Source organism: Agelaius tricolor, unplaced genomic scaffold (genome assembly GCF_023055355.1).
Source record: "Agelaius tricolor isolate 1412-34295 unplaced genomic scaffold, bAgeTri1.0.p SCAF_9, whole genome shotgun sequence".
In the NCBI taxonomy this organism is placed as follows: Eukaryota; Metazoa; Chordata; class Aves; order Passeriformes; family Icteridae; genus Agelaius; species Agelaius tricolor.
The window spans coordinates 20,795,965-20,940,143 of record NW_027269269.1 but is presented as its reverse complement, the minus strand read 5'-3'; the positions used below and the strand labels follow the sequence as shown (position 1 = coordinate 20,940,143).

Genomic DNA, 144,179 nt, shown 5'->3' with positions numbered 1-144,179 from the left:
ATTTCCTGTCTGCTATGCTGATTTAGTAGTACAGTTGCTATGGGCTAAGACCCCAAAAACTCCTCAATTAAATCAGGATGTATTCATTCTTCAGAGGTTTAAGAGAATCTTTTAAGCCTGATGCCAGCTATGAAATTGGGAGTCAATTTACTCACACCCAGTCTCAGATCAATGCTATAAGGCATGAAAACAAAGCAGCTGTTACACCAACTTCTTCCTTTCTCCAAACTGCAAAAATGTTGCTGGCCACAGATTTGGGGGCTAGCATTGCCATAGATGTATCCCAGAGCTATACTTTCATGTTTTTGTGTATCTTTAGGATCAAGGTGAGTCTCTACTGAAAAAGCAGGATCTACTCACTCATGCACAGAACTTTACAATTGCTGAATGAAAGACTTAGCTATTCTTGTGGCATTCCAGGCCGCAAAATAAAACTAATTAGTGAGGTCGGTTTTTTTGCTAATGGTTTTTCCTACTCTGTTATAGGCTGGTTTGGAGATTCCTGGTAACAACCTTGGGCTACCTTTAAATCCCAGAGCTCCATTGATGAAAACTGAATGAGAAGGCTCTCATGACTTGATTTCAGTATCTTATAACCTTACCGTTGATGCCTTAAGTTTTAGCTTTCATATTTTCCAGATTCTCTACTGCATTAGTATATAACTCTGAACTTCATATGAAGCATTAGCAAGTTCTCTTCACAGTTTAGTCAGACAAAACAATCCTTTTCCAGCCCAAGAACCAAGGACACCATTGCAGCTTCAGGCCCAAAAAGTGTAAACAACAGTGAATGAATGAGAGCAGTCTGGGAGGATGGGACTCCATAACCTGAAGCTGTAATTGGACAATTAACTCCAATATGTAAATAAACTTACAAAAGAGTGAAAATGTGGGACCTGTCATCCATCTTGGGTGGAGCCATGGCTGGACACTTGTACTGCCCAAAGTGCATCCTTTGAAGGCCTTTAAATAAATACCTACTGTATTCCTTTGGCACTGTCCAGCCCCTGTTCCAGGTAGCCTCTCAAGGCATCACTGTCACAATTTTAATGTTAGTCTACGATCCAGGTGGAGATCCAAGCCCTTTTTTCACTTTTTCTTTATTACCTATTTTTGTGTTAGGACCCAATACCAGTTCCCTGTCTGCAGGAGTAGATTACTGGTTTCACATTTACTTAGTCCACCTTTATAAAGGAATATGCTTCTGCTTCTATTGAGTACATGAGTCCCTGGGACACACTCTCTTGACAGGAGGCTGAGGGATTGTTCACTATATAAACCACCAGTAAATAAGCTTCCCAACTCACTCCGAGAAAGCTTTCTGACTTGAGCTAGTACTTCAAATCATTATAGTAGAAAACCATCCAGGATCCTTGTCTGGGCTTCCTCAGTGAGGTAAATCCCACTGACTCCCTCAAACAAGGTTTTTTAGGAATTAGTAATACTCTGTGATCCTATTTCACTAACAGATCTCCTTCACATTGCCAGTATGACTGCAGTTATCAGAGGTCGTCAATTCTCTTTTGGCTTTTCCTGGAAATGTTACAAAGTCTGCTGCAAATGTTGGGGTGGGGGGTAGGTTTTACAAAATCTTGTGATCTTTGTGGTGCTTTTCTGTAACAGTCAGTGGTGCTATTGCTGATCCCTCATCCAACTGATCAGGATCTCAGGAATGCATCTTTCAAGGAAGTCTGTGCCTCTGCTGTGATTCCTCAACATGAGTAGCTGCCCTTGCTTCTGCTAATCTGAGTCAAGAAGTAGAGACCATTTCCCTTTAACTTTCTTAATCAGGCTGACTACACACACATTCACACACAACAAGGCCATGCTATTAATTAAGGGAATTCAGTGTAATATTTTATTTACAACCAGCTTCCCTGTAGCATTTTGTACTCCTCCAGGCCAGGAGATGGATTAATGGAATTACACATCAGAATTATTTGCATAATATAAAGTAAACAAAGGAAAACTTCAAGGACACTTATGCCCTGATATAGTTTATAATGCATTGTTAAGTTATGTCTGTTGCTGAGTTACCTGTGATTTACTGGTGGTGAAGTAATTCATATTTACACAACAGATGAGATCTTGTGAAGATAAGAGTTTCTCAAGACTGGTGGAGATAACACCACTAGTATTCTGCTTCTGGAATATCAAGTTATTTTCCTCTCTTACTTTGTTTTGGTTTTTGATAGGTATCACCACTCAGCTGTGTGATATCAAAGTGTACATAACGCTGTGCATTTCCATACAATCATCCTCAGCTTTGTTTTCCTATGCTACACAAGCAAGATATATAACTTGAACAACTGGAAATATCACAGTCCAACAGGATTCCCTTACATATCTGTAATACATCAATCAGTTGCTGCCTAGTTATTATTACAATCTTCTCAGATGGAAGATTATCCATTAAAGACATGGAGAAACTACATCACTGTTTACTGCTGACTTGGTGAATTCTTGGCTTTCTGTTTCTATACTTTGACTCTCTCTGTCATTGTTTTTTCCTTTACTTCTGCTGCTCTCATTCTTTTCTCTCACAACTTACATCTCCAGAGCTTTCATTAGATGTTGGGATTTCAGACAAAGAATTGCAGTACAATCAGAAATGTACAGGAGAAGTGTTGAAAGACTGGTCTAGTTGTAGGTTGCACTTCCAATCTTGCTCTTAAGATGGTAGTGTAAACTTGGGAATGCAATCCATGCACTTTGTTTTTGCTGTTGCTGAAATGACAGAATTCCTCTTGTGATTTCCAAATTGGATATTTTTAAGAGCTAATTTTTATAGTGAAATTCTTTTGTGAATTTGAGGAAAAAATAGAAAATATGTTTATTTTTAAGGTTTGAGCATATATGTGATAGAGAGATTATATGCAAAAAAAGACATGGAAGAATAAGAGTTTCTGAATTGATTTGGAGGTCTGTGCTCTGGAAGAACAGGCAAATAATTGTGTGAAAATTTGTCCAGGCAGATGTTTGGGAGCAGTACTTATCTCTGACAGATAAAACTTGTCTGTGCTCTAGCCAAGATAACTTGGCTATTCGGTGGCTCTGAATGTGTTAAGCATCTAATTATGCTACTTTATTTGTCTACCAGATGCTTAACATGGATGGGGGGGGGGGGCGGGGGGGGTGCAAATTTGGAAGGTAAATGAAAAAGAGATTTTCAATTTGTCATAATAAATCAGTTGAATTTCCTTTATTTCCTTTCTCTTCAAAAGCCACTTTGTGTAAATTCTCCTGATACCACTCATTACATAATCTTGTGTTCTTAACAGAAACCTTAAAAATGTTCAGAAGACCAAAATGGGGGATATCTACCATGTCCAGCCAATTTGGTTTCTCCTTTAGGTTCAATAGGTTTCCTTACTTTTACGATGCCTTTTATCTTTTCCATTTCCTGCTGCTCAGAGTTTGCATTCCTGTGGATTTTGTGAAAGACTGGGATTACACTTACATCTTTATAGTAACTTTAAAATATCATGCAGCTCTTGCGATTCCCCCTCCCCCCTAAAATACCTGTAAGATAAAAACAGAAATATTAAAAATAAAAAAGCACTCCCATCCTGATTTGTCACCAGATAAGCACATTGGATTTAATCTTACATACTTCCAGCACTCAAAATTTCCAGGAAGGTTAACAGGACTTTTGTAAGAACATGGAATGTAGGGGTCAGGAACATTCAGAAGGAAAGGAATCCATGCACTGTGCAAATTACGTCTGTCTCTACATCAGCACTGAAATTACTTTTATAGCAGGTCAGGTAATAGCTGTGTTGATTTAATTTTGAAAAGAAGGCACTGAAAAGGTGGCTGGGAGGAAAACAAAACTGGAGATTATGTGAAAAATTATCCTGTAGTGTTTTTCTCTAATTCTCCCGTTATAATTTTTCCTTTTCAAGTATGTTGCTGGCAAATGCTGGCTTGAATTTCAGGTTCATCAAAGGTCACCTCATTCACACTCAACTATTCAACTATTGCTTTTTTTAAAAAAAATAAAAATTAAAGGCAGACCTAAAAGGAATGCATTTTACTAAAAAAAAGTGCAGAGTATTGTCTCTAGCAAGATAACATTCCCCAGTAACAAAAGTGTTCTTTTTCCTCCCTTGTATTTATGGCAGGTATGGGAAAATAGGAATTGGTTGTTGCTGAAGTATCTCCACGCACTGGCTTATTTGCACTTAGGGCAGCACATCCTAACTGTGCCTTATATGATATTGGTGGATTCCCCAGAGCCATGGGGTGACTGAGCTGCACAGAGCCAACATCGATCCATCATTGCTGGTCTGTTTTAATTTTGCTTTCTTAGACACTGTGGTGTAAGAAACACATTTGGACAGGTTGTGCTTTGCATTTCTTCATGCTTACATTGCTATGGATTGCCTATGGATATGGAAGGGAATTTGTGTGGAAGGAGATGTTGACATCTGCTGTCATATTTGTTAGAAGGGGTCAAGCTGGAATCAAGAGAGTCCAGGAACCAGGTCAGTCAGAATTACCCCATTTCAGAAACAAGAGAAGTCAAGGCATACACCAGTAAAGGGCATCACTGGCAACCAGGATAAAGACAGTATTTGCAGTGGGAGCTTGGAACAAGGAACAAGTAGAGCTAAAATAATGTCAGGAGCTAAAGGGCTAGAAGCCAGTCACAACATGACTCGGGAGCTGATTCAGAGACCTAAAAGCACCTATCAGGTATAAAACCACATACACCATAACTGTTAGACCTACAATTCACATCTCAACTGCAAGACCTTATCAGGTCCTTAGTTTTTGAATAAAGCTATTTACAGCCTGCTAGACTGAAAGCCCAGCAGTGCTTAAGTGGTATGGTCATGATGTGCTAAAGAGGTTTCAGTCCCTATCATACACTTGCATACTTCATCCACCTTTCATCTCCTTCACCAACCTTTCATCTCCATATTTTATTTCTGCTGAAAATGCCCTCTACCATGAATTGCAAGAAAACACTGTAACAACTCTGTGCATTATTAGACTTCATGTTCATACAAGTGGGCAGAGGAAAACTATCGAGCCAGCTTTAGTGCAGTCTGGAGCCGTGATGAGAGCTGTGATGAGCCGCCCACGGCCATGTGGTGAGTCCACCTGAGTGAGACACAGGTTTGCAGCAGCTGGGACTGCCCTGGCTGCTGCAGCTGGTGCCTCCATGCTTAGCCAAGAACACACCTTCCTCAGCCTGCTGTCTGACTGTTCCTCACCTCTTGTCCCCCAGAGCTGCTGTCAGGGTGGCAGCGCTGCCCAGAGGAGGCAGGAATAAATCACTGCTTTCCTGCCCTGCTGGTGCCTCCCTTCTAGGGCTTCCTTGGAGAGACAGTGGGAAGTATTCTCTGCTTGGGAGAAATAGAGATTCTGTTCGTCTGAGAGAGGCTATTAACACCTCAGTGTCTAAATACCTTTCTCAACTTCAAGAGGAGTTGCTTCCCCCACTCCTCACAGTGTTAGGAGGGACTCATTATTGATATTCTTAAAAAACCTATTAAAACCACAACATATGCTCAAAACACCTGGCTGGTATAAACTCTAACCTCTCAAAGTAGCAATAAATTTATTCTTCCCATTGTTCCCATATATATATTTCCCATATAAAGTGTCAGCTAAACACTTTCTCCTAGATCAAGTCAACTCAGTGAATTTGACATTATAGGGTATGATCCCTCAGGTTTGCCTTAAAGCATTGCTTTTTTGTGTGGCAATTTCCGATTTTATAGGATAGGATACATCATGAATTTACGGAAGTTTGGATGTTAATCCTGGTTTTATAGTTCTAAGAAACCTCTAAATAAACCAGGAATTTCAAAGAGATTACTCAGTCCTTTTGCTATATACACTTCTCTCTCTTACCTTCTGATTCTGTCACAGTTGAGGCACCCTAAACACAATTCTTTTCCACTACCGCAGGAGTAGGAATGAAGTGATATTTCTGTTCATTCAAGGTGCAAAAACATTGGGACAAGTCTTTAGGGAAAGAAGATTAGAAACTAGAAGGTTTTTCCTTTCCTTTTCTCTTTATTTTTTTTTTTTTTACTCTTGCTTTTTTGTTTTCTCCCTCATAGCTTCCAGTTTCTTCACACAAAGAAGGATGTCTCATCACTTCATTTTCATATTTGGTCGACTGCTTTGCAAATACTCTCTGACCCTGAATATATTTTTCTGTGCCAAAATCAAGTTTTTGTTAAATAAATAAAAAAACAAAACAAAACAGGTTATGTTAAATGGAAATTCTCATCCCTTTCCTAAATAAGATTTTTCTGGAAGAAATAAGATGAAATAAGGAGAGTTTGTAGAACATTAAATGAAAATGAAATGTGTAAAGTTTACACATTAATCTACATAAACTCTTCTTCCAGCTTGTGGAGTGAGGTGATTTTGTTTTATGAGGAGAAGGTGGAGTCTGTAAGGATAATTTCTTTAATGGGATTTGCAGACAGCTGAAGTGGGAGGTGTGTCCTCTTCTCTGCCACCTTCCCAGAGCCCTGTGTCTTTTAGGGCACGTTCCCACATGTTCACTCACCTTAAAGGTGTTTTGCCTGACTTGCTCAGCTGTCTATTTCAAAATTGCTTACATGTTGCTTTCCAGAGGAATTCAGAGATACAAAAGGAGGATGATGGCTTCTAAAGCATAGATTTCAGAATCAAAATAGTAGAAGCCTAGGACCTTAATGCTGTATGAATTCTTCAGTTGCTGTACAGGGTCTTTTTGAGGGGTAGGCTGCTGGCGAGCTACTTCCAAATCAGACACACCTTTGGGTTGGGCTATTTTGGAAACTAAGTAATTGATGAGGCTCAAGGTATGGTCTGCTAGGAACAACTGATTTTATTGTGTGTTTTTACAAGTACTTTGATCAGCTGATGCAGCTGACTGACAGTCTCCTCTGTAAGTAACTGGGGGCGGAGTGGTGACCTGCTGTAAGCCTTTCCTGACTTTTTCCCTAAGTGGGGACTGCTGGCTTTCAGGCAGCCAGGCAAGAAAGGAAAGGGAACGTGATATGGGGGTCCCTTTATTTGGGGAGAGCAATCCCTTCTATTCCCGGATATGGAATGGACTAAGTCAGAAGCTGCAAGGCAAAAAATCCTGGGATAAACATCTGGATGAAATCTACTTACTCCAGCAGAAAAGGTACGGTGCACTTCAGCCTTCTTGTCTTCTCTTCCTTCTGCTGCTCTCCCTGTAGCTGATTCTCACTCTTCCCCCTTAGGCTTTTCTGCCAGTAGATAAACTTTAAACAACCCTGGAGCACTTTTCTCTATCAGATTTCTTCTTTCAAGGTGGAATGCTTCTGGAGTTCCAATCTTATCTGCTTTCACAGGTAGATTTACCAGGTTGCAATTGAATTACCCTGAGTGCAGGACATCAGTCACAAATTAATAATGTATTCTCTTGTCTTTCCTGCTTCATTGGTAAAACTCACAGGAAAATAATGAAGGTTTGTTTTTAATTGTTATTATTATTGTCATCATTATCATCAACATTATTATTATATTAGGAGTGTGTGTGATGCATAGGCTGCAGTCAGCTGAAATAGTGGTGCTTTTTTGTCAGGATTTTGCTTTCTGTCTCTCTAAAGGTTGCTCTTACTGTGGGATAGAGTAGGCTTAATGTTTTTAAACGTTTTGGGGGGTCAGTCAATTCCTGGGTCAGACTGTGGTTTCTCAGACCTCTGACCTTGGTGACAGCATGTACAGTGACTCCTCTTAGACCTTAGATTATCCAGAAGATTGGCTGTGTCTTCCCATGTGAGCACTGAAGGCTGTTTGTTACTGCTGTGCAGGGCTGCTCCCTCCACACACAGAAATGTGGGACTATTCATGGAAATACAGCTGGATCTGCTTTTCATTGTCATTTCTGCATGCACAAATGCTCAGTACTCAAATAACAAATTGCTTCCAGTTGCTTGTAAAATCTGTTTTTTCTTTCCATGCATAACTCTGAGCATCTGTGGGGACAAAATCTATCTATACATATGTATATGTACATAAATGTATAGAAATATGCAAAGAAGCAGATTAAGAGGGACAAAAGTACACCTTTAGGGAAAGAATTGTATTGTTATCTAGCTTCTGGCCAAGTAATAAAGCCTGTACCAGTTTACTTCAGGGCAGTGGGACTTAAATACACTTAAAATGTGAGGGACAATGGGAACAATAGTGTTTCTGTGGAATGCTAAATTGTTTACATTTTGATGTGTTCATGAAAAGCATCATAGGTTACTGAAAAATAAGTTCTCAGCAGATTATGTAAGATCCAAATGAATACAAAATAGAAGCTTAAATATATTAATATATCAAATTAATTATATTGACTACATACTAATAATTAATACTAATTAGCAATAAATTGGAATACATTATTTTTTATGATTATAAAATTATCTTCATATTTTTAAGTCAAAGAGATGTGGAAGGAGGCTCTGCTGATCTCCATCTAACCTCCAACTTGAAGCTGAACTCTTGCCAGCAACAGATCACATTGCTTAAGCTCTGTCTAGCTCAGTCTTGAAAGCTTCCCAGGTCAGAGATTCCACCATATCTTTAGGTACCTGTTGCAGTGCTGTAGTAACCTCCTAGTGAAAGAGTTTGTTTGTTTGTTTTTTCCCAAATATTCAACCTGATTTTGATGATCTTCCTGTGCTTGTTTACCATCTGCTGTTGCCAAGAGGGGTTTGGTCCTTTCCTTTTTGTTGCTCCCTTTCACAGGCTCCTGTCAGATTGCCACTTCTCTTTGCTTATTGGTCCTCATGAGTCATGTGCCACAGGCCCATGAGCATCTTGTGTTTTGATGGAGGAAAACATAAAAAATGTTGGTCATATAAACCCTTCTGCATAAACTTCTCTTAGATCACTGTAGCGCAATCCCACTGGCCCCGAAGTAAACTTTCTGTGTTTCTTTATAAAGCTCCCTGTAAAACACATGCAGTGAGCACAATATTCTCTGTAAAATCAGGGTTGCATGGGGACATGATTGTTCCCTTCCATTTTAGGTCTATATATTTCCCACAGCTTTTAACTAACACGGATTAGCCTCCTGCTATTTGGTCACAAATTACATGGTGCCAATATGTGAAAAATCTTTTGCTAAAGAGGGACAGGACCAGCTCTTCCTCCTATTATCCTACTCTTTCCTTTCTTGTCCCCAGGGATGCTCAGAGTCTGAGGAGAGAAAAAAAATGAATATTTTTCAGAGGACTGGTTTTATTGCTTTCACATTTTTAGTTATGTACAGATAGAAAAACACAGCAGGAAAAGCTTTGGTGACTGGTGTGTGGGAACTACTCTTGTGAAACCTCTGCTTTTGTGGAAAAACTGTTGTAAGCCAAAAGGGCTTTTGCTGTGTCCTGTCATTTTGTGGTATAGAACTGCAGTGTTGTGGCTTCAGCTTGAGTTCTTCTTAGTGAAAATGGTGTTGGAATAAATACAGTAATTAGCAGTGATTGAATTCTACTATTGTCTTATTGAAAGCCAGTGGTAAATATGTTACTGTTTAACTGGCATTCTCTGATCACACACAGAAAGTCTGCAAGAGAAGAACAAGGCTTTTTTTTCCTGTCTGAGGACTGGTGATAATACCTGAAAACTGATTGTTTTGGTAGTTGTCACCTTCCCTGGCAGTGATGTTCATTCTCTTTCTTGGTGTAAAACAGTCCTTTGAATCTTACTAGCAGTAGATCTCAGCATTATTCACAGAAAGGGGTTAATATTGCACTCTATAATATTTCCCCAGGGGAATCCAAGTTCAGAAAATGCAATACAGTCTCCTAACACTGAAGAGGATTTAGAGTTTATTTGGTCTTAATCTTCTGGTTTCTCTCTGTTGAAGACTATCCTTTTTAAACAGCCTGTAGCTCAATGTGGAGTCCCAGGGACAGTGGTCACATCTCATATGTCCTCTCTAGAATCATCTTTGGAAGCAAACTCTGGGATCTGCACAGCCTGAAGCATATGAGCATAATCCCTCAACATAATTGATAATGATGGAGAACAGAAAGATGAATGCTTATGAAAATTTGGGCCTGATAGAGGTGAAGAAGGATCACATGTCTGTCACAGTGTAATAGATCCTCTAGAAATTATTTTCAGTGCAAGAGTTTCCAAGGAAATGTGAACAAATTCCTTCTACAATGTGATTTTAGAAAATCCACCCTATGAGAATTGCACTGCTCATAAAAAATAAGCAATACATAAATTAGAACAAGTGAGTACATGGTAACAGTACTTGTAAATGTATAACAATAAGGTAGTATTTTTCCTCCTGCTATTGCCTGTATTCATAACTTTGATTGGTAAATAGCAAGTAAAGCACAATTTGCATAACGTGCAGAGAGCTATGGTCATTCCAAAGACGTCACAATAAAACCTTCGGTTTCCAAATTCTTTAGTGGCTCTTTAGTGTCCCAGAGCAAGGTGCTTTGCTTACCCTGGAAACAATGTGGCACAAATAAGGAAGCAGCTCAGCCTAATGCAGGTGAACTGCTTTGTTTAAGAGCTGTGCAGGGACACAGAGAGCCTTCAGCTTCTACACAAATCTTTCTCAAGCTGGTAGTGAATGAGATGTTCCCATCGTTTGGCTGTTCATTTGTCTAAACAACATTACTGAGTTTTAATCCCACAATTTAACGTAGGATTGTCCTGTCTTAAAATCCACAATGCCTGTCAGTACTAATTGGTTTGTTTGCTCCCAAAAGTGACAGCCAAATAAAGATGCCAGCTTTCAGTTCCAGCACTTCATTTATAGCTTGTTTCAACAACAGTGCTTCTGAGTAGTCAAGATGCAAAGAACAATTGGCTGCTGTGCATGAAATAAAATCAAAAGCATCAATAGCAGCATTTCTGGTCTTTTATTCTACTGATACACCTTCATCCTAACGAAGGTTTTGAGATTAAAATGGAAAACAATCTCCCTAATTTCACAAGTGTAAAGATCCTCCAGAAGTCGTGTTTCCCCAGCAATGTAGAGACATACACACACCCAATCTCAGCCTAAGATGCATCTCAGGCTTGTAGATTTAGGAAGTTATTTGATTTCCTAAACTTGACCATAGGTTTCCATATAAAGAAGAAAACATGAAATTTTTGCCCTGAACCAACCCCCCCACCCCCCTCTCCCCCCCCAAAAAAATTCAAAAGCTGTTAGAAAAAAAGTTTTTAGACACAGGGTGAGGAACACAACCTGGAATAAAACTGCAAGAAAATCCCTCTTGAGGAGGGCTGGAAGTTTTGATGCAAAATGAAGTTATACATCAGAGAAAAAATTTCTTTTATGACTGCTTCAGTGATAATAAATAACAACTAACAACTTCTGAACCATTAAAACAGTTCTAGCATGAGATTATTCTTACAATGCTCTCAGGTGCAGAATTAGAAAAAAACAATATGTTAATGCAAGCAGAATGCCCTGCTGGAAATGACTGATCAAGATTTCTATTGCTTTGTGTGGCAGATAGTTAAATATCTGACAGCATAAGAATTCCCTATCAGTTTCTTGTTTAGTAACATTGGCAATTATTAACCTATTTAATTTATTTCCTGAGAAGCTCTGTTTACTCTCAGCTGAAGGGGCTTTGACATACATGAGGAAGAGGTCCCAGGTGCTGAGTCTTGTTGCTGATGCTGAAGAAATTTGCTGACCCTGTTGATTGTCCAAGCCCCTGTTATCTGGCTCCTTTTCACTTGGGGCAATTATTCCCTAACTCCTTCTTTGGCATCTTGCTAGGTGATTGCTTTGATCCTCTTTCAGTTGGTTGGCTTCCTCTGAGCAGCCCTCTGCTCTCCTGAAGGCTTTCTCACTTTTACATGCACATGCTAGCAGAAGGAGGGGAGAACATGAATCTCCTCTGGCAATTTCATGATTCATTTTGGAGCATGGATATTCTGAGCACAACAGGGAAACACTGAATCTTAAGCTAATATAATATTCTGATAATGAATTTATAGCTTAGGTTAAAATAACCACTTGAGAACCCCAGGAACTGACTCTTTATGGGCATAAAGCTTGAAGCTGGAAGCAAATTAGAGCAAAGAATGGGGAAATTCCATATAGTAAATGATTGAAGTTGTAGAATCTGATAAGGGAAGAACAGAAAGAGATGCTTCATTGCATTTCTGGTGAGTTCAGTCGTGAAATAGAATCTTCAGATTGGTTGTTGTCCAGACAGATCACATACTTAACATATTTCCCTGTTCTGAAAGAATAATCATAGCAACCCAAATTCTTCTTTTTATAATGAAATTAAGACTTATTTACTCGTCTTTGCATTCTCTATCTCTCCATGAGTGAAATGAGCAGGCTGCACTCCAAAAGAAGTGCTTAAGAAGCTAAAAGGGTACATATTACCAGCAGAAAGTGCTTGTGAAATCTTTAACCTTGTTTAGAACTGTTTTACATGACTCCCTCAGTCAGAATCTGACCTACATTTTATCTTCTCTTTGTTTCACAATGGATTTTCGGGTGTTCCTGATTTTGCCCTCACCTATATTGGAAAAACAGCTCACGGCTTCCTGAGCACCTCATGGAATCACCTGTGAAGAAAACTGGCTGATAGTAAGGCATGGCCAAGGCTCACTAATGCATGACCAAGGCTCACTAATGCCTCCACACTGACACATTCCTTAGCTCAGCAAGAAGAACCCAGGAGCACATCCAGGAGGATACTCTTGTGGTTCTCCTTGCCCCTCGGAATTACTGGTTTGCTACTGAGCTGTGCTTAACCTAAACTGATCCTGTAAGGCAACATCCAGTCTGCCTAGTGTTACAAACTTCACTTAGCTGGGTAAATCAGGAGCTTAGTGTTCCATGATTCCATACCTGTTGAAAGGGATGAACAGCATTAGAAGAGGAGCTTAACTTAGATGTGCTGAATTATCGTCTCAGGGAGTCCGGATATGTCTGCTGAATGGTTTTCTGAAAGCCAGCCTCACTGTTCAGTGACATAATGGTGCTTTCTGGAAGCTAAGCATCTACTGTAGGAAGCTCTGTTAAGAGACTTAAGTTACAGATTTTGCCAGCTGCTGCTTTGACACTCAAAGGGCCCCAAGTAGTAAAATGCAAAACTCTTGTGCTGTGCTTGATCTGTCAGAAAGAAAGTTGGTTAAATATGCAGAAGTTAAATAATTGAAAATGTTTTGAAGGTTCTAAATTCAGGTGACTTCGTTTAATTTTTTATAGTAGCAAATTTGCTTCCCCTAGTTTTTGACATTTATATGCTCAGTACATTGCTGCAATGTATTAAAAATTAGTTGATAATTAGAATGGTATGTTTTAAATGAGGTTAAAATGTTTCCCCAATTATCAGACAGAAAATTAAATTAGAGTAAAAGCATATGCCAGGAACATGTAACTCACAAACCTTTGAGACTTCAGAAGCAGTGTGCCATGACATCTGCCAGCATTTCTGAGTTCCTCTTCTGATTTGCTCTTTGGCCTGAGATGTCTGGCATTTTAAGCCCAGTTGAAGGTTGCTGCAATAAGAAGAAATGTTTGACAATTTTGCCCTCAGTTTCCAAAAGCTGAGCATAATATTTTTTAGGTGCCTTCCTCATAGCAGTATCGTGATTTAATTCGTTGTTTACAAGAACTTTGGTAATTTTTGAGAGAAAGATATTGTGTTTGTGTCCTCCCATGTTGTCTCTTGCCCAATCCTTCCTTCTCTCTGAGGTCATTTGAGGGATAAAGGCTTACCCAGTAAAGTATCAACATATTAATTGTAGCATTGTTTATACTATTGAAACCCCACCTTGTCCCCACTTCCTGCCTCTGAAACTTGTCTTTTCCAGAACCACAGAGTCTTTCTTAGCCAAAATAGTGGCAGAGGTGGCAAGCTGACTTCACTAACACCGAATCTTAAGACTTTTGCTTAGAGTGCCTCTTCATTTAGTTCCTGTTTGTTTGGTCCTAGATGCAATCTCCTCATCAAATCATCTTGTCATTAGTTAGTAATGAAACTGACGCATGAGTAAGCTATAGAAGGAAGACTTCCCTAACTGGGAGTGTGAAGGACATATAAAAATATCTCAGAATGGCTCTCTGATTTGTTGAGGATGGTTCTTTTTATCCTGAATGTTTTTATTTCTCTCTGCATTTGAAGGGTTTTCTAGTTTAGTTTCTAGTGACTTAGACTATGGGGTGTTTTTGGTGACAGGAAGTGCTCATTTTGTGGAATGATAAACGTGATGTTCACTTATGCTTCGATTACTTGTAGCCCATGTCCCTTAATTTACACTTACTCAAATGATTTCTATTTATCTGTATAATTCTGATATTTTTTGTTTTGCTTTATCCCCCAAATTTTTTCAAGTATCTCCAGTGTCTTTCCACTATAAAGGAGAGCAGAGCTCTCACATTTCAAGTGGATTAAATCCAGAGATAATAGCATATAAATTTCTTTTAGATTCAATATCTTGTTGTTCATAAGATAATATAAAGCAAGAAATACATATTCCTGTGGGCCACATAATTCATGTTGCCTGCTTTCCTGTTGTTTTATTGTTAAACTGTCCTGTACTTAAGATGCCTGAGTTGCAAGACATTTTTTGCAATGGGCCATTCATATTCTCTGTGTCTCTGATGTGGGTTTTATTGTGGCTTATAACAGAGTTATATCCACAGGTAATGTATCCTCACATCAGTGTTACCACTTAATGCAAGGCATCTATTGCTTTATGTAGGATTTATCCCCAAAATCTTGTAACTAAATAATGCCAGAATACATGGAACATCACCAGGAGGAAGCATTTACTGTATCTGCAGGTGTATGGTTTGACTAATGTATTTGTCCCACGTGGGTTTTTGGGAGGAGTGCTTAAGACAATTATTGCCAGTTGCTAGATAGTAGTAAAGGGACTGGATACCAGATAGAGGCTGGTAGAAAAACAAGGGCTGGTTCATATCAGCTTGAATTTGTCATTTTCTACTGTAATCCTTAGACTTATTCCACATCACACATTGCAGCCTGACCTGGGCCACGCTAGATAATTAAGATCAAATTAAACATCTGTACTAGAAAACAGCAGGGGTGAGATAAAAGCACAAAATTTTAATTTGAACAGAGATCTAAAACTGACCTTGTCTTGTTGGGAGAGAGGATTCTCTTTCATACCGAAAACTCATGAGACATAATTTTTTTCTTTTGGTTTGAGAGGCTTTCTTCCCCTTTAATCTTTATCTCCTGAATATGGATACCTATAATTCTTTATTTGTATAAAATCAAGAAATCTAAAAGCCCACTTCAAACCATTTTTCGATTTATGATTTAAAAGACGAACCTGAAAATACTCAAGGATAACAGAAATATTTACCTCAATTTTGTAGATTTTGTTATTTTTTTAATTTTGTGTGGTCAGTTCATGATTTCAAACATTGGCAAACCTTGTTTGGATGCTGAGCAAACACTGCAGGTAGCTCTCTTCAGGTACTAACACAAATTGATAGGAACACCACCTGAGCCTTCTCTTTTCTAGACTAAACAGTCATAGTTCTCTCAGCTTTTCCTCATCTGAGAGATGTTCTGTTCCATTATAATTTTTTGCCTTTTGCTGAACTCTCTCCAGTAGCTCAATTTGTTTTTGTACTGAAGATCCTAAGACCTGGATACAGGGCTCTAGGTATGGCCTCACCAGAGCTGAGTAGAGGGGGAGGCTCACCTCCCTTGACCTGTTGTTTGCTTCCAAAGACCTTGCTGTAGTGAAGTTTGGTGGCTGTACTTGGAAATTCTTCATCAAGCCCAAAAGATACACTCAAATAACCCAGATCCTCATGGAAGACTCGAGGACATGCTTCAGCTATAAGTGAACCACTCTGTCTGGAACTTGTTTGAGTGCATGCTCTTTCCCAGGACATGAACATATTTCAGTTCTCAACAGTTTCCTCAGTTCTCTCAGCACTAGAGAAAAAAGTAGTATAGCTAAGCTGTCAAATTTTTCTCCATAACTTTGTATATGGAAGAACTGCATTTCAGAGCTCAGTCTCTTAATTATAGGAAGTGTTGCCAGGTTACAGATGGAATTCCTGTTTTCCCTTTTCTATCCACTATGGCAGCAATTCAGACAACAACCTTTTCTTAATTGATTGTGTTGTGTGAAGAAGCAACTGGCTTTTTCTGGCTCCTGAGATAACTCCTTGCAGAAGGGCTTCAATGACCCATCATTCACTATTTCTGTGCCTCAAAAAGTAGGATATAAAAACAATAAACATTTTGGTTTAGGCAGCTTTCCCTCTGCTGCCACCATATGGCTCAGCACCAGTAAACCAAGAGATGAATTTAGGTGTGTTTTTAGAATTGCATTGCTCTGCTTTTTCCTGTTTTGGTTTTTTTTTTTTTCCTCTTTTGCATTCAAAGAATACCTCAGATGGTAGATGTGCATTGCTGATTTTTCAGTGAAATTGTTCAGGATACAAACTGTCTCAGCAAAGGCCATGCTAGCTCTGGAGAGAGGCACTGTGTGTTTGACTTTGTTCCTTATCAGCCACTTTTTTCTTGACTCCAGGATCTGGGAATCCCCACTCCTCCAGGCTGCCAAAGAGAACAACCTTGCTGCCATTAGGAAACTTCTCACTGACGGAACATGTGATATCTATCAGAGAGGTAACTGGGATTACTTGAGAAAAATGGTTTTCTGTGGAAGGCTAGAACTTCCTACAGTGAGCAGCTTGTTAGTTTGCTAAAACATTTGCATCAGCAGTCTCAGATGACTTAACTCTATGTCAGCAGCTTTGCAACAAAGTGATTTTTCTGAATTGGTTGTGCTCATTTACTTCATGCCTGAGGTCGCCCGTCACTTACAGACACCTGAAGTTTCTGCTCAGTTTTCAGATTTTGTTGAAGTGAAGGACAGAGACTGTGCAGTTGTGTGGCTGTACCAGGCACTGCTCAAGGGAGGACATAGCCCTCCTGTAATACCACACATCAGTGAATCTATTTCTGCCTTTTTTTTTTCTGCTTTCTGTACAGTTGAACGTCTCGACGATTCTCATGCTTGTCCTACTGTTTCTAGGCGCGGTGGGAGAGACTGCCCTTCATGTAGCTGCCATGTATGATAACTTGGAGGCAGCAGTGGCTCTGATGGAAGCAGCTCCTGAGCTTATCAATGAGAGGATGACATCAGAACTTTATGAAGGTAATATCACTGGGAATAAGGATGGGCAGGATTCCTTGCAGGAGGGGAGAGGAAGTACTACTTGTACATTTGGGAAACTGGCTTATATGGTTCCTGGTTCAATATGTTGCTGACCTCTTACACAGCAAAACCAACATGGAAATGGCTTCTGACCTTTCTTGGAAGGTGGAATTATATTAAACATGAGTACACATGTGCAAACATGCAAAGGCCTTGACCAGGGAATTGCAATTGATTGGAAAGGGATTGCAAGGATATATACAGTTTGCTTTCTGACATACGTGTTTGTAAAAAAAGGGATATCTGCCTGACCTCCTCTGAAAGGAGAAAAAGTAGTTATTCGGTTGAGAAAATGAGAAATGTGGTCACTGCTTTTAAGGCTAGACTCTTACCCAGATTTTTAAAGAATGCTTCTGGTTGAGTACACAGAAATTCCAGTCTGAATCTCAAAAACAACAAAATAATAATAATGGGGTTTTTGACATTCTAAAGCCTAGTTTGAAGGATTAGAGGAAGTCTTCTGGAGTTTTGTCTTGACTTTATCTTCATTTCTTATGAAAGGAAGCATAGTCAATCTCACGACTTTCTGTTTGCTTCTCAGGAGAGAGTGACATGTCTTGATTTTTCCTAGAAAAAAAAAGTCTAGAGAATGCACCCTGTTGGGATTTTTTAGCACTTTTGAAGTCAGTTTTAATAAATTAATGAAAATATATAAGTAGAACGAAACCTCTGGAAAATCTCTAGCATAACACTTTGGGCACAACAGGGATAACTTCAAAGCCAATTCCTGTAGCTGCTGTCCATTTACCATGACTAACATGTGAACTTCAGGCTGCTGATCAGCCTGAAGTTGCTTTCTTGAAAGACATGGTTTTGTTTCTGTGTCTTGCAGGGCAGACAGCTCTCCACATTGCAGCAGCCAACCAGAACACCATGTTGGTGAAGGCTTTGCTTAAGAGAGGAGCCAATGCCAGCACAGCAAGGGCCACTGGGCACTTCTTCAGGCGCAGCTCCCAGAACCTTTTCTATTTTGGTACAGCCTTAACTTCTCCCCTTGCTGCTATAGGAGGGAACCAGCAGAGTGGTGAGGGGACATGGGGAGCCTTACTTTAGTCCCCATCTAAAGTGGATAAGCAGAGGCTCCTATCTCTGTGTCATCAGACATACACCTTTTAGCAGAGAGTAAGACTTCCTCTGAGTGTGTGAATGTTATGTGAATACAAACAATACACATTTTAGTAGATTGGCATGTATGCAAATAAATACATGTATTGTATAAAAATTGTAATTTAGTGTCTTCCTAGCAGCAAATTACATGTCAACCTTCTTATGGAGGTAAACCACTGAAAAGAACATTTCTTCCTTTTAGTGTTGTGTGGGACAGGTCGTCTTTAACCTTTCTGATTAAGATAAGAAGTGGGGCAGGAAATTTACAAGTTACCTAAAGTAACTCCTCCTTTCATATCCTACGGCTTCATAGCATGGATAGCTTTCCCTCAGCATGCTTCAACCTCTCCTACCTCCTGGATCCCTAATGCTGTTTCTCCCCATTCCTTTAATTTCAGGAGAACATGTTTTATCTTTTGCTGCCTGTGTGGGAAATGAGGAAATTGTGCAGCTGCTCATTGAAAATGGAGCTGACATTAAAGCTCAAGATTCTCTGGGTATGTGCTGTGGGGCTCAACAGAGTCGATCTGGACATTTTAATTCAGGCTGTCATCCATGCATGCAAATATTCTTCTCTCACTAGAAACAGCTGTGGGATGAGGGATATGAGGAAAATAAAAGCCATCAGTCCATTCTCAGTCTTTGCACAGGGCTGGGCCATTCCAGATGCTTCATCCAGTCTGCTTCCTTCATAGGTAACACTGTTCTTCACATCCTGGTTCTCCAACCTAATAAGACGTTTGCCTGCCACATGTACAGCCTGATACTTTCCTATGACAGAAACAAAGAGGGACCAGGGTCACTTGAACTGATTCCTAACAATGAGGGGCTTAGTCCATTCAAACTGGCTGGAGTTGAGGGCAACACTGTGGTGAGTTTGTGTGACGCTGGTACCTCTGTGCAAAAGAAATGAAGACCTTGAAATAACAATAACCCTTGAGAGCAAGGGTGTTTGTGCCTGTTCTTAGTGGGTAGGAGATATGTAACAAGATTTTTTTTCCAGAAGTCTTATGTAGGTCCCAAAAACCCTTATAAGAAATTTCTTTATCCTAATGAAAGAAATGAGTGCTTAAAGAATAGATATTTTTCCCCAATTTTTGGAGCATTTGAGTTAAACAGGTGTTAACAGAAAGTGTTAACATTTAACCCAAGTAATTTTTCAAAAGACTCTCAGAAATTATTGTCTTGTTTGTCTAGATTTCATTACTTTAAATGTGACACATGAGAAACCTCTTTGGATACCCACAGGCATTTATTCACAGAAAAAATCTTAGCATTTAATGCAAACCCTCATCCTTCCACTCACTAAGAAGTCAAAGTTGTTTAGTGTTACTTCTGTAGATTCACAAGAGACAGGATCATTTCCCTTGTCACACCACTTTTCTGATGTCTTGTAGAAGAGTATTAAAACATTTTTTTTCTAATCAACATGTAATTCCATCTGAAGTCTATTGTCAGGAACTATAACTGTGTCAAGTAACTTTAGTAGTTTGATTATAATATAGAGTAAAAATAACTCATCCTTTACGTCAAGCATGAACTAATAATCAAATGGGAATCAGAAAAATTTCTTCCACTTCTTAACCTGCTGTAATTGTTCCCAAGAGATATGAGAACCACAACAGCTACCAAGTTCAAGGAAAACATGTCATAATTGAGGGTTTTGAACAATTTTACTTGTTCTAATTGCAAATACACTATATACTGGAAAGCTTCTGATATCCTATATCCTTGCCTCCCTTCTTTTCTCCTCAGATGTTTCAATATCTAATGCAGAAGCGGAAGCAGAATCTCTGGTCCTTTGGCCCCTTGAGCACTGTGCTGTATGATATCACAGAGATTGACTCCTGGGCTGAAGATCAGTCCTTCCTTGAGCTCATAGTATCCACCAAGAAGAGAGAGGTACTGCACTGCGTGCATTCTGTGTGCAGACCATGGTGATCATAGAAGGGGAATAATGATGAGTTTGAGGGTTCAAGCTCACTGATACAATCCATAGAGCAAGGACTTAGTACCATGAGCTGCAGAGGACTCGTGAAGTATGGGGGTTTATTAATGGTCTGGCTACATCTGATGGTTTTACATACGGTTTCTTCTGAGGTGTGAAAATTGAAGGTTATTGAAAGAACTAGATATGAACAAACTACAGAAAAGGGTTTTCTCTCAGCAGGCTCAAAGATACACTAAGAACCTGTAGAGTACCTCTAGCAAGTATCTTCCTGTACCTGTGATACTGATTAACTCTCCGAATATCCCTGTGAGACAGGAGTACATTCAGAAATCCTAAAGTGGAGTGCATTTAAAAACCACTCGCTGTTATTATTCCCTTCATTTAATGACAGGTTATGACTCAAAACAAAGTGGGTGAATTATCTCTGCTGTAGGCTCAAAAGCTTGTAAAGGGATTAATAAGACAAAAATAGCTAAGTGTAATGGTGAGCTTTGATAGATCTCCCTAGGACTTTCAAGGTACACAACCCCATCAGTTGCAATGACCTTAAATAATCCTAACAGGACAGGAAATGAATCAGAAGACACTTCAATTAGCACAGTTCTGCCCATCCTGTGTTATTTCCACCTATCAAAATTTTAGTCAAACCTTTCTAACTGAAGTTTGTGCTTCTGGAGAGCTTTGCTATGGAGCTGCTATGTCTATGGAGCTCCCATTTGCTTTTATGTGAAATCCTAAATTTCTGTGAGTGGGGATACATATAGAAATCCAGGGAAAAGCAGTCCATGTCAAAAAATATAACAGGCTAAGAAGTTGTCTGCTTTAGAAGACTAAACCATAATTCTAAAAAGAAAGCAGAATATTGGGCCTCTCTTATCCCAAAGCATTCATATAGTGCATGCAGATCCAAGAATCCTAATTTCAGAGGATAAGATGTCCCCAAATATCAAGAGATATAATGATTTATTTTCCAGAATGTTCTTCCTTATATGCAGTTGCAATTTTTGATGCATAGCTAGTAATTCTTTTTTGCAATTTATATGTTTAGCCCAAAATGTTTGCTGTCTCTCTAGAAGAATGCCCTGAGTGACCCCCACCCCATCTTCCCCTCCCAGTTCAGTATTGGACTAGAGAAGCACCTTTAGCCCCCAGACAGAAGCAGGTTCCTCTTGTATTAAGGGGAATGCATACATACATAGGTACTAAGATATATTTTCTGATCCTGAAGTACTTGAAAAGTAAAAAAATAGATAGGAACTAAGCTATGGGAAGATTATAGTAAGCTTCAAACTTGTATTATTCCTTTGAAAATGAAATTTACTCTCCTATGCAAAGAATTCTGGAATACTGACTTCTGCAGAAACCAGAATACCCAGAGGTGGAGTCTCTCTCAAGCAGTTTTGATCCTTTATGATGTTTCATAGACCATTCAAGAGTTTTGCTGGAGTCTTGTCCATTTATGGAAACATTCCCTGCACTTTGTGCACTCAGCAATTTTTGGCTGACTTAGAGGAAACAGGGCATTGTAGGAAGAGAAGAAAAACATCCAGAGTGCATTAAGTAGTTTTTCTTTAAAGTAATCCAGTCACAACAATTTGACTCACATTTTCTTCTCACTTACTGCAGTGGTCCCTAACAGAACAACAGAAAGTAAGCCTAGAAATATTTAATAAAGTGTGTGGTGTGTGGTTCAAATTCATAGGTTGTAACGTACACCTGTCTCTCCTACTTGTGCTCTGTCAGTCCTCTAGTGTAAGCTGAAGGCTTGATATAGGCAACTCAATTAATTATCATCCAGATAATAAGGCAGAAACTTAAAAGGCAGTATTTTTACATAAGCCATAGAGCATCAGACAAGTACAAATATCTTTTAGGAAAATGTTTCAGTTTTCTTATTTTAAAGTGATACAGAAACTTGTGTTGTTGTACTAACAGGAGTATTCTGTCATCCTCAGTTCTATGTTCCTACACAGAGGACAAATTTATTCCATTATCTAATATGCTTTTCCACTGGTACTCAACAGCTGTTCTCTGCAGGATATATTTCTTTTTTTCAAAGCTCTTCATTGTCAGATTGGGAAAATCCAATGCCCGCTAGATCATTCCACTTTTGCAAAGTAAATTCAGTTTCATAATGCTTAATAGGGCAGATGAGAATAGTTTGTTAACACTCTCTCAGGAAGACTTGCAAATGCTGTTTATGAGACAACGCACTTTTGGCAATTAATTCCTTCTTTCTCTCTTCCTCAGGCACGCCAGATCTTGGACCTAACACCTGTGAAGGAGCTGGTGAGCCTGAAGTGGAACATGTATGGTCGTCCCTATTTCTGTTTCCTGGCCTTGTTCTACATCCTCTACATGGTCTGCTTCACCATGTGCTGCGTCTACCGGCCCCTCAAACCCCGCACGGGCAACAGAACCAGCAGCAGGGACAACACAATCTATGTCCAGAAAATGCTCCAGGTACTGTGGCTGTAGGAGTCAGAGCCCCCATTGGGCAATTCCCATCTAACCTACTTAACTGGAAAGGCCAATCCTTGCCCAGTCCTCAGCTATTGCAGCTGTCCTCCTCCCTTTTCTCAGCCAGCTGACCTTTGTCAGGGAGGAATAGGAGGTGTGCTCTGTGCTCCATTGCTGTGGCTGGGCTGGTTCCTCTGGCATTGCCAGGTCTACTCATGTTTATTATAAGTGACAACAGGTTTTCTCCTCCCCCATCCTCTTTTAAAATTTACTTTCACTTTATTTAAAATTTAATTTTGATTTTCATTAACTTTATTCTTCAGGAATCATATGTGGCATATGAGGATGAGCTGAGGCTGGTGGGGGAGCTGATCACAGTCATTGGAGCTGTAGTAATTTTGGTCCTTGAGGTAAGAGAAACAGCTGTACAGTTTCAGGTTTCATCAAGGCAGATTTTACTTACTAGACAAACATGGATTTGTGCTCACTGCTTGGTAGGGCTTATTTGCTTGAGTGCTTCAGCATAGGTCTATGGCAATAGGCATTGCCAACAGTATCTATTAGATGAGACAGAGACTGTGGCAATGTCCTAGTAAGGCTCCAGGTGCGGAAGAAGCAATTAGAAGGATTGGTTACACTCTCAAATACTGTCTGCAGGGTAATCCACAGTTCCTGTTAGCACCATCCATGGTCCAGCTGACTCCCAGATGTTGCTTCACCCAGCGCCCATAAATATTCCTGTGTTTAGGGCTCCTGGGTAAAGTGATTTCTCTGCATAAACAGAAAAGTATGTATTTAATTGGAGGTCAGTTACTCTACAGACTTGTAACAGGAGCCTTTCTCAACTACCCCCCACTTGATTTTATTGTAATAGGAAATAGAAGATTGAAACTTTTTTGAGAAAACTCAAAAAATGATGACAGGAAGAACTGAAAATAAAACAGGTCTTGTAAGCAGCTTTCTGCCTATATAGGGTGCATCAGGCACAGTGTAACACCTGGCCAAAGGAGGTGATTGCCCCCTCTCTGCTCTGCAATGCTGTGACCTCAGCTTGAGTGCAGTGTATAGTTTAGATTCTATGGTAATTCTATGGTATGTTCCAGAAGGACAAGTCCTTCTTCCTGTGCTTAGTCAGGACTCTGGGGCTAAATCTGCAACCAACACAGTGTGAATTATAACAAAATCCTTTGATTTCCCAAGAAGGTCTTTTTTGTCTTTATTACTGAGGCATCTCTCTGTGACAAGTCTCTTAATCTGCCCAAGCATTCTCAGATTTTTCAGCAGTCTCGGTCTCATCCCAAGTGCCCACCTGGCTCAACCACGCTAATTTTAAAGTAGCATAGAAATTGATCCATCAAAGGAGATGGGGCTGACCCTAAGAACTTGTGAATATTGGTGGTTGCTATGATATTTAGTAGTGTTGTGGAAACTGTCTGAGTCCTTAAGTTTACAGGATGTCTCTCTTAGATTCCAGATATCCTTAGAGTTGGAGCAGCGAAATACTTTGGACAAACAATCCTAGGAGGGCCTTTTCACATAATTGTGTAAGTATAGAACATAATAAGTTTAATAAATATATTGTCTATCATTTTCTCCATTGCTCTCTTTTGCCATATGAGTCACTTTCTCCAGTTTTTTTTTAGAGTATTCTTTTTCTGGATTTATTTCTCTTAATGGCTCGGCTAATATTTCCTTTACTGAACTTCTTTTTGCTGTCTCTTCTTCCTTGCAGCATCACCTATGCTTGCATGATCCTGGTGACCATGGTGATGCGCCTCACCAGCACAACTGGGGAGGTGGTGCCCATGTCCTTCGCCCTGGTGCTGGGGTGGTGCAACGTCATGTACTTCGCTCGGGGCTTCCAGATGCTCGGACCTTTCGCCATCATGATCCAGAAGGTGTGAGACACAAACAAATATGGGCTATCCTGGCACCTCTTTGCAGATAGGGAGAACTGCAAGAATACTTTTTTGCCCCCTCAGGACTATTTGCTTAATTTTGCATTCATGCCAAATGGACAGGTTCTTGTCTGCACAGAGCGTTTTAGAACTTTCACATTCTCTCTTTAGTGCAAAGGTTTCCTTTAGTCTGCTCATGGTCTTATAATCTGGAAAAATGTTTACATGGGGTGGCACTGTGCCTTGGTGGAACAGTTGGCCCTTATGGTGGCTCTGTCTTTGCTCTACAGATGATATTTGGAGATCTCATGCGCTTTTGCTGGCTCATGGCTGTGGTGATATTAGGCTTTGCATCAGGTGAGTCTACAAAGAGAAAATAATCATATGCTACCCCTGCCAACTGCTTTGGTATGAATTAAGAATGTGGGTTTTGATTAAATATCTGATTGACTTCTGAATAGCTGGGCATTCTCTGAGCATGGTCATTTTCCCACTACTGACTTCTGTTCTCAAACCATGAGTTTTGTTTTCACTTCTTGCTCTTTCCAGGGTCATAGAAACTAGGATAATTCAGATAATTCCATATATTTTTAAGTCAAGATTTAAGAACTTTTTATTATTTATTATATTTTTATGTATTTATAAAAATATATATTTATATTTAACATTTATTATATTTTCTCTGGAAAAATTGATTAACACACATAGCTTTATTATATTCTCGAGGATGAAAAAAATACTACTTTGAGAAATAAATAAATAATCAAAGTAATTTTGGGTCATTTTATCATTGAGACCAGTGATTCTAATCAGTGATTTGTCCTTACATAGAAACACATGCAGGTCCTGCCCAGACCATTTTTTTGGTCAGAATCTCTTATAGGATTCTGTTATTCCTTCTGGAATGTGATTCCTGTTGTTAAACTCTCTCTTTTTTTATCCTGATTTCTCCTCTTCCAGCTTTTTACATCATCTTCCAGACAGAGAACCCTGAAAACCTTGGGCAGTTCTACAACTACCCCATGTCCTTGTTCACCACTTTTGAGCTCTTCCTTACTATCATTGATGGCCCTGCAAACTACGATGTGGACCTGCCCTTTATGTACAGCGTGGTGTACTTTGCTTTTGCCATCATTGCCACCCTCCTGATGCTCAACTTGTTAATTGCCATGATGGGTGACACCCACTGGAGAGTGGCCCACGAGCAGGATGAGCTCTGGAGAGCCCAGGTAATCTAGTTAAGGTGGGCATTCCTACCTTATTTCAAATAGCAGCTAAAAGCTCATCAAGCCTTTCTTGTTCAGGCTCCCTAGAAGTTTGTTCCCTGTGGGGAATCTCATGTTAAATAGAATTGAAGTTGCATCTTTTTTTTTTTTTTGCAAATCGCATTGCTGTGTAACTGAGAGTTAAATTATAATTATAGGGGTTGAATGAAGGGGGATAGAACACTAGGTAATGATTACAGGAAGGCCAGAAATGTCTTTCGATCCACTAAAAGAAGTTGGCCTGACTGTCTTGGTCAAAAGGCAAAGAAATTAAGCCAGTTCTATAGCTAATCAACAGGAAATCCTTTTCCTCTGCTTTTCTGTGAGAAAGAAGTCAGACAAATGGTAAAATGTAGTCATGTGGCCACAGTGCAAGTTCTGATGACAATTAAAATGGGTATAGATACCCATTTTAACTCTTCTCTAGCTTGCAATTAATTATCCTCATCATTTCCATGAGGTATAAAAGAAAGGAAATGGAACAGAGTTTTAAGACCACCATTACTTCTTCAAAACATGTCACAATTAGACCTAAATTAGTTACTGCCTTATTTGAAATGGAGTATAGACTCTATAATTGTTTTTTCCCTTAAGGAGCTGTAATGAAGTACAGTATGGGTCAGTGCTGATGAAACGAATATTTTTGAAAGAGAGTCTGATTTTTTTTTTTCTAATTCATCTGAGCATTTTCCTTTTTCTCGTTCCAAAGGTTGTTGCTACTACTGTGATGTTGGAGCGGAAGCTGCCGCGCTGCCTCTGGCCCCGCTCGGGAATCTGTGGGCGGGAGTTCGGGCTGGGGGACCGATGGTATCTCAGGTGAGTTCCCTTGGAGTGTCTGCATGTCAGGATCCAGCGAGAAGAACCCAACGTGTGGATGTAAATAAGGAGCCTTTCCAGTTGGCTGGGGAGTGTTTGAAGTGCTGTCCTTACAGAACAGAGACCCCAGTCTGTTTTCTGTCTGTGACTGATAGATAGACAAGCACTGTCCCCCTCAGAAAACTCTGCTGTGCATTTCCTTGTGAAATCAGCTGATGCCTTCTCATCCAGTAGTCACATTGGACAGAAAACTGCATTCATTATAAGACCTGAATTTTTCTTTCAAACTTCTTGTAATGACTATCACTGAACTTCACTGCTGGGCTTGGTTGGCCGTCCCTGTCCCTTAGATACATGAAATGGCAGAGGCAGAATCAATCTATCAGGCATTCAACAGCATGGAGCTGCCTTGTGAATGACTCAAAATCAGAACAGGAATAATTAAAATTAAAATTTCTTTCTCAAGTGAACCTAGTAAATACGTTATATTTTGCAATGACTGTGTCAGGTGGCAAAGGCACAGGTCCAGGATTTCAGTTTAGGCACTGAACTAAAAAACTGTCAGTAGTCTGGATAACACTAAATTTCTCATTATTTCTGATTTTATTCAATATTTTTGCTGAGTGAGAAAAGAAATAACTTTTAAGCATTTTCCTTTTCTAACTGTGCCATCTTTTGCTGATAAAGCCAGAAGGGGGAGTGGTGGCTGTATGAATCATAGACTCATAGACTCATAGAATATCCTGAGTTGGAAGGGACCCACAAGGATCATCAAATTCCAACTCCTGGCCCTGCACAGGACTTCGAAAACTGTAGGTTTTGCAGACATATTGAGCCTTGTGGATTTTCTTATTTACTGGGCAGAAAAAGCAGACCTAAAGTGGTGCCAATATGCAACACTTTCAGTCCAAGGCATGAAATATAGAAATATATTGCAAGAGCAACGTCCCAAAAAGTCACTGGGAATAATTGGCAATGCCAATTATTCTCTGGATGCTGTGAGGAAAGAGTGCTGTGATTTAGTTCTGTCAAATCACATGGGTGTTCCTTATATATGTGTGGGATAGTAATTCAGAAGACAATCTGTAAGTAATGTAGAGGTTTGGTGGAAGTGGAGCAGTTAAATAAAAGTTCAGCAAGAGATGAGTGACATCCTGAGGCTAGCAGCCATAGAGTATCAGAGGAGGAAAGACAAGAACAGAGAAAATAAATTAATATGTGCATATATATGAATATATGCATATATCAAGGTCTTCCAATTGCTTACAGCCGGCAAAATGGAAAGGGCAAATCACTATGGATTTGTTAAAGGACAAGAAACCATGGGCAGACAAAGGTACTGAAGTCAATGATGAGGACAAAGGTCTTGGAGATAACTGTACTAGCAGCCTCTAGCGTCCTGCCTATAATCAGTTTCCTGTGCAGATTTTTCTGGAATATCTGTGTCAGTAGCCTTGTTTTTTGGAGGGGTTTTGTTGATGAACTATCACTGTTCTGCTTCATTCAGTTTATATTTTCTAATCCTCTTCCAGAATTGAAGACAGGGTTGATCCCAACAAGCACAAGATGATGCGGTACACAGAGGCATTTAAGGTTCAGGATAGGGATAACTATGACAAAGGTTCAGAAAAGCTGGAAACCAACGGGGACACCTTGTGCAAGAAGGAAATGTCTGCTCTGTCACTGTCACGGAGCACATCCAGAACTAGTTCTCACCGTGGCTGGGAGATCCTGAGGCGCAACACCTTCCGCCAGCTCTGTGGAGAGGTTGGTCCTGCTGTGGATGAGGAGGTCTATGATGTCTAAGAAGCCTCTATTTTCACTCCACTATATGTGAAGTGGCCCTTTGCCATGACAGTTGTCTTCTACAGCTGTTCATGCACTCCCCATCATGCCACACACATTCATCAGCCTTGGAGAACTCTGCTGGTGAAGATTTTGTGAGCAGTTCATGACATCTGTGCCATGACAAAAGAATGCAATTTTTTCTCTCCTACTTAAAAGCGTCTTTGCAATTGCACTGATATTTGCACCGAGCTGGTGGGCTTGTTGAGCTGTGTTATGCAAATGATCAAAAGAAGCCTGCAATGGGATTTCATCCATTTACAATGAAGTGATCACAGTAAGCCCTCTTCCAGACTGTTACATAGAGTAAAATCTTCCCCTCCAAGTTTCACAAAATTGCAACGCTCTCATAGCAAACAATGACTGAAGTTCTGATTTATGATTTTATACAGAACAGAAAAAAAACCCCAAACTCCCCCAAACCTCACAAATCCTGTAACTGATCTCAGGAATGAAGGTAGTTGTTGACACTGTGATGTTTGAAAAGGACTGTAACTACTCAGCTGGCATTCAGGGCCTGACAGATTTTGCCCTCTGAACAAAGGCAGTCTCCATTAACTGCAATTTCAACATTTCTGGCTTAGCAAGACTGTTTTGGTTTGGTTTGCTTGTTTGGATTTTTTATTGGTGATGGATGTTTTTGTTTGTTTTAATTTTTTGTCACATGAATGCACTTTAAGCTTTTGAAAAGATGTGATTGCTATTCCTGGGAGGATTCTAAAGTGGGAACTTCTTTTCCAATTGAGAGGGTCTATGACCTGGATAGGTGACTTTCAGCAGTGTGAAATTTCAGCAGAGATATTTGTCTCCCAAGTAAGCTAAAGCTGGTCTTTTGTTTTTTGTGGAAGAATAGGTTTCTGAACCAGAGTTCCCTGACTTATAACTGAGCCATCAAGATTGAGTAGTGAGCTCCTGTTTAACACAGAAAGAAATGGTGAGGAAATGTTGAATAGATGAATAAGAGCTATTGCAGAGACAGTTCAGAAACTGGTGCTTGCTCTGTCTCTCTCTGAAAGTCTAAAACCATCCAACGAACAACTTAAAGTCTAAAACTGTCCAATGAACAACTGATTTGAACAGTGAACCAGTTGGATGAATGTCTAAAACTGTCCAATGAACAATTATCAACAGTTCCCTTCCAGGCATGTGCCAGTCTATCAGTTTATCATCTGCCTCAGGCCACTTTAAGAAAAAATGAAGAAATGTTCAGAGAAATGGACAGTCATTTCAGGTTTTTTTTTTTGTATTCTCAGGAATGTGGAGTTTCATTCCAGTAGCAGAAGTTAAGCAGAAAGCAATCCACGGTCTTAACATTTCCTTCCAACGGTACTAGTAACAGCAACTTTTTTGTTTAAGAAATTAAAATTATTATCTAGCACTAGACTTTGAGCCAAATCACCCTGTGATAAACAAAGCAGACAAAAAACTGAATCCAGTGGATTTCTGATTGTATTGAAGTATCACTGCAAACCTCTCCTACACCTTCTCACTTGCAGGTGCTGTAATGAGTATCATGATCTTTGCAATCGTGTGTATTTATTTAAATGCCCACTTTCTGTTACTTGAATTCTTTTTTCTTTTTGTCCTCTAATGGAAGACAAACAGAAGGATGTCACTCTGGAATTCCACTGGTGCTTGTATGCTTTTGAGTTGACTGATGTTATTGAATTGAAGGTGTTGCCTGGTCTCAGTCACTGAAGTGCTGTCAGTCCTTCCCAAAACCTTTGGCCTTTTCACTGGTGATCTATGGAAATGGGAGCAATGTGGTACATTAACCAGAACTGTGAAATGTTGCTCTGATTGTAGATTAATTTTATTTCATAGTGAATAGGCAATAGCCAGAAGGGGAGAACTAAGGATTTTCAGGTCATAGCTATCCCTGGCCCCAAATACAGTAGAAATTTTACTAGTTTGAAAATCACTGAAATACAGTTACGATGAAACCACATACTGTCATTTCTACAAAAGAACTCCCCCTTGTGACAAAATAATGATAATGATGATGATAATAATAATAATAATAATAATAATAATGGTAGTTTGAAGTACCAGATGTGAAAGCCCTGGTTCTGATTTTACATTCTTCTTCATTGCTATAAATATTGAGTGATTTGATCTTAGATATTAAAACAACACTTTGACATGGCAGGAGGCAGAACCTAACTCAGTTACCAGTGGTAAGCCATTTTTTAATTTTGGTATCTGCTCTCCAAGTGCCTTCTTTCATAAAATTGCACCCTGCGATCCTTAGCTTTCAAACTTCCTGCATAGAACCTCTGCAAACAGCAGCATCAGAACTGTGTGATTGATTTTCTGACTTTGGAATTGCCTAATGTAAATAGGATAGACAATCATAGAACCATAGAAGGAAGGAACCTTTGAAGGTCATGTAGCCCAGAAACTGAGCAGGCACATCTTCAACTGGATCAGGTTGCTCAAAGTTCTGTCCAACCAGACTTTGAATGCTTCCAGAGATGGTGCATCCATCACTTCTCTGGAAAACCCATTCCAGTATTTCACCACCTTCACTGTAAAAACATTTCTTACTGGTTCCTATTGGAATTTGACTTCCAGTTTCCTCAAATGACTTACATATTTTTAAAAAACCAAAACCCTGGAGAAAGACCCCCTTGTGCAAAAGGGGGCAGAATATTTTACCAATAGTAAATTGATTCCCCAGTCTTTTGTTGATGATCAATGATGCAGACCATTTTTAGAATGATTTTATTTATCTGTAGGATAAATGGCTACAGAAGAAAAATAGAGGTGTGGAAAATTGGCAAATGTAATGGGCACACCAGTTGTTTGGAATATTAAATTTTATACGTAAATGTGGACTACCTACCCTCTTGCATTTGGACATAGATACATGAATGCACCCGTGTGAATATCAGGTGATGAAGTAATAGGAGGCACTGGAATAACCTTTGAGCTGTTTCAATGCAGTCTGGGTCTGACTCAGCAACAGCAGTGACTGCAGTCACACAGAGGCAAAGCACTTTCACTGTAATATTCTGCATGAATGTGCTGCTTCAAGATTTGCTTCAAGTTTTGTGCTTTTTGGTGTAGTTACTATCCTAAAATTCTGAAACAGTATTGCTGCTCCTTGCTGTTGCAAGGTGTCTTTCCTCTTCCTCCTAACAATATTGCAATGATTTCAAAGCAGACATTCCTCCCCTCTCTGAAAGTGCTAACCTCAAACTGTCTTCTATGTTACTGAAGTTTATGATAATGTGATGAATGAATGTTTTGATCCACTTGCTTGTAGTTAAATGATATATATTTTGCTGAAAATAAAAATATGGAGTGCCTTGACTGCTTCTTTGTCTCTAAAATAACAATCAGGAGCCAATTTTTGTGTTTGCTTCTCTAGCAGCAATAATAGGCATTAGCTGATCAATTGTTTGTATTGTCACATATGGGTCCACACTAATTTTCTTTTTTTTATTAAATCTGTTGTTCCACAGCAATCCACTTCAAGTATTTCTTTATACAAAGTTTGTATATGTTCCAAATACTGATTTCTGTTTCAAACTATTAACTGTCAAGGCCCTGTTTTTTAAAGTCATTGAGAGTTTAGTGAAAATTGCAGGGCAGTTTTCTTCAGGGAAGAAGTTGTCCTTTCATGTTGATGGAATGATGTATGTTGGACAGTGAGGCAACAACTCCAATGAAATACACATTTATACAGAGTTTTCTTGGGAATGCACATGCAAAACAGATACAGATAACTCAGTTTTGTAATGTGCCATTGTATAATCATGGTTCACTGAATTTGATGTTTGCACCACTTCTTAAATGTGATTCAAGTTGATTTTTTGAAAGCTTCCTAAATGGGAATGAGCCAATTCAAAAAATACTTGATTCATAGAGGATTAGGGTAATACTTAGAGCAATTAACTATTGATTTTAAGAATAAGGTTAACTTTATCTCTGAAATGACAGAATTTAAATCAAACTCTCCACTGTGCACTGAGAACTCTCTGGCAAGAGTTGTGTCCTGACCTGAGAAATCTACAATCCAAGACAAGAAACAAGTGAAGATGCAAGCAAGCATCTCTGAGATGGGCCATATGAAAACCCTCTGGTCTTGCTACTGTTTTATGCTCAGTTGATAATTGCAAATTGTTTCCTCTCTGCTGCTTCAAAAGAAGCACACTCTAACATCAACCCTCTGCATACATGAAAACCTTGTCCTTAGAACACCTTCCTACTCCTTAATCAAATGCATTGGTTGGCTGAAGTTCTCCTGTTATTGCAAACAATTCACTGAGGCTGTATGTTGGAAAGAATCAGGACTAGGAAAGAAAACACTGCTCTGTGAACTCAGCCAGCCTAAAGTATCAGAATTATCAGAGTATCAGAATAAAAGATTCTTAATAATCTCTGAGAAGTTCCAAGTAAATCTAAGACCTTTAATATAAAACATCAATAAATTCAGGCTTCCAGGGCGGAGATATCTGCAACACATACTCATCCACTCTTTTACTGGTGTAGTCAAGCTGCTCTGACAGCCATTTGGCAACACCATACCCTGCATTGTTCTGTGTGGGTCATGGATGGAAAACTGAGGAGAAAGTGTTTGCTTCCTAGAATTCCCAAGGACATAGCAGGGCAAATAAATAATTTCTTTGCACTTCAACTAAAAGATAATAAAATGACAAGATTAGATTTCAAGGAGGTACAAGGGAGATGCAGCTGCATCTATGCTCCTTCTGCACATGGCTGTCCATTGTGCTTCCTCTTATTTTCTTTTGTGACAAACATGAAACAGAATCAAATGAATTCAGATGAGGATTAGGTCTTTTTTCAAGCTTATTATCCTGTTAATTTGCTTGGTCTCCTGGGGAAAGTGTCCTGGGCTGCTAAAGCAATAGAGACTGGCTCATTCTAACATGATACTCTGGAAATACTGCTGAGGTGCTTGAGAATGCTGGCATGCCTCTTCCTCCTGTGCCTCAGTGTTTGGGATGGGCCTCACCCACTCCCACTGGGAAGACTGTAGGATATTCCACATATGAAATAATCAGGAATGGATCCTAAATGTCAGTGTGCAAAAGGTCAGCTTCATAGCATTGTGTCAGCAGCTGGCATTGGCTGTGGACAGCCAGCACACACATATCAGGGTATCGATCTTCATTCTAAAGCCACTGACCTTTAACAAATACTGAGCTCACTGGGGCGGGGCTGCTGGAAGGAGTGGCTCACCAAATAGCAGATGGTGATCCTAGCTGCTCTCCTGGGCTTAAAGCATAATAGTTTCAACAGACTCATGGTCTGGAGGAACCTATGCTGAAAGACATGTAGTCAGTCCAGGTTTTTTGGTTGTGCTAAGATCTTTAGCCACCACCTTTTCACAACCAGCCTCAATGCTCTCCTCCTATTCTCTGTGAAGGGCAAGGATAGGATATTTTGAAATGCTTTTTACATATGGTACCAATGCATTTCCACCTCTCCTTTACTTCAAACAGGAGTTGCATTTATGTCTTTGTTCAACATTTTTCTCTCAAGATTGTTTGATGTATAGCGTTGAACACTGTTCAGGTAAAGCAAGAATCATTGAAAGTGATTTTTGAGCATTTTTAAGATGACTTTCCAGAATCAGTAGTTGGTGAACAGTGTGCTGGGAGAATCTGAAGCAGCATTGCCTTGGCAAACTGCAAAAGCAACCACCATGATGCTTGTCTTCTTGAGCCATCAACACAAATGATCTAGTGTCAGAACTACCTCCTCATAATGCACAAGAGGTGATCTATTTAAAGACAAATATATATATACAAATTCTGCAAAGTGAGGGCATTTTTGAACCATAGCACAAGTGATCACTAATAAAAGGAAAAGGGTAAAGTGATGTAGTCAGGAGCTCTATCAGGAACAGTATCTTCTTGGCAAGATCTATTCTTAAATCTTACCTCTCCAGTAATTTCCAAAGACTTGAGTCCAAAGATTCAGGCATATAATTGAATGACAAATTAATAAAGTACTAAATTAATAAAATCTTTGTATTTATTTGTGCCTGCTTATGAGCCACCATCTCTCCTATTGACTGGTCAGAAGATATTGATAATATTAAATAATATTATTGTATTATTTAAGATTTTCAATAACAGATATTGATATCAATATTCAATACTGATAATCTTAAATATTATTCTATTTTATTAATATCAGATAATATTATTTAATATCAATAATATTAAATAGATCCTTTAGTTTACAACAGTTGTGTCTGTGTTGTTGGTCATAAGTGGTTCTGACAGCCATTTTGATGATCTATGCTATGCAGTACTTCCTCTAGATGTATATTTTGTCTTATATATATATTTTATATACCTCTATAAATGGATTTTCTTCAGTAGGAAGGAAGGAAGAAGTTTTCTGTTTCTCTCATTCTCTTTCTTCACTACTTCAGCAGCTCCTTCCCTAAATACTTTCATATAGTTCTTTGAGTATGAGATAATCTGCCAATTTGTCTTTTAAAACTCTTTAGTTTGGGGCCACTCCCTGACAGGAAAAGATACAATCAAAACCTTTCCTAGTTTTATTACATTAATTACATTTATTACATTACATTTATTACCTGCACACTGCTTTTGGGGCTTTTGCAGCTCTGCAACAAATAAGTTCCCTTCTCAGCATCACATTGCAACCTAACACTGGAACTAATGTTCACAGACAGTTAGAAAATGAGACTTTAAAGAAAGATATTTTCCTGGGGCTAAAACACAGAAAAAATCTCAAACTTGTGAGATATTCCTCACAGCTTACAATTCAAAGAAGCCTAGAATTTACTTGTCTGCCTGGCACCTCCACTCATGCCCTGAGCTCTGTGCAAAAGGTATGAAAACTAGTACAGTCAGTATGGGCTCATAACAAAAAGTAAAAGAATCCAATTAAAATACCCTGAAATTAAGACAGACATAACCACCTGCTGTAGCACAGTAGTACACTAAAATGGTGATGACTATGAGAACAAGGGCATAATCATTTTTCCCCACAGCACTGGGGAACAGCACTCTGTTATTCAGAGTGACATTGCTGAAGGTCAGAAATGAGATAGATCAACAATTTACAATACAGCTTTTTATTGTCATCTTTGCAGACCCCTAACCACTGAAATCCATTTAAAGGTCCATGTGTATGTATCATCACTTTTTCAAGACACCTACGCCCAAGGTCTCTTCTGTTTATGCAAGGCATATTTGCTTTTTTTTAAACTCAGGAACTGCAGGGTTTTACTCCTGGACTTACATTCAGGGTGAAATGATGAAATGCTGCATTATTATTAGAATCTTTGTTTTTAGTGGTAGTTGCGTAGCATATTCAAAAGCATTTTGAGAACTACAGAGTTCAGACTTGCAGGAAAGGTCAGACAATTTCCAGAGTATTTTCTATAGGCATGCTTGAAGAGTATGCAAACAAGATACAGAAACATGTAAGATAACTGGGTACTTAATGCAGGCTGCTTTAAATCATTTTTTCCAGGGTTTCCCATTATTTCATTTGACATCGGTGCTGAGTTCAGAAATTTGGGAGCTGAACTCTTGTTTCATATTATTACTGTGCCAACTAATTTGGGGATTTCTTCCACACTATCTTCTGTTGTCATTTAGTCATTTGTCATCTAGGCTTCCTACATAATAATATATGCAGAAAATTAATTTAATATGCTGGTTTTGGTTGGGATAGAGTTAGTTTCCTTCTCTATAGCTTGTATGGTGGTGTGTTTTAAAACTGTGATTAAAGGAGTGTTGACAAGACAGAGATGTTCTGGTTGTGGCTGAGCAGTTCTTGTACAGTGTCAAGGTCCTTACTTCTTCTCACAATGCCCCACCAGCAATGAGGTTGGGGGTGCACAAAAAGCTGGGACAGCTGATCCCAGTTGATGAAAAGGATATTCCAGGCAATATGATGCTGTGTTCAGCAATAAAACCTAGGGAAAGAAGTAGGAAGAGGGGCAGACATTTGTCTTTCCAGAAACACCCTGTTACATGTGGTTAGTGTATTTCTACTCATTTTGGACACATCAAACACACACCCAACATACACAGAAGTGAGAATTGCTTGTTTGTAACCACTGAGCATTTTCTTCACTTGCCAACTTCAGTATGCACACAAGTAACCCTTCTCTGTTTGCATTTGCCACCTACGTGCGTACTTTGCCTTTGAGACCTGGGAAAAACTCTGTGACACATAAAAAAAAAAGTCAGCAATGGAGAGAGTCCTGTTTGACTAGTTCAGCATGCCAATAAATAAAACAAAATCTAGCAAGGACAGGAGAGTTTTAAAAAAGTGATTAAAAGGAAAGCAAATGCATGGAACAAATCCAAAAGTGACTAACCTCTGTTTCACTTCTCTGCAAGTGAAGGTTCATCCATGGTTTTGGCACTGAAAATTTAGAAGGAAAAAGTTAGAGATTTTTAGTATGGAATACAAAATTTCGTTAGTATTTCTTTATATGGAGCATAAAGCCAGATGAGAAGAAGTTACTTAGTTTTCAAAGAAGACAAGTTTAGTTCAATTTTTCTTTCCTTGTTGCTGTATGAGCCGAAGAACAGTTAGTGAGGGAAGCCCATGGACAGAACTGAGAATCTTTACCCTAGCCATTTTTCCTGTGTTTAGGAGGAGATACGGAGCATGGGTAGAACAAGTTACAATCTGTTTTGTTTGACACAGTCCCTGTGAAGAGAGAACTAGGTCCTTAAGGGCATGAAATACTTCAGGTTGGAGGAGACATCAGGAGGTTGTTTTGTCCATATTCCTTCTCAAAGCAGGGTCTCCAATGAGGTCTGACAAGTTTGCTCTGGGATTTCTCCAATCTGATCTTGAAAGCTTCTGAGGAAAGAAACTGCACAAGCCCTCCAAAATCTCTTCCAGTTCTGAACAGTCCTCATAATTAAAAGCCTTTTCCTTATGTCCATTCAGAACCCCTCTTGTTCTGACTTTGTCTCTTAGCTCTCGACCTCCCACCATGCACTGCTGAGTAGGTTGTCTGCAGATATAACACTCTGCTGAACATCCACAGGCAAATTAAAGCAGTGAGAACCTCACTGAAAATAAGTATTTTTCCAAATGGTTTGAAGAAGGTTCAGGGGTTTTCCACATATTACTCAGTGCAGAAAACATAAACACAGACAATGCAGTGAGTTACTGTGGCTTGCTACTAACTCAGTTTTATGCAGTACCTGGAACAGAGCCCATGATGACTTCAGATCTTCTTAATGGAGATGGTTTTACAGGGGGAAACACCACAAACTGCTATAATAAATATTTCTTAACAATGAACAGGAAGATGCTCAGGTCCTGTTACACTTGAAGCTGAGAAAGAACATGAAACTGATATTATGACATGTAGCTCTGCTGGAGAATGTAAAAAGAAGTACTTTGTGGCAGTTTACAAAGGGAGCAATGGAAATGTTGGTGATCTGTCATGTTGGGACCTAAACCCTTTCCACTTTATTCATGCAGATGACAGGAAAATTTCCAATATAACATCAAAGTTACACTACACTTATATTTAATTGACATGACATCTTGTCAATTCCTAATTTTTTGAGTGATAATCCTAAGTAGCACTCAAAAAACCACCCAAACACAAACAACAAATAAATTTAAAAAAAAAAAAAACAACCAAAACCCAACAAACCAAACAAAGGAATTTAAAAATTATGAGGAAAATAATATGAAGATAATGTTTTCTTTGGATCTGAAAATAGTACTAAAGAATTTGCCCATTCTTCTGGCTGAATAATTTGCAGAGATCTTGTCTAATACTGAAGACTCCCAAAAAGTCTTGACCCTGTGTTTCTGACCATGAGACACCCTGATTTCCATCATTCCTCAACAACACATGCATGTAACTGTCCAAAATCTGGCAGCATGGATTTTTAAAGCATTTTAAGCCTGGAGGGATCCTTAGATTCCCCTGGAAATCTCATGTGCAAAATGAGTATCTAGATATATTCTTGGGTTTTGTTAATGGCCTTCACTTGGGGAGGTGCTACAGCTCTTACTTTCCATATCCTGTTTGAATTTGAAATTATATTTTCTAGACTGGCACATAACTGAGCAGCTGTCAATTATTTAAAGCTTTTCTACTTAAAAAGTCCCTTTGTGGCTCTCTCTCAAAACATAATGATAAAGAGGTCTGTTACTGGGCCTCTAACATTACCCTAATTCTTCATTGTGTCAGCTCAGTAAGTCAAAACATTTGCCTCTAGAAATTGGGAACTTATGTAAAATTTTGTTTGCCAAGCCTAATAGTTTTGTACATTTTTACATTTCAGCCAACTACAAAAGTGTTTGGGGAAAAAATAAACAAACCCAGAATTATAAGAAAAAAGTAGTTAGAAATAACTTGCAGCAAATAAATAAGGGGCATTTTTATCATCAAAACGTCATGAAGTTTTCAGAGACTCCTCATTTCACTTTTGTTCACTTAGTAAAAATGCAGATTAAAATTGGCCCCATGGTGTAGTTGTTTCATTCAGGCACCACTATATTTGAAAACTACTTTGTTCTCTGCAGTTATAGTACTACCTGGGTATTTTCAGATGGCTTTGTGAATGTGAAACTGGAAATGCAATAATTTTAATTGTAAAGGAAAATTTTCTGTTGAGCTCAAATCTACGCTTGAGAAAACAAATTAGGGACAATTAAGAAATTATTTTCATTCAATCAGTTCATTTCAGTGTGTTTCCAAAGATTGTTTTACAAAGTTAAAGTTAAACCTAAGTAAAATTCCTGATGCTATCTTTTTCTAAAATCTATAAAGAAATGTCAAAAAAGTAGGCCCCTGAAAACCTCAATATAAGTCACTTTGGCCAGGAATTTTGATATTGTTCCAGCAGTCTGCAAGAGTTTCTAATTGATCTCCAAGCCTTGAGCCTAGAAATTGGGCTCCAAATTGGAGGGTTAGATGCAAGACAACAGAAATGCAATTTTTAACTGTAAGAGCACAACTGTAGGTTCAGAGAACTTCCTGACTAGAACAACCAGAATTTCTCCATTCCGTCTTTCTATTTTCTTGCATTCCACATTTCTAATAAACGTGCTGCTTCATGTGGGAGAAGATGAAGGGAGGGAAAAGAAATAATGATCAGACTAGAAATAGAGATATAGAAGACAGACAGAATTAAAACAGATAAAAAAGAGAAAAGAGAAAGTGATTCCCAAAAAGTTTAGATCATGTCTGTATTTTGTGCCAATATGAAAAGAAGGAAAAGTTTCTGTACCATCATCACAGGTGGTGGTGAATGTTCCCCCTAAAACAGCTGGAACACTGTTTCCACAGTACAGGGGATCACAGACCTGCAGGGAGTGATAAATTTTTACACTGAACATGAAGGCATTGCCTCAGATTTCCATCTTTCATTTCACACACACAGGATGTATGAGTTTGGTAACACCTAACTAAAATGGGTAAAACATCACAGTCTGAGGCAGAAGAAAGGAAAGGCCTCCATGGCCTACAGTCCATTTTTCCTTAATCTCGCCTTGAACAAGTAGAGCATGTCATAGATAGGGAGTTGTGTTAGCCTTGGAGGAGTCATGAGTTTCACAGGATATTTATGCATGAGCAAGTGAAGGTGTGTTCCACATCAGTGGCCCAACTGTCATTGGAATGGTGATAAAGGACTTGAGTTCATTCAGCCTTGACTTAACTATCACAAAAAGGGAAACAACTTCTGTAGACATGCCAACAGAGAGAGGATGAGCTCCTGCTACAGACAGCAGAGCATTGCTAACTCCCAGCATTCATTCTTTCTCATCAAAGCAATGAAGAACATTTGAAATATTTTCTTTATTAGCTGAAAGGACAGCTTGGAGGAATCAGTTTAGAGTCCCTTAAGCTTGCTCCAGAACTGTGTACATGATTTATTTTTCATTTGAGAAAACACAAGAATCATTCCATCTGAAGATGTGGTTTCAATTATTCCTATTCTTCTACTGCTATGTGGCTTCATTTTTGCCAATTTTTCTTTCCAGAAACTGTTTCTTCTTTCTGTTTGTCAGACAATACACAAGACAATAGACATTGTTTCACATTGTCTATTGTCTAATAGAACAATGTTGGGGGGCTTCCAGGCATTATCAAAGGTACCCAGTACTTGGAAAATAAAGGCACTCATTACTCTTTCAAGCTACAACTCAGTATAAGTAGGTGGAAAAGAAAGGAGATAATCAATGATTTATTAGGTCCAACATTTCCCATATTTACTAGAATAGATGTGCAAATTATTTTCATTAATATATACTGAAATCCTGGCACAGCAGAGATTGAAGTGAATGGGATTAAGACGCATTCTGAATTTTCCTTTGTGGCTGAGTTTTTTTCGGATCAGCATCCATGGCCAGCCCATGGCTAAAATGAGCAGTGAAGCTGAATCTCATGATTCTCTCCCAGCTCAGAGACTGCCAGTACATATGTGAGAAAGAGATGTTTCCCAGAGACATGTCGCAAATGTGACAGGAAACCCTAAAACATTGTGACGTGAGGATGGATCCAATACATTGCACACATCAGATTTTGCCAGGCCTTTTTCTTTTTGCTTTCTGGTTAAGGCATAAATAGAAGAAAACAACAGTCTTCAGTAGCTGATCTGCCAGACATGGTGTGAAGTATTGCTTTGCCTTAACCTTAAAAATTCTTAAAGATAAAAGAAGAAGACAGCAGAGGATCAGAGGAGTTAAAGGCAGAAACACTATTTATGTTTCTCCCTATGAACTCAGTGACTCCAAAGAATGCAGAGATGAAAAAATCCTGCACAAGCTGAGGAAGGTAGAAGGAAGAAATAGTTCTGATTTCTCATTACAGACAGAGAAGTGGCCATGAGAACATGGAATGAAACAGAAAAATGCAAGCTAGAAAAGCTATTGATCATTGAGGGGGGACAGTGAGTCCTGGCTATTCCCACAGTGATTACTAGGAACAGCAGTTTCCCTACAGAAGATCAGAAAAATAAATGTTGTCCTCTAGATAAGCATATGAAGGACTCTGAGCTTAGGCCTCATTGATATCTGTGAACCTGTCACTTTGTGAATATTCATGCGTGCACACTCGTGTATATGAACTCGCTTTCAGCTTCTGTAATAATATTTTCCTTTCAGCACTTATGAAAGGTATTCAGTCTGGTGGCAGTCTTTTAGGGATGCCTTTATATCTTGATGATGCTTTTAGCTGAGTGGTGTCAGATTAAAAGCTTTTTCTCATAATAGCTGCCTAATTTACTTCATATACTGTCAAATTATAGTTGACATTTCCAGTACCTGTTCATGTTGGGCCATGTTAGTATTCAGATCTCCCGGCTTCAAAGAGAAACAACATATGAATCAAGCTTCTACTCTGAGGAAAATATGAATGCTACAGAATAATAATGAATAAGTTGAACTGGAAAAAAAAAAGGAGAAATTAAATGCATTTAGTAAATTCAATAAATTAGGACTCAGAACTGCAAAGTTAACTTTGAAGTTAAGTGTGGGAAGAAAGAGAGAATAGAATTTGTGTTTATGTGTGTATATATAGGTGACTGCTGACTCTACTCAGCTATTTAGACGGTAATAGAAGAATTGAATAGAGAAGACAATGGGTTTACATTTCTCCATATTTCTGTCTTGCATACCTTTGATAAAAGTTGCTTTGTAAATGTAAAACATCTTGAAAACATTGAGCTTTTCCTCTTAACACACAACTCTTCTTTAGCATCTGTCTCTAAAAGAACAATGTCAGAATTGGTACTTTTAGGCAACAGATGAAGCTCATCAAAAGTCCTGTACTACAGAGCTCCTATTCCCTGGCTGTTCTGGTAAAAGCTTTCCTCAATAAGTGGAAGCACATGCAGATGTACAATGCTGGACATATGCTCCCAATTTGTGATTGCATCTTGGTCTGTAAGACCAAATCATGCAGTCAGTTCACCTGAAAACCTTCCTCGCGTTTGGTTTCAGGAGTGCGCAATATGTAACAGGCTTTCATCCAGCTTCCTGTCAATTTATCTTGACTGTTGAGTTCCCATTAACATTTTACATTTCTATATCCTTAACCATGCAAAGATGTCAAAACACTTGACATATCCTATGGAGAGGGACATAATTATTCATCCTAGTAATAGTCAAATTCAAGGACTTGAAATGAAGACTCATTTAAAATTCCTGTACTTTTGTGGGAGCTTACTTTCAAATCAGGCACACAAGGTTTGAAGACCCTTATGTGTTCAAATTAAATACTGTCCAAAGTTGCACAAGAAAATACTACTGGACCTCAACACAGAAAATTTCACTTCCCATTGTTCTTACATGTTCCAACCACAGAACTCTCTTCCCATCAAGACCTTCTATAACAATGTCATGTGGTCCAGTTTTACTGAGATTTTTAATTTGGCTTTTTGTGGAGAGTTAGCTGATCTAGAATAAGACTGACTGGAACACTGATTAGAAATGAGCGTTTCCTGTACCACAGCATCTGACTGAATGCAGAAATTTGGCACTTTTCAGGAGCAGCAGGTAGGGTTAAATTGTTTAGTGGCAATTTTCCATGTTGACAATGCTCTCTTCAGCCCATAAATATCCACATAATTTACAACTGCCTCTTTCTCAAGATTGTTTTTCCCATTGGACATACAAGCAATCAGTAGTGTTGTTGTTTCTCATTCAGACAACAACTCTGTCTGCATGGAATCTTCAGGCAATATGTCTTCTATTGTTTTCTATAGCCAGATCTTAATTTTTAATAATAATTGTAAAATTACAGACGCCACTGATGGCTAGCAGCTTCCAGATGTATGAGGCAAATGATGCTAATGATTTAGCATAAAATGATGCATAGCTAAGTGAATTAATTCCTCTGTTTAGAGCAGTGATGTCCTAACAATGTGCTCATGTGGGGCTGTTTCCTCCAACAGACCCTTTGTACTTGCCTTGTCTAAAGGCTCTTTGTTCGGGAAAGTGATGCAACTGAAGAACACATTTAAATGCTTTTCCTTCATTCCTCATATACAGGTGATGTAAGTGTTTGCTAATAGAATTATACTTAGAGCTTGTTTTCAAGATGAGAGGTATGTTAGCCTTTTCTTTTGTTAGTGTGGAGAGGTAAAAGAGTCTAAATTATGGGTGCTAAATTATAGGTACTGTGTGCCAGGAAGGGTCATGGAGGTTGATTCCTCACTGTAACTAGACTATACTACCTTATAGTCCCAGTCACAAACTTATCAAACTTTAAATTAATCACGCAAACAATAAAAAAAATACATCTCATAAACAAATGCAGGATCATGGAAAGCATACAAACAATGGCAATGGAAGTCAGGCATATTTCTGTACATGAGGCCATCTGCTTGATTCCAGCTAAAACTGCTCAGTTAATTTCTGACATCAGCCAGTGGATTTCCCTTAACTTTCATCATGTAAGTATTAGGAAACTGCTCAATGTCAGGTTTTCTCAATGGTCCATAATGGGAGACTGTTCCAGACAGGAATTCAGCCTACTTTGAGTGCCTCTCTCAGTTACAGAGTGCACTTGTTGGCTCTCTGACTGGTGACACACAGATCTCTGCCACTTATATTGGATGCCTGCCCCTGCAGTGTTATGCTTCAAGGAAATTTATTTTCTTAGCACTTGCTTAGCTGGATGTCCCTGTGATAAGATATTACTTACTTTTTAAACATGCATGTGCCACTTGTCTGAATTAATAATGACTGCAGATTAGTGGTTTGTATGACCTCTGAAGGCAGAAATAGTTAGAGGTACGCATTTTGACATTGATTTCTCTGGAAGTAGTCTACTTTTTAACAGCAATTTCACCCACTTGGGAACCTTTTCTGTATTGTGGTAAATATTTAGACAGCTGCATTTGAATCAGAACTACAACAGCATTGAGATACTACATAAAACTTAATATTTCATGGTTTCCTTTCTCTTTAAGTGAGGTTTACTGTATTTCCCCTTTTTAAATGGAACAACAACACATCTGAACAGGTGACATCTTTGAGATTCCAGTGAAAGTGTCCATTTATTTCATATATGCACTTCAGATACATTGTAGTTACAGAAAACAAAATGAATTCAACCCCATTTCTTGCCTCAGTATCACTTTGGAGATCTGCCATCTGCTTTGACCTCAGCAGCCTCATTTGCAGCATGAACTGAATGCTTCCAGATCTCAGTGTTAGGGCTGCTTTTCAAGCTGAAATGCAGAAGGGATTTTAAACATGTTAGGAACACTTACTGGAAACTGCTGGACCTGTGGTAGCTCAGTTCTAGCTCAGAACATTATTCCACAAGTTTGAGGGTATTATTTACTGTAAGTAAACCCCCTGCAGATGAGATCATAATTTCTAATACTTTAAAACCAATTCCCTAAAGACTAAATGAGAGACTGTAGTTACATTCATTTTCAGGATTATTTCCTCTTAATATTCTTGGTTTGTTTGTTGGGTCTCCTTTTCTTTTTTCTTTTTTCTTTTGTTCTTTCTTTTCTTTTCTTTTCTTTTCTTTTCTTTTCTTTTCTTTTCTTTTCTTTTCTTTTTTCTTTTCTTTCCCTTTCCCTCTCCCTTTCCTTTTTTTCTTTCTTCAGAATTTTGGAGTTCTCCTACTTCTGATTTTTTTTCGGGTCTGTGACTTCAGTTCTGTTTACTCACTAAGCATTTTCCCCTTTCTGAAGGTCTTTTGCTTTCTTTCTTCCATCAAAATCCCTCCATCACCCCTATATTTTTCATTATCCCAACTTTCTTTCCTTATCCTCAGCCAACTATGAGAATGCTGCTTTAGGTTGTTCTCCCCATCTTCTACTTCAGGAAATAGCAGGAGTTGCAAAGGTAACCAGGGTCATCAATATGGCCAGGACTTCACACCTTTTGGGAACCTGGCTCCACTGACCTTTAGTGATGTAATTGAACTGGTAGATACGGTGTTGAGAGATGGTGCTTGAATTCTCCAGGGAAGGATTTGTGAATATCACCTTCCTCACTACACTGTTATTCCTGGAATACTTGTTTCATCAAGAAGAGTCTGCTTACTTGAGGTATTTGTTATTTCCATGCTTTAAAAATGTCAGCAAGCCCGTCAGGGAGGAGATCCATTATCATATAATTTTGAAAACCACCACAACTGAGTATATTTAATTGTTTTCATATCTGTCATACTTTACAAGGCTTTATTTTATAGGATGAAGAACATGAAGCAAGATTTCTTGCCTCTTAGACATCAGGTTAAATCTGTAAAATAACACTTAATGTGGAGCTAGACATTTTTAATTTTCAAATAAAAAGGTTGAGTCAGAGATCATTCTACCAAAGAGTAGATTATAAGTAAAAAGTTCTGTGCATGCTCCATACTTAGGGTTTGCTTCCCAAAGCTGAATTACACTTGAAAATGTCTGAACAAGAAAATAATAAAATCAATATCCTCAAATGTTGTTAAAAGGGTCTGGGAGCAGGGCCACAAAGATGATCAGAGGGACAGAGCACCTCTTCTATGAAAATGGGTTGAGAGAGCTGGGGACGTTCAGCCTGGAGAAAAGAAAGCTCCAGGGAGACCTCATTGCAGCCTTTTAGTACTTAAAGCCTATAAAAAAAGCATGAGTCACCTTCTACACAGGCAGATAATGACAGGACTGGGGGAAGGGTTTTAAATTAAAAAAGAGAGACTTAGATTAAACATTTGGAAGAAATTCTTTACTGTGAGGTGTTGAGGCACAGGAACAGGTTTCCCAGAGAGATTGTGGATTCCCCATCCCTGGAAGCATTCAAGGCCAGGTTGAATGGAGTTTTGAGCACATGGTCTAGTGGAAGGTGTCCCTGCCCATGGCAGAGGGTTTGGAACTGGATGATCTTTAAGGTCTTTTCCAACCCAAACCATTCTATGACTTTATGGTTCCATGAAATACCAAAATTTTTTGCTCTTGGTTGCGTTATGAAGGGAAGGGAGAAAATGGAAATGCAGGAATGAATCTTCAAATAAAGTTAGCTAACTCATGATGAAATCCTAATTGAGAGAAAGCTCTTGTTAGTGTGTGAAGAGATAGGACCATAGCCCACCTAGGCTGAAACATGCATTGCTAAAGCCAGGGCAAAGTGTAACTTTCTTACCCCCTGCAACTGTTCATCACAGCAAATTTCATATGTAAATAATTCTCCTTCTTTGCTATGCACAATAACTCTTTAGCATTTCCTACCTCTCTTGCCTATGGAGAGTTGAAAATACTAAGAACATAAAGGTAATTTACCATAGTAGGGTTTGTGATTATCATTGAAGATTGGGAGCTAATTGGTCACACTAAGACAAATAAAATTTAGTGTTATTGCTCCCATTTTGTATAAGATGGAATTGAGATATAGAGCTGAGCTGCCCAAGGAAACAGCTGTACTTGGCAGCACAGCTGCTGTCACATTAATGTCACTTTAGTATACACCTGAGATAAATACAATGGTGTGGTAGGAAAAAGAAGCATCTTTTCCTCAATCCATCCTCCTGGATATATACAGCCTGCTCTGGAGGGACTAGACAACTTCAGGGCATGCAGCCATCCAGAGGGACCTCAGCAGGCTGGAGAAATAGGCTGACAGGGTCTTCATAAAGTCCAGCAAGGGGAAGTGCCTCATCCTGCACCTGGGGAGGAGCAATCCCATGCACCAGCATGTCCTGGGAGCCACCAGCTGGGAAGCAGCTCTGCAGAAAAGGACCTGGAGGTTCTGTTGGACACCAGGCTGTCTCTGAGCCAGCAACGTGCCCTTGCCACAAAAAAGGTTGCATTAGACAAAGTATCACCAGCAGGTCAAGGGAGATGATCTTTCCCTTCTACTCAGCTCTGGCAAGGCCACACTTGGAATTCTGTGTCCAGCTTCAGACTCCCCAGTACAAATGGACATTCTGGAGAGAGTCCTGCAAAAGGACATGAAAATTATTAAGGGACAGGAGCATCCCTTGTACAGAGAAAGATTGAGATAGCTGGGACTTTTCAGGCTGAAGACAAGGCTCTGGAAGGGATCCATCAATCTGCACAAATATCTGAGGAAAAGATGCAAAGAGCACAGAGCCAGGGTCTTTCCAGTGGTGTCCAGCAACAGGACAAGAGGCAGTAGGCACAATCTGGAACCCAGGAGGCTCACACTGAACTTCAGGAAATGGACATTTCTGAGTAAAGATAATGGGCCAACTCTTCAAAGCACCTAAAGGATTGTTAGGAAGTGAGACAGTTTGTTCTGAGTGGGCAGGGCAGGATTTTACCAATTCTTTTCCTGGTCAAAAGTCAGACCCTTGATATTTAATCATTTTTCAAGGGACTATCTTTCAGCTAAGAGGACTAAACCAAATTGTGTTTGTCTGACATTTCTCTTAAGTGGTCCTGAGAACACAAGCATCCTTGCTTCCCTAAAGGAAAGGCTGGTCACAACCATCAATAGAACAGTGAAACATAAATTTAGTTTGCTTGTGTGAACACACGTTCCTACCTACCCTGAACCTGAACTTATCAAGACCCTCACATGAGGATCATGACAGGCAGCTATACAATTCTGGGTTACAGAGGCTCACCTTGCCCCTTCGTTCATCTCTTTGGACAAAGACAGACCTCTCATCCTGGCTGCCCCAGATGCCCAGAGGCAGCAGAGGTTTATGTTCCCAGTCACTCAGGTTCTCACACTTGTTCATAAACAACTCCCTCCCACCAGGCAATTCCTTTGAGGGCAAAGAATCAATCTGATGTCCACAGGGGTAGTGAGACTTTCTGAGTTCACAGAGTTTATCCTCATGCACTTCAGCAGACAGACTGTACCCAGAGACCTCACTCAAGCCAGCCTGCCAAAACTTCAGCAGATTACAATCATTCCAACTCCTGCTTTACAAATCTGAATGAGTTTTCTTTGATTTCTGCTCAGGATTAGAGAATGAAGCTGCTGTTCCTGGTTTATGGTGACAGCCAGATGATGCTGTGGCTTTGATATGTCTTTTTAGCAAGAGACCTGTAACCTAACTGGACTTCACACATCAGTTTTGGGTTGGTGCTCTTTGCATGCTCCTTCAGTTGAGTAGCATGAGGGACATAAAACAACAGCCTGGCTCCTGGGCCCTCACAGGTTTTTTTATTGCCAATATGGCATGATCAAATTTTCATTCAGGGATAGCAAGTACCTGCCGGGATTATTCAGTAGGCGTAACAGAAATCAGCATTAAAGAGATCTTATGAAGATGGCTTCTTTTCATTTCCTCTGCTGATATACTTTTGTTTTGATGGCTCAAACAGGGGAAAAGAGCATCTTAAGGAAGCTGAAGGCCATGGGCAGGTCTTACTCAGGGCTGGGTTTTAAGCATGTGCAGATGGGATGGCTATTGTCAGAAAAAGACACAAGAGAGAAGTTTGCCTAGAAACTTAAAGCAGAAGAGCTTCAAGCAAATCTTCACATTCTCCTGTCACTAATACTGTTCCTTCTTCTGCAGACAGGGACAAAATATACATGAAAGAGAAAGAAAGTGAAAAGAAGTGGAGGTAAATTGGAGCCCCTGACAATATTTGGTACTCTTGTAAATCTGCTGTTTATCTTTGAAATCTTCTGTTGCAAATATATTTTGAAAGTCCTGCGTGGAATAAATAAGACTATGGGAAGCACAGTAGATTTCTTACAATCTCTGAAGAATGCTGCCTCTTTTAAAAAGAGGGAGTAGCTTGGGAAAGAGGCGTGTGCTTGCTGTCTTTCACTCAGCAACTCTCCATCAGGCTATCTGTCCCTGAAACTCAGCCAAGTTCCATCCTTAGTCAAGTGTTGCAATTCCCTGACACTCTTCTGCGCCAACATTTCCTGCAGAAGCATGATTCCCACTTGGGTAGCCTTACCTTAGGTGGGGTAGCCTTATCCCAGGTGGAACAGGGGAAGTGCCATTTACACATGAGCGGGAAGGAGAGATGGAGGTGATGCTTTGAGTTCAGCTGAGGATGGCACAGAACCATGGCAATGGCCCTGCCTAAGTATCGTGGGTTGCTCTGGAGCTCTTTTTAGACACTTTACAGGGGGACAGGACTCAGGTCAGATGTCTGGATGAAATCAATCTACTTCAGCAAAAAATGTATGTCCAAGGTTTACAGTACCTTCTGCATTTTGCTTTAACTTTTTGTGGGTTTTGGGGGCTTTTTTTCACCCTATGTTTACCTGTTTTCTGTCCCAAACTTGCTTCGTTCAGACAGCTTGGAAACAGTTTTTCCTTTCATATATCATTGGGTGTTAAGAAATGGGCATTCCAAAGATGCTAAAAGCAAATTAAAGGACACTACAGCTCAATGGCATTGGTACTTTGACAAATGAGAATTCAGCAGCTCCAAATTGTGAGGGAAAGCACAACAGGGATCATAAGAATCTCCTGTCATCACTAATAGTTCGTGGTCTTGAGGAAGCCATACTCTGAACTTTGGCCCAATTGCAACCAGAAATTTGGTGTGTCACACCCATGATTATCACATAACATCTCTTTATCTTCTCTGCTGAAATGTTTATGGAGAAGGACAAATTTTTAAAGCATTTTAAAATTGTATGACTGTGGAGAAGAGTAAAACAAAGATTACAGGAATGTTCCATCGTGCCCATGTAAGGTCCTAGGGGAAGAAAGTCAGCCAATGGAAAGCTGTATTGGCCTTTCAGTGAGGCTGAATTTGTGTGGCCACAGTTAGATGAGGTTATGTGCTTTGAATGCCACTGCAGAAGTCTTCTCCCTGTGTCCCAACCCACCTACATTCACTCATCACCTTCCTTGTGCCAGCACTAATGCTAACGTTGCTGTGCTGCAAGCTGAGGAAGAGATGTGAGCTTGTTGCAGAAAAGAAAACTGAGAAAAATATCTGTTTTCAGCTGGATGGGCTCTCGATGTGTTGTTGTGAGCTGAACATGAATTAACCCCAGCACAAGGAGGTACAGATGACTGCACACCTGGGGCACAGACAAGGGTGAGGCTGAGCCCTCCTTGTCTGCCCACCCCACCCCAGTGGTGTGCTGTTGCATCCCAAGACACAACATATCCACTGCTGATCCATCTGGCTCTGCTGCCAGGCCTTTGGCATCCTTCTTTTCTGGCAGTGGCATCCTGTGAGGTGGGGGATAGCCAAACAGTTTGAAATTAGGCTGGCAAAGGGACTATTCACTAGCAGTCTGCTTGGTGAATGGGCACTAAACTTGTTCCTTTGAGCTTTAGCTATCTGAGAAGTATCTCATCCTTAATTGCAGGGAGCTACACATAACAATTATCATTGTGACTAATTTTCAGGAGTCATAGCACAGGGGCCACAGCATCTGTGTTTCTGAAACAACACTTAGGAGAGAGAGGTGAGCTATTGGATTCTCAGAAAACAACCAGAGTTAAAAAACCCTCCAACTATTGTCAGGATAAAAAAATTTCACAATCCTAACATAGTACCTGCTGTGGACCCTGTTCTTGCAAGGTATTTGGGGAAACTGAGTACTGCAGTGTGGGTGATTTCCTGTGGGTGGCCAAACAAGTGAATCACAGGACTGGCTTGATCAGCTATTTATTCTATTAAGTCTTAGGGTGTGTATACTGTAATTGTATCTGGCTTAATCATGATTAAGGCTTGCACCCAAGGAGCTCATGAACATGGAGGCAGTAAAACTTGGTTTGAGAATTGAAGTCCAGAGGGCCAGCAATTAGTAACTAGAAGGTTAGCAACTGGAAACCTTTCCTCTAAGCCCTCCTACTCTATTACTAATTAATGCCACTGAATTAATGAACTGTTCAAAGCAAATAATGAAATTAATGGAATATATCTGAAAAGAGGAAAGGGGTGGGATGTTAGAATACTTCCATTGTTAGCCACTTCATTTTTAAAATTTTGGTTATTTAAGAATAGGAAGAAAATAACAATGGGAATATTGTAATGCTTAGGGCTGGAAGCAGCCACAAGCTGAACGAGAGAAGTGAACAGTTACAGAGCCAACATCCTCCAGAAAATTTTCTCCTCTCCCAGTCTGTAAAGGAGTTTATTCAACCTTGGTCATCATATCTTAATAAATGAGGTGGATGTAAGAATGGATATAAAAACTTATTTAAAGCATAAAGAAAATGTGATATGAGACTGTTTAAATTGCTTGGTTTAGGAAGATTAGAAGCTGGGTGTGTACATAGAGGGAAGATTTTCTAAAACAATAAATTAGAAAGTTAGAAAGAAGAGGATGATCCTGTTCTTCACATAGTGGAAGAAATTAGAGAAGTTTTCAACAAAAACAAAATTTGCTTTACATAAGAAATGCAATTTGCTTCTAGACAAGTAAGTTTTCTACAATGAAAAAATGAAAATGCAGAAAATCTAGACCTTGGGTTTTTACTTTGTTTTGTTCAGGGTGCTTTTCTTTTTTTTTTTTTTTTTTTTTTTTGGTAAGGTAGATTATGTTCATACCAATGTCCAGCAGCATGAATCTCCTGTATGCAGTGGGAGATGCAAGAGACCTGTTGAACAGCATTCTCCAGGTGAAGCTCTGCCAGGAAAGGGACAGTTAAATGTCCTGCATATTCTCCCATCATCAGTGCTGTTATGTGCTGCTGCACAGGGCACCACTCCCCAGCAAGCATACTTCACTGCCTTATATACTTGAGTGTACATGTAAGTTGTACCCACTTCAGAGTGCATCTGGTCCTGGCATTGAAGAAGCCTCTGTCATCTTTCTGCATTGTGCATGTCACTGGGCATTCTCTGGCAGGGCACTGAGTGAGCTGCCTTTGTGCCACAGTATGGCCAAGGCCACGTTACCCCAGTTTCACAAAATAAGAAAGGAAAGCATCATGTAACCTTGAAATGTAATTGTAGTGAATGGTCTTGGATAACTTGTACTACCTGTCCTTATTTTCAACCTTATAACCTGTAGGGTAGGGCTTCCCTTTTGGTTATCTCATATCCCCCAGCAGGTCTATGTTAATAGAAAACTTTGACTGTATCTTAAGGAGTAATATATTGTAATCCTTGTGTGCATTAAAATAGGACTAGGTTGATTTGCCCCAGGATTTTATTAATTTAAATTATCATATATATTTTGATTATTCCTGTTCAAATTATTAAGTACCATTAGATTATGCATATATCATCAGAACGTGCATAATTTTTTTTCAACAATACCTGCATTCCTGATGTAGGAAAGGCCAAGTGCTATCAGCTCATGTTTCACCAAAGTTGTTTATTCAGATATCTAAAAAGCACCCCACTGTCCAGCAGGAACTGGAATTTCATGTAGAACTGTCTGGGACATTCTTCTAGATGATTACATAGATAACAGGCTGAGGAATGCAGCACTGCTAATAGGGTATTAGGAAAGTAGTCATTACCATAAATGACTGTATTTTTAAGAGTGACTTTTTCTAACAGGTTTATCTAAAGAGTTATTATGTAACACAAACAGCCCACAGCCGTTGCATTTTTATGAGGTAAATCCTACTCTCAGTGACACTGTCCAAACTCATTGACCTCAGTTAGCCCGTTCAAGTGGCTCCAAGAACAGGTGACCTTTTGGCCAGCATTCACCTCCTCTTCTGTTGTCTCATAGGCTACACAAACAGTTTCAAGGTTTCTTTCATGTTTGAAACACAGTTTGATTTTCTTTTAAAATTAGAATAGAATAATTCTTGTTGGAAGGTCCCTTTGGCAGTCACCAAGTCCAAACTTAACCAGAAGTTAAAGCGGGTTATTAAAGGGCATTGTCCAAATGCTTCTCAAACTGACAGGCTTGTGGCATTCACCCCCTCTCTAGGAAGCCTGTCCAGAGGACTGCTGTGAGAAATAGCATGAAAGCCTTACTAAAATCCAGAAAACCTTCACTGACTATCTTTCCTTCACCCACTAGGCAGCTGATGTTACAGCAGAAAGACATCAGATTGCTTAGACAGGACTTTCCCTTTAACTGTGCCTGATTATTTCATTATTTCATTGCTCTCTAAATGCCTTTCAATAGCATCCAATATGATCTTCTCCATAATTTTCCAGGTGCTGAGGTTAGAGTAACAGTTCTGTAATTTCCTGCATCTTCATTCTTGTAAATTGGAATAATGTAGGCCAGCTTTCAGCTTCCAGTCAGGAATTAATTCCTCAGACTTCCAAGGCCTGTGATAGATTATTTCAGCAGCTGAACAGACCTGTAAACTGAACTGTTAAGTTTAGTACTATCTCTTTTTCGGAAGAGAACTCTGACCTTGGAAGAAAAGATCATCAATATTGTTTGGCATTCTGCAAGATTTAAATTTTCATGACCATAGTAGAGGGAGACTTGGAATTGTTCCTTAAAATTGGTTTAATCAAAGAGATCTAAAATTAGGTACAATAATTTTTAACTTAGACTGACTGTAGGCTTTTCTAACCAAGTGTACCATCTTTACTGATATCTGTGCTACACGGTTCTGAAGAAGGTAAAAGAGCACTCACAATTAACACCTTGAAAAATAATTTATTCACAGTTAGCTTTTATTTTGAAACAAAGGCTGTGTTTTGAAGGTTTACTTGATTGTCCCTAAGTGTTGCCCCAGATTTATTATTTTCAATAATACACTGAATATAAGCTGTTGGCAATTCTGATTCTGTTAAAAAGCAAGCAGATATGATCTGCCTTGTTACTTGTTCCTTAGGAGAGGAAAGGATGAAGTAACAAGTTGTTCATGAAGCAAATTTGGCTAAAATACCCACTATAGGATGCTCTATTTGGCATTTATTCCTGAAAGTCTCCTGTTGATGTAATGCTACCTTTTCCTACAAAGCTGCGTACACCTCCAAAACACAATATTTATTTATATCTGTTAAAAAGAGCCATCCTGTCCTGGGATAGAATAGCTGCTACATAAGAGTTCACTAAGACAGTAATTCTAATCAATGTGCTTCTTAAATTACATGTAGGTATGGAGAAGCAAGGCAAGGAAAGCAGCACGAGGAGAAAGGGTGTAGACAGGTTTGCCTAATTTCATGCCAGCTGAGTCCCCACAGCATATTCAGAGTGATGAACAGAAAGGCTAACAGGAGACATTAATACATGAAGAGATGATGTGTTTTGATCAGAAACAGATGTGCTGAAATGAGACTTGAAAGGGTTGCTAGCATCTACATCTTGGGTAAGACACACCGACATCAGTCAGTATATGTTGGAACTGTTCCTGATTAGAAACTGTCTGGACTTTGCAGGATCATTTTCCAGAGAACACCTACTGCTGCAAACAATGGCAGTGTTAGAGAGACACTTCTAGTATTTTTTGTTATGAAAATGGCAAATGTCATTGCAACTGCAGAAACTATAAAGAGGTCTCTTTATTCATCTAGACCAATAGAACAATTTTTGATGGAGGTCTTTATTTCACTTATAGGAAACTTCAGGTATGTATTTAAACGATTTTAAACCAGATATATTTTAGCTATGTATTACTGTTGTTAATACTGTGAACTCTGTAAGTTTTTTCTGCTCTCTGAAAGGAAGTATAAATATAAAATTTTCTATAATACAGACTTCTGTCTTCCTACTTTTGTTTTTGTTTTGTTGTGATTACCCATATGTGAGCCTTTAACTTCCAGGAGAGTTGCAACTAGCTTGATATCTATGAGCAACCTATTCTCTGCATTCTTAGAAGTATTCACAGAAATTCCATTTGAGTAGCTGCTGGGACACATCCAAGGATTCTCTGCTAACCCCCCCCCCCGCCCAGCTGTTTTGGGAATTAGGTTATCAAGCAGTCATGGCGTCACCAGTGATCTCAGTGGAGCACAGAACATTCCCCAGCAGCAGAAATATCTGATAGTGTGGCACTGCTGGTATGTTTAAGTATCCAGTAAGTTCTCTGAGGTAAGAGCCACATGATGCAGTGAAATTGCTCTTGAACCCTGTGACTGGCCTGGTGACCATGAGGAGCACAGCAGGTGTGCCTGCAACACACCAGAAATCCAGTGTGCAAGGCTCAACACAAACTGGAGGCTGTTTGTGTCATTCTGTTTGTGACACAAGATTACTGTCAGAAGACATTTGAAAAGAGAACACATTATTTCATGTATATTCTTTTCCCTGTATGAGTTTTCCCATCTGTTTTTCATGTATATTCTTTTCTGTATGAGTTTACCCATCTGAAGATACTGTGATGCTGTGTAGAAGGGATATGTGTTCTACCATGTCACAATTATATAACAAACATACCACCAAAGCAGTGCCTATTCTAATGATCACTTTCCTGTCTTCTGTCCTTCTTTCTCCCTTTCTTTTTCTAAATAAGTTTTGCCAGAGGCCTATGGAAATATTTTTGTATTGGATACCTGAAAGGGCATCAATAAACTTGAGACACATCAGTTCCATTGGTTGCCATTTGCCTTGGGTGTCATTAAATAACTGAAATTACTCATGCTCAACAAATGCCACTGGGTTTGTGTGTGTTTAAACTTTCCCAAGTTTCACAATCTCTATGAAGGGGGAAGAAAAAAAAAAAAACTTAAAATACAGTTTAATCTATAGAGACCTACCTAAAGTGGAAGGAATTAAGCCAATAATAATTGGCCACATATGCACACAGATTACAGGGCTTCAAATTGAGAGCAAACACTAACTGCTGGGTTTTAGAATTAATTGTTGTATTCCAGAGGAGCACAGAACCCTTTCTATGCTGGTTTCAGACAGTGCAGAGTAGTGAACAAGTGACATGGGAAAAGAGATAATTCTAGGCCCGTGCTTGCTTGTAGGAGGATGTAAGGTAAGAAGGCAGCACACAGTATCTGCAGAGAAACCAATTAGGACCAGGGCATTGCTCCTGTTACTGTTTAGTCATTCTGTTAGGAAGATGGGGGAATGGAAAATGAGAGCAGGTTCTTTTGCTCCTGGGCTCTCTTTCAGGTTTCACTGTGAGCTTAGTGTAAAACTGGATAACAGAAAGATTAATGAAAAGAGACAAGGAGCAGATCACTGCTGTTCACTCTGTCATCAGTGCTGCAACAATAAACAGAATAAAGATTAAAACAGAGGAGTTTTGCAAGACACTGGGTTGTTTTTTTTTTTTTGCAATCTGGATCCATACTTAGAGATGTAAGTCTTGTGTGGGTTGTTTTTCTGTTTTTAATAATACAGCTAAATAAACCAAGATTATCAAAGAAGAAAGTTACCTATAACAATGGACAGGGTGTGAAGGGGAGCACAGAACTGAAAACCATTTTGGGGTGGTAGAGAACAAAGAAATCGCCACTACAGTCAGTGTGAAACTCTTGGCATGCATATTGAAAATATGCAAGAGAAAGAATGTAAAATGTTAATTAATACATAAATTGTTAAAGCATCTGAAAAGTTAAAAAACTTGTTGACGGGAACTCTAACAATGAATCAAGGATTGGGGAAACATGTCTGACACTGAAAGCTTACAAAGTACAGCCCATACAAGTATTAAAATAAATAAAAATGAGAAGTGGCATTTAAAAGTGTTAAGTATCTCCACAAGGAGAAAATGCCAGCCTGGCAACAGCTCTGTAAAGTACCTGAGAATGATGTAACAAGGAACAGTGGCTTGGAGCTTAAGCCAATGTTAATTTTAAACAAAAGGAGTGATATTATCTGTAACAGCAGCATTGATTAACTGGGGAACAAAATTCCGCAACAAATGGTAAATTTTTAATCCTCAACACTTTCTTGAAAACAAGCTCCTTCTAGACACCTTTACCCAGAGCTCTGGAATGTGGAGAGTTATAAGCATCTAAGATGTATGGAAGGTCAGCCTGTGTGATTTTAGGGTTGCTTCTGGCCTTAAATTCTAATAATCCCCTTTATTTTAAAGAGGTAGTGAGCACAAACTCTGTAAACATGGGAATAGGGGTGGAGAGCAAAGGTAATGAGAAAAAAAGCGAGGAACGGCTACACATAACCAAGTTCAGAACTTATTATGTACAAGCATCACCTTCTGCCAAAATGGTGATAAAGCACAATTTTGTCTTTGACCTTGCACTTGTCCTTCTATGCTGGCTAAAGCCAGAGGTGGAGAACACCCTGTATTCTGAGGAGGCTGTCAATGCTGTGCTAGTCAGCTGGAGAACTATTTGGTCAGTAGGAAAAATGCCTGTGCCTCATTAAACTGTTCCTTGTATGTTGCAGTTAAAATTGTTTTGCTCTTTGTGCTACCATTGCATTCTGTCCTCCCCTGTTTTATAAAATTGAGAAGAATTCGTAGAATCATAGAAAGTTAAGGGGTTGGAGAGGACCTTAAATGTCATCTAGTCCCAACCTCCCCTGCCATTGGCAGGGCCATCTCCCACCAGCCCAGGTTACTCAAAGGCCCCTCCAGCCTGGCTTTGAACACAGCCAGGGCTGAGACATCGACAGCTTCTCTGGGCAGCCTGTTCCAGTGCCTCATCACCCTCACAGTAAAAGGTTTTTTCCTAACACCTAACCTCTGCTATGACCAGAGATTGTCAGTCACACACATTTGCTTATACTTTGAATCTTTGAAATACTTGTGTGCACCTTGCTGGGTTAATCATTGCATATGAACTTACCTCTTATAAGATTGCATCAAATAGTGATAACCTACATATTTAAAAGATAATAAATCTAGTGAAGAATTTCCAGTCTCTGTTTAGATAGGTTATTGTGCTAGCTGTGATTGCACTGTGCACAACCAGCTGAAATACACATCATTGCAGGCTTCTGTCCTGTTTCTGGATATTGGCAAATATTATAATACAGTCTTGAGTTTTAGTGACTGGGGTCAAGGCAATTAGAGGCTGCTGTCTCATAACTCTTACATGCTTCTTTACCTCACACATTAAAGGTACTTGCCTTGAAAATTACAATTTAGGATTCTAGGCACAGCTCTCTGTGATAGAGGCCATCCTGTATTTTATGGGAGAGTGCACTTTCTAGAACAAGGCCCATATATGAAATAACTATTAGGATAAAGTGAAAACTAATTTCAGATTTAAATTTCTAATTTACGGTACATAATATGTGATGATCTTCCCTTTTCTAGCAATGCTATTTTGATTGTGGCTGGGGTTGGGGTTCCATAACTGTAGAGCACAAACCAAAAGAAGGCTCCAATGCCAGAACCCTTCGGTGTCTTTTGTGCAAGAGCCCATAGACGCTGCATTGAGCTGGTCACTCTTTTCTGATAGAAATTCTGTGCAAATATATGAGTAACAGCACTGGTGTAAGTGAAAAATGGTCTAAAGACAGACCAATATTTTTTTGTGCTGCTGTAGAATTTCTCAATCAGCTTATTTTTCTCAGTATTTTAAAATCCTTCAGACTGTTTTCGCATTTGCAAAGGTAAAATCTCATCTTTTCCTTCCTGTTTCAAGGTATATGTGCTGTCTTTCTGAGTGGTAATCTGATTCAGTGGTTTTTTCTAAGCAAAGGACTAAATACTACAGCCTTGAGTGCCATAGATCAAAAATTAGGAAGACAATAGAACAAGAAAGTGTGAAGAGGGAATCTTTCCCAGTGAGAAAGATTTTATGTAGGAATGTCTGTGGTAGGTTAGGTGTCTGGGATTTACTCAGCTTTTTGAGCAGCTGCCATGATGCCTGTGCTGCCTTGGTTGCATTTAAAGCTTGCTCAGGTAAATAAGCTGGAAGACACAGTTGTGACATCAGTTTAAAATCCCAAGTAGGATAACATTTTCAGCTACTCAGAGAGAAGAACAGCTGTATTTGCTCTCAGCTTAATAGTTGAGCTGTTTGGAAGTGCAGCACACACAGAGCAGAGATGTGGAATTTGGGACTATGCAGCCTGTATTCAGAGCCATGATGCATTTTGAAAATTTTTTTGTTTGTATCCCCACTGAGAGGTGGAATGCAGTGGATGTCAATTTTCTGGCATTGGTTTAAATACTTCTGTGGTGTGTAAGAAAGAGGGCTCATGCATCAACTCCCTTAAAAAAATTGCTAAACCCATTCATTCCTGGCCTTTGGCATGTTAGACAGGTCCACACTCTCACTAAGGAAATACAAAAGCCTGTGATCACTCAGATCACAGCTGATTGGAAGTAAGTATATATTCAGTATATATTCAGCATCTATATTAAGGGAAGAAGAATTCTGGCACAAATTAGTGTAACTAATCTCTGAGGGATTGGCCTAGATGAGTTTTTTTTTGTGTAGAATCCAACTGAACTCTGTATCAGAAACACAACTCTAATTAGATAAATGTAAACTCTCTTAAGGGGGTCTCAGACATCTAATTTGAGCACAGTCGTTTTAATTTCAGAATTGCTGGAAATTTTCTAACTGTTGTCATTCAGGAAAAATTGCCACACAATTATTAAAGAAAGTGTTTAATAAAAAAAGCAAAGCTTTATATTTGCTAACATGGAACCATCTTGTGTTAAAAAAAACCAAACAGTTTATGTTTTGCTGTTATGGCTTCTGAACCAGAACTGCTTTAAGGGAAAATGTCATTTCAGCAGGTATGTAGGACACAGACATCAGAACTTTTCTATGTCCAAGTAGAGATTAAATAAATTTCTGTTTGACTAAGCATTTTCAGCTATGATTATCTTCACATTTGGCTGATCTGGTTTTCAGAAAAGCTAAACTCCTATAAATTCTGATGGAGTACTTAGCCATAGAGCAATAGAGATCACCCATATAGAACACTTTTTGCTATTTACAAGGGGTGCATGTCTGCTAAACCCACTCACCCTATTGTGAGTCAGTGGAGAGAAATTATGCAGGAGCTGATGCTTATCATGATCTGATTGAATCACCTCTATCATTCCTTTCTGCTGCTGCCTGGAAAGTTCTATTGTGACTTTGGAATCTTGAGAACAAGCCCAAATCATCTGCTCATTTATGTAGGTGATTTTTTTTTTTTTTTAGTTACAAAAGAATGTAATATGTTTTATTCAAAGATGGCAGGATTTTTGTGGGGAGAGAGGAACCTCACTAAAAATTCTTTTTAAGGGATCTTCAGTGTCTCAGAATGCAAATAATTATGTCCAGCAAGTTATTCTTTTCTTCTAAAAGATCTTTTGGGCAAATCTTGTTCTGTAACTACCTGCCCTCCTTCTGTGCCAATGGCTTCACTCTGAGCAGTATGCAGGAGTTTGTATTGAGGGGCTCAGGAGCCAGAAATGTGGCACAGCTGAAGAAAATGTAGTTAAATCAGGCAGACAAAAAATGCTACCTTTTAAAAAAAATCAATTATTTATATTACAAGAGCTCTGTTAGCTGATATAGCATTTTCAAATGAACCAAGAGAGACTCATTGTCTGAGACAGGGTGCAGTCAAGCCTGGGAATGAGAACCAGGTGTATAATTTTATGGACAAACTCCCTGACATTTAGAGGTAGCAGCTGCATTCCAGTGTTGTAAATCTGGCCTCATAAAGCCTGTGCACTTTTTATACATGGGGTCTGATATACCCCCGGGTGTCAATGGTTTAGCCAAAGAACAGAGTTTATGGTGGGGGTAGCTTGATGTTCGTAGCCACTTGAACTAAAACCTAGTTCAAATGGCTTGTATTTAACTGGAGTTGGCAAATACATGCCTTCTCCAGACTGAGATAAGCTGAGCAAGTCTTTATATGTCAAGTTCAGGCAGAGATTAATTTCTTCAAGCCCTCCCTGTTCTCCACTCAAGTCTCTGCTGCAGCCTTGTGTTCATTTATTCTCACTGCAGCAGAATGGCTACATCCTCACCACGGCCTGCCTGTGGTCCTAGAGTGACTAGCAAGAATGAGAGTTTCAAGTTTATTTAAACATTTGAGGTAGTCATTTAAGGTAAGCCTTTTTGTGCTGGGTCGGGCAAGGCATCTCTCAGCTTAGCAATTTTTTTTCTAGTTTTAGAAAAATAAAATACACGGTTGTTCCTGTCTCAGACCAAATTTATTACATTTACTTTCAAAAACATAAATCACCACTATATGCCATCAGATCTACTGCCATTTCAGTGTTGGGCTAGTTTTCTCAAGGATTGTATCACTAAGTCTTTGGGAGAGAAGAGGAAGAGGAGAGGAGAGGAGAGGAGAGGAGAGGAGAGGAGAGGAGAAGAGAAGAGAAGAGAAGAGAAGAGAAGAGAAGAGAAGAGAAGAGAAGAGAAGAGAAGAGAAGAGAAGAGAAGAGAAGAGAAGAGAAGAGAAGAGAAGAGAAGAGAAGAGAAGAGAAGAGAAGAGAAGAGAAGAGAAGAGAAGAGAAGAGAAGAGAAGAGAAGAGAGAGAAGCTCTCCAAACTAAAGCACTCCAAAAATAAACTGGTCAATATATGGATCCTGCTGTTCTCCTTGAAAAATCCATGTTGCTCAGCTCTGTGTCCTGGACAAAATTACATGTTTATCTTTTGCAGGTCACTAACACACCTGTCAGAACTGTTGTTACCTAAACTATCAGCCAAGCCAATCCTAGCTGGATATCACAAGGCAGCTACCAAAAGGAGCAGATGCTCTGTTTACTCAAATGAAAGCAAGTGAAGTTCTCTTCTTGGTTAAATACTGTGACACTGTTACAGTATTTAAACAAACATAAATGGAATGACAGCCTCCAAATCTGGAAAGGCTAAATGGCAGTCAAACTGAAACCATAATTAGCGACCCACCATCAGGCTTTAAGCATTGCTTTAAGGATTAATAATTAAACAATAAAAGATTTCATAATTGTATGAACTTCCAAGAAAAGTGAATCTCACTGCTTGAGTCATCTTAATATGAATAATCAGTGAGTAACACAATCAAACACATCTGGGAAGAATAAGTCTAGTGAGGCATGAGCAGAGATTAATTCCTCTATTGAAAGGCAAGAAGGACAAAAAGGCAGGGAGCTTCTCCTTTTTCTCTTCCTTTGTTGAGGGACTTCATTACAGACTAGCAATAACATTTCAGACCATGGAACTACCAGTCAAGTGGTATTTTGATACTCTTCAATATAGTTTTAATCAAAATATATTTAATGTTTCCTTAATAAAATCATCAGGCTTTAACCATTCTCAAAATTCGACTTTAGCTACCCAGGGGGGAAAAAATTCTGTAACAAAAGAATGTAGTTTCTTGATTCCTGAATACTTTACAAGTAGTACATTGACACACACACTCTTCCACAGCCCTGTTACAGATTTCATGAGATCTGTACAACTATCCAGTCTTGTGTGGATACACATATCCAATCAGATGATGAGCACCTATATTAAAAATCATTCCAAATAACACAGAATATACTATACAGAAGTCTGATTAAAGTTTTAATTAAGGGGTATTGCATTTACTGCATCTTCACAAAATTGTAGTAGTAGAATTTTAAAATTTACTTTCAGAATTTTAACATAATGAACATCCTGCTGAGACAGAAAACGTGTTAGGCACAGATGCAAACAATTTTAAGGCAAAGGTAGAATTATACAGTGAGTGATCTTAGTTAGAGTGGCTCAAAGTAAACACAGGGAACTTAAGAAAATAATTAGGCAAACCCAGAAGATTCAGGTAGAATTATAAGAGATCCTTCAGCACAAATGCAGTTCTGTAAACCTGTAAAACATTCCCCTCAAGCACAGAAGACCAAATATTTATGATCTAAAAGATTTACACTTCAGCAGTGGCAAAAAAAAAGTGATTTTTTGACTACCCAGGGTAGATTACAATGAAATGACATTCCAGACTTTCACATATATTTTCTTCTGAGAAAAAATATTATCTTAAGCTTGACTTTTGTCCAAATTTTAAATTTCCAGCAACTTCATGTGTACAATCTTAATTATTCTGTAATCAGCTCCTAGGGTGTTTTTTTAACTTACCTTATAAATAATTCAGATTAATCTGATTTAATTCTTGACTCCCTCTAGGAGTAACAAGTGACAGAAAGACCTGATCAATTTTCCTGAGGAACCTGCTAAACTGAGGGACATTGCTGCCATCTACATTTTGGCCCATTCCTAGCACTGAGGACATCACAGTCTGCATGGATAGAGAAAAGCTGTAAAAACTTCAGAACAGCCCCCTTTTCTATGAAGTGCTCAGAAACCATGCAGAAATACAGGAAGGGAACTGAAAAGACTTGGCAGAAGGGTTTCTCTCATCTTTTTGTGGGAAACTAATGGAGGATCAGGACCTACTTTCCACAAGGGTTTAGGGTAAATGATGAGCCCTATATCCTCTTTCAATGTTTCTCTGGGACTTACATCCAAATACATGTGCATGATACCTCTGTTTCCTTGAGCAGAAAGGCAGCAAAACAGAGGTCCTGGGCTGTGATTGCAGATGTTTATATTACCGACTGAACCATGAGGAACTATGAAAACCATTTACCTTATCTATCTTTTTAATAAATCAGGAATTGCAGTGCTGGTAAAGATGAGTAGTTGACAGCACTACCTAGTGCTGCGCAGAGCCAATGAATGCTGAACAAGTGCTGACTCCATATTCAAGTATACTCCTGTCTCTTCATCCTTTTCAGCTCTTTCTTCTTTGCTTTCTGTATCCCATTTTGGAGATGCAGGTCAGAGAGACACAGCTCTTTCCCTAATTTTGCTTTCCAGCCTTGTATACCTATGGTGTGATGCCTTGTTGGCAAGATCCGCTGTTACCCCAATCTTGCCCTTTCAGCATGTTTGTCAGTAACTGTAGGCTTGACTTCTCAATTTCTTAAGCACAGCCCACCTCATTAAAAGCAGACAGAAGGGTTTTCATTCCCTCCTTATGAAAAGCATGATGCTGCATGTTGTTAGTACATTTTCTTAGCGTATCTCTTTATTTTACTTAAGTTAATAAAGAGATGAAAAATAAGTTTCTTTTTTTATTTTGATTTTTTTTTTTAATTTGGCAGATTAAGCTGGCTGGGACTTTACAGGCTGAACCCCTGTGGCTCTCGGTATCAGAGATAATTACAATGGGCATGCAGCCAACCTTTATGTTACTTGAAAATTATTTACTTCTCTTAACAATGACATCTTTATTTTCAAACTTTCCAGAGGGGTCATTATGTATTGTATTGAGCTGAAGCTCCCATGCTGGGATGGAGCAAGATGAAAGGTTTAAATGTTTAATTAGGATTCTTTTTAATCAGAATTTCCTGGTTAGAGCAGAAGGATGAGAATCAAAGAGACAGCTTTGTGCTCTGGCTGTGTATTTCCATCTGTCAGAAAGAAAGGATTTGGTTACTGAATTTTGTACTATGGCAAGAATCAATGATCCAGTCTACTTGAAACTGGGTGATGAGCTTGAAATGGGAACAGAAATCCAGAAATAATGCCAGGAATATGTGCAATATCTGCATGGATCTCAGATGTCGTATGCTGGAAAATGCTGAGGCCTGGCCGTGTAAGAGTGGAAGGTAATTTGACACCTTGTACAAAGTCTAGTCAAGTACAATAAATGTGCAATAACCCTGGAATGCTGAATTACCACTTGTGTCAGAATTATGTTTCCTTTGTGACATCTTCATCAGCTCCCTAGTCATGTAAAAGCTGAATTATAGATCTTCTGGTTATGCAAAATGTCTGATCTATAAAAGGTGGATCATTTATATGTGTGTTTTGAGAGTTCTCAACATGTCCACTACCTTGAGAACAAAAACCATTTTTCCAAGTCTGGTTTGCTGATGCAACAAAACTCATTTCCTGTAACAAATGTATTTATTTTAAGACTATGAATGGGCAATTTTTATTGTTCCAGGCTTTGAGAATCTCCCATGCTCCGGGCCTTGGAGGAAAACGAGCTATTCAGAAACTTCTTGCTTGTAAAATCTGTTGTACTGGTGAGATGGGTGATGCCCCTTCTTGTGCTAGTCTAGGCTGCAATACTTTTTTAGAAGAAAACTACTGGGACCTGCATGTTTGGGCAATGGATACCAGACTGTAGCTGTAACAGAAAATAAACTTGCCAGCGTGAAGGGGAAATGGCTGAAGGGTGGGGACTCAGCACTGGGATGGTTAATTTGTTAAAATGTCCCTGCACGTATTCTTGGCATTATTTCTGGATTTCTGTTCCCATTTCAAGCTCATCACCCAGTTTCAAGTAGACTGGATCATTGATTCTTGCCACAGTACAAAATTCAGTAACCAAATCCTTTCTTTCTGACAGATGGAAATACACAACCAGAGGCAGCCCTTCATGTGACTCCCTTGTAGGACAGTGTGGGCACTGCTCAGCTGTGACAGACACAGCCCCAGAACCTGTCAATGAAACAATGACATCTGAGCTGTAAGCAGGTATAAATATATGAAAGGACAGTATCAGGACATCCAAATGATCAAACATGACCCAGTAATGGTCCAGAACCATGTAAGAGATTCACTCAGGACCCCAAAGAAGTAGTGAAAATTACCTGCTCAAGGATGTTTTATTCTACTTACCCATGACTCAGTTTCTTGATACCTCTGAATACTTTGCTTTCATTCCAAGAGGTGAACTGTGTACCTACACAGTCTAAAACACCCATGTCCCTAAACTGTGTATTTAGGATGACCTAAAAAGCCTGTAAATCAATTTTGTCCTTGGAATATATCCCATTCTCAGCTTTTTTTTTTCTCCATTTCTTTTTCCTATTTGATTTGTCTGGATTGATAATTGAGAAAGATCACATTGTGATCACCTCTGCAGACATATTTCAGTGCTGACAGAAGCAGTGTGGATCCAGATGATGCTTTTCCTATCTGAAGCTCATTGTCACAGGTGTTGGTACACAGACCTTCCAGAGAAAGCAATGTAAACAGGCGTGGGGAGGAGCCTCCTCCCTGAACACAATTCATGAGAGGAGAATGCATCTGAAGTTCTTAAAAGACCATGTAGTCCTCAGGAGCAGTAGTATTTATTTGTGGTTTTGCCTAAATTTCAGGGTGAACACTACATTCATACTGTGAATTTTTGGAGGGGTATGTCACTTTTTAAAATGCTTTCATTGCAACTCTGCATTGTGTGAGAATTGCATCCACCTATTTCAGAAAAAAAGTCTAAAAAAAGGTAGGGAATTCATGTGTGAAAGCTAGTTATGGTCAATTTCCTATCTATGAACAAAGATCTTCATTTCTCTGTGTCACAGCTTCTCCATCTCTAAAAGATCATTATTTCAGAACCATAAACAAAAGCTACCTCACTGAAATCTGGTGAAGTAGCATTTCCAAGTGCTTGAGATATTCACACTTAAGTGTTTAGAGAGTATAAAATTATGACTGGGAAGAGAACTAGAATAAACAAAGTGCTAAAACACTTAAATGAGAAATGCTGACAGTGAATTTGTTCACTCTGAGTGGCAATTAATTTCACAGATCTAATATCTGCCTTTGGGTCCAAACCAATTGAATCCTGCACAGATGAGAAACTAGATTAACTCTTATGGTCCTTCCCACAGGACAAAACCTAGACTGTCTTCTAGAAAGTCACTCCTAATATGAAAATGAGATGAGCCTTGAACTGACAATTTCCTGAGACTTGAAGGAAATCTTATGCTTCATCTCCCTAGTTCCATGGATATTCATCACTCATTGCCATGGAAATCTTTGAAAATCTTGCGGTTTCCTATTATCTCTCAGTTTTCCACTAATGAAATACCTGTGCCTGTGCTGTGGATTTCTAGTTGTTGAAGTGTTTCTGGCACATTTGATATGGTGTGAGAGGCAATAAGGAAATCATGTGTTGCAGGAGAGACTGCTCTTCACAGTACTGTGGTGAAAGAAACCATCAGTTTGGTGAAAGTGATAATGGAAAAGGGAGGTGATGTCAAGAATCCTCAGGCCACTAAATAAATTTTCAGCCACAACTATTACAATCTCATCTACTTTAGTATTCACCTGTGGGTTAAACTGCTTTTAAACTGTGTTTTCTTTATTTCTGACATGGCTGTCTCTGCAACTGTCCACCTTTTCCTCCTCTATCAACCTGTTGAATTGGTAGCATGTCTGTGTCTCTTCCACGAATCATAACTTCAGAATTTCCAAGAAAGACAAATCTTGTCAGTGAACTTTTCTGTGGAAGTTTGGTCTTAAAAAAGTCGTTTTTTGTCCCTGTACCCTAATGGAACTGTATCTTGTAGGGAAATGCCTGTCTGAGCCTGCAGGCAGCCTGATACAGTGAAAAGAAGCAGCAAACTTTAATCCTGTAAGATAATGGTACTGACAAGAGCTGGCAATGACTTTGCTGTCACCCATTACAAGACTAATACAACTAACACGAAACTTCATACCACACTTTCTCTCTCATGCCGTGCCCAAAACCATCAGCTCTTCATATGCAACTATGAAAATATTCTGCAACCTCAACTGTGAATAGAAATATGCAATATGAAGTTCTGATGTCTGTGGAAAGTGATTCTAAACCAAAGTCATCATAAAAAAATATCTAAGGAACCCAAAAGGGCAGATTGTGCAAATGCATCCTCATTGTTAATAATGTATTCAAATGGAACTGTTGTTCTGTGGGTCCAGATGTATTGTAAGGTAACATTTGACATCAGACATGGCTTCATGGTTTGCCCCTTCAATTAATACAGATGGCTTTGAGAAAGTGATATTATTAATTTAAAATTTAGATGTCTGAACATATGTATATATGAAATATTCATATAATCTCTTATCTACCCTTCTGAAATTGAAAAGCATTGCTTCAGAGTGCACAGACTTGTGATTTTCTTTCCAAAGCTGTCTTTCCAATTTGTTCCTCATGTGGATGCATTTCCTTCTTCCATTCTCTCCTACAGTCTTGGTGTCATGTCACATCACAGCACGCCACATCATCTCTTCTCACCTAATCATATGCTTCAAAAAAGCATGCAACAGTCAGAGACGGCAGATATTCAAAAAGGCCTTGAAAATACAACAAAAAAGGGGTTGAAATTTGATAGGCAAAAGTGTGTGCTGAGTATCAGGAAATATTTGTGATAGTATGAAACTGGGGATATTAAGCATTAGGCACTTAGCAGACAAATTCTTGCTCACTTTAAATTAGAGTAGATAAAGAATTATTATTAATATGCTAACACTCAGTAAGTCTCTCTCTTGACACAAAACATCTGTCTATGATAAAAAAATCTCTCTTTGAAATGCTGGAACACCTCTGCTGCAAGGATTTGGCAAGGCAGAGATGGAAGATCAGCATAGTGCCTTGTTGCAGGAGAGAATAATGTTTTCATTATAATGTTAATCTGAATTACCACTGAAGAGCAGAAAATCTCTGCAGGACAGGTAGAAAAGAATGCAAATCCAAACCAATTTTTTGTATTCCCATATTTCATTTCTGTTTTCATTTTTCCAAATTCTGTAGCTTGCTTGTTGTATTGCTTCTTCCTAGAATGCTGAGTTTTCCCCTTAAGATACTACTGGGCTGAATTGTCATTTGATACAAACTGGAATAATGCAATAAATGGCAGTATTTTACTTATGATAGTCAACCAGCTGGCCACTGTATTTAGTAACTGTCAATGCCACCAACTGTGAGTGTAAGGAAATAAGAGATTTACCATTACTTTTATACTGACACTTCATTTTTAAGCCAGACATCTGTGTGGTGCATATATGTATATACCTGTGGTGTGTACAGAAATATGTGTACTTTGTGCTTATACATGACTCTACTATGTGTGTATTACATTTTTGCTTCCATTTCTTCCCTGGGAACTTAAAAATCTTCTCCTACTGAAACTAACATTGTAGATCTTTCCATCCCATTGATTTTTCAATATTCTGCTTTAAAACTGTTACTGGTCCATTGTCTAAATTCCAATTGAGAAAGCATGAAAAGTTCCAAAAGAGGGCCACTTATCTCTCCATGTAGATACTTAATAAAAGCAACTTTTCAGAGAGTTAGACATTTTTCAAATCAAATCTGCTGCAGATGGTGGTCTAATCTTACTCTTGATTACTTCACTGTAAATATAGTGACATTTCATTGAAATAAAGGCATCTTAAGTGAACTACTTTTATGAGGAAAAAAATTCTGTGTAAATAGAGCCATTATGAGGCTGATGAACTCCTTTACATCCCACTCACACTATAAAATAAGATTGAAGTGGGACGTAAGCCTTGCACTGTGCATGATGAACTTCTCTTACATGATGAATGCCAAGTAGGAGCATCCACTCAGGTTCTGTACTGCCCTGCTAATAGAGACCATGAGTAAGAGCTCATTAACAGGAGATTATAAACAGGAGTTATGATTAATATAAACAATTCCTTCCCCCTTTTGTTTGCCCTTTCTAATGTTTGTAAATAATTATTTTGTTATGCTTCCACTTGTATTTCATTATATGAATAGTTCTTTCTCTCCATCCCACAAAATCAAGGAGACATTTTTCTTTTAATTCCCGCACTAAAATGAAATGCTGAAAACAAACCCCCCTGTTATAAATCATGCCTCTGGCTGTATGGATTTGTAGAGGTGAGTCTGGGGATACTGATGGTCCACAGGTTGAACATGAGCCAAGCAATGTATCCTTGACACCAAGAAAGCTCATCCTAGGCTGCATTAAACAGAATGCTTCCACCAGATCAAGAGAGGTGATCATTCCCCTCTGCTCAGCTCTGGTGAGGCACCGCCTGCATCCAGATCTGGGCTTCCAAGTTAAGAGAGACATGTAGCTGCCACACAGAGTCCAACAAAAGGCCACTAAGACAATTTAGGGAGTGGAGTTTCTTTCCTGTGAGGTGAGGCAGGGAGACCTGGGACTGTCCAACATGTACAGAAGTCTGAAGGGAGTGTTTGAAAAAGGCAGATCTGGACAGGCTCTTTCAATGGTGTCCAGTGATAGGAAAAAAAAAGCAATCAGCATGAAGGACAGCATGTTCCATCAGGAAATGTATTTTACTGGGAGGGTGATAAAGCACAGGAGCAGGTTGCCTAGAGATGTTGTAAAATCTAAATTTGCTGCATTTTCAGTCATTCTGAGGCTCTAAGCCCAAAGATGTTTCTTACCTTAAAATTCTTCAAGGGTTTGCTTGTTTGTGTCTTATGTATTTTCTCAGTCTGTAAGTTCTTATTCCCTTCATCTTCTCCTCTGAAGAACATAAATCTTTCATTTGGTCTGTCTTTACTCTGCTATGACTTAATTCTTGTCAAAATAATTTTCTCTTTCTTTCAGCCAACCCCCTCTAGATTCCTTTACTCTTTTTGCCTTCAGCAAATAATTCTGGAATGTTGTTGTGGGAATTTCAAATGAAGTGGTGGTGCGTAAATGGAGACATCTGTTGACACAGAGCTCTCCCTCTGGATCATTTGAATGGTATTTTTCAACCTCGTGGTGAAAAATATTCAGTCTTAGGCACTGGTACACTACAAACTTGAAGAAAAAGAAATTAGTTCTCTAGTTTACATTAATGGACTAGGGATAAATCTATACTTCTTTTTTACCTATGCCACCATCTAAGCAGATGATTAAACAAGACAGAGGAGATCCAGGAATGGATCCTTGACCTGACTTGGTATGCCAAAAAATGAAAAAACAGGGGAGATTGATGACTAGGACATCATGGATACAATTGCTTAAGAACTTAAGAGTAGCTCAGTATTGTGGGATCTTGACTAAGATGGATCAATTTGAAGAGAGGACTGGAAGGGGTGCATCTTACTTTTTATATCTATCATCAGCTTAAAAGACTTGGTAATTCACCTCCTCCATTCCTCTGTGAATGTCATCACAGATCCCAAGTGATGTATGGACAGCCATCGACTTGCTATGATGAAACACACACATCACAGCCCTGTGCAATCCAACAGCACAGTCAGTTTCATAACAAATGACAGGAGAATTTTACAGCATGGCCATCCACTAAAAGATTTCAACACCTGAATGCCTGAGCCTGTGATCCATAGTTGCTCCAGCTAATCTATTTCAGTTTCAGAGAGGATGTAGTTTAAGAATTTCTTGACTGAGTTATTTTAGATCCTAGGATACTGCTGTAATGCTTACCCATAAGATCACATATATGTGACTTAGAGATTATCTCATCTAGCTTTGCCCTGGCTGTACGTTGTAGGAGACCTATCTGATAGGTACTCTCTCAAAGCAGAAATGGAAAAAATTGACAGGATACAAACCAGCAGTCATGAACCAGTATTTGGCAGGTGAGGTGGTAAGGCCTGTCTTTGATAGGGCCACGAGGGATTCAAAAGTTCTGGATCATTTTCATTTTTAGACATTGTGTATTTGTAAATTCCTGGTTGTAATTAAAAAATGCTGTAACAATATGGCCCAAGATTTCTAACCTCTCTGCCCTTGGAGTTTCACCAAATTGGATTCACAGGTTCATTCCTTATGGTATTTAAGAAGGGCTTACAATCCAGGAACAGCTAAATGCTGGATTTTCTGATGAGGTGCTGAACAAGCAAAGGAAAACTGAGTCTACGGAGGAAGTGGCAGACACTGATATATTTTCCTTAATTCAGGCAGTTCTTGCAAATACTTACGTTGAGATTTGGATAGCAAAGTTCCCATACAATTGATCTTAGGTAGTCCAGACTTGACTTATGGATCATTTTATGGTCCGTTAGATTGAAATACTGATTAAAAACTGCTTAGCATTGTAGAATGCCAATACAAAGATCCATTTTTTTGAAAACTCTCCTCTAAGGGTAGCGCTTGACAGCTGAGAAAAAAAACCAAAAAGGGTGCACTTTCTATCTACATAGAATGGGTTTCCTAAAAAAACATTTACGTCAGAAGGATCAGAGTGCCCTGATTGAGTCAAAGCACTCAGTTGTGAAAGGCTTACTGTGATCTGTGAGTGAACAAGCAGCGAGCAGTCAGTGTGAGAGGCTGATTTCCTGTCCATGTAGAGTATTAGTGAGACTGGTTCTACCCCTTCTTGATATCCTCTTCTTAGAAAGGAAAGCAGAAGATGAGATGAAGAAGAGAACCATAACAAGGATGGGAGGACCGAACAAGATGTGTGACAGGGAAGGAGACATGTAAATATTTCCTTTTTTAAGAATATGAAGAAGCGAGTATGCGACCCAAGGATGGTGGAAAAGGCAGAAGTATCAGATTACAAACAGCTCTTTATCCAAATTGGCAGGTTAACAAAAAGTGCCAGGGAAACTGCAATTAAAAATTATCACAGCCATGGGAAAAAAACTGTCCAAGGTATCTTTTCAAAACATTATTCCTGAATTAACCAAGATTAGATGCCTTTCTAGCAAAAATTCTTCAGTCAAATGTAAGTTAAACTCAACAGTGGGTCAAGAGATGAAGTGTATTGTCCTGAAGGGTAAAGATCAATGTTCCTTCTTCTACCTTAATAGTAGAGACAGTAAGGCACATTATAATTACTGTCTCTTCTAACAGAACAACATGAATAGATCTATTTTTAAATAGCTTATTTCAGACAGTGCCTTGTCATTCATATCTGTCCAACTAGATGACTTCTCTGAATAAATGTGATTTTTTATTTTTAATCTCCTGTTCACTTGCAGAGTTAGTAGGGTTCAAAGAGGGTAAGAGTCTGATCTCAGCAACAGAATTTCTTATAAATGTTCAATCTGTTCCAGCTGTTCGAATGCATAGGCAGTAGTAGGTTTGGCTAAAAGTGTCCAAAATGTGGTGAGATGTAACTCAAATTCCAGTTGTAGCCAGCAGCCTGTGTAGTTTCTAGTGTCACTGTAAAGTGGAAAAAATCCAACCTTACTTAGCATGGCCTGAATTTAAAGGAGTAAGTTTTCAGAAGCAAACAGCTTTATCACTGTCAGCTAAGCACACTTGGTCTTGTATGAGAGACATAAGTAACAGGACAAACTATTAACTATTTGGGGCACAGATGTTAACCCATTGCACTCATACTTGTGACCTGCTTTTGCAACACTTGAGTAAAAGACCACGTTACTCTGTTTGTTTGAGGAAAAGAGGTCATGGAAGAAACCAGAAGGAAATCTCAGAATGTTTTCATGAATCCGCATGTTTCAGCTGAGAGTATTTCAAGAAGAGTTTTCTCATCACCCAGGAAAGTGAAATGAAATAGTTAAGCTCCAAGGCTTTTTGAGGGCAGTTCTGTACTACAGCACACCGGGACACTTAAACTCTGCATTTAAGCACACCAGGGGGAGTGATTCCTCTTTGAAGAGGTCCTAGTTACAGCTCCACAAGATCTAGAAGACACAGTGGCTTTTCATCATCTCAGTGCAGCCCTTTCAACAACACTGAAGTGGGAACAGCTTTACACAAAGAACATGATGACCTTGAATGCCACAACAAAATGTAAATTCTGAGAGAGGTGCCATTTTTTCCATATAAAGAGTGAAGGATTAGACTAGCTTTTAGGTAGAGCAATGAGGTTTGCTCTTCCATGCTGCTTTTTAATGATATCCAAAGATTCGAATTTATGTGTGATCTGCAATCTTCCAGATGCCTGGTACTCATGAATAGTTGCTAATGCACAACACATGTGATCAGCTGATTGCATTGCCCCTCTAGCATTACCTGGTTTCAGGAAGATAATTTGTCACTTTTGTTCCAACCCAAATCTACTGCCTAGCTGCATCTCTAGCTGTAGAAGACATGAACTGCACGTAGAAGACATGAATTCTTCATGAAGAAGAATTGTGTAGCCAACTGGTGAGAAAATGTGCCAAAAGCAGGATGGATTCAAGCTGGTTACTTTCACTGGGATTGCCCTCAGGTAGATGTGTTGGCTGGAATCATGACCAAGGAAGATCCAGTGGCAGGGACAGTTCTACCCTTGTTTGTTTAGTAAAGCCAAGTTCCTTGGTGGTGTTCATTGTTTCCCACCACACCCATAAGTTTCATTCAGCTTCATAACATATGAATTGTCTGGGACTAGCTACAGCAGCTTCTTTCTTTCTAGATGGCCCTAGGTGCTGAATATATTTGTGCTAAACAGACAGACTCTCAGCATTTCTCTGCACTGAGCAACTTGTGCTCCCTCAATTAAGCCCTAATACAGTGTTGTTGAAGCATGGACTAAGATTACACCCTTCAATTAAAAAAACCAAACAAGCAAACAAGAAACCAGGGACTTCAGCCATTTCACCTGCACATGCATTGAAGCTACTTGCATGCAAAGCACAGAAATCACTGTGCAAGTCATGCTGTCATTGAGCCTTTCTTTAAAATCATTTCAGGCATGGAAGAAAAAATCTTAGCTTACGTGCTTGTCTTTGAACACTCTGGTGAGCAGGGCCTGCTTCTGGCAGAAACATGCCATGGCTTAGTGAGGCAGGAGTGCACAGGCATGTAGCTCCTGGCTGAGAATTTCACTTGGCTGCCAAAGCAGCATAGGTGGGAACTTGCTTGCCCGACGTGCTCTCTGGCAGAACAGAACATTAACTGACATCCTGGTGCAGATCCAATTATCTGTCTGGGAGGCTGTCCAGCAACAGACACCAAAAAGACAGGTTCAAGGAACCTCATCAAGAATAATTACAAAACAGCTTGCCTTAAGGTGAAGTTTCTTCCTGTTTCCAGACAGTGAAAAGTTGGTGTTCAAGCACAAAAGACATTAATCTTTGAAATATATTCTTTCTAGCTATAGGCATGACTCTTCTGAGCTTTCTTACAAATGCCTAACACTCTTAAGAAGGTCTGTCCACTGATACCTGTGCATTTAGTTTATTCCTTACTCTTGTACACTGCCTGTTGCAGAAATCATACGGAGTGAAGGTGGGCAGTAACTTCTCCCATTGCTTCCTTGGCAAAGCTCTGTGAGACATTTTCAGCACTGTTTCTCACTCTTTTGGTGAAGGGCAGATACCAGGTGCCTAGGTGAGCCCACTGCTTTCCCTCCTCATTTCCATACCTAGCTGTTAGGATTGCAGGACATCCCAAATGACTGTGGAAACAGAATATAGAATTTCTGGTTTCAGATGATTGAGAAAAGTAAGATCAGGGTACTTCTAATGCTTTTGCCATGACTGACCTTCCTCCATGTTTGCACAGTTAAGGAGTGATATGATGGCAAATGACACAAGTTGCATTGCAACTTGAGAACCTTTGCATCCCAAACTGTGTAAGAGAATAACTGCCTGAAAACTGGGAACACACTGGGAATAAAGAGAATGGAGACACTTCTTACAGAAAATAGTTATCCATTTGCACTCAAATGTGATGCCAAGCCTGCTCCTTGTGCAGTTCTAAGTCTCATTGTTAACACAACAAAATTCAGGCAAGGCTCCCATTTAATTTCCTATCACATGAAGAGAGCAAGAAAATGTTTCTTATGCATTAAAGTTTCTACTGGGCTGAAAAGAGGCCATAGAATTCTATCTAGATTGCTAATCTCTCCAGTAATCCTGACCACTCAAGGCATGGAAAAGAAAGGCTGCCTAGTTTCCCCAAATGGCACACAAACTTCTAGAATACACTCATATATGAAGATGCATACATGCACTGTTGTCCTCTGGTGAATATATATGGAAGGTGCTAGAGACCACAGATTCCCCTCAACATCTTGTGCTCAATATGCTTTCTGAAGAGGACAACACTTGTTCTGTCTCAGATGCCGTGGGTGGAGCTGACAGTCAGTCTGCATACATGTGACTGGATGTGTGAGTATTACAAGTTTCCAGAAACCCCTTAAAAAGCACAGACTGAGATTTTCTGGGTTGGACTCTAGACGGATGTGATTTGGGTTTTTTTTTTAATCTTCACACTCTCTTTGTACTGTCATGAATGTTTTATTCATGTTTCCTTTTATTGTTTTTGTATTGACTTTTTTGTATCTTGAAAATGTGCTGCTGTTCTCTCTCTTCAGCTAAAAAATTTAAAATAATGTTACTCTAATGCTGCAACAAAGAGTCTGAACTGCATTGGCTACTCCAGTGCAACTGTTCTAGAGCACCTCCCATCATATTATTGGACTTTTCAATCACTCTTAAATGTGACTTCTTGGTCTTCAGTCGTTAGGTTGACTGGGGGAATCTTTAAATCCATACAGGAGTAGTATGTGAAGAAGTTGTGATATACTTGACAGCTAGAGAAATACATGAGGTTCATGTCTAGTCCTCAGATGAGCACAGATCACAACAGTTGGGGTTGTTTCCTCTCTAGACACACAGAGGGTATCATAACTGGGGTCTTGTTTACCTTGGCTATTTCCTTTCCTATGTGTTGATGAGGTAGACAAGTGTGTAGTTTATGAGTTTTCCTCTCAAGTTCAACTTCATGGGGATAGACAGATACAGCCCCAAAGCTCTGCTCCTCCTTGAAGCAGAGTTTCCCATAAACAGGTAATAGTCTGCCTGAAGGGATACATAAACTCTGCCATTCTGGTCACTCTCATGTGCCTTGGGATCAACACTGTTGAATCAAAGAACACTGTTTAGCCCTTTTTTAAGGACTGAAGTGACTTATGGGACTGGTACTATTCCCTGATCACTCTTGACAAAACCTTGGAAAGAGTTTCACCTCACTCATTCCAACTTTTTGAAGTTGGCTACTGCATGTCTGCATTTTCTTAAAAAAAAAAAATGAAACTGTGCCTAATGGCTAGGGTGAGAAAAAGAGGAAGTATTTTCCAGCAGCAAAGAGTTTCAGATTTTTGTCATTCTGCTTTTCATTGTATGGGGTTCAGAAGAAAGCAAAACCCAAGATCTGGGTACTCAGGATTTCCATGTATCACAGGTTATGCCTTTCCATTCCAGGTCACAAGAATGGGCTTGTGAGAACCAGAACCTATTTGTTTCCCCCTTCACTTACAGGTCCTGCAGGATGGATTCTAGGTATCGTTGTTTATTCTGTTGCAGCCCCATAAATAGAGATGGACTGTTACTCACGTCAGCACAAAAGATTAGCAATTCCCATCATGGAGCAGAACCAAGAACTGCACACGAAATAGCATTGAATTTCGATTCTTTACTCTGAACCTGAGTACCAGGTGACATCTGTTTTTGCTTACCACATGCTGTGCACTAGCTGGAACTTCAGTTCCGAACTGAACTGGCACACCAAGTGATAGCCTGATGCTCATCTCCATCTGAGGAATAATCTTTCACACCATGATGGCATTCTTCTGAAAAAAAAAAGCTAATTTTTTGTTGCCTTTATTATGTCTTTGCAGCTTTGCTGGGCTCTCAGCCATAAATAAAGCCTGCTGATGACTTTGTAAAGTTGTCAGATACCTTTTGTTGGCAGACAATAGGCAACAGGTGCTTGTGATCTGTCCAAGCCATTATTCCATCTCCACCCCGTGTTATTACAACCTTCCCTCCCCAAACCCATTCCCAATGTATGACATCAGCCACATGTAATTGTCACCAGTCATTCAGTTCTGCTTTCAAATCACGGCAAGGCTTGGTTTTTGTTCATGGAACAGGACACGTAGTGTGCACTCTCTGGGTGCATTAAGTCTTCAAGTAGCATACTGTCATCTTTTCCTTACATTGAAAATCCCTCTGAATTCCCCCAGGACCTTTCCAGAGTTTGAGACTAGTGGAATGAGGATGATGTAAACATCACACTTCAACTGGTTCAAGTTGATTCAAATGGACTCGCATGAGCTGGATGCTGTTTAGAATCTTCTTCTGGTGACCAACGAGGGTGATTCCAATACGCTGGATATCTCTGCAAAGGAACAGAGGACACAGAAGTTGTTAAAATGAACTGCTTGTTCTGAACAGTCTCAGTCCATTTTGCTGTAGATGCAAGTAAACGTGCATGGATATGTGTGTGTGTGTGTCTATCTGTGTCTGAGAAACAGCTGAGCAGGCTTCTGCTTTTGCTTGACAAATGTGTGTGGGTGGAGGGGGTGTTGGCAGAACTTGGTAGGTACAGAAGGAAGCAGTGAAACCGGGCCACAAGAGAGGATGAGAGGACTGATCTCCTACAGAAAAAAAGAGAGTTGGAGTTGTTCAGCCAGAAGAGAAGGCTCCAGGAAGAACTTTCTCAATATATAAAGGGGTCGTACAAGAAAGATGGAGAATGACTTCTTACTAGGTGCTGTAGTGACAGGACAAGGGGCAGAGGTTTGAAATCTTTGAAAGAAAGAGAGTAGGTTTATACTGAAAATAAGGAAGCTTGGTGGGACACAGAAACAGGTTGCCAGGAGAAGTTGTGGATGTCCCATCCCTGTAAACATTCAAAGTCAGGTTGGACAGTGCTGTGAGCAACATCATCTAGTTAAATGTGTCCCTGCTTATGGCACAGGTGTTGGACTAGATGATCTTTAAAAGTCCCTTCCAACCCAAACCATTCTGTGATTCCAAGAATGTTTGTTTTCCTGGATCCTGTTTTTTACATAACACTTCAACGCAGTATATGGTGGGGCTGGTTCTACACATCTGCTTAAAAGTGGTTGTTATTATCAGTGCTAGCTGTCATGAACACTCTGATATAAACAGGCTCTCTGCAACACTGACAATACATTTTCTGATGCACATTGGATGAGAATGGCTACTTATAGATACAGAATACAAGTGTATCACAGCATGGGTGCTGTCCAGAGGCCCTAGTAATATGCAAGGAACAGTAGCTACTTTGCTTGGGCTTCCCTCTCCTTTTCCATGTCTATGTATTTTCCATATAGCAAATTTCTCAGACTGCTTTCACTTTCTGCATGGAAAACTTAGTGTCTGGTATGTGCTGTCCTCTGCTCTGTTACTTACTCGAGAGTCATGCGTGATATGACATCAAATGTAGCCAGACCAGCCTGGTCAAAATTCTCCTTGTAGCGACCCATCTTGATAGCATCCAACCACTCGTGGGCATTGCTAAGGGAAGGGAAATCTGGAGGACAGTTGCTCAGGAGAGGCTGAGATGGTCTGCAAAAGAGGCAGGTTCTAAAACCCAAGTTATCGGCATCAGCTGAGCACACTAGTAAAATAAGAATAATGAGAGGGAGAGAATGCAGCCTCCAAAGAGGACAGAATGAAGAACAATAACATTTGTTCTTCATGCCCTGGCTCCTGAAGTCCCACTTTGATGTGCTGTTTTTAGACTTCCAGTGTCCCTTTTTCTGCCTGAAAACAATCAACCAACCCAAGAAATTGATTCTCCCTTCCCACTGCCTGTATTTTCTCAGACACATTCTCTTCTTGTTGCCCAAGGTCCTTCCACATTTTCTTGGTCTAGACCTATTAGCTGGGCAATGAACTGCAGTGAGGAGGTTTCTGAAAGAGACCTTATATACCTTTTCACCTTTGTGACTAGGTCTCTCTCTCCTAAATGTTCTCTTTTGGTCAGATAGTGACCTATGACACAATGAGTGCGTTATTTCAGCTCCAACACCCACCAGATAAAAGACTTTCACTAAAAGGCTGAAGAGATTACTGTTTACATATGGTATTTGTTCTTTTCCTCATCATCTGAATCTGTCCCAGAGCTTTAACACTCTTTAGATGCTGTTTTTAGTAAACTGGGCATCACTAGATACGTTTCCCCTTCCCCAGCTGTAGAGTACATTCCACTGATACAAGATTTATAACCACAGGGAAAACCCCTCCAGGCCAGCAGGATGTAATTTTGTCATCAGCCCAGCAGCCAACTAACCTTGGCACCGTTTATCCCTCCAGAGACTTCTTTACTGACCTCCTGCCTCTTGTTCCATCAGACTGCAAAATGCAGTTGGGAAAATATGGGATGTAAGCTGCAGTTCTAATTATTCCCATGTAGAGACTTCCTTCCCTCCATAAGCTAAGGTCTTCTTTTTCTTCATCATCTCTTGTGCTCACATAATATGGTGTGATCACAGAATATCTCATGCTGCTGCACCCAGATGTGTCCCTCCCTTCATTTCCTATGATCCCTCAGTCATTTATCCTCAGTGCAACTCATCGAGACTTTTCTCCTGTCACATTCAAAACTCAGAGCTCCCCATTAACTGAATCAGGATACACAGTTCTTCCAACCTGCTTCCTCTCTTTTTTTCCACTTCCTGTTTGTTCCCAATCTCAAATGACTGGGTTAGGGAAAAAAATGATATAGCCTGATTTCTGGCTTCCCTTTCCTCATGATGCCTACTGAGAGACAAGTCCTGTTATTTTGCATTAAATCTCCATCTCACCTGCTGGTCCCAGTGCCAACGGCTTTGAGGGCCGATGGCTTGCGAATCATTTTATCCAGGGCACTGACTATTTGCTCAAATTTGGGTCTCTGGACCCTCTCCTTCTGCCAGCAGTCAAGCATCAGCAGGTGCAAAACAGTTGGGCAGTCTGGGGGTGGTGGCAAGCGATAGTCCTGGTCAATGGCATTAATTACCTGTAGGAAAAGAAGAACAAAGCTTTATCACAACTGGGAAAATAAAAAACAAAAGAGCTTCAATCACTCGGTGTGTGTGGCTTTCTACTGCTTGAACTGATACAGGACAGAGAGGCAGAAGTAAATCCTCACCACTTCCAAAACTTACATCCTGATTGGACATGTCCCAGTAAGGCCTCTCACCATAGGACATCACCTCCCACATGACAATGCCATAGCTCCAGACATCACTGGAGGAGGTGAACTTGCGGTACTGGATGGCTTCAGGGGCAGTCCAGCGGATGGGGATTTTGCAGCCCTGGCAAGCAGACAGAAAGCAACCAGAATGTAGTGAGTAAGGACTGCTTGTGAAAACAACATCACTGAAACCATCAGATGTTAGCAGCATAACACAGCCTGGAGCACAGAGTGACAGTCCCATTGATTCGGTCTTGGAAACATTGCTGGTTTTAATTCATACTATGTTCAAGGTTTCCACCTTGTTTTGCTGACAAGTATAAATGAAAAGAGAGAATCATGCCTCCATGATGCTACAAATTCCATGATTTTAAACTTTCACAGCTTTACTTCGCAGCATTTGAAAGTGGCATATAGCAGAATCCTCCCGAGTCACAATCATTTGGAAATCTAAAACCATTTAAATAATGCCAAACTGCAGCACTTAGGGACAGATACACTGAGTAGCTAGCATTAACTCATTTCCCTTTCCATCTTGACCTCTCTAACTGCAGGTATGACCTGTAAGATTAAATACCATTCAGGTGCTGGTTCTTCAAAATGCACAGATCTAAAAATTGTTCCACTTTTCAGTGACTGAATTCTTCATCCCCTTCTTTTTCAATCCACCTGTCATACTCCCACACATTTTGTAGTATGTGTGACAGGTGTCACAACTTCATAGGCAATAAGCTCATTTGATGGTTGGTTGTAAGCCCATAAATACACTTAGGTCATTTATCTTTTCTGTAGGAAAAAGCCCAACTCTTTCTTCAAAGAGTGGTAGTACAGGATTGTAATCTCTCCTTCGGTCCTTTATCCTTCCTATAAAAAGCTAATGAAAGGGGGAAGATAATAGCTACATCAGGCTGTGAGGTTTGACCTATTCACCATCATGCCACAAAGAACAGCACTGAGACTTCACATGGCAGAGTGGCTCAGGTATTCAGTTATTTTTCGTTTTTACTGCTTTAGAACAAATAGCCCACAAGACAGAAGGCTCCATACTTCTTTATGGTCTTAAGAGGGTACACCAAACGAAGGAGGAACACAGGAAAAATTCTGTCAGCACTACACAACTCCCACCACAGCAGTGACTCACCAGACCCCCAGTGTAGGTGGGATTGGAAGCGTCATCCTCCAGGAAGCGGGACAACCCAAAGTCTGACACCTTGCACACCAGGTTACTGTTGACCAAGATGTTTCGTGCTGCCAGGTCACGATGCACGTAGTTCATGTCTGACAGGTAGCGCATGCCGGCTGCAATCCCCCGCAGCATTCCCACCAGCTGCAGCACACTGAACTGCCCTTCCTTCTGCTGCAAGGGACGAAGCAAACACAGGCTCTCATGGCCACAGAACATCAGGCCAACAGGGGAGACTAACAAAGAGCAAGGTAACAATGTGGATGTATGAAATAAGAGAATACGCAATCTTAATTTCAGCCCAAATCTGAAGGTTCAACAACAACAAATAATAAAGGAGGGTGGACTTAAAGCAATGAACCTCAAATAAAATCAGACATTGGTGAACTTTTCCTAAAGACAAACCTCCTCTTTGGGCCCACATCTCCCTTTGGCATCCTACACCTAACCTCACTAACTACTAAGATGGCTAAATGAATGTGCACAGACAAATCTGCTTGTACTAAGATCTTTAGAATGGCTTCTATGCAGCTCTACTCAATGTGCTCTTCAAATTGTACCTGCCAAAGCACTTCTGGCTGAATGAGCACATGAATCAATAAAAAAGGAGAACTGAAGCAGCTATACTACATGGATTGTCCGTATTTGTGTTTCATTACTAGAAAACTTGAAATCCAAAAATAGCTGCAAGTTTCATTACTTCATCACAATGTTAAAACTAGAAGATATTCTGTGAAATAAAGTCTGAAAAATGTTACTACAAACAAAAAATTTGGAACATGTACATAAGCAACTGAAAGGGTGTGTGTACAAAGATTTGGTACCACTTACTGTGGCTATCTGCTATAATTTCTATTGCACCTGAAGAGGGCAACTGAGGACTTAGGGAGACAGGAGTGAAGAAGGAGGACAGGCAAAATTATCAGGCCTGAGACTGGCACACAGTAAGATTAAGAGGTTAATGGTTGTGGGAGACTGTGGTACCCTGAGGAAGGAATCCAGCGATCCATTCTCCATGAACTCTGTGACAATCATGACTGGTCGGCTCTTGGTGACTACCCCCTCCAGGTGGATGACATTGGGATGCTCAAACTGCCCCATGATGCTGGCCTCGCTCAGGAACTCCCGCCGCTGCTCCTCTGTGTAACCTGACTTCAAGGTCTTAATAGCTACCATGTATTCACGCTTCCCTGGGTGTTTCAGGCGCCCAAAGCACACCTCTCCAAACTCTCCTGTCAGGGAGGGAAGAAACACACCTCAAGTAAGGAAACATAGCAATGGATTTTAGTCAGATGTACTAAAGCATTCTACTGTGGATGACTTTGGGCAATGCATACAAATGAGGTTATGGGACTGTTTAGATTAAGGCAAAATTTTTGGTGAAGGTTGGAGACCACTACATCTTTGGTGTTCAAATGAGGAGTTTTGAGTCTTCAAAGGGTGTTTTAAATTTGGCTTTGAGCCAGCATCTAAGGGTTAATAGGTTAAAATGAACTTTGGTAAAAATGAAGGTTTAGATATCCTGAGACACTTGATGTACCATGGATCCATGGGTCCACTTCAGGCCAGTAGCGTGCCAGGTCTCAAGGTGAACAAGAAGGCACTTTAAATAGTCTGCAGATTCTCACACTACCTGATCCAATGACCTCCTCAATCTTGATGAGGGACACATCAATCTCCTTGGCAAATTCTCGAATGGCTTCATTGGGATCTTCATAGGTTGAAGGATCAATGTAGTACTTCACTCCAAGTCCTGCAGTGGGGGAAACAGCCCAAAACATCACCAGGATCAAACCCTGAGACACACAGGTATTAATGAGTCCTGAAAAGAGACAGGCCCTTGCCATCTGTTGCTCAAACACACTTACCTCGTGCACCGATATACTGCTGCAGGCGGTCTGTGTATGGGGTCTCTCGCCTTTTACTGCAGGACACAAAGGAAAGGAAAGTCAAAACACACACAAGAGTCTCTCATCAGATGCTGGGGTAGGCTTCTCAGTGCAAGGCTCAGAGAATCCTTGAAATTAGGGGTAGAAGACGGATGTTAAGATCCTGCCCATCTCCTGGTAACCAGTGCATGCTTGTTTTCTATGTGGTGGCGTTTACACCACTGTTGGCACCCCCACATTAGAAATGACAAATGATAGGGCTTTCAACACTATCCTGAAAAAGAATATTATAGTTTAACTTTACTGCCTTGGAAGTTTTATTGCTATTCAGGCTAAATTTGCATTTTAATTCAATTTAATTACAACAAATTATTCTTCTCAATTATAATGTATGCCTTCTTCTGTGATGCCTTTTAAGTTCTTCAAAAACATTCGAAGAGCCATTTACTCTAATGCTTAATATGTATAGATCTCCCCCAATTATTTTTCCTCCTGGCTTTGTTTAACAGCATTTACTTTGGCCATTCTATTCATAAGTATGGTACCCAAACAAACCACACAGACCCAAACAGATGGAAATCTGTTCCTTGATGTGACTTTTGCATGTGCAGGTCAAAACAGGTATGGTCTTTATTATTGTAGGTTTATTGCATATATGCATCTAATTTCCAGTACGCACAGATCCTTCCCAGCACAGGCATTTCTCAGATTTCATTCTCTTTCTGAATGTGTATGATTCAATCATTTATTTCCCACAAAATCTAAATATTTTAGAAGTTTCATTCTATTCTTTGTTGGCACTAAATCTATTTGCCATTTTCAAGCTACTTCCTTTGTTCCAAGCAGTGCTCATTTTTTTTTAAAAAAAGGACGTTTCATGCTAGTTTCCAATCATCCTAGTAATTAGACCAGACTGTAAATCAAACCCTACAGTATCCTGCAGTATCCCTGCTGTCTGCATGGATTTGTGTCAACTCATGTTTTGCTGTTTCAGCATGAGACCTTTTAGCTGCTGATTCAATTAGCATTTGAAGGCAAAGTATCATGAAACATTATGTTACTTTTCTTTATGAACATAAGTAATTCTGACATTCTAACAGCTAACTGTATTATTCTAACTTGTCAGACTTATCTCTTTAAATTCTGCTTTCAAATCCACAGACAGTTTTAACTTCAAAATTTTTTCTCTTGTGCAAAGAAATCAGCTTTGGTGGGAGCCTACACCTAAAAGCTCTAACTCCGTTGTTGAACCTGAAAGTCAGGTCTACAATAATGTTTTTTATAGATTATCTAACAAATTAATTGTTTTCCATATAAAAAGCCAACAAAACAATTAGCTAGAATAGATGTTTCACAGTGCATATTGCCTGAAAAATGTGTACCAACAATTTACAAAAACAAGTTAAAGTCATAGCATTTGACTCTACATATGTTCAACCTTTTAAGGAACTACTCATTTCATCTGGTGTTCCTCATTTTCTGCATCTTCAAACTTTTCTTATCAAGGACAAATTTAAAATAGAAATTTGGTATCTCCACTTTTTCTGAAAAGCTGTCTATTAACTGTACATAATTCTTTAAGTATAAATGAACGTATTATTTATGGTATTTCCTCACATGTATATTTACAAATGCCATTAATGTCTTTCCCCAACACAGTTTTGGTAATATTAACTGATTCTGGGTTTGGTTTATTTTTTTTAGAAAAATATATGCTTTATTGAGTTGTGCACATAATATCACATTTCCAGCTGGAACAAAAAATTGCATTTTTAACAGTTCAAAGCAACAAAAGGAGGCAACATTTAAAATATAACAATATGTGATAATTCTTTTCTTTCCAGAAAGAAAAATATTAAAAGAGAATATACAAAAGAGGAGAAAACAAATCTCGAAAAGGGTAGAGAACAAAAAAGAAATCATTAAAACTAGACGTCACTTTCTAAAGTTAAGTAGTTTATACATTTTTTTTAGGTCAGCAGAAAAAGCTAAAAAGTCCCTCTTGTGCAGAGGCACAGTAGAGCAAAGACACAGAAATCCATTACTGACAATCTAGGGGATTAAGTTCAAACCTCAGTAAATTCAAGGAGCAGGTAATGACTGTTTCTTTTCTTCAAATAACAAAACCCCCATTGTTTACTTTTGTACCTCTATAAAAATAGCAACCCTCACCTTTTTCTCTTTAAAATTTCTGTCCTTTTTCTTTTTTCTTTTTTCTGTAACAGATTATCTTGACAATCTTTTATATGCCCCTTTTTCTTTTCAAAATGGAAAGTGGTATTTGCTTTCTTTAACCTGTATTTTATGAGCTAGTGTTCCATGGAACCATTGGGGTTGAATAGATTTTATTCTTCAGCAAATGAGCCCTTGTCTTTTGGTCCTTGGTGAAAGGGTATTTATCACCTTCTAAATAACTGGATATGCATACTTATTCCACCAGTCCTTCTCCACTACATTGTTTCATTCTCCACTTGCTTGCCTAAATTGCAATTTACAGTCCCTCCTTCACAGCGATGCATTTAAATACCTTCTGAGTAACAGCTTTGAAATGCTTTCCTTGTGTTCATATTGCTAACTAGCCAAATATCAGCTAAGTACATGAGTGGTTTACCAAAGGAGAGGCTCCTCAGATAGGAGTAATGGGGCAGGATCTTTCCTTAATTAGAGAATGGCATCTCAAGGACATCTGGATAAATGCAGATCAGGCTGTTTCCCTTGGGACGGGGTTATGTTGCAGGGATAAGGAAGTTCCACTGTCTGAAGTGCACATGAGCATGTCAAGGAATTCACCTCTTGAAGATGATGGCAAGGATGGCAATGGCAGCAATTACCAAGAAGGCCAGACCCCCGAGCGCTGAGCCCACGATCAGCGGCAGTCGGTCCTGCACCATCTCCGAGCGCTCCCCTGCCAAGGAAAACACACACACACACGGATGCAGAGGACAGGAACTGTGCAGAGTTTCCCTTCTGCTCACCAAGACGTCTCTCATAATTCCAGCCCTACCAGCCCTTTGCTCCCCCATCACTGTGGTTCTCCAGCACCCTCTTTCCTACATCTGGAAAGCCAGTGTTCCCTCTGAATCCACTTTCTCTCTCTTCCCTGGTCCACTGACAGCTGACAAGGCACTTAAGCACAGGCTAGCTCTACACCTGGGCTGTATCCCGCTGTCCCCTATTAATGTAGCTTGTCAACACCTTTGATCCATACCAAAAGGATGGTGATCCTGCTGGAAGGCAAGCTCCTGCACATATGCATGTGTCCAATCTACCTTTGTGTCCCGTGTCCCACCTGTCTTTTAGACATTCACAGAGTTTTCAGCTGTAAGATGTCCCCGTGACAGCTGAGGGCAAAACTACAGCAGTATATAGTGTTATGTACTGCCACATCTCCCTAAAGAGATTTTTACTGGCACACTGCACCTGCTGGTCAGAAGCACAGAGGCAACAAAGAGCAGGGCTGAGGAGTATGGCAGTAGCATAAACAATACCCTCTGACAACATGAAGCTTCTCTGAGTGAACAAATCTACATATCTGAATTATTATAAACAGAAATACAAGTTGAGTAGGAGTGTCTGGTAGCAGTCCTCCAGGGGATAAGTCAATACACTCAGCGACACAGGCAAGTGGAAGGTGATCATGTGCAGACCTGAAATGGCACAAAAAGGCAGCACTTACCTCCTGTTAAAGTCTGGAAATACATCTTCCCACTGTAAGGGCCGTAGCCGACTGCTGTCCTAGCGCGCACTTGGAAGGCATAGATCTTCCCTGGGCTCAGACTTGATATCGTGGCCATGTTGGTCTCACTAGTTAAGGTCAAGGAATTATCCTCATCTTCTGCCTGTGAATGTCAATGACCAAAAAGGAATGTGAAACTTCTGCCTACACTGCTCACTCTCCTCATCAAGGCATGACAGTTTCCATGTCAACCCAATATTCTTTGAACCTTTACAGAGCCTCCCAACAACAGCTGCTATTCCAGACCTTACTTCCTCTCACACTACTCATTCCTCACTGCTGCTTTTCATTCCCCCAGGCCTGGGCTTCCCACAAAGCTCTGCTAAAGACTCTCAATCTAAACAAAAATGAAAGACAAAACTTTGTCCTGTGGTTCACTTTCTATAAACTCCAAACTTGTGTACTCTCCTAGGAGAATTCAGAGCAAGAACACATGTAAAGCTGTATCCAGGAAGCTGCTATACATGTTATCACAAATAGCAGTTCTTTTTGCCACTAAAAAAGAGTAGCCCTGCAAAATCCTGCAGAAGTATTTCTGTGAAAGATCAGTAATATGGAATGGGAGTTTGTCTGAACAGCCCCACACATCTCTTCCCCTCAAGTCAGATGGATTAGGCGTCACAAGACATGAGAATGGAGGATAAATTTGTATTTGCCACCCTGCAATTCCAGCACACAAAGAGGTATTTGCCACTTAGCGAATGAAAGAGGGCACTTCTTCTCATAAAATTTCTTAGAGATGTCTGTCCAGGCATAAATGAGGACACGAGACTTCTCTTCATAAATGAATGACAGACTTGCAGTGAATCCAATTCCAGTAAATATATTTAGAAACTTCAGCTCCTTCCACTGTTACCAGTGTCAGCTGATACTAAACTTATTGTTAGCTGCAGCTTTTAAGCTTAAACAAGCGTCTTCTTTTTTCTTAAAATCTGTCTTGTCCCTAGATGTTTCCAAGATGGGAAATGCAGATGGACTGATGCCAGAAGACATGTATATCACAAATTTCTGATATTGCTAAAGTTTGTTCCTTCCTCGTAACTGAATTTTTTTTTTCCCCACCTTGTTCATTCTGATGCAGGGGTGCATCACCCAGACAGAAAGTGCTCAGTATCCCTTTTTGCTCACCTTGTCAAAATAGCGTAGCTGGTAATCCAGGATGACCCCATTGGGCTGGTCTGGCTGAGGCCACGACAGTGTGATGCTGTTGGTAGTACGACTCACCTGATGCATCATAGGCACAGCAGAGGGGACTGGAATAAAAGACAAAAAGGAGAGATTGCAAAGGCATAAGCTTAAAAATTAACTGTATTTGAAAGTCCTTAGGATGAGTTAATAAGTTAGGCCAGCTCTTCCCTTAATTTTCCTCAATTTGCATTATGAAATACTTTGTAAAATAACCAGAAGAAATCTAGGCATAATATTACTCCGCTGGGGGATAAAGTCATTGACAACTCAGACTGAAAGCAAGTGAAGAAATCCACATCCAACTGATTATGCAGCACAGGAGTTGAGAAATTATCTATATATTAGCTGGAATATAATTCTGATCTTCAAATGTGCAATTTTTATGTGCAAGATGAGAAGGTGCTCCACGCCACTGCCTTAAGATCACTCTTGGACAAAGAATATGACAGTGGTCAAAACAAACACAGAGCACATTACTTCTCTTCTGCTCCTCCCCCAGACTGTAATTCTTTTCCTGGGGGAAAAAAAATCAAGTACAGGCTACCAGAGTAATGGAGGCCTTGTGTATGAAACATGTACATATACATGTTTCATATACATAAATGGAAAATCTAAAGAATGGAAATCCACTTCTACCAAAACCATTCATGAACCCATCTGCACACACATGCACACTCTCCAGGTTCGTGCAAAAGCTGAGAGTGTAAGAGTTTCATCTTGGGAAGAGATTTCCAAGCAAAAATTTCAGGATAATTTCAAAGGATCCAGTTGTTTTTCCACAAAGCTCTTCTCAAGTTTTGCTTTCTCTCTGCAAAGAAAATGTCATGCTGACAAGAAACCTACAGGTAAGCAGCTAGGGTATCCTCATTTTCCTAATGGATGCAACATTTTCAGCAACATTTAAATTTTCCAGAAAAAACATGCCAATGAAAAGTTGCCACCAAATCCCACTGGTTTTAGAAAATAGACATAAACTTCCTTGATGTGAAGAATGAAGCAGAGACATTTGGCAAATGATCAAAACCTGCAGAATAGCATTTTCTTCCCTCATTAATCGTGAAAAAGATAAAAGGATTGTTTTTAATAACAAGATAAAATTATTCTGAAAAGCATATTTCAGATGGGCTTCAAACAGCTCAGGCAAGTGGGAACTAATTTAAAAATGTAAATGAAACAAAGTAAGAGTCTAAGCAATAAAATACTTTCACTCCTTGTTACTCCTTTTATTTTTTACCATTGCTCGTCCTTCAAACAAGATTACACAACTACCTCACCTGCCAATGAGAATGTTGTGACAAGAATGGAAGAGAGCAACAATTAACCAAGACCATATGTAGCATTTAGGATGCAAATGAATAACACTGTATTAAAATGTCAGGAGGTAACTAGTCAGCTAACATTTGACCAAGACAGATTCTGCTACATTTAATGTTCCAAAAGTTTAACTCTCTTCCACTGAGACACAAAGCAAACACACAGGAGAGGTGCAAACCTAAATGCAGAGCTACATTGCCAGGGAACAGTCCACTTCCTTCTAAGATTTTACAGAATGATTATAGTTCAATCTCCCCACAATTCCTCTCCCTCCCAGCTCTAAAAGTTATTCTTCTCTTGTTTCTCATTTCTTCCTGATCCCAAATTTTTCCCCTACCTGGAAGAATTAATCAACAAAGAAATAACAAAAACATCACTCAAGTGTATCTCTTGACCACGTGCCACAGCATTCTAGAAAGTTCCTATTATCCAGATATGTCTCCCTCACTTAGGGTAATCAGATGGTGGCGGGGGGGGGGGAGGCAACCAGGATACTGCAGTCTGTTGTATTAAAAATAGTAATTTTAGCGATTTGCACCTAATAAGCAGACACTACTTAGAGCAAAAGCCATTAAAAACTCTCAGAAATAAAACCAGCTATGAATCACTGCAAGGCAGATTGTCTTTAAGCTGTCTCTCTGAGACATAGTTTAGATTTTGATACATGTGTGCCTCCCTTTTAAGGACCTAAAAAATTATGAAACACTGGCCAGGGAGCTCTTCCATCACTTGAATGAAAAGAGATAGCAAGATTTCACTTTTGAAAATTTCATACTATCATGATATGAATATCAATACTAAGGTGATGTGCAAGGCAAACATAATTGTTGGTGGAGTAAGTATATATTTCCTGTCAGAGGTTATTCTCTCAGTGTTAATACATTAGGAAATATAAAGTTCAAGATTTTATGCCTATAGACATTCAAAGTTCCACAGAAGTGCTAGGTGAGCATTTTCCCTTGTTTCCACGCCAACTTTTAAAAATGTTTATAACAGAACTTTGCTTTCAAAACTTTCTCTTGTATACACAAATGTGTCCAGGTCTATATTGATTTGTCAGTTTTATTCTTTTCTTTTCACATGAGGTTTATAGACATAGACATGTTAGGTCCCTGTCTAATGGCAGCTGAAATCACAGTGCCTGATTCAATCCAATCTGGACAGTTGGACTAGATGACCACTATAGGTTCATTTCCAAGTATTCTATGCTATGCTATGCTATGCTATGCTATGCAATGCTATGCTATTCTATTCTCTGAGAGCAAAAAACATGCTATGAGATCAGATCTTTAATTAAGACTGAAAAAGCAGTTCTCATTGTATGTAATTTAAATAATAGCAAATGTATGGAAAATTCTTGCCCACATAAACCCAGTTAAAGCTGCAAAGAAATCCAAACACCAGTTAAGTACAACTATATTTTTGTGGGCTGTCAGTTGCAATTTTTTTCCTGTCAGCAGACACGTGCCTGCAAGACTAAAAATCCAACAGACTAGGTAAGTTAGGAATGTGAAGGAAGTGCAGACTCATCTAACAATACATGTCAATCCCCACTTCTGCAGAGCACAGCCAAGTGCCATTCTCAGCAGACCACGAGCATTTCTGGCATGTGACATTCAGTCCCTATTACATTTCATGAAGACACGCTGGGAGAGCCAATGTGACCCCTTTGTGGTTCTGCCTGGAGGAGTCCCATGGGATAATGCCCTGGAGGGAAGAGTGGCTCAAAAAAGCTAGTTCATGTGCAAGGATTACTTCTTCCAAGTGCAAAAGCATTCCATCCCAACAAGCACAAATTCAGGCAAAAAATGCCAACAGGCTTGCATGTTTGAACAAGGAGCTCCTACCTAAACTCAGACACAGAAAGGAAGTACACGGAGGGTGGAAGCACAGACAGGTAGCCTGAGAGGAACATAGAGGCACTGTCCAAACACGTAGACACATGGCTAGGAAAGCCAGAGCCCACCTGGAATCACATCTGGCTCTCTATGTCAAAAGCAAGAAGGGTTTCTCTTAAGTACAGAGCTGGTTGAAGAAAGAGGGAAAATGTGGGCCAGCTGCTGGGTGGTGCAGGGTCCTGGTGATCAGTCTTCACCAGCAAGCCCTGCCTTTAGGAACACCAGGCTGTGCAGACCTTGGGAAGTCTGCAGCCAGGAAGATCTCCCTCATGCCAGATCAGGTGACTGAATATTTAGGCAAACTGCTGCATTCCGTGGATCCTGATGGGATGCATCCTTTGGGCTGATGTCATTTTGAGAGCACTCTTGATAACAGAATCATCTTTGTGACTGTGAGAGGTGCCTGAGGACTAGTGGAAAACAAATGTCACTCCTCTCCTCAATAAGGGAAGGAAAGAGGATACAGGGATATGCAGGCAGCTAAGCCTCACCATCATCCAAAGGGATTGTTGAGCCTCCAACCCTGGAAATACTCATAGGTGTTCTGGATGTGGTCAGGGGCAATTTGCTTGAGGTGACCCTGATGAGCGGACAGGCTGGAAAATATCTTCTCCAGAGGTATCTTCCACACTTAGCCATTTTCTGATTCTGAGGAGACCCTCATTTTGCAGTACTAACTAGATACCCATGGAGTACAAGAGGAGATCAGACACCTGGCTCATGGGTCATCACTCCACAAGCATTAAAACTAAATCCTGCCAAGACCTGTGCATTATATCTGTGTTATTTGTGTTTTCTTCCCCTTCCATCTTGCTCCAAAATCTTCTGTTATACAGTTTGATCAACCTCAGTTAGGCCTTTAATGTTCACTAACATGCCTCTACATTCTCTCATAGTTATTTCACTTAATTGTTACCTCTTCAGGTATCCTGTTCTCCTCATATTCCAAGCAGATTACATGAAGACCCTAGCTTTGTTCATAGCTTTGTTCCAGCTTCCCAAACACCATCTTCTAGGAAGATCCGTCTGAATGCAGCATGGAAATTCCATTCTTGATGTGTTTATTATCTTATCTTTATTTTGAAAATGTCCTACATTTTTCCACTCATTTTGATTTAGTTCTGGCCCTTTCTCTAAATACCCAAAAATCCTTTGAAAGTATCTTGGATTGTCTTCTGTCATAACCTTGTACTTTTGCTCCCTATGGATGAAGAGTGATTTAAAAGGGCAAATTAGTGAGTTATTTTAACTTCCCTTCCCTCTCTTATTATTAGTTTTTGTATATGCATTCCATTCATGCTTAATAAAAAGGAAAATAGCCTTTATGACACAAGGTGCCATGTTTTACTTTGTATTTATACTTACACTTCCTCAAAAGATTTCTGACTTCATTTGAACAGTAAGTGAAACCTGAATTTTGAAAACAAGTCCTTTTGTTCTCTGCTCATCCTGCAGAGATTGGGCATAGTAAAGAGAGAAACTGGAATAGTTCCTTTTTGTGGAGTGACCATAGAAACTATTATTAATTCCCAGTTATAGCTGGGCAAATCTATTAAAGATGGGTAAATTGACAAATGTCATTAATGTCACTAAGGGAAAAATAAAACTTAAAAGAGTATTTTTCCTGTTCCTATCTGAACAGAAAACAAAAAAGTTGAATTCTTTGGGAACTTTGGTGAGTGCTCCGAGTTGGCAATTAGATCATAAATAAGCAAACAGCCAAGGACTTTGAAAAACAATGTATTTCATTCAGAGGACAATGAACACTCACACTCCACTTGCTGTACCTGCTGGCTTTAGCCTGGCAAAACACAACAGCATGTAGCTTTTGACAGCTCTCTTCTTATTTCTCTCTCATTTTAAACTAGAAAATGGCTTGCCTTTGTCCCTGATTTTGCCAACTAAGTCTACTGTACTCTTTTGACTCTCTTTGGAAAAGCAAACATCTTCAAGCAATTCATCATTTCCCCTCACAATCTCATAATCATCCTTGGCATTTAATTCCTTTCCCCTTCTCACACCATTTCATGCGAAAATCTTCTGTCAGGTCCTCTTAAACTTCCTGGCACTACCCAAAAGTGTCCTTGTCCCTATTCATCCTCTTACACAAGCCTTCAGACTGTCTAGCACTCATTTCTGCAGCACTACAGATTTTTGGTATTGACAGGTCCCACTGCTCTGATTTCCACTGATGCAGAAGGCTGCTACATATATTTTCACAGGTACAAGGCAACCTGGTCAAATAACCCTCATATTCACATACCTCTACTAGCTCTCAGAATGTCTGGAGTCAGCTAAAAACCCCAATACACTTGCTTTTAAAAGTCTGCATTGATTTGTTCCAACATTTAAATCTCTGCTCCCTTTCTTTTTTCCTCTTCTTTCTAGGAATGTAAGAACTGCCTGAACGAATAAGTTCAGTAGCATTTCTCTGGCAACAGACATTACTACATGCTTCAGTGAAATTTGCAGGGAAAAAGTGGTAGTTACAGGTAGTTACAGCTGTGCATAGAATAAGTTTTTTCACAGTCCTTTAAATGAAAACCTGACTTCTGTCCTTAGACATTAGAGGAGGTATTTGTTTACCTTGATAAGTACACTTGAAAATGTTAAAACAATGAATAAAAGATTAGTCAGTTTTATTTTTTGTGATAATATGGTAGGAGTTTAAGTTCTTTGCATTTTTGTGTGTCAGGTTCACACCTGTGATAAAGTATAACTTCATTAGAATTACATAATTGCCTTTCATCACGTGGTTCCTGCTATCTGGAACAGCCTTCCAACATCTCTCTATACTTCCTGACATTTATTTAGGCATTCACCCTCAGCACTTCAAACCTGAGCTGAAAGCAATTCCCTTCTCTTGTCTCATCTCTGCACAGTTCTTCCGGTGATTAGCATATCATATTTGCATTTCACACTATTACTATCCAAACAGGTTTCATTACTGCTATCCAAACAGCTCTCATGTTTCAGGTCAAGTCTTACAGTAAAGGAGGTTTTTCAGTGACAGCCCTTCTAATTCTGATTTCAGGCACATGGTCACTGATGACTAGGAACATCATAATCAGCCTGCACAGAAAAATGTCATTCTGTGCAACAAAGGATCCTATCATGCTCTGAAGAAGGGCCAGAAGACCGTGTGGGGTACGCAAACACTCTTAGAGGAACAGTGTTTTGGAGACAAAGTTGAAGAGTGAAGAGGTATCATGGGAAGAAGAAAAAGTAGAACTGTTTCCACACAAAACATTGCCTAAGATATCTCTAACAAAGGGGCAGGAGTATTTTTTGGACCAGCAATTTTCAAGAAGAGAGAGAACTCAACTGATGTATGAGTAAGCAGAATCTTCAGAAACTGCCAGGACTGGAGGGTCTTTTTTTAGGTCATCTTTAATTCAGTGGAGTGAAAAATTTTTTATGGCCCTTTATCCTGACACTGTACCTTTTTCTTTTTGCTTCTTTTTTTTTTTTTTTTTTTGGTACCCTTCATGTTTTCCTGTACCCTTTTTTCTCTCAGCATGTAAAATCCTGAAAGTTCTATCTCTGTTTGTATAATAATAATAACAGAAATAATAATAATTGCTACAATAACACAACATCAACAAGCAACGCTAAAGCGAAAAGCTGCTGAACGGATCAAAAGGAGGGGGTATGGATGAGACAGACCACGTGATGGAGGAAGCAGGGCCTTGTTAGTACGAGCTGTCAGTACAAATCGAGGGCAGCTCATCTCAAGCTCACTCCTAACGATCCCAAGGAAAAGCAAGGAAAGAAAAAACTGCGACCAAACACAAAAAGAAGCCACTCAGTACTCACTGATGTTTAAGGAAGTTGTTCTCCCCTGAAACAGCTTTACTGCACAAGAGAGGCATCTTAGAGAGGAGTACCCAACATACTCAAGACACCCAGACACTGTAAGACACTGTGAGACACTTGGAAGAGGAGTGGTCAGAAAATTCAAACAGAAACAGAAGAAGAGGGTAGATTGGGTGATTCCGGGAAGGAGAAGGAAGCAGCTGCTCAATTAAGTTATCTCTGATATAGATAAAGAAGGTTGAGATGAGAAACATGAAGAAAGAGAATTCTGTAGGACGTTAATAGAACACCCACCTTTCTCCAGGAGAAGCCAAAGGAACTGCCTGGAATTACCATACAAATTACCCAGCCACATTTTACTGTAAACAAAAACTGATCACCCACTTGCAGCCAGTCTCTTAAGGGGACCAGGGATCCTAGAGGTGCTTTGCTACTTGATGTCTGTCAGGTAACATTTCAAAGGGAACAAACAGATCAACCCCCTGGCATCTATTAACAGCAGGAAATAGTTGGGGTGTATATATATATTCCCTTTCTTTCCATATAATAGAAACAGAAATGAAAAGACGTGATTTAACCAAGCCCATGATGCTACATCTGGTTTCACAGCACTTCTCTGGAGCTTTGCCAAAATCTTGTTTTGCAGGGGTTTCCACACTACACCCTGGAATCTCATACGGGATTTGTTTCAGTTTAACATTTACACAACTCTAAATGTTTGCAGACATTTTCTGTCACTCAGTTCAAAATGTTCCCCCTCCATCTCCTCTTCATCACATTACTCCTTATTATATCCTCTTAAACAAGCTGTGTATAATTCCTCTCCATATTAGCTTATACATGCTTGTGAAGAACAACATATGCCCAGTCTCTTAATGCTGACATTTAGCAGAACTCTATGCCTGGATGTATGTGTCTCTCTCCAGCTCCAGTCCTTGTAAATTATATTTACAGGAAACAGAACTCCTCTGACTGCCCACACAACCCATTAGTATGTTAGTTTAGTCATCCCCACCATTTAGTTTCTAGTTACAAGGATCATGACATTTTTGAATATAACTGCACAACACATTTTAATATTTCTACCATGTAAAGAGGAAAAAAAATTGTTTCTTATTAAGAGGAACATAAGATGATGAAATGGAGAAGAGTAGGGGATAGAGAAAATGAATAGTTTTTCTGGCAAAATGACATTCACAAAATCCTCATCAAGCCCTGGTAGCGTCCCCTCTCTTGCACAATGAAACAATGTGCTTCGCCTGACTCAAAGTGCTACATCTCCCATTGGAATCCTCTCCAGGGCAGCTTCTTTCCCAAAAATCACACCAGCTGCTAAACTGGAGTTTTTCTGCCAAGAAGCAAGAGTGGAAAGCCCATTTAGGTAAGACAGAAATGAGAAGGGTAAAAGTGAAACTATGGAACTAGCAGGGCAGGATAAAAAAAGGCACATGACACAAGTAAAGTGACAAAACTCCAGGATTCAAAAGATAAAAGCAAATCAAATGAGAGAGAGAGTAGAAGCTTCGGGACTCGGATGCAGGGGTCTCCTCACCTGACTGGCTGGTGCTGACATTGATGGTGGCAAAGTGGGGTGCTTCTGAACTGAGCTCAGTGACCAAGTTGACGGCCTGGATCTCGAAGGTGTAGTGCACACGGGCCAGGAGGTTGGAGACCTGCACGCGGCTCTCGGTCAGCCCCACCTGGCGCGGCTCGAAGTGCACGCTGTCCCCGCAGCGCACGCACGGCCCCGCCGAGCCCGCCGGGCACACCTTGCAGATCACGTTGAAGAAAACATCCTTGCGGCCGCCCAGGTCCTTGGGGAGGCGCCAGGTCAGCAGCACGTTGGAGCCCACGATTTCGTAGCTGAGGTCACGAGGAGCAGAGGGGATGCCTAGAAGGCAGAACGAAGGATTAAAATCCCAGGAAAGAATGGGAGAGAGGTGAGGGAAGGCAGGAGGCAAAGCAAAGTGAAAAGAATAGAAGAACAAGTTGCTTCTTCTTCTCATTCTTACTCTTCATCAGTTCTTTCTTAGAGCAAGGCTAAGAAAAACATACTCTTTGCTACATCAAGCACACACATTAACAAAGGAACAACTGTATTAGCACATTTTAGACAAACAAAATTACAAAGAAGAATCTTTGTTTCAAGGGTGTGACATTTTAATTTCCCGAAAAGAACAGCCATTGTTTAGGGAAGTGCCAATCCCTTGAAATTTTAAACTTCACACAAGCTTAGTATAGATTTATCTCTACTGAGACCTGTAATTCTCTCCTTTGGCACCTAATATCTCTGAACTTTCTCAGACTTTAGTTAACCTGTTGCATTTGTTCCAGGAACTGGACACCAGTTTTGCCTGCAATTATTCCTGGTGCCAGCCAGATTCCTCAATGGCATTAGAGGTAAACTCTGATAGCTGAAAAAGTGCCCACTCTGTGCATCCAACACTTCCCTTGATGCACAGAGATAGTGAAAAGAAGGGAGAAAATGCAGAGGGTGAGAAGAAGGCATGGGGATGAGAATGGGACAAGACACTGCAGCTAAGAAGTGAAAAGTTCAGAAAGGTAGAAGTAGGCAGCAGAATTGCGCCACTAAACCTGGGCACAGACGAAAGCAAGATGGGAAGGGGAGGGACAGAGAGGCTGAGCTCAGTAACAGGGAGGGGTAAGGGAAACATTATTTACAGAACATTTTCCTCTGAAGGCTATAATGAAACCGAAGAATCCTCATTCTCACCATCACTCTGTAGTCAGGTGCAGAAGCAAAGGCAAGTTTTGGGTTATTTCAAAGGCCTTGAGAAGAGGGGAATTGCAACCCCCCCCTCCCTCCCCCCCCGCCAAATCATTTGGGCACATTTCTCTCTCATTAACTTCCCTTCTTGCTTTCAAACATTTCATCCAAACACTTACCAGTGCAGGGAGCATCAGAATTGTCCGAAGCAGATCGGTAGTACCGGTTCTGACACACACATTCCCGCGAACCCGGCAGTGGAGCATGGCTGTGCGCAGGGCACAGATGGCAGGGGTCATCTCCCACAGATACTTTAAAGAAACCAGGGGCACAAGCTAAGAGGACGAAAATAAGAGAGGCAAAAGCAGGAAAATCATTAATTCAGATTTCAGAAACACTGTAATCTAATTTACATTTAACTTCTGCTGCTGAGAGAAGTTCTTGCATAGAGCTGCTGCTGGTTTTGGTTCCTTATGGAGCATATTTTGTCCAAGTTGCCATTTCAAAACAGTTTATTTTATTCTATATGTAATTGCTTAAATTGATTCACTGGCAGATGAAAGAGAACCAGTCCTGAGACAGCTTTGGCCACCTCAAATAATTGTCTTCTCATTATTCACTCAAAACGCTTTTAAATTGGAGAAGCCAAGGAGCCCAGCCAAGTGATTTGTCTTGAAATATCAAACAGTTACCTACACCTCCTTCCCCACACCCAACACAGCCACAAAATTGGATTTTTTATGCTGCCTACAACAGTTTCATTGCTTAAAGTAATATACACTACCATTGCTGATTTTGCACTAAAACTAAGAGCAGACACTAAGACTGGCAGTCCTGTTTTTTTCCTGTAGGTCTGAAAACTTCCCAGTAATGGATAAAAGTATGTTAATTAGTCAAATTTAATCTGCAAATGCATAGGAAAATGTATATGCAACAAGTTGAAACAAGGATGGAAATCCATCTGACAGGGAAAGAAAATGAAAAATGAAAAAATAATTTATTAACAATATGGGAGTATGGCACATTCTAGGTTTGGCAAAGATGCCTAATAGCAGGTGCTTGGATCTTATATAGAAGTGCTAGGATACAGCTTTTACTACTTTTATGTATGTTTTCTAAAGCTGATTTTCTATATAAATAGATGCAGCTCTTTTAGATTTTATGGACTAACAAGCTCAGGTGAAAGTTCATTTGCAGCTGACATTTGGTTCATTAATTTCACAATAAAGAGCATTTACAAGGAATGGGAAACTTTCAGATAGACCCCAGATAAAAGCAGAACTATTCTAACAAGCAGAATATTCCAATGGATTGAGGATAGCAAAAAATTACCTAAAAAAAACAAAGCAAGGAAGAGAAGAATATTGTACAGAGCTGTTATATGAAATCAGAATCATATGTGTTCAATCCCCCTTGAGGCTACAGGCACAGTCCAGAAATAACAGCCAAAAACATCTGTGGAGTCCCATCAGGTTTATGCCTCTTGTATTACTTCATCCTCTGTCAAAACTCTTCTAAGATGCACAGAGCAACCTCCACATGTACACAGATAAGAGTGATCAGTCCTGGAACAGGCCAGATCATGAAGAGGACTTCAATAACTCTGAATGATAGCTATTAGATAGGGGAACACTGTTTCTTTCCAGCACTCAAAAAATTGACAACGTTCAGTGTGTGATACATTGCCATTTGGAAAGGAAAGGGGAAGAAGAGACTGTAATTTTTCATGTGATGGATGATGGTTAAGAAAAGTGCAACTGCCTTTGTCTTCAGGCCTTTATCCAGCAGAAAATCAAATTATTCCCATACGGAGAGATACGTCCATGTGTTTGTATGGACAAGAAAGAGTATGTAAGATTATATCCACTTCATAAACTATACACCTTTCACTCAATTTTAGGCTCTCTTAGCAGCCACAGATGTAGAATATAATACTCACACTTCTTGGCAAATGCATTTGTACTGAAACTACGAGTAGTAGGAATGGGAAGTTCTCATCCAACACACTGCAAAGTCATTCAACCAAAATTTCAGGGATTTTTCTTTATTTCAAGTTTGAGAATGCTGAAATTAATGTGAATGGCTTTAGTTTCTTAAAAAGTAATTTTAACTCATCTGTTTTTTCTTGCATCAAACTCCTTCTTGAGCTTTTGCTGAGGCTTAGAACTAATGGTACATTCATTCCACTTGTCAAGGCAGACCCTCTAGAATGGTTATTTTCTTTCATTCAGTATTACAGCCTGATATCAAGTAGGACACCTGGCTGCTAGTCATAATAATGAAAATGAACAGGTAATGGTAATGTTTGCCATGGATGTGATGCTAAAGGGAAATCTGTAGAGGGTACAGACTTCACCCTGGAAGTACAAAATCATATTTACCCTACAAGGACAGTGCAAAAAAATTTCAGGTAAATTCACCTTTAGCCCAATTGCAAATCATATGGAAAGCTAGCAAAGCTGTGAATGAAGAATTTGTCTGGTGTTTAGTAAATAAAATGAATTTTAAAATAAACATGTTGTGTTAAAATAGATAAACATTAGTTTTACAGAGTTCTTTTAACATCTACTGGCAACTTGCTGTTGAGCCTGGGGATGCAGGGGTGAGGTCTGCAGAGATGGCACACTGTTGATGAATTAGCCAAAGGTAGTAAGCAAAAGTGCAGTGCTGTAGGTTTTATGCCATGGAACAAAATGGTGTAGCACCACCTCAGTAACAAAAAGCAGTCTGTGTAAGTTACCTCTATTGGCTTAAAAGCACCTCTGTTGCTTAAAAGGCCATGCAGGATTTCATCCTGCATGTTACGGGCAGTCACTCCAAGTGACCATAAACATTGAAAAGCTGCTTTTAAAAACCAACCAACCAACACACTGAGCAAGAACACAAGCCTCTGGACAGGGTCGTGGTGCCAGCTAATGGCTAACAATGTTATCTGCTTATATCACTGATGCAGTACACTGCTATAGGGACAACACTCTGGAACAGGTATGTGTAACAAACACCAGTGATCAAATACTTACATCTGTTCTTAACTGCCTCACAAAATCTAATTTCACTGTCCATGCACTGTGCTTGGCATTATATGTCTGAACCATATGCAAAAGTAGGTTATTGTTGTCTCCCCAAGCACTGCCCAGGGTCCAATGCCTTTTGTCTTGTGACACTGAGCTGATTCCTTGCTACCTAAGAGATCTCTTACTCACTGAGGCCACATCTATTTTTGAGTACAATCCCAGAACTGTAAGAGTCACTCAATGAAGAATTGTTTATTTAGGTTCAAGAGTAATGACAGCATGAGAACAGGTGACTTTACAGTAAATTACAGGTTTGAACAAGAATACTTCCACCAACTAAAGTAGCAGGCTTCTGAGACAAACTTCAAATACAAGCAGTAGACAAAAAAGAACAAAACAAAACAAAAAAAATCCAAAAAACCCCCAAAAGCCAAACCACATTAAGAAGGAACCAGGCCTGTTTATGAAGCGATTTTGATACAGTTGCCATTTACATCTCTTCCTTCCAACATCTCCAGGCCAAATATTCCCTTGTCCTTTATTTAACTAAAGCAGAGAGAAGCAGCCACATCGGCTCATTAATAAGCACTTCACTAGAGCTGAGTGAACTGAAGAAACAAAACTTCACTGCAGCTGTTCCACCAATAAACAAATTTCAGTAATATGCTCACATGTCCTCTGTGCTACACCAGAAGAGACTCAGCGGAGACTGATGTCTTGGCTATACCAGACGGCATTCGATGTTTACCTGTGAAAAACTAGATGGAGCTCAGAGCTGCCAGCTGGAATTAGCCTCCCATTCAGAGGATCTTCAAGGGGGACTACAACCAGCCTACTGTACTGGAGGAGGAACACAGCAGGGCATAAGGGTTCCAGAAGTTCCTGGAAAGGATTGGGAACTACTTCCTGACCCAAGCAATAGAGGAGGCAATGAGGGGAGGTGTCCCCCTGGACCTGATGCTCACAAACAAGGAAGGGCTCACTGGTGATGTAAGGGCTGAAGGCAGCCTTAGCTACAGTGACCATGACATGGTGGAGTTAAAGATCCAGAGTGCAGCGACCAGAGCAAAAAGCCAGCTCACAACACTGAACTCCAGGACAAGCAGATGTGACCACTTGGGTGATCTGGAGGAGTCCCGTGGGATAACACCCTGGAGGGAAGAGTGACTCAAAGAAGCTAGTTCATGTGCAAGGATTACCTCTTCCAGGTGCAAAAGCACTCCATCCCAACAAGCACAAATTCAGGCAAAAAATGCCAACAGGCCTGCATGTTTGAACAGAGCTCCTAGAACAGAAAGGAAGTATATGGAGGCAGAAGCACGGACAGGTAGCCTGAGAGGAACATAGAGGCACCGTCCAAACACGTAGACACATGGCTAGGAAAGCCAAAGTCTACCTGGAATCACATCTGGCACAGGATGTCAAAAGTGAGAAGGTTTTCTCTAAAAAAAGAAGTGGCTCAAGGAGGACTAGAGAAAATGTGGTGACATAGGACAAGTTCTTCACATCAGTCTTAACTAGCAAGACCAGCCTTTATGAACTCTAGGTCCTGGACACCTCAGGGAATTCTGCAGCAAGGATGATGATCTTTGGCTTCTACTCAGCTTTGGTGAGGGTACACTTGAAGACTCAACACTAAACTGTGTTGAGTTTTAGGCTCAACACTAAACCATGTTGAGTTTTAGGCTCAACACTAAACCATGTTGAGTTTTGGGCTCCCCAGTACACTAGAGACATTAACGTATTGGAGATAATCGAGCAGAGGGCCATAAAGATGATGAAGGGGATGGAGTATTTCCCACAGGAGGAGAGGCTGATAGAGATGAGACTGCTCAGCCTGGGGAGGAGAAGGCTTCCAGCAATCTCATGAATGAGCACAAATTGTTGAAGGGAGGAAGTGAAGAAGACAGCTCTTTTCAGTGTTTCTCAGTGACAGGCCCAGAGGTGAAGAGCTGAAACACAGCAGGTTCCCTCTGAATACAAGGAAGCAGTTTTTTACCATGAGGGTGACCAAGCACTGAAGCAGGTTACCTACAGGGGTTTTAGAGTCTCCTTCCTTACAGAAATTAAAAATTAGTCTGGACCTACTTGCTAGAGATGACCCTGCTTGTGCAGGGAGGGGGTTAAGGTGTACTCCAGAGATTTCTTCCAAGTTCAGCTATTCTTTGTTTTCCCTTAAACATAAGCCAATTAAAATGTGTGGATAGAGCCCTGTGGCCTTGGTTGCCTCACTGCCAGATCATTCATCACATACATGATTGTGGGTGGGTGGACAAGGAACAATGAATGGAAAGTTCTTGACACTAGACTACATCTCATTTCAGATGTTCAGAAGTGAAATGAGAATAGGATTGCTGGGTTCCCTCTGAGGGAAGGGCCTAAAAAAAGGCTTTAAACAAGACAGAAAAGTGTGAAGAAAAGCAATAAGGGAGGGATTCGCTTGCCCAGTTCCACTCACATTACAGAAATTGCACCTGAAGAACTATGGAGTGGAATACTGAGCAACTTAGGAGGGAAGATCTCTCCACAGTGATTATTTTTTATTGTCTAATGAAAAAAATAATTACTACATAAACCTATAATCTCACATTGTTATTTCCAGGAGGGATGGCAGATATAGAGAAACAATCATGCTTTGAAACTCTCATTCTGCCCCTGGGTATTTCTATTTCCAGAAGAAAAACAGCAAAATGAAATCACATAGCATACTGCAAGCAAAGCAGATTTACAGTGATTAAACATGATTCACATCTCTCTCACCTTCCTAATAAAATATAGTTGGAAAAATAATACTACGGCCTAAGTTTTTTGTTGCTTATATTTTACATCTGTAATTTTGGCAAAAATGGCCGGACTGAATAAAGTAGACACTAACTGGCCTCAAGCTACAAGAAGCTAAAGAATGGCTTCCAAAGGCAGGCAGTGCAGCTATCACAAACTTTCTGCTTCCAGCTGAACCCTGCCTCTGCATCCAGTCAGAGAGCTACTTACATTCACAAGAACCTTTATCCCTTTCCAGAATTGTCTAAGATAGGCTGCCCATAGCACTCAGGACTTTAGCCCACAGATAGCAATAATAATTGTTCCCAGGACATGGAGCTTTTCCTGGCATTGCCTCAGTCCAGTCACTATAAATAGTATATCGAAAGTCAAGTCAGGAGGAAGGAGAAAAAAATTCCCTGGCAATCTAAATAGGCAAAAGCCACTTCCTCTTATTCAAGCACTTCCAGTGAGCCTAGGGCTGTCTTCATACACACAGACAGAATCCATCTCTCATTTGTTTCTGAATGATCTTGCATTCCCTTCCTACTGCAGATCACGGCATCAGGTCCACTTGCCGTGGTCCTACAGCCTCTGCATATGACTGTGCTCACTGGAGACAGTCGTAACAGATGTTCAGACTGCAGCAGGCCCACTGACACCAGGACTAGGATGTTTTCCTTTAGTGAACTTCAGTGCCATCCCAGAGAAACCCTGAACAAGAGGGGCTTCTCCTGAAACACTTCCACCATGTTCCTGCAGAACAACTTCACACAAAACAGGAACACCAGCTAAGCCATAGTCCTTGTCGCTGGGGATAGTGCAACTTACCATTCCTCCAGCACCAGGACTTTCCAAGAAAACACAGATCTAGCTCTGATTGATTCACAATATCGGATCAGGGACAGAGGTTTGCAGAGCTAGCACCTCAGGGGGCAGAGCAAGCTGCCACTTCCCATCAAGTCAAGCCTACTGTGAAAGGAGAAGGCAGAGTTTGGAGTGCGCAAGCGCTTTTCCCTCAGCTTGTCTCAGTCATTTTTCATATCTTGGCACAGTGACAGAATGCCACAACAGTTCAGCTGGGCACAGCTCATCTCAGACACTGACCCAGTTTTCCTCAGCTCCCCCTACAACACTTGCCCCTGTGTTGCCTGTGTTTGCCTGACTGCTCACTGGAGACAAGTTCCACCCGGGAAGCCAGAGGAGCAGCTTCTGGCAGATTTCTAGCAATAACAAATAGCAAAACCAGCAGAGAAAAGTGCTGGGATCATGGAGTGGCAGTAGGGAGAGGGGTAAAGAAAATGAAAATGAACAGAGGACAGACCAAGAACCAAAGAGGTAGGGAAAGAGGCATTAAAAAGCTCACTCAGACAGTAAGGGCAGAGAGGAAATATTTGGAGAACTAAGCAAAATGCAGCAAGAGGAGAATGACCAAGAAAGGCAGCTGGGAACTTCACCAGAGCTTTAGGTACACCCAGCGGTGACTTTAGGGAATGTGATACAGGTGACACTGACTTTTTGTATGCAGATATGACTTGGAGCTGAACTGAGACACAAGAAGACATTTAGAAGAGCATAAAATTGCTCTCTTCTTGACTCAGGCAAGTGACCTGTATCTTGTATAGGAGTTCTGCTCCCAGGTGTACTGTGGGGCAGCAAGAATAAATACTAAATGTGAGAGTATTGAAAATGAACAGTGTCAAAGCTGGAACTGGAGTCAATCTGGGAAGGATGAGTTGACACAGATGATTTTGAGGCCTAGGGAAAATTAGATGTGCAGAGCTACAGAAGGCTTCAAATGAGAATGACTTTAGGTAAAGGGATGGAGTTTGGCACTTAGAGGGCAGGATGATGGAAAGGAGTTAGCAACCAATAATATTGTAGAATCATGATGCAGACATTTAGACAATGCATTTCTCAAAATGCTAGAAATATAGCATAATTAGCATGCAGAATGCACACTAGAAAATAAAAACTGTAGTATCTTTTAGATAAAACACTTCTTCCCCCCTCCCCTTCCATAAATATATCTATGGCTTGCTTATGGTGGTAGTAAATTCCTACTGGGCCAGGCTATTCCATGGCAACTGCTACTGTGCATCTTGCATCTTGTTCTGAATAAGGTGGGATCAGCCTGCAAGAGAAGCCAGGCACAGTGATGCAATAGGGCCCTGGGTTGATCTAGACTTTTACACTTACTACAACTGTTTGGGTGGGGAAGAGAGACTGGAAAATGAAAGAAACATAAGGAGAGAAAAGTGTGTCTTTTGAGTCTTGAAGAAGAGCATCAAATCAACTGAGATAAAATAAATGAAGAACTCTTTCCTGCTTAACTGTTGATAGGAGATCAGTTGAGTAAGGGATTTTTTAGGTAAAAGAGGTGGAGCTGAAGCAATTACTGCCTAATTATATGTGGGAGAACTGCCAGGGAATGGGTTGTGTGAGGGGAAAAAAAAGGCAAAAACACGAGAGGAAAGATTTGGGCAGGGTAGGACAGAATATGAGTAGACAGCAAGCACTTGATACAGGAAAAGAAGCACACTACTTGAAAAGTACCAAAATGTATGTGCAAGTAGCAGAAGGAGGCTCAAGAAGCTGATGATGGGAGCACTATGGAAGAAAAAAAAAAATGAAAAAAGTAATCTAGATCAAGGCACCAAACATTGTTGCCAGCTGTGAGTTTACCTTGAAATTAAAGCTCTTACCCAGGAGAGGCTAAGACACTGGGTTTGAAGCAGAGCAGGCTGTGGGGCGGGAGCTTATGGCATCAGCCACCTAAATGGGAGGATATGATGAAGGTGTAGGCACGAGGTGGCAGAACATGAGATAACAGACACAAACTGTAATAACCTCTTACTACATCTTACTAAAACATTCTTCTACATAGGAAAAAGTAATTTCACCATGGGTGCTGTCAAATATTGGAACAGTTGCCCAGGGACATTGTGTAATCTTCATCTTCAGTAATAACTAAAACTAGAGTAGAACAGGCCTTGAGTGACCTAACCCAATTTGGTCCTGCTTTGAGCATGGGGTTGGAGCAGACGACTTTCACAAGTCCCTGCAATGTAAATTATCCTGTGGTTTTAAAGGAAGCATCTTTTAAGTGATTAAAATTTAAGAAGAGCTTATTGTGCTCTTTTTTCCCTTTGCTACTAGTATGTGCATATTTTTAGCAGACTATCTTATCTTTTATTTTAACATAAATCTTAACATTCTTTTAGCCTCACACACTGAAATAGGTTTAGCCAAGATGATGAGAAAGGGCATTTTTAGTAATACAAAAATAATCATGCAATATTCTTCCCAAATGAGACCTCCAACAGCTCCGTGCACAGTTGCTTGCTCCTGTGGTTATCAGTAATACAGATGTGATTCCTTCTGCAATCAGAAGAGACTGCACATTCCAAAGGACATGGGACAATTTTATGGAATCCTTACATCAACTACAGATGACAGGCTTTTGCTTGCTAAGTACTCTTACAAACAAACATCCAGAGAAAAAAGAGAGGAGAAGCAGACATGTGGATGGCTAACCTTGGTAAACACCCAAATGCCCACCCTCTTACTCTCCCTCCTCAGCAAGACATAGGGAGAAAATTGGATGAGAAAGCTCGTAGGCAGAGGTAAAAAAGTTATAAAGACAGGGAGCTTGTTTACCAATTACTGTCGCAGGCAAGACAGACTTGGCTTGCGGAAATTTAATTTATTGCTGATTAACATAGATTTGGGTAATGAGAAAACAAAAACAAACATTAAACCAACACCTTTCCTCCTCCCTCTCCCAAGTTCAGCTTAAAGCTTTTCACTCCAAACTTGTTACCTCCTCCTCTTTCTGGCTGGTGTTTTCTGCCTCTGGTTAAGTATGTTTGTACAGAGGTGCCACACACATGGCTAATCAGCTCAGCTCTGTCCAGAGCTCTGTCTTTCTTTATTTGGAAGTCAGCTTAGCACTTTATCAGGCAGTCATTCCTCTTCTCTTTTTTGTCTACACTGTCATTTAAAATATCTTTTTTAAAATGTCCCCATCATAAATTCTAAATATTATTTTCAAAAGTATCTGGTAATCTAAATCCCATATGATTTTGCATGGCAAGGCATCCTGTGTGCATACATCTACAGAAAGAAAAGCAACTAAGGTCCCAAACTTCTTTTTTCCTCTGTAAACTGCCATTCTCTTTTTTGACTGTTCAGCATGACAAGTCTAATCAGATGAAGTGAAAAGTGAATCCCACACAGATTGCACCCCACATCACCCAAAGGGCTTGCTAAAGGTTGCTGTTTCACTCTTCTATTTAGGTGGAGAAATCTGCCATATAGTAACACAGAGCAGGCAGTCTTATAAAAATAAGGAAAGAAAGTACCTTAAATCATGATAGGGGGCAGGGGGAAAAGAAGGGCTTTCTATCTATCTGCTCAGAATGGCTCTTGGCAGATTTGTTGTTCTAAATAAAGAGATAACAGCTGGTCCAGGAAGGACTCCACAGGCTTGCATATGGTGAGGGGGAAGGCAATGCCCACACACTCTTCTACCAAAGTGTAAGAAGGAAACTTGCTTCTCCTTCTTATCCTTGGTTGATTCTTCAGTCTTATTAAGAACACCTCTCTGCATTATCATCAGTAGAAATCTGCCCTTGCGCTATTGCTTTTGTTCTGTGTTTCCTCTAGAACACTGTGGCTGCTCTGTATCAGGGTGGACATCTGTTGTTAGGAAAGGAGAACACAAGCACAGAGGAGAACGGCTGGAGAGGACTCCACACAGAGGAACACCAAGCAAGGGGACACGAGCTGAATGTGGCTCCATTCAGACAGGACAGCAACATGTTGTTAGCAGGAGAAGAGATCGGGAAGGATGATCAAGCCAGAGGAGTTTACAAGAAACATGAGGGGGAAAGAATACCCTTTAACATTATGATTCATATTTGGTCGTCATTGGCTGCTCTAGGCTGCTCATGGAATCTCAGGAAGTAAATTATAGGAATTGACTTTTGTAGCTTGATAGACTGTCATTATTTCAGTTATTTCTTATGATATTAACCATTTTCATCTGTCTCCAGCTTCTGTGACAATGAGGCTGCAAGGAAGTATCAGCTTTCACTGAATACTATGGAAAACGGAAGACTTTTTTTTTTTTTAATCCTTGCTTTAATTTGGCAAGCCAAATTTCTTGCTTTCTTTCTTTTTTTTTTTGACTGCTTAAGACTACTATTTGAAACTAAATTATTGACTGGCAGTTTATTTAGACTGTAAACTAGTCATGCTACTGATGCACACAACAAATTTAGTGCCATACAGAGCTGCTCTATGTCAGAGCTTACTGTCTCTGAAGCAGCACTAAATGAATGTAGTTACATTTCTCTCAGAATGAGCAGGATAAAAAGGCACACATATTTTAATTATTCTCAAAGTTTAAACAAATGAAAAGCACTTACCAATTTTAATTGCTTTTTAAGTCTCCAGTACAATGACCTGTATTTTAATAAAGCTATTTTGCATGACCCAAATCACTTCATGAAGCAGGAATTTAAGGTAATACTGACAACATTAATTATTCATTGCATTTGCACTCCAGTGTTAACCAGAGTATTTGTTCGTTCCATGTCCGAGTTGAACTCGTTTGAATAAATTCAACTTTTAAATTTTGTCTGCAGCCAAAACTGTGTTCCACGTGGCATTTATTTTTTAGAGTACTAAGTGTAGTGCAGCAACATTTTAGACTGCTGAGAGATTTTGAGTAGATGCGTATTAAAACAAAGGAAGCACCAGAAGAACATCATACACAAATTATACAACCAACATAAAGCAGTTTGCTCTAATGGACTGTCCTAACCTTAAGATAGGAACACAGTCATGACATTAGACTGGGTGCTCAGGCTTGGCCAGATTTCAGCCCAATATCACTTCTGGGTGACACGTAATGTACTCTACTTCCTCCGACAAACATATCACAGAAATACAGAGAGTACATTATTGGTAATGATGATACCATTGTGACTGCTTTTTCTAGTCAGGGAAGGCTCACAGAGCCATATTTTTCCTCTCCCATGACCAGGCTGCTGCCCTTTCCCCTTTTTTTATTTTATTACTATACCCTAGCAAAAAGGCCTGAAATAACTAGGACAGAGAGTGTATTAGCTCTGGGCTCAGCTCTCCTCCATGTGGCATCTTCCTTCTAACGCTGCTGCCTCTTGGTAAAGAAGTGGAATTCTGGTAGATCTGGCTAGTGACAGCTGCTGCTAGTTCTATGTGAGTACCCTCAGAGGCTGTCTCTGGTGGCAGCTGTAACTAAGGTCTGAGTGGAGCTTCCAACCATATTCTTAGCAGCAAGCAGTAGTGTCCTGGTTTTGGCCAGGACAAGGACAATCTCTTGCATTAGCTGGGAATGGGCATGGCTGTGGGGGTGTAACCAGGAACAGATGCTACTCTACACCACCCTTATCACTGACAGGGGTGGAGGGAAGGCACTCACACTTCAAGGAAAAAGGCATTCCTTTCTGTTGGGAGAAAACCCTTCTGTGCTGGAAAGAACCAATCAGATCAGTATTTGTTTATTGTCACTTCCCATGTAAATCATCTGTCTTACACCTTTTGTTGTTAATATTGTTGTTGTTACGGTTCATTTTATTATCTCATTGCTGTTTCCAGTAAACTGTTCTTATCGTAACTGATGATCTTTGTCTTTTGTGCTTCCAACTGGAGGGGGAGCAGGTGGCAGAGTGGTTTTAGTGGCAACACCAAACTAGAGAACACCATTCCTAAACCAGGACAAATGGTCACTCCAACTCCAGTCTAAGGAGCTAAATGTGTGAAAGGAGTCTGCTACAAGGCGATCTCTGTGAAAAATTTTCTTTCCCAGCTCTGTGAAATTTTGGCTAGGGCCAAATATTGCTGACACAGAGAACCAATGAAAAGATGGCTGCCTAAGGGGAAGAGTAAAAAAAGTTCTCTCACCTTGGCAGGCTCGTTCATCATCCACAGGCTGGTAGCCAGCCTTGCAGGTACATCGTCCAATGGCCACCATCCACTCCCCTTCTCCATTGCAGTGCAGCCGAACACTCGAGGACCCCGTCGTGCTCGTCTCTTCAGCGTTGGGTACACATGTCCCCGCGGACTCCACCAGTGAGGTCCTCTCCCCACCAGCAAACGTTTCAGGAAAGGAGGCAAACCCTTTCACCACAGCTGGGCACTTGTAGAAAAAGACTTGGACTGCCACCAAGGACATGCAGGCTCCCGAGTCCTGGAAGGCCAGGTAGAAGCCATGCTTGGTGAGTGGCCCAAAGCTACGTACTTTAACATTCATCTTGACCACCTTCCCAGTGCTGTCCACCTGGGAAAAGCTTTCATCAGCTGCAATAGTATCCACTTTGGTCCAGGGGCCCTCACGCCACTCTGGCATGTCCTGAGAGGCAATGTCAGCCTCTGACTGGTGGTAGTAGAGTGTGAAAGTCTCCTTGCAGGAAGAGGCCACGGTGCGCATGCTGGCGCAGTCCCTCACGGAGAAGCGGAGGCGGACGTGAACGCGGTGGGCCCCGCGCCGCTCTATGAAGTGAGTGCGCAGCCAGTTATTCTGACCTGGTTCAGCCACGTTGCACACTTGAAAGGTTCGGATCAGGCGCTTCTTGTCATCCAGGACACTTACCTCATCCCACTACAATGGATATAGAGGAGGAAAAAGAAACAGGGATAAAAAAATGGATTCAGTATTCAACTGCACCAAAAATACAGGACAGGTCTTTGTTTTCCCCCTCTCCTTGCCACGTCTATGATGAGATTTGAACTTGTTTATGCTATGTGCAGCAGAGCCTTCTAGACAGAGTATGACCCTGTAAAGAAGAGCAGTCAAAGCTCTGAAGTAAGAATTGTTGTGACAGAAAACATAAATCATGCAAACTTGGCCACACAACATCGAGAATCTTAAAATGCGAGAGTCACACTTTATTCCTTCCTATCTTCCCATCTCTTATCTCTAGACACAAAACAAATGATACAAACAAATGAGACAGAGCAAAAGACACTGTTCTCTGGAGAACACATTAAAGCATAAGTCCTTTCTACCTAGCTTTACCACAGTGAGAGCTGTTGTTCTGACATTTCTTATCACCACGGCCACTACAGGGGTAGGTCCAGATCTGGTTTGTGCCTGCAGGAAGGCACAAGGGAGGGATAAGGAGGGGTGGAAGCAGGTTCCTGTACAAAGCTGTATGACAAAACCTTCTGTACCCTCTCTACAAGCTTTACAGAATAGGAACAAGGCCCTGGGTATGATAGAGGACATGCATAGTGAAATAGAAGGGAAGGAACCTGCTCAAGCATTCTCATGAAGGTCTGACCAACCAACTTCTCACAATAAGATCTGCATTAAGACCATTTGCCAAGAAGAAACAACAGCAAGTTATGGTCATTAGTAACTCCCTCCTGTGTGAAACAGAAGCACCCGTTTGCTGATTGGAACATCTTTTCAGGCAAGTGCTGTCTCCCTGGGACCCAGTTTAGCAATGTCACCAGATGATGGAAGAGCTCAGTGCAGCCTTCAGACTACTATCCACACCTGCTTTTTCACATGGGTATAAATAATGTCCCAACAAAAAGTGCAAAGTTGATCAAGAGTTTTCAGGGCCCTGGATGAAATGTTAAAAAAATCAGGAGCATGGGTAGTGTTTTTCTCAATCTTTTCAGCAGTAGTAAGGCACATTTGAAAGAAACAAATGATGCTGAGACACCGATACTGGCTTCAGGACTGGTGCCTCTGCCAAAATGCTTGGGTTCGTAACCACTGAAGAATCTCTGAGACATAGGGTGTGTTGGGACATGACAGGATCCAGTGTCCTGATGGAAGAAATGTATCTTTGTTCATAAACTGGAGGAACTGATTGAGAGATTTAATCTATAATTGATGAAGGAAGGGCATACCACCAGGAGAGCTGAAGGTAAACCAAGGGCTGGCATGGCATAGACCTAGGATGGCAGTGCCAGCTGGGATCATGTATGCTGCTCCTGGGAGCATGGAGAGCTCAGGAGCACAACTGAAATGTTTGTACACCACGGGAGCATTGGGCAATCATTCATGGCACAAAACTTAACAAGAACAAGTGCCAGATCCTGCACCTGGGATGGAGTAACTGCAGGCACAAGTACAACCTGTGACAGGAGTGTCTGCAGAGCGCCCTGCAGGGAGGGCCCTGGGGGTGCTGGGGGCAGCAGCAGCTCAGTGAGAGCCAGCAGGGCGTGCCCAGGCAGCCCAGAGGGCAGGAACCGTGTCCTGGGGGCATCAAACACAGAGCACAGCCGGGCAGAGGGGGGATCATCCATCACCCGCTGTGCTCAGCACTGCTGCGGCCTCACCCGGAGTGCTGGGAGCAGCTCTGGGCACCACCACTCCAGAGGGGTGGGAAAGTCTCTGAATGCGTGCAGAGGGGGGAAACAAAGCTGGTGAAGGCGCTGGAAGGTGTGTCCTGGGAGGAGTGGCTGAGGGCTCTGGGTTTGTCCAGTTTGGAGAAAAGAGAGGCTGAGAGGTGACCCCCTTGCTCTGCAGCTCCCCAAGGAGGGGAATTGGAGAGGGAAGTGCTGATCACTTCTCCTTGTTCCATGATAGGATGCATGGGAATGGTTCAAATCTGCCTCAGGGGACGCTCAGAATTGACATCAGGAAACATTTCTTTACCTAGAGGGTGGTCAGACACTGGAACAGGCTTCCTAGAGATGTGGTCAATACCCCAAGCCTGTCAGTGTTTAAGAGACATTTGACAGTGCCCTTTATAACATGCTTCAACTTTTGGTCAGCCCTTAAGTAGTCAGGCAGCTGGACTGGGTGATTGTTGTAGGTACCTTCCAACTGAAATATTCTATTCTATTCTATTCTATTCTATTCTATTCTATTCTATTCTATTAATTTTGTTCTGTTCTGAGGGGTGGATGGAGAACTCTTTAGTATTTCTGGAGCAGAGGTGAAGGAATAGGGTAAGGATGTGGCAGTAGCATCCTACTCAGCACCCTTCTCTCTAAACAATCTGGCTTTGCAAAACACACTGTGTTCAAATTATTCATATGTACAAAATCTATAAACCAAGTCTCACAGTTTCCCTTTCTTCATCAGATGCATGCATGTCTTCCCAGCAGACAGGGAGTTGAGAGGAGGGACAAGGGAAATGCTTACCCCATCAGAAGGATGTGCAGTCCAGCCAATCTCTGAGGTCTCTTGAGTTGTATCCAGAAGTATTTCTGTTTGTATTTAAAAAAATTAAATAAAAAAAGTATTTTGTGCTATTCCAAGTCAGACTAAAATCTTATCTGTTCTTCTCAAGATTTTCTTGTAGAGGACTTCCATACACCAAAAATAAACATTCCTGTTTTGAGACTAAATATGACAGGTTATGTCCATACTAATAAATTAAGAAAGGCCAAGACAAAGAAAGGCAGAGGCACTAGGCACATAATCATGCTAACTCATGATTCTCAAGTTGCTTGGCAATATTCTCACCTGACTTTCCCAGGCAAAGTATAGCCACACTGACAGCATGGTGCAGAGTTATCATAATGAGCAGTTCAGATGAGGCCCCACTCTTTTTGGAAGGGAAAAGGTGGGACACAAGATGAGCTACATGAATGAATGCCACTCTCATTAGAACTATGGTTGCCCATTTTATTTGCACATGTAAGTGTGGACACAAGGCCAAAGCATGTTTGTTCCCGGCTCTGGAACCAAATTTCTTTGGGAGTTTATGACACAGCTGATCCTGTAATGGATTAATTTGTTCTGGAACTGGGAATTACATTGCAGGCCTGTGTAGGAATCCCATTATTAAATAATCTGTTGCATTATTACACAGCTCAAGAGTAGGGTACATGCAGAACTTCACAGGCCTATTTTATTCCCACAACTAGTCTGCATTTCCATTGTTATTGAATCTAACACTGCAGACAGATCAGATATCAGCCTTGACTGCTCTTGGGCAATTATTCTCTGCTTGGGTACAAAGAAACACAGAAGAGATTTTGACAGTCCAAACTATAAACAAAGTATTCTCCAAAAGAGAATGTCAGGGTCTGAGACCACTGTGGTATGCAAGCATGTGCTCTTCACTCTGTATATTTAGGACACAAAATAAGAAAATGACTCAGTTGAATAGGTATTTACATGGGTTGATATATACTGTATAAATCAATTGGCTTTTCCTAAATTCTGGGGAGCTTTATTTGCTAATTTTGATTTTCATATTTCTATCTTATTACTTAAAAAAAAAACCTGTAAAAAACAGATTAAAAAATCTAACCCAAAACCTAACAGCCAGCTTACTTACAAATGAGGTTCATGATCCATTATTAAACCTTACAAAGGTTTAGTAATATGATTGTTCTATGTTTTATGCCGGAGAGAGATCCTCAATGTTTTCTATTTCCAGTTATGAATTGCTTATGTCACTATCCCTATCAATACACCTGGGGATTCACTCCACATTAATCACTGGAAAGGAAAGACTCATCCATGATCAAGTGAGCAAGTTCATCCAGACATCAGCCTTCACCAGTGTCCCTGAACTATATTCCCTATATTCCTACAGGACATTTTATACTATTTAGATCTCCCTGAGAAGAATGCAGCTCCTTCATTCAAAAGCAGTGCAAAATACCAGGGCTGGCTTGCCAAAACTGGAAAGAACTACTGGTTACAGCTGAAGTACAACCCCACTAAAATTATGTAACAGACCTCAGGAAATGCTGAGCTGCTCCATTCTCAAGGATAGCTCAGCTCAGACAGCCCCTCTGAGCAGCAGAACATCTGCAAAAGGCCTATGCCTCCCTGAGGCACAGTCTTCCCTAGGCTGTCCTAGCAGCAAGGAACTTGGCATTCCCCCATGCCCATTACCTTCTCAATTGCACAGTCTGGCACAGGGATTGCACAGTGTCATGTCATTACTTTGCCACTGGGATCCCAGACATAGCCTTGATATGCTGAAATAATACACAAGGCCATTTTTCAACACAGAAAGAACTTTTTTTCTAATCAGATCTGAGTCTCCCATTTACCAAAGTACAACGCTTCTACCCCTTGGAAACTCTAGAAGTAAGATAGAGAAAAGTTAATCACGGCATGGAAAGCCATACAGAAAGTAAGAAAGAAATGGAGAAGAAAGGAAATAGAGAAGACTTGCTCAGTAGCCCTTGCTCTGTCATGTCAAGCATATTCTCCAGACAACTTCTCACCAGTGAGCAAGGTAGTATTTACCAAGCACGTGAGTATTTTACAAGCAAACAGAAATAGGCAGCCTGAAGCAGACAGAACTGTCCCTTTCACAGTGAATACTTTAAGTCAGAAACCACTAGAAAAATAAGAAAAGTACACAAGAATTTTGTGTGCATAAATCTCGTTTTGCAACCTACGGCCAAAAGTCCCTCACTATTTTTGTTCTTCCTCCCTTTCCTACTGGCTGTATGCCTGGAATCACATCCCCAGTCACACTAGCTGCATGCACACTCATAAATCTAACAAGCTGTTAAACTGCTCTCTAGCTCCGAGGACAACAGGCACAGTATGGTTCACGTTCCCATGGCTAAAAATTCCAACCCCACAGAAGTGCACAGCTGCATCCAAACCACCTCCCAGGACTGGTCCTCAGTCCATCCTAAACCCTGATCTACACATTACTTGTGATAAGATTATTTGGCATGGGCCAAACAAACCCATGGCTCATAATTTAACAGTATGAATGACTACATCTGTACAGGTATAAGCCTTCACTCTGACACTTTATTAGCATTGATGACTGAGTAGCACTTCACATCCTCACTGGGCTGGGCCAGACCAGTATTCTGCTGCTCTTCAGTGCCGACAGAAATGATCTGTTCAGCTGAATTTATCATCTTGGAAGAAAAATGGCTTATACCCTTTCAACATTGCTCAAAATCAAGGGTCTTGCAACATCAGGTTAGACTCAGTCTCAGTCCAGCCCATGATGCTGCTAGGGGCAACACTGATTCAGGTATCTCAGGGTATCATTGGACAATAGTCTACTCTGCATTAAAAATGAGGAATAGTCAAGGTATCTGAGCAACCTAGAGGCTTTGAAACATGTGAAATTACGACAATTCTACAATTCTTTTTCTACTCCTGGTTTAATCTCAGTTTTGAAGAATGATATTCCAATTGCATATTACAACTGTTGTTTTACTTCAAGGAAGATAAAAAACAACTGATGAGAGATTCTCCTATATGTCTCTTCCCTAAACTAAAAAAAAAAACAAAACAACCATCACTTTTTATAGAAGAGTCAAATGGGTTCATTACACTCTGCAAAATCTAAACTCTCATTTGAGTATCCTCAGTTCTTGCCGGCCAGAAAGGGGGAAATAAAAATCCCAAATACTTCAGCTAGTACTATTCTATATTTACATCACAAACCAATCTCTTGGGCTACATTATGCTATAATGTCAACATCCAGAAAAACTGGGCAGAGGCTGGAAGCTATTACAGATCAGGCTGTTCAGAATAGCAACATTAATAATTTTCACATTTTGGTCTGCCTGTACTTTCAAGCAAGACTATTAAGCGCTTGTGTTACAGACAAAATGATCCCCTGATGCAAGAGGAGGACAATTCACCCAAAGATGACTGACCCTTAGACAACCTTCATGGAGGCAGAGATGGCCTAACAGCTTTCTGGATTGAAGAATATTTGCCCCTGGTGTCTTAACAGTGCAGTGGTGCAAGAGAGAATTATACAACCAAAGCCCTGCAAACTACAGCCACGGACAAGTGAGTCGATCCCGAGAAGAGAGTAAAAGAATCCCTTTACCTGCTACTAAAGCTGTAGAATCACAGAATGAAACAAGCTAGAAGGGAGGTACAGAGGTCATCTTAACCAACATCCCCCCACTCAAGGCCAGGCTAAATTACAGCAGGCTGCTCCAAACCTTGTCCAGTTGAATTCTGAATATATCCAAATGTACACTGCTGGAAGGCAAAGGGCACTATGGTAAAAGGTAACAGTCAGAGAGTTTGCTTTGCTATGGAGCTGAATGCCTCAAGCAGCAAAACTTGCTTGCTTAACAGATTTGAAAAGAACTGAAACATTTCTGAGCTTATTCTGCCTTCCATGATCATTCCTTGAAAAAGCAGGAAGAGTGTGAATGCTCTGTAAGAAGGCTGGGAAGAGAAAGCATTCCCTGGGCTTATGCAAAAATAGTGTTAGGAGTTGTCAAATCCAGTAACCTCACACAAGCCAGGCTGCTGCAGCTCCGTGGCCCCAGGCACAACCAATAGCAGGGTTAGGTGGGTATTCCCAACAGGCACACACACAAACACATGCAGGAACTGCACATCTATGAATGGCCAGCCACAAAGATCAACACAGGCAGAGGCACTCACCAGTCATGCAAACAGAAATAGCACCACCAATGGCCTCATCCTGCTCCCCTTCCTGGTTGGTCAGGATTAAGGTCTGCTAGTGGGAAATATATATGCATTTGTATACAATGTGGATCTCTGCAATAACTGTCCTTAAAGATTTAGCCTCCTGACCTCTGGATCTGTGGTCTCTCCATCTGCTGGTACCTGAAACCTCACTCCCAGTGTGAACAGCCAGACAAGCTCACTCATTGTCTGTACACCCCTTCACACACACACAGAGGCACACAATGGATCCCCTGCTAAATGCTTTAAGGGTGCAGCCTACCCAGCAGCTAGCCCTGGGTGCTTGCTCTCCTGAGCTGCTATTCTGTGGATCTCTCCATGAAGTGGTCTTTGACACTGCCTACCCAGGAGTTGCCCTGGGATCATCTTGTCTCTGGGTACACTGAGATACACAACACATAGACAGTACTCTCAAAGAAACCCTGGAATTTACGGTGACCAGAATACCTGACCTGGACCTCCTCATAGTTCTTCCCTCACTAGATAAACCCCTCTGTTCGTCTCACTCATAGAGACACACACATTTAAACTGGTATCTCACTCCTCCTCCAGACTGCTCTTTCCCTGCCTTCCCAACCCACTAACTCCACCATCAAGCTAGCCTGGCTTGCTATAGAGATCACAGACTCACTAATTCATGCTCACTCACTCCAGCTGCTTGCTGCTTGCACCACAGATGCACAGATCCTATGACCTGTGGTCCGCCTTGAGTTCCTAGCACTTGATTTTCATCCATTCCATGATCTTCAGCTGCTGGTAGCGCTGACTCATGGGCCACTCTGACCTGTGGTTCAACTCTAGTTGCTGGTATATAAATGTGCATATGCACAGACAGACAGACAGACAGACACACACACACACAAACAAACAAAGCCCCCTTCACCCAGGTAACTGGTGAAAAATGGAATTTAGTAAGAAGATAGGATAGACTGTGGTGATCAGATGCCTGACAGCCATACTGACCTGCAGTTGGTGTATGTGACTGGCCCCTTATCTCTCTACTTTCTCACATTTAATCCTCCCTTTCCACACCTACAGTTACTCCCCTAAACAACTCACAATAAATTTTGCAGATTATCTTCCCTACATCCCATAATAAATACCATGCCCTGTTGGCAATAATCTCCTTCAATCTGAAAGGTGTTCCAGAGAGCACTTGCACTGATTTAACTTAATGGGTTCACTCCCACCCCATGGACTGATCACACTCCTGTGACAGCTCTGGAAGAAGCTGGGTCAGGGCACTTATTTCTCTCTTAGGTTATTGAGGGTCCCCTGCCTTTCACTGTTCCTATGTGCTCCTTTAAGCATGGGGAGAGGACCCTTTTATCAGGAACTTTTTATCACTCATATAAACAAATATATTTTTTCATGGGGTCAATCATTTGGAGACAAAATATGGTGAAACCTTTGGGAAGCCCTAAATACAATAGAACGTCTTCCAAAACTAAACAGCAATTGTGGTGAAGTAAACAATAAATCAATGGTTAATGGCATATGCAATTGTAGTAAGTACTCCTTTCTTAAAAAATGAGTTGATGAAACAAGTAAAAAACCAAACAAAAATGGCCAAAAAATCCTACTTGTTCATAACTATCCAACACAAAGGTTGATGTTATTGTTTAAAAGAAAATGTCTTAAAGATTAGCTATGACTTAATACGATAAAACAAGCTACAGAATTATAGAGTATGCCTCCTAATATAAGAGAATATATACAAAGCCAATCTATATGAGAGAAATGAGTTCAAATTTTTTCTTGTATAAAACGATAATGCCAATCCTGCAATGAATGATCCTGTGTTACTTCTGTAATGTTACTTTTCAAATGCAATTAATTTTAGAAAAGCTATTTGGAATCAATGGGATGTGTGTTTAGTATGTTCCATGAAGTATAATATAATTTAACTGCTTGCTCTGTCAGAGCAAAATGCTGACACTATCAGAATATCAAAGTTGTCATCTGCAAGGAGGAATTCTCACACTCCAACCAGGAGTTATGTACCATCTGTGAAAGAAAGAAATGACAGCCAAATGGTGTAGGATATGGAAGTACACAGCTTTTTGCAAGGTAACACAGTTTTTAAGCTTTATGAATGATTGTGTATTTTTCTCTTCCCCAGCCCCTTTCTTTTGTTAAAGCTCTAAGGAAACTGCTGGGATTAGCATGTTGCACTACTACTGATGTCAGAAAATGCAGACATCAAGAAATTAAAATAAAAAAAGGTCCAACTTTGCATATGAAATCCAGTTAAATTACTATCTACTACTTTCCTAGAGATACAATATAATATCTACTCTTCCACAGCTTAAGAAGTTCATTCTCCAAACACCCACTATTAAGTCTAGAACTTGGGTCTAACTGCCACTGCCATCAAACCAGCTACTTTCGATGCAGCACAGTGTGACTTTTAATGCTCATCTACATTCTCCTGCTTGCTTTTTTTCATAGACATTAAGAAGTGAACTTATGTCTTCCAAAGCTATACCAAGGCATACACTGGAAGTCCCAGAGACCCTGCATTACAAGAATGCTATTCCTTTTCTCTGCAGCTTGAATTAGCTTTGAATATAAACAGTGTTAGTTGCAGCATGAATAGTCTCTCCTGTCCTACTGGCCTCCAAGCAGCAGATCAGGAACAGATTTAACACAGGGCATGGTACAAAGCTGGGAACAGGGATGTCCCTAGCACAGGAACTACACAGGAATCTATTAGGGAAGAAAATTAATCAAATGGAGCTGCTGAGACTGACCAAAAGGATAAACTCCTGTCTGTTCCCCCTTTACAAAGAGGCTGCACATCCAGCCTGGTCTCATTCACGTTCTGCATACCTACAACAGGATATTCCTCTGCCCTGGGCTTTCCAAGCATGCAGCAAAGTTTTTGGCATGCAGGAGAGCACCAGGAAAGAACTGTGAAGAAAATGTTTACTAGGATTTTAATAACTCATGTGAATCACAAGCAATCAAACTAAAAAGTTAATTTCACTTTTTTTTTTCCCCTGAAGTAAAATGACATTAATTTAAACCTTTCTTTGTATATACTAAACTGCATACAATAAACCAAAAGAGAGTGGTATTTTTCACTCTAAAGATTCCCTCTGAGGAAGGTATATTTTTCTCCACTTCAAAGGGAAGCCAATTTGAGCAATCAATATATTATTTTCAACAGTCCAAGACAACAACCAGTTAGTAGAAAAAATAGGGGAAAAATGAAATGTCTGACCTCACTACCTTTTTTCTTCCATATTCCCTTTTGCCAAAGAGATACTCTTAATGCAAAGAGGTTTTACCAAAGCAGAAGAATTATTCTCTCTATGTCTTGAATTTCTGGAAGATACTTAGAAAGATTGTCCAGCTATTCTGCAGGTTTGAGAGCTTGTTGTAAAATAAATGCAATCACTTACAGACAGAACACATCATTCCTCTGGAACATATTTAATGAGTTCTACAAAATGAATTCTGCTTGTGTTTACAGCTCTAGACATTTAGAACTCCATCAAAGCAAAACCAATATTCCACATAAAATTGATCTCAGTGCCCTAGCAAGAGCTATTTCATTAACAAGTTATCACTTGCTCTCACCTGTCTTGACTGCAGCACATCATGCATTCTTAAATGCTATGCTTCACAAACTTTTAAAATCAGAAAGGTTAACCTAAAATATTAACTTAAATTTTCAGTGATAAACTCTAATTACATACATGTATAGATTTTTAAAGAAATAAAATTACTGTATTTCTTTATGTAGCTTTGAGAAAAAGGAAAAATCCATTACTTCACCCAGCATGTAGTTCAAAAGTAATGCTCTCAAAATCAAATCCTCAAAAACTCTTGCAGAGCTATAAACACTGAGAAATGTGATCTTAATGAAAACTTCTGTGCAATTGTGTTTCCTTTTGTAAAGCTAAAAAAAAACCCCTGTACATAAATGTTTTCTGTTTTCAAACCAGTCTTCCCTCAAGTTTCCATTCAGGCTTTTTTTTGGTGTAAAAATCATGACTGGAAAACTTTGCACAGACATGCTCATTCCTGGTGAAATCAGTGTGTCCAAATACTAGAGCTATATTAAATAAATTCAGCCTAATGTCTCCTTTTTATGCATTAAAACCAATACCAACAAAATAATTTCAATTGCTTACAAGAACTTCTTTACTTCTGAGTCATGAGGGTGTTTAAAGTCCCATTAGGTCCTGTAAAAGCATGCTGCCTTCTTTCTATCTGAGAGGCATTCTGCCTAAGAAATATTTGCTCTCTTCATAATGCATATGAAGATAGTCTGAATCTTTTGACTACTTCCCCTCTCTACAGATTCTCCCTCTTTTCTTAATGATTAACATTAAGGTTTAGAAAATTTCAAAGTTTGAAGAACATTTAGTTTGAGACAAAATGTGATTTACATTCAGACTTTAACTCAAATGCCCGAGAAACACTAGGAAGAATTGATTGATTCATTTTCCCACTCAGTCAACTCTTTTTAGTTGGAGGTGAAATGTGTTTTAAACACCATCTAAAACTTCTAAGAAGTTTTATAAAAACTAAAGACCACACTGTATATTCCCTATATTTTTCAACTTAAATCTGAAACCTGAATTTCAAGTTTCTGCTATATATAATGAGTCAACAAACACGCCATGGGCCTTTTTTCTTCCTTATGGACAACTCTGCACTAAAGCAAAACTTTCTACATAGTTATCATCAGACTTTCCTCCCCTACCATATAATTTTTATTTGACTTTTGACCACAACAAAAATACTTACCTCTGAGATGCAAATCAGCTTTAAAGTGCAAACTTAGGACCATGCAGTACAGTCACAATGAAGATGCTGACTCCCCTGACCCTGAATTGAGAGCTGAAGTTCAGCTCATGGGCACCTTTACTGTTTCCTCTCCACAGGTAGAATTTTACTGTCCTATTTTAATCCAGGCAGGTCAACTATGTGATCTGTGAAGCTGTATCACACAGTGCTTTTGAAACTCTTTTTATCTTTACAAACTTTCAGGACTGAGCACTGAATTTAAAAAATGTCCGTTTGTACAGGCATCACTCAGTTACTTCATATTTGCAGAGAGAATTTCTATCTCAGTTTCTGTACCAGAAACTGTTACACAAGGAAATTACACAGTAATTTTAAATACAATTTTAAAATCAGCAATTCACAGAATTTCGGAGATTTAAGAATTTGTATTATAATCTTACATAAATTATTTAGCCTCTGAACTTCCCACACACACTGTATTCCCCTCCTATTAAGAGAAGGGATGCTTTAACAAGCTTTCCTCTTTTTATTAGATCTCACACTATTCTCCTTTCTTTTCCTCTAGGTCTTTCCTTGCTTCCCTTTGATTCCATCTCTCCCTCCTCTCCTCTTTCAGTGGCTTTCAGAAATGCAAGAGATGAACATTCATCACAAAGCAGTACAGTTCACTGAGCACATGTAGCTGCAAGGATATTCTTGGAACAAACAAGGGGACTGTTTACAGTACCTCTGCCCTTCTCTAACTCTCTTCCACAGCTCTCATCTTATCTCCTGCTCTCATCACCCTCCCCTCTATCATCTATGCTTTCTTCTACCATTTTCTTGGCACCTCTTTTCCCCTGCCTACCTTTTCCCTACCCTGCCTCCAGTGCTTTCTCCCTCCTCTCTGCTGGCTGAATGTGAACTGCCTCTTCTTGTTAATGCAAAACATTCTCTCCATATCTATTATTTGAGGCAAGTTTTTCAGAGGTTAGACAAAAACTCTTGATTTCAGCCCATTGGGCGCTGTCTTCTCGAACAGTATAAATGTCCAGAGATTGTTTCACAAAGCAAACGTGGTGCAAGAACAGAAGCACGAGAACCAAATACACACAAAGTATAAACAAGGAGCTTATTCCTGGATTAAAAAAAAAATCTATTCTTTGAGGCAGTCACTTCTGAGATAGATAGTAGTAATGCTCACTAATGATCCTTCATAAGAGGGTTTGCCTCTCCCACCAGAGACAATACTAATAACTTTTTAAATCCCAAGAGATAGTGATCACCCATCAAACAGAAAGACATGTGCACAATGCTCATCTGGACTAGGATATTAGCATCCTGGAGAGCACACTTTTTTTTTTAACCTCTACAGAAAACACTTTAAAGTTGATGTGAAACATCTGTTCTTACCTTCTAATGAGGTGACTAGATGAAAGAAGAAGACCATCCAGAGCCAACCCATTCCCGACACTCTTCTTGCACTGATGCCAGCATTAGAATCCATGAAGATTCTCTGTAAATACCACCATCTTCAACAAGCACACACCACTCTCTTGAAATGGTCTGAGATTTCTTGGAGTGTTTTAATACCTTTCCAAATTAAAGCACAGAGGTCTTTGCAGAGAAATGCTGTTTAGGAAAAAACAGAAGGTAGAAACAGTAATCAGGTCACTCTAACACAAAAACTGACAGTTTTTATACACTCATTCCATCATTTACTACTTCCAAGATATGGGTTAAAAAGGAGTAGCACAGACCCAGTATTTTCCATATACTCATCCCTCAAGACTTCAGTCAGTCACAGGTGTTTTTTGCACTGCCAGTACACACAGATTTTGAGACTTTCATGGCATCAGGGACGGTGTGCTTCCCAAATCAACATTAATCTCTTCAGTACTATTACTGAAGTCCTGATCCTTTCTGCATCTTTGGCGATGTTTCTTGGAAGGTGTCCATTCCATTTCCCCTGTATCCTTTTCAAATTCTGTCTCTTGTAGTTTACACTTTGCCTTTTAAGGACTCTGCAGCTCAGTAGCCATGACAGGAGAGTTTTTGCCAACACAAATCTGCACAGCTGACACACTTGTATTGCATTTCAGATGCAGGCATTTGTCTCTTTAAGCATATGACTGCACAACACTACTAAGTTGGACAGTATTTTTCCCACTGATATGTTGTACATGAGGAAGCAAATGCTGTGATATTTAAGGTCAAACAGGGAGCCTGCATTACAGCCAGAAAAAGCACACAAGTCCAAGTTTATTATCTTAAGTGGGAAAAAATCCAAATAAAACTCTACCACCACCATTAAGAACCTGACATAAAATCTTATCTTACAGTAAGGGAGCAGCATGTAGCCCAATCCAGCACCGCATTATATCAATACAGCATAACAATTTTGCTAAGCAAGGTAATTCTAGCTCCATCTGTCCAATTCTAAGCCCAACAGAGAAATATCACAGTAATATGTAGGTTGCATGCAAAAAGCCAGTATGTTTTTTTTCTTCAGGTGCTTTTTGAGGAGAGCATTGAAAATGCTCCAATGTCTTCAGTGAGACAGTGAAGCGTAGCTAAGGAGAAAGAAAAATGTCTCAGGCAATATACAGAAATGGCTCAATAACTTGGCTGAAAGAGGGGAGGAGGGGGGAAGAGTTGTAATTAAAAGGGGCAGCCTCAGTGCAATTATCTGAAAACCTTGTAGTAGGGGATTTGAGCAAGTTGGGCATAGCAGAGGAAAAAGCAGCCTGGGGAATATGAGAAAAGGCAGTGGAGAGCAATTAGATTTGCTTTACTGGAGAGGGAGAGAAATTTGGGCAGGATGGAACAGCTCTCTCTTCTGCTGCTCCCAGTGAGAACCTAGAGCACCCAAGACAGATGAACCAAAGGCACTCTGGGCCTCACTAAAATGTAAGGAAACTAAAGGAATCTCAGAATCTCTTTGCTTCTCTCAAGAGGCAAAAGTTTTGGTCCATGACTTCTGAGGAAAGAGAAAAATAAAATCATTAACTATTACTGAGAAAAAATTAAGATTAAATGTGAGGATGAATACAGGCACTGCTTATTACTTTATGAAGCATATATACAACACAACACATCACAGAATAAAAACACCACTGGATGCAACTGCAAAGAGGAGAAAATTTCAGGGTGAAAAGTCAGAAAGTCCTTCTTTACAGAAGCAACTACCCAAGCACACAACAGCAGTCTCCTGGAAAAGGAGTAAAGACTGCTGCCTGAGCCACCAAAACTAAGACTAGGCACACCAAAATCAAGCCTGCAAGACACCTCTACGTGGAGACACAAATACTCACCATTTGTACTGGCAATCTATAATATTATAATATCTGTAAGCTTTTTATTAGACCAGTGAAATCGTAAGAGATGGGGACTTTTAAGCATTCATAATGAAGGCAAGCAAATGCAGGAACAGAGGTCAAACAAACTGAAGAATACTTTCATTTCAGTCAAGGGACCTCATTTATCTGCAGAAGGCTTGAAAACAGCTCTCAATTCAGATACTCTCATGTCACATAACGTCAGAGTCACAGAGCAGAAAATAGAACCCAAATACACTTTGGCTGCTGGATCTCACAGCAAAGCATCAAAATTACCACAAAACAGATATAACTAAAAAATCCCTTGTACACAAAACCAGACACAAAACAATTTCTGGTTCCAAGGAAACCAAATGTTCTTCTGCTGCCCTCCTCACCAGCACATCTCTCTTACAACATCTGTTTGTCTTATCCTGGTTTCCCCTGTATCCCACCAAAGTTACATGGCTCTTCAAGAGGAATCATGCAGCCTTTGTCTGGATTAGACTGGCAATTATTTTCCTTAAAGTAAACTGTGGCTAAATCAAAAAGCTGGTTGTGATTTAGCAGATAAAAAAAGGTAACTTTTTTTTTTTTTTTAGTTTTTTTTTAGGTTTTCGGTTTTTTAATTTTTTTTTCTGCCTCTTCCACACCTCAATGAAAAATGCTTACTCCACAATGAAAGATAGAGAGAACATTATGGAAGCATTTAAGGGAGAGTAGGAGGGAAGCACTAGCCTCTGTGAATTAAAGAGTACCAAGCCCCTAAATTGCTAACCACTGCCCTGCCCTTCCCCCTAGCACTTGATGTGTACAGAATCTGACTACACCCAAAGACGCTCATCTTTCATTCTTTAGTTCTCCTACTACTTCTACCCTACACCAAACTACGTAAACAGAAACCTCAAACCATCCCAACTTTCCAACCACCCTCTTCTCTTGTCCACACAAGCACCTTTCCATGGCCACCTCAGCGAGTTACCTGCTCCAAAACTGCTTTCAGCAAGATTACTTCTCTTTGCTATGGAATCCACTATTCCTCACACTCCTCCAAATCCAACTGCAAAGCAATACACCCTCTGTGGATAGGGTCCTTTAATAAACTTCCTTAAATACCCTTTCTCTTCCTCCCTCTCCTCCAAGTACATGAACTTGCCACTCATGTACCAGCTGCCAATCCTCTTTCGATAACCTATTTTTAGGCATATATTTCCTTAGCTAGGGGAATGATTTCTATCTCCTTGGAAGTCCTGAAAATTTTAAACTGAGAAGTGACAGTTCTGGAGTATTAAAATGTCTTCTAATTCAACCCTATGAAACTGTGAAGATCCCAAGCAGTCAGAAAAGACCACTCATATTATTTTTACTGTAAATATAAGCTCCAAGAGATGGGAGACAGAAGTTTCTGGGTTGTCTCCTTACATTATTCACCAAAGCTATCGTGACTGTTTACTTTGGCACCATCACTGGAGTACCTAGATCACCAAATTTTATGTTTGAGTTCCCAGTTAAAGAGATAAATACAATCACCACCACTATTTCCAAGAATCCTGGTTTCTTAGCTGAACAACCAGCAAGGGAGTAGAGTTCCTTGGGAAGCTTGTCAACGTGAGTTTTGAACATCACCAAGGATGGAGATTCCTCAACTTTTTTGGGCTTCCGTAGCAGCATTGAACTGCGAAATTTTAATTTTTTTTTTACTGGGAATTTTTTTCTTCCTTATATATAGTCACAATCTCCTTTGATCTCTTTTGCTTTCTATCTCAACAGAAGAGAGTCAGCTCTTGCCAAGCACCTCAAAGCTTCTTCTACCCAAGACTGAAAACACAAGCCATTTCAGCTGGAAAGCCTTGAATGTGAAACAGCATGCCTGGCTTGACTAGCACTGTTTAAGTCCTGTTTATTCTCACCAGACAGGGCCGGTGCTGTAATGTCTCACTTTTTCTGAACTCAAATCTTGAAGTGGGAACACTTCAGTACTATCTCCAGGCAAATGATGCTCAGTGCTACAGAAGAGATAGTGATAGTGCTCCCACATGTGCTGAAACAACTGACAGTAGTACAGTCCTGTGCTTGTGAGAGTTCTGTCACAAAGAGGGTTGCTGTCTGTCCATGCTGTATCCAAGCTGTGGCAAAGCATTTCATGCAGCCAGTAGCTTTGCAGCAGCTTCTTTATGCAAATAAAGGATTCCCTCAAAGTTCAAGCATTGTCAGTGATGACACCTGAAGAGCCATAGGGCACCAGTGCTGCTAAACAGGTCAGCATTAATCAAGAATTCCTTTCCATCAGTGCATGTGGTTTTTTTTTTTAAAGGAAGCAGGTTTGCTCCAAGGTTTGTGCAGTCACTTATTTGAGAGCACCCCAATGATATATGTCTGGAGTCTTGATGGAGGTGGTCATGCACGTGACAAACCTAAGAGAGGTCTCCTTAGAATGGACTGCTTTTTTATTCTTCTGGGGTTTGCACAGCACTCTGAGACTGATCAAAAACAGTGACAGCTAGATAAACTGTGTTAATTCTGTGCTGGCCACAGGTTCTTGTGGACCTAAGCTTTGAACAAAACCCTTCCTTTTCTCAAACTCTTGACTCCAACCATAAAACTTTGGACAGACCTTCACCGAAGCACGTTCTAGCTTACTACACAGACAATATGTAGTCACAGATCAGAAAGTAAAGTATAGTGACCCTATTTCCCTCTGACAGATACCACCTGCAGAACCTGACATCAAATAGCACTAACTACTCAGCAGAACCATGCATCTGTCTGGCTTCCACAGGAGGAATTCAGGCACGCATTTTGGATTAAGAAAAAATCTGGGATTGTTCAGGTACTGCACAAGTTCTGGAGAAAAGATGAGGGCCTGAATATAGCTGTTTCTTTGAATTCCACATTTCAACACATAAGAAAATGCAGAAGCATATGAATGTCCACCTAAGCCAAGTTTTCTCCCTGTCTCCAGTGCCAGGAAGAGGAGCTGTGTGCAGATGGCTTGCAAGCCTGACCTCTATGTGACCCACTTTCCTCCTCTTCCTCCGGTATCCACAAATGTAAGACAAAGATTACTAGAGAATATCCCCCAATTGATTCACTTTAGTATCTCCTTAGGAATTCATCCAATCCCTGTTTTGAACTTCTAACAGATTTGGAAAGATGTCTATCCTCGTGCAACAAAGTATTTTTATGTATTTGATATTGTTCTACTAATAGAAGCTGAAGTCGTAACAGTGCCAAATTTTTTATGTTTTCAATTCTTATCTGTTCCAAGAACTTTTCCAAATCATCTTGTTTCCTCCCACTGGAACAATGCTTCTTCCTCATTCATTGTTAACTGACTCCTCTAGGCCTATTTCACAGTAGAAATCATGATATGGGTCTAACTTCCCTCTGCTACACTTGATTCCACAAATTTTCCCTGTATTTGTCATACTTATTCCTCACGCAAAGGATCTAGATGCAAAATAAATGCACCTCAAGAATTCTCCAGGGTAGAGAAAATGCTGTACCTTTGCAAACACAGTCTTTCCTCCTCCTGCACATTTTGCACTGTGACTCATATCAGCTTAGTATTATCTCTCAGCAAGAACCATTAAAAAGATAAATGAGCACAACATCTGGGAGAGTCAATAAACTACTATTCCAATTAATTTGTGCAGCACACTGATTCATCACATTTAGGCAGAGTACAAAAAGTGGAATTAATACCTCTCATTCGTGATAAATAGGGAATCATGATAGTGTTACACATCAAGCAAAAGGCCTCCCCCCGTCCTTTGTTGCCCCCGGTTCTGTCCTACTATAATTGCTCCTTTGCCACTGGGATGCCCTCGCAGCAGTGCTCACTGGGATAACATTCACAATGCTGTTATGAAAAGCTGTCACTCAGTGCCTGTCCAGCAGTCTGAGCGTGACATAATATTGCCTACCTTCTTTCTTAGACAATAATTACAATAACTGCTATTCATAGAAATCTTTCTACGCCCCAAACAGGAAGTGAATGTGGGGGGAGGGAAGGGGGGAGCAACACATAATTTATCGCTCAGGGTTTTAATATAATGGAGTTAATGTGTTTTCGTTAAAAATTCTATTACTGGGACACATAAACCACCACAGAAAAATGATTGACTAAATAAATAGATCATTTCAATAGCTGCTGTATATCCTTTTATCCTCTGTTACTAATTGAGATTATTTTTAATGACTCTGAACTACTTTGAAAATATCTGAGACGAGAGTAGGATTTATGGAAAAAACCCTTGTGGATTTTTTACAGTCTGTTCAGTTGATTCATTTAATTTTGAGAGAAACGCTCTAGATGAAATGTATAACTAAGTTTAAAGGAATACTTCCTCAAGAGCATACTTCATAGCTGGCTTGATCATTTGCTTCTTACAGATTACCTCAATAGAGTTGTGTCTGTTTCTCTTGGGATCCCTTAAGTATACAATGGCACTCCAAAAGCTGATTCTGAATGTTCTCCAAAGAAAGGCATTTATTTCCTTGTTTACCATGGAAACATCAGGCGTTGTGAAGCTGATCTTCCATGCTCTGATTATACATTTCCTAGTGGTATCCATTTTAAGAACTTCCATAGCTCTTAAAGGGAAGAAAGAGATGCTTATTTTCATGAATTTTTATTAAACCCTTGAGGCTCTAATAGGGTGCCCAACTTAGAAGCATAATGACTCAAATGACCTCTACGGTTAGTGGACTGAGCTGAATCATGTTCACCAGGGTAACTAAGACCTGCACTAATTAAAAAGGGAGCTATGGACAGCAGAACAGCTCCCTCCCGATGACTCCCCAGGTGCAGCCTGAAGGTATCTGGGGAGATTCTGAGCCTCTCTGCAATCTCCCAACCCACACAGAAGGCCAGGTTAGCATCTCTTTAGATAACTACAGTGCTTTCCCTTAAATCACTCTTCTCTGCCATGACATACTTGGCTAGAGCAGCTTTACAGCTCAGCTGGTAAATCTAGTCTTTCTTCCTAAGTAAAATTCATTCACAGCTGTCCCGTGTTCCTGGAGCCTCTCTCAATGCCTCCACATCATGTTTTGCTATGCCTAACAAAGATGGACACTGATGTCTTGAGACTACAGCAATTTAAAAAAAATATTCTAATTAAAGATACAGATTCTTTCTTCCATCTATTATGTATTGAATTACATACATATTAAACACAATTAAGTTCCTGAAAACCATATCTTCCCATCTCACAAGATTTGACTTCACTGACAATTTTTATACTGATTTGTGTAGTTTTCAAAAAACATTGGCAATTATAGTCAAGTTTCTAACATTAACACCGGGAAGCAAAATCCCAGCTCCAGAATATTAACAGCATTATAGAATGAAAAATGTGAAGAAATTAATTGTTATTTATGTTATCCATTACTTGCCTCTTCTCTAAATATAACAGGAAACTCTTCTAAAATATAACAGGAATCAAAGTAATACAGAAATTACTCCCTTTGAATTTTCATACTGTAAATAAAGGAGACTGTGCAAACAGGGGGAAATGAATTAACAGCTGTCCATCACATTTATCTTCTTTGATGGAAAGAGAATATGACAACTGTACCCACTGGGTATGGTTTCACTGTCCTGTTATTGATTTTACTCTAATTTCTCAGGATACCTCCTCTCAGTACAACTGTGCACAGATCCCTGCACTTTTATCTATGTAGAAATACACATGATGTTATCAACTTCAAATATAATTTATCTTCGACAATTATACTTTCATCTGTACAAAAGGAAGACATAAGCCTTCAGCAAGGAAAATAATATGCAAATTCACAAACTCTACGGCACAGCTGCAAACCTTTGTTAAGCACTGTGTAAAATGTTGTATTTCCAAAATTCTTAGTACAGAATTTTAAGTTTAGAATACTAGACTCAAGTATCCCTGAAGATCACCACATTATTAACTTCTAGGTGAAAGTAATCTATGGTACTAAAAATTCTTTGGAAATTTCCTTCTCTGATACAACTTAATTTTAAACAAACGCCCCAAAATTCACTGAAATTTTATAATAGAAGATGTCTGAAAAAAGAAAAAAGATGCATCCTATTTCAGCATTTAAAAGAAGAAGGGAAATGACACATTTTCATAAATGGTTATTAAACAAAGAATGTTTTGCTGTCCTGGTTTTGGCTGGGCTAGAGTTAAATTTCTTCTTAGGAGCTGGCACAGAGCTGTGTTTTGGATTGAGAATACTCTTAATAACACAGATGTTTTAGTTGTTGCTAAGTAAAGCTTACTCTAAATCAAGAACTTTTCAATTTCCCATGCTCTGCCAGTGAGGAGATGGACAAGAAACTGGGAGGGAGCATGGTCAGGAACAGCTGACCCCAACAGGCTGAAGAGATATTCCACACTCTGGAATGTCATGCTCAGTACATAAACAGAGGGGAGGTGGCCAGGATCTGCTGATCATGGGTCAGGGATGTGCTGGGCATCCATCAGTGGGTGGTGAGCGACTGTACCATAAGTCACTTGTAGTTTTTGGGGGTTATGCCTCTCTCTCCCTTTCCATCATCATCATCATCAACATCATCACCATTATTATTATTATTTTATTCCAATTATTAGACTGTTCTAATTGTTGTTATCTCAACCCATGTCTTTTACCTTTTCCCAATTCTCCCTCCTGGGATGGGAGGGCTGGGAGGGTAGGGGCTAAGCGAGCAGCTGTGCGCTGCTCAGCTGCCAGCTGGGGTTAAACCACGACAGTGACGTAAAGAGAATGTCCCTAAAATCATGTTCTCATCTACTCAGCATGCTGATCATGCTTCTTTTTTCAAGTGAAATTAAAGTTATTGTATACCAAGTTCTGTTTGCTGATGGGTGGAAAGTGGTAAAGAAGCCAAGCAGAGTGCTGGCAATGGCCAGACAAGCAATGCCACAAATCAGAAAAATAACCTTGACATTTGCTGACCAAGTCTGCAAATGCAAATCTGCAAAGACAACCCATACACAGAGCTGACCAACAGCCTTAAAGGCATTCTCAGAACACTGGAAAAGAAATCTAGGGCCTGAAGGGTTGAGCAGGAGCAAAAGTGAGAGTGGCTTGCAACACTAAGATATTAATAAGTCTAAGAAAAGAGATGTTTTATACTAATGCTCTTTCCCATTGTAACTTAAGAATGTAGCCTTACACGACATGTCTAGAAATATATGAAGCAAGATCCATGCACAAACACTCTAAAGATACAATGGAGAGGAAAAAAAGAACCAGCTGAAAATACTTTTCTTAAACTGTTCATTGTGGACCACTTTGCAAAATCCTTTAGTAAGGATTAGTATTTTCTTCAGCTGCAGTAAAGAACTTCAATTTTTGCAAAAATATGCTTACTGTCCTCATCTCTAATTTTGTTTTTGACTTCATGAGGGTTTTACAGTAAGAAATATTTAGCATAAGCAGAAAATGCATGTCATTCGTATTCACAGAATCCAAGGTTATGTTGCCTGTTGGGATATAGTGGCAGCACTGACAGCCGGTTAAAAGATAATGTTCCTCTTCTATGGGAATTCCCATCATTTTGAAATTGCCTTTCATTCCATGGGAGAAACTGTCATTTCAAAACAGATTACAGAAAGGACTAATAATATTAAAGCATCTTAATTTAAGTGCAGCTCTTTTTATTAACCTCCTGTCTGGCTTCAATGAGGCAGCTTGGGTTTTCAGAGAATGTGCTTCATAATTTAAGGGTTAATTAAAACTACTTTTTTCCATTTTAATCAGTTTCACAGCCTTGGGCTGTCATAGAGCTTGGTTCACAAATTGTTGGCTTCATGCATTTGCAGATAGAGGCTACTTTTAAAACTATTTAATTACTAGCATTATTTATCATCACTGTTTTTATTCCTGTTAAGAGAAGCAAGAATGCTTCTTTGTAAAACAACAAGGCAGAAAAGCAGTGAAGCACGATCACTTTACTGACTTTTTCACTGCTTTGACCTTGCTGTCCAAACCTACTTTCCTACCTTCACTCCATGCAAATGATTACCAGGTACCTTCCATCTAGTTATAACCCCACAGAATTACAAATACCAGCTTTTGAGTTCATAAGGTTGCTGTAACAACAGAGGGCTGTAACATAACATATTCCCCAAATGGGAGTGAGAATAAAAAATTATATTCAGTCAAGCTGATTCCCTTTCGTTTTGCTGACTGCACCAACAGGCTGTACAATATACAAGCTTTAGCTCCAGCACGTAAATTAGAACGTTTGATGTGGAAATATATGCACAAAACTAGGAAGCTATGAGTGAGGGAGAAAATGGCTCAGAGAAGAGCTCTACAACACAGCCTTCATTCTTTTATGACCACTGTTTGCCAAGATGGGTATTCTGTCATTCTACCACTAGTTTGAGTCTCACATTCATGTTAGGTATTAAAACATCACAAAACAACCTTGCACTGCACTGGTCATACTCTGAGAAGTGCACCACACCAACACTTACTACAGTCTGTCTACAGCCATTTTTTGCAGGAGGTGTTACTTCACTGCGCAGACAGGCAATTAGGGAGCCACCTTGGCAGCAACCTCTTGAGAACACAGCAAAGAACTACGAAACCTAGAGCCAAGGCAAGAAAATACATGGTTTCTCCAGTTTTGCTGTCTTCAGTTCCAGTCTTGAAATCCATAATATTCATTCAGACTCAGTTGTCTTTCCTCTTAGTGCCTTGGTCTCACTGTTAAAATGACTGAACTGAGCAACAAGAACAGACATTCCAAAAGTTCTGTTGGACTTCGGAAACATCTCACTTGGTCTTTTCACACTAAGTTTCTTTCAACTTTTGTCACCATCTAGATGATTATTTAGAGAACAACACTAATGATTCATGCTGATTCAAGGCTAAAACCAGGTTTTCATTTTGATTTTGGGAATGAGGTTGCCCAAAATTGGCTCTCATCTACCAGACAACTGAGAGGGAATTGAAGCAGAAACGGTAGCTTGAAGAAAAGAAATCAGCTGAATGCTCCAAAGAAGAGATGATCTGAATGGCAATGACTGCTTGAAACAATTACCTGAGTTCAGAGAAGCATCAGAAAGAGCCCATGTGTAGCAAAAGTGGGTTAGAGAGCTCCACCAAAAATTTGAACTTGCCACTGGCAGAGCCTGAAGAGCAGCCAATTTTGTTCTCAGGTCCTTCCCTCCTCCTCCATCCTGCATTTCCAGTTCGATGTTTCCACCCTCAGGAAATGGGGACATTATGTGCCACTAATACTTCTGCAGAACAAAAATAGTCTTAAGAGGAAAAGGGAAGGCCAAGCAGGTTATGGTAGAAGGATATTTCAGGCTCATAGCATCTCTTTCTAATGCATGTTTGTATTATTTTTCGTGCCAGAGATGAAAGCAACAACACATAATTCTCAGAGTTCATCCTGCCTCCTCAGTGTCTCAAAGGCTTATTTATATTTCAGTGTGGATGCTGGGGCTCACTGCTCTTGTTACATCCACGTCCAACCTCAAAACCAAAGGATTACATTTAAAATGGAGTGAGTAGAATACACCACTTCCTTTCCTTGGATATCAACCAGTCTTGGTCATAACAGAGCAGACCCAAGGCACATTTTCTGGCAGGAAGATAGTCCCTCCCCCAGCTGTTGGTAGGACTATAGTAATAGAAATTAAATAAGGGGAATGGGCACCTTTATTTAGACAACATCTGGCCTACAGTACCATGTCAACTGAAGGATTTTTGTCGATGTATTTCTTTAAGCTTCCCTAGTCATATTTTTAAATGTCATTAGCAATAAGGCTTCCATGACTTTCTACAATCTATGCAGGCCTTTGCTGGAAGAAACCACACCTTAATACTGAACCCAAACCCATCTACTTTGGGCAATTTGAGCCAGCTCTTTTCCTTTGGCCAGCACATTGCCTAGAATCCTGTCAATAGTCTTTTAGATACTCTAGCTACTCCAGAGCAAAGCCTTTTCACTCATCAGTAAGCTAGTGCTTTTTAATAGCATTTTAAAAATCCCCTATAGTCATCTAATCACTGCTGTTGCTCTTCACTGAGCTCCCAGTTCGTCAGTGCTGTGGCACAGAAGTTCACACAGTCAAACACAAATAGTCTCTGTGCATTTGCATTAGTGCCATAAAGTCAGGGACTGTACAATTTCAACACCACAGGTTCAGAGGCACAAAAGAAAAAAAGTAAAAAATGCCAGGCTGATATGCTATGATCTGGGTGGAAGAGGGGAAGGCTAAGCCTTTAAAAAAATCATCTAAAAAACTAATTTTAAAAGAACTTTCTAAAGATTTAGGTCAAGTTCCCCTTCCCACTCTGATTTCCATATACACAACTCTTTTCAACACTGGCCTGGTACAGGGGCCTGGTACAGACTATTGGTGAAGAGAAGCAGGAAATGTACAATTCTACAGACCCTATTCTGATCCTTTCAATTAGGACTGTCCAGTAGGTGTTACTTTATCAAACAGAGTAAGATTTGTTTTAGCTTAATTCTTTTAAAGAATTTACCATTTTTGTTTTTACTCTGTTTCTGAAGACTGATTTGCTTTCTTCACACTGTCATCACACACACTTTTTGGAGGGTAACCCATTAAACATAATCAAAAGAATCTATTTAGGAGACAATTTTTAAAGCTATTCTTCTCAGGTAACAGGGATCTAGTCACTAATTTGATTTCACAGAATCACAGAATGGTTTGGGTTGGAGGGGACCTTAAAGACCATTTAATTCTGACCCCCTGCCATGGGCAGGGACACCTTCCAGTTAGACCACGTTGCTCCAAGCCCCATCCAGCCTGGCCCTGAACACTTCCAGGGACGGGGCATCCACAGCTTCGCCAGGCAACTTGTTCCAGTGCCTCACTACTCTCTGAGTAAGGAATTCCTTCCTCTACACCAATCCTTCAAGTCTGAAGTCTTTCCCAGATATTGTATTGCTTACAGGACCTTGCCAAAAGTCCCTCTCCAGCTCTCTTACATCCCCTTTAGGTACTGGAAGGCCACAATAATGTCACTCCAGAGTCTTCTCCAGTCTGAACAATCCCAGGTCTCTCAGCTTGTCTTCAGAAGAGGTGCTTCACCCCTCTTCCTGGCCTTTTCTGGCCCTCCCTTCATGGCCTTCCATCTTCTGCCTGAAGATGTCCTTAGTTCTTCCAAGAACCTGCAGCTCTCTAAGACCATCCAGAGCCACTTCTAATTCAAGAGTGGTAAAATCATCCATGAGAAACACACAACCGTCAACACCATTCTTGCAGTCTGAGTTAAGAGAACTTCTGACTGAAACAAGGAGCACAAGTCATGCATCATTCCCATTACTTTATTTCACCAAATGTCTTTCTGGTGCTCAGCCTGGGGCCCCAAGCAAAAAGGTAGCTACGGTAAGGCTCAAAATGAAGACTAATTACTCTTCAGCATCTGACTCCACATACATGTCCCAGCAGAACAAGGCACGTGCAAACTAAGAAATTCCCTCTGTCAAAGCCTCTACCTATCCCCTAGATTTTAACAGACTCCTGATTTACACTGAGGTCACCAGAATTTGTTCTCACATCACATGAGAACATCTTTATGTACTTCTAACATGGTTAGATACTGGAAGAGAAGACCACTAAGATCCTCTCTGCACTAGCAATGAAACAAACATTCCTCAACAGCACTATTCCATTCCTGACACCATAGTGATGGCAGTGCTAACTGCTGATATGGTAGCCCCTTTATGGACAACACATGCACCAAATGGGATTAGTAAACTCACTAAAAAGTGAAAATGTCAGTACATATTTGCATCCCCGTTGCTGCTGGCACCAGCTGAAAGCCTACTGACATTAGGAGGGGAAGTGACCATCTGGGAGACAACTGCAGGAAGGCATCCCAATCCAGCTGTGCTTCCAGCAGCTTCTTCCTGGCTCAAACCCAAGGAGGAGTAATTTCAAACATCTTCCCGGTGCAGAAAGCATTCCAGATTCTGCGTACTAGAATGAAATTGATCCTAGCTGTGAGTGAAACCTAACATTTGGAAATTCAAACAGTCTTATAAACAGCCCAGTTTGAATTTCCAAATTGAAAATATTCAAGACCTGCCCAGAAGGATCTGTAATATGGTCCCTCTTGTGACATCCCACTCTCTTCTTAGAGAAGAGTTAAGAAGATAAGAGAGTTCTGCCAAGGAACCATGCTTCCATTTGCAGACATCCCCAGGATCTGAGAGAACCTGTGGTAAACCTGATGCTAAAGGCTTCCACACAGGCGTCTGTATCCTACACACTGCCTCTGAAGTGGTCAGCTGGGCCAAACAGATTCATATCATGTGAGTGTTTTGCAGTAAGTGGGAGAGAGATCAGGTCATTTAGGGAGCTTTGAAAGCTTTACAGTAACTTGGAGAAACATCAGTATGCTAAAACAGAAATATCTTACAAAGAGCCAGTAGTTCTCAGTCTTTAGCTTCTAGGGTTTAATTACATGATTTAGACACGTTGGATATTTTCCAGAGACATGGCACAGAGGAAAAAACTGTACTTGGAAACTGCAGAATCAGCAGAGGAATCATTTACTTGGCAAGCTTAAGGAGACAGGGGAAAAAAAAAAGCCTGTCTGAAAATGAAGTCATGTATGTTTCAATGTGCAGGTCTGGGCTGGCGAGAATTTCCATCCTAAGGTGAATCAAGAGCTTAAGGATTCAGCTTTCACATGTAAGACTGCAGTTTTCAGGCTGGAGAGGCTGTGTTCTTACGGTACCCAGCATCTTCTCTGCTGCCAGGACAGCCCTTTTTTCTGCTCTTTGCCCGCAGCTGTGTGCACACACAGGCATGCGCACACGCGCGTGCACACGGACGTGGGGGTGTGCATGTGAAACGTTTGAACAAAAATCTTCTTGACAAGCAGGCCTGAGTAGCAGAATGCACAGGGGCCTCTGGAGGCATGGAAAATTGAAACCAGTGACTAGAAGAGCTTTTGTCAGAAGTGGTCTCAAGAACAATCTTCAAGTAGGACCTCTGTGACAGAAGCATCAGCTTGCTCCTGATGACTTTTTAAGAGGCAAGACAGCACCCTCAGTATAAAATAAGGTGACAGGATCTCCAAAAAGTACACACATTTTAATTGCATTTTTTAAAACACGACACATATTAACAATACCCTTCCAATAGAATTCTATTTCTGGTGGCAGAGGAGTATTTCTTGAAAGCACAACAGAGTGCCTCTGAGAAGGAAGTACTAGTGTAGTTCTTTGTTAAGTTTAAAACTCCTTGTATACATCAAGCGTGAGAAGAGTGACAACATGAAATGGCTTTTTCTTACTCAGACTTGCTGCTCGCATGTTTGACTGCTGTGGCTGACACGAGCAATTAAGGAGCTTTTATCCTTTTAGGGGTCTGTTTACACAGCAGCACTGGAGAAAAAGTGCTAGTTTGCTGTTGTACAACATCTACAGAATTATTTAAAAAATACATCTGTGTTACATTTGTGTACACCCCTGAAGCCCATGACACTTCATGGCTGCCAAAGAGCAAACATGGAGAGAAGAGTGATATCCAGCCCAAGATTTATCAGGCAGAAGCTAAAGTGTAAGGTCATAATGAGTTGGAAAACTGCTGAATGCATGCAGTCGGTAGCTGGAAGAAATACCTTACCTGTATTTCTGTAAGATGATACAAAACTTGCTAACAAAATCAAAATCAACAGCAAGATATAACTGTAATATAATACTAAATCAAGTTTAAGAAAAAAACAACAGCAAACAAGACTAAATAATGGTAGTATTATAGGGGTTCATCAGTTTCCCCCTAAACCTTTAATCAGCTTTTCACAGAAATAAGTCATTGAGATTTTTTGAAAAAAAATCATCACATTTATGACCAAAACCAGACAATCTGGAATATTCTTATAAATACTTTTTAACGACAGCATCCTTTTTAGAAGACACTGCCCTCTTGTTTGCTGGCTAAATGACACTATAAACCTCTAGCTTGACCACCAATTTGTACTTCTTCCACCCTTCTATTGTTTATGTGTGCAGTAAACACATGCAATATGGCCACAGAAATGAAAAATAAAAATATATTGTGCAACCTTAAGTGTGCACCAAAAGCACTCTGCACTAATCTGTAGGGACTTCAGCTTAACCCTCTGCACAGGCACTGCTGATGGATAATGAAATACAAGGAAACTAAGGTTTTAGGGAGAGCAGATCTGGAGACAGGAGCATTCCTGAACCAGAGGAAAAGTATGCATAAATCTTCTGCCAATCCAGGGAAGGAAAGTTGGCCAAAAACCAAAACTGTCTTAATTGGAGGCACACGAGATAAAGGGGGGGGGGGGGGGAGAAATACACTCATCTCTTACATGATTCTCTGCATATGGCACATGCAATATCAGAGGGGAGAAGGGGAAGCCATCTGCACCTGGGCACAAAGAGGGATCCACACAGTGAATCCCTACAGGCATAAGGAAGACAATTCTCAATGGGCTAAGGGATCAGCTCCCTTGTCAGACACATCTGCTGGCAGCCTATGGGAGCATGCTGGAGAATAAGCAGCTGTCTCCTTGGAGCCACCAGCTGCCTTCCTCCCCAAAAAGGATTCACACCGGGCCATTGGTCAGCCTCCAAGCAAAATACAGGAGGCAAAGACAGTAGCAGCCTTGGGCAAAAGAAAAAAGAATTAGACATCTCCTCCCCAACCCCCTCCAAAAAGTCCTGAGGTGTTCATGCCACAGATAACAGCTTGGAAGAGCTGAGAACTTCAGAACAATGCAAGAAAACATGACTTTCTGTGGGGTTTCAGTGATTAAATTAGAAAGAGATACAATCCTACTTCATACAATATCCAGTGATGCCCCAAAGTGATGCTTTTTCCAAAATTCAAAACACATGGCCATGCAAACAATTCTGAGCAGCTCAGTGCAAGAATGTTAAATAGGAGAGAACTCAGAAGACAAGAAAAAAATGTTTAGTCAGAGGGGCACACAAGTCAAGGAATTAAAAACTGCACCTGTGTAACTTGGCTAAGAGAGCATACATGGAAAAAGGCAGAAAAGGAAAGGATGCAATTATGTGCAGTTATCTGAAGCTTGCCAATACATTAGCAAAGTAAACTGAAGTAGTGCAAGGTGTTGAATTTAGGGAATGAACTTCTAGAGAAAAACAGTATTTTTTTTCTGCAATGAGATGGAGTGATAAGGATTTTTAGATTGTGGACTACCTTTTCCTTTCCTTCTCCCAAAGGAACATCAGCATTGGAATTATTTCAAACTGGGAATGAAGAAATACCTAGAAGTAGCCAATAAATCTTGTATTAATGGCTTAGGGCAGGTGGATCAGCTGTGACTAAACATGAGGTGCACCAACACCCAGTTCCATGTTTTGGATTAGAACCTATAAAACAATGAAAAAGGAAGCCCCCTCCTTCATTGCAGCTGAGGCTACAAATTTGTCTCTCTAACAGACATGTCTGGTGGCAGCTAATTCTCCTTTGACTTTGTCGTTTCCATTTGCCCCCTCACTCTACTTCATCATGAATCTGCATGACTTGGTATCACTGCTGGTGAAGGATGCCCCTTGGGAGGAGATGTGCTTCCCCATCTTCACTCTCTGATTTCTGAAACTTGTAGGAAAGGCAGGTGATACTCACACTCCTTCCCAACCGAATGACTGTGGTAATAGCAAGAGAAACTTCAGAGTAAGTGAAATAATCTCAGTGAATCCCACAAAAGGCAAAATTAAAATTACCCATCACAACAGCCCCTCCCACATTCACAGATTTATTTAGCTTGAGTAGTAGTAACTTGCATCATCTCCTTGAAAAATAGCCTAACATGGCTTTTCTCTGCCACAAGCACTCATACAGCCATCTGTCCCCAAGAGCGCTGAGCAACCGTACCCACAGACAAGGCCACCCAGCCTCCCTCCCCTGTGTCGTTCCACGAGGATCGCGAACCCACACCAGCATCCACCAAGCCCCACTTCAGAGACTTCAAAGGCAGCATTTCCCTACGGTTCTCCAGGGCGCTAGAGAGAGGGGAACACCGCTCGTGGGAGCAGACCAAAGGCACCACGGCCGTGTGGAAGGGCTCTGGGGATGATGGCAGTCTCCGTGAGCAGAGAGGCCGTGACCCGATTCCACACATCTGTCCTCCCCGTGCCCACGGCCGGCACCTGACAGCAGGCGTGCGCTCGGGGGAGGGTGCCGGTAACGCCGCCTTGGAACAGCACACACCGGGAAAGGAGGAAAAAGAACATCGCCTGAGGAGTTTTAACCCCTCTCGAAGTAGTCCCCGTTTGTTCTGTGCCCCCTCCCCCGGATGGCAGAGACCCGCGGGTACCCGCCACCACGTCCCGCTCGCTCCGAGCGCTGCCGCCGGACTCACAATGCCCGTCCTCGCCCGCCCGCTACGGTACCTTGTGCAGGACTCCAGCAACACCCCCTCCACTTCCCAGCATTACTCGAGCAGTGTTCGCAGGAGCCCTTCCCGCTCGAGCCGTGCCGCCCGGCCTCCCGGCATCAGAAAAGTTGGACAAAGACCATTTTCACCGCGCGAGTTGCACCATCCCGGCGGGCCAGCGCCAGCTCCCTCTCGCTCCGCGCCCAACGCCGCTTTGTCCCCCGGCCCCGGGCACAGCCTCTGGCCTCGCTCGACGTCTTTCAACAAGTCGGATGCTTGTGAGCAGTCCCGATCTTTGCGCTCCCCTCCAGGCCCTTCACTGGCAATGTCCTCTCCCCGCCCAGGTTCCCCTCCTGCAGGAGTCTCTCTTTCTCTCGCTTCCCAGGATCTGCCTTATCCCTTTCTCCGGGCTCCTCTCTCTCTCTCGCTTTCTCTCCCCCCTCCCTCCCTCCCTTCCTCGCCGTGCCCCTCCTCCATTCTCTCTCCGCCCCCCCGACCTGCTTTCCTTCGCAGAAGCCCAGCGACGGCAAATGGGGGTGGGGGCGCTGCGAGATCCCGCACTCCGAGGCGGCTGCGGCCACTCCTGTCACTTCCGCGGCCATCGCCATCCTGTGTGCCGCACGCCCCGCCGGCTCCCCCGGCCGCCGGCAGCCTCCCCTCGGAGCCGCTCCGCTGGGCGGGTCGCTGGGCGGCACCGGCTTCCCTCCGCGATCCCAGGCTGTGCTGCCGAACCCCTCCCGCTTCCCCCAGCCAGCCTCTTCCAGAGGGGGGTTTTCCAAGAGTCTTCCCTCACCGCCTGCTCTCCGGGGATCCCGAGCGCGGCCGCAGCTGTGCCTGCCCCGACGTCTGGCCGAGCCCTTGCCCCAGCCCCTACCTCTGCCAGGTTCAGGTCAGGAAGAACAGTGTGACTGCACAAGTCTGATCCATGGTCAGTCTCTCTTGACATTGTTGAAATCCATGTTACTGTGTGCCATCTCCTGTTGGTCTGGATAAACCAGGCTCAAGTTCGTGCATCTGTGCTTACTTTTACTCCACCTCCAATGCTTCCTCTCTACTGAGCCTTGAAGAGGCTCCTCTGGAATGCT

The 144,179-nt window shown here is 40.4% G+C and overlaps 2 protein-coding genes across 3 annotated transcripts; one reads left to right on the top strand and one right to left on the bottom strand.

Annotated features, from left to right (window-relative positions):
- Positions 1-7,010: 7,010 nt before the first annotated feature.
- Positions 7,011-28,493, top strand: LOC139593175 (transient receptor potential cation channel subfamily V member 6-like). The gene is made up of 15 exons (XM_071433874.1): positions 7,011-7,141; positions 16,501-16,598; positions 17,008-17,130; positions 18,023-18,163; positions 18,696-18,794; positions 18,993-19,168; positions 20,053-20,199; positions 22,499-22,711; positions 23,032-23,118; positions 24,176-24,252; positions 24,441-24,606; positions 24,897-24,963; positions 25,567-25,835; positions 26,581-26,687; positions 28,220-28,493. Exons 1-15 carry the CDS (start codon positions 7,011-7,013, stop codon positions 28,491-28,493), a joined length of 2,175 nt encoding a protein of 724 aa, XP_071289975.1.
- Positions 28,494-62,666: 34,173 nt separating this feature from the next.
- On the bottom strand, positions 62,667-143,770 carry EPHB6 (EPH receptor B6). Of its 2 annotated transcripts, none has more exons than XM_071433070.1 (17): positions 143,592-143,770; positions 124,823-125,041; positions 114,415-114,479; positions 111,213-111,909; positions 98,667-98,822; positions 97,312-97,650; positions 88,672-88,796; positions 87,484-87,646; positions 86,598-86,712; positions 83,787-83,842; positions 83,552-83,671; positions 82,903-83,150; positions 81,877-82,092; positions 80,707-80,856; positions 80,365-80,558; positions 78,968-79,123; positions 62,667-77,927 (listed from the first exon to the last, which is right to left on the bottom strand). In XM_071433070.1, the coding sequence occupies exons 2-17, from the start codon at positions 124,914-124,916 to the stop codon at positions 77,819-77,821; spliced, it is 3,003 nt and encodes a 1,000-aa protein (XP_071289171.1). In that variant the 5' UTR covers positions 124,917-125,041; positions 143,592-143,770; the 3' UTR covers positions 62,667-77,818. The 2 variants fall into 2 exon arrangements, with proteins under 2 accessions (XP_071289171.1, XP_071289170.1); XM_071433069.1 differs by lacking the exon at positions 143,592-143,770 and adding an exon at positions 143,111-143,527.
- Between the last annotated feature and the right edge of the window lie 409 nt (positions 143,771-144,179).

Coding starts and splice junctions, on each gene's coding strand:
- LOC139593175 (XM_071433874.1), top strand. CDS start 7,011: ATGGGGGTCCCTTTATTTGGGGAGAGCAATCCCTTCTATTCCCGGATA. Junction 20,200..22,498: donor TATCCACCAAGAAGAGAGAG/GTACTGCACTGC, acceptor TCTCTTCCTCAG/GCACGCCAGATCTTGGACCT. Junction 23,119..24,175: donor TAGTAATTTTGGTCCTTGAG/GTAAGAGAAACA, acceptor TGTCTCTCTTAG/ATTCCAGATATCCTTAGAGT.
- EPHB6 (XM_071433070.1), bottom strand. CDS start 124,916: ATGGATTCTAATGCTGGCATCAGTGCAAGAAGAGTGTCGGGAATGGGT. Junction 98,823..111,212: donor TGATGAACGAGCCTGCCAAG/GTGAGAGAACTT, acceptor TCGTCCTCTTAG/CTTGTGCCCCTGGTTTCTTT. Junction 82,093..82,902: donor CGCTGGATTCCTTCCTCAGG/GTACCACAGTCT, acceptor CGTCCCTTGCAG/CAGAAGGAAGGGCAGTTCAG.